Source organism: Ursus arctos, unplaced genomic scaffold (assembly GCF_023065955.2).
Source record: "Ursus arctos isolate Adak ecotype North America unplaced genomic scaffold, UrsArc2.0 scaffold_10, whole genome shotgun sequence".
Taxonomy (NCBI): Eukaryota; Metazoa; Chordata; class Mammalia; order Carnivora; family Ursidae; genus Ursus; species Ursus arctos.
The window spans coordinates 33,141,580-33,285,758 of record NW_026622764.1 but is presented as its reverse complement, the minus strand read 5'-3'; positions in this window follow the sequence as shown (position 1 = coordinate 33,285,758).

The following is a 144,179-nucleotide window of genomic DNA, read 5'->3' as shown; positions in this document are numbered from 1 at the left end:
CGTCTGGCTACCCTGGAGTTGCCGTGCTGGAGAGACCGTGTGCAGAGAACACACAGAACCAGAGAACAAGGCCCATGGAGGGCCAGCTGTTTCAGCGCCCCATCGGAGGGTACCCAGCCCGAGTGCTGGCTGGGTGAGCGAGCCAGTCTTCGGGTGATTCCGTTCATCGCCTTAGAGCCTCCTCTGATACCAAGTCAAGGGGGGCTGTCCCACCCTCACAGAGCCTTACCCCAATTTCAGACCCTTCAACAAACTAACATGTGGTTGGTGTCTGAAGCCACTAAGAATTGGGGTGGTTTGTTAACAGCAATAGGTAACTGGAACGCTGTTGGCGTGTTTGCTCTCAGCAGCCCTCCACTTCCTTCTAATTTGCTCTTTTTAATATGGTTTAAGAAGCAGAGAAACAGACATGTTGAAATTCTGCGTAGAGAAAAAAAAAAGGTAAAAATAAACTAACAATAGACCCAGAATGCTCTGTTTTGAATAAAGAGTGTGACTTTTGTGTTTGAGTTGTTCAGTATTGATTTAGATTTTCTGGAGCACTTTTGTGCTTGGGTGCTAGATTTTAGTTGCTGTTTTTTCCAGAGGCATATGGCTGAGTTCCAGATAATAAGATAGGAATATTTGTATTATGGTCTTTTCCACAAAACACTATTTTTTCAGACTGCGCTTAAGGTAGTTAAGTAAAGAGGGAACCTAATTGTTCATAGCGGTTCTTCTTTTTATGATGTAGAAACAATCTGGGATAGGAATAATTCCTTAAATGCAGAGCCCACGCAGAGCCCCCTTTGATTTTTTGGAGCGAATTCCACAATGAGTTTACAAACCCTGAGAGTACCGAAATGCTTGCTTTTATTCAATTAAGCAGTTTTAAGGACCCAGTTAAAACATGAAAACAGACTAAGAAAAAATAACTTTCCTGTGGGACTCAAGCTCTCCACAGCAGAGTCATTCACTTTTTATGATCGTTATAATTATTAGTAGTGATGGTGATAACAATATATCATTTATATAGCACTTTAGAATTGCACAAAGCTTTCCTACCATCATTTATTAGCTAATCTTCAGAACACTCTTCAGTAATAAGTCACTATCTCTGCCTCCATTTAACAGGTAGGAAATTGAGGCACAGTAGGCTCGAGCCACCTGTTGGAAGTCGGTCAAAACATTAGTTCATGGCCGGAGTTGAATACTCTACTCTCTCCGCGGCACAACTGAGGGCACCATTCTCCCTGACCAGTAGGATCTCATGCAACAACTCTTGCTTATTGCTTCTGACCGTGACTATGAGCCTGATTTTTAAAACAAATTCTCTGATATTTTAGGATGCAATCTTAAGAAGATTTCCCCAAGATAATTGGAAAGCAAAAATAAGTGACCACAAAGTAGTTACATCTCTATCGGTGTAAGTTACACTACTTAATAAGTAAGCCTTTCAAAGTTAATGCCAGAACTCCTTGAAAATAATGGGAGAGTTGAATTATGTACCTGAGACATACCAAGTATAGCCTGGAACGGTGGTGGGATTATCCTCCTTAGTTAATTTTAGGAATGGCTTACCCCTCAATGGTATCTCAGGTACAGCTAAAGAGTATGTAATGTTGAATAATTAAATTCGATTAAATGGGAAATGTCGAAATCAATAGGAAAAGTTACTACAATTTTCAGATCCATAGCAGAGGCAAATTTTAAAATCTCTGTTGTTGGAAACACTGAAGATGCCTAAATTTTACTAACATGGTGCCCTGGCCATCACCGTAATTACTCATTTCCGTAGAGATCATTAAGCACTGTCCTGGGATATATTTCTCTCTAGAGAAGTCTCTACTTCTCCTTTCTTTCTCTCCCCCATGTCTTACTTCTCTACCCAACTAATGTAACACAATCAGTGTCTAGCTAACGTGGATCCCCTAGGTTTTCCCCAGTGCAAACTGACCTTTTGTTCTCAAACAGGCAACGAAATAGAATATCTTAATATGCTCTTGCAAAACTCATTGAAACTTGGTGTTTGTGCTCTTAGCACAAACACGAAAAAGCAAGGACCCATTCTCCTGGCCTCCCCTTAGAAATGCCCATCACCCAGCATCCATTTCATGTCAGGTCCTGCCAATTGTGCCCCGTGGCTGACACGCCAGCCCACACACACACAAGTATGGCACAGTCTCTGGGGAGTCAGGAGACTTCTTTTCTTTCACTGGCTTCCTCATCCCCCAAGCAAGAATTCAAATGTCAATCACTTTAAGTTAGATTTCATGGCGAGCATCATAAAAATGGTAACCAATCCAATTGCAAATCGCTTGATGAATCTTCTTTGAAGAGTTGCCAATAATGCTAATCGTCAAATGGTTGAATCCAGCTTTGTAAAGATGTGTTTGTGAAGAACAGCATTCTCTGTGACTTTGACAAAGGAACTGCTGACTTGCATCACTGTTTGTCTTTTGATGTGAAAGAGCAAATCGATTTATAGAGCTTTCGCTTGCAGATGTAGGATATGATTAGTATGCAGAAAGACCTTTCCACGGTGTCATTTGTTTATTTAGCTGCCTCTGCACTCAGCGCTGATTGTGTCTACCTAATTAATGTATACAAAGCGAAAAGAGATAAAACCAGGGACCCACAATCACAGGGTACTGTACAGCCTTTCATTTCTCACCGTCAGGTCGGGGGACAGTCCGGTGTTACTGGCTGCACACCGACTAAAGTGTGGAGACGTATCAAACAGAACAATAAAAATGCAAGAATTCTTCTCATCAAAGGTCTTCTCAGCTATTTATAAACTCAGAAAGGTACAAATTAACCCGCTTAAATATGACAAGGATGTCCTTTCTTTTCTGTCTTGGTATTTGAATTTTTATTCAAAGCAGTTGTTGAGTCTTTATGAAAAGTACCTGTGATTTCTTCCAGAGGTCAAAGTACTTTGTAAAACATCCTGTGAGACCTGAATCATCCCATTCTTCAAGGCCTCCCTGTTCAGATGCTTGGAAATTTTAGCTGAGAAGGAGTTTAAAGTGAAAAAGCAGAGACGCTAGAGACCTTCATGTCAATAATGAATGATCAATAGAAGCCACGCGCGCGCATTGACATTCAGTCAGCAATTCCCTGTTATTCATGCACATTTCACATTGTGTCTTCAGGCTCTGTGAGAGACACCGGTAGCAAAATGGCAAAGCTGCTAAAATCTTTACACTACCAAATAACGAAATCCAGAGTGACATCTAGTGACATCCTCCATTAGAAGCACTTGCTTTGCTTCTCGTACACCCAGACACGTTATCCCGCACCACCAACTCGTTGCCTTTCCGGAGCAGGGACCAGTGCTTCCGAGCTCATCCCTGACTAAACTCTACAAGAATTTTCTTCAATGCTGGTTGCCTCCCATGTTTGCCTCCGCCTAATACAAACGTCTCTTATTTCCAGCCCCCAAACTCTGAGAACTTCAATCGTTGACTCCAAGTTTAAATGGCCCTTTGAATTTCTCCACAGCTTTCCGTTCCGTGGCGAGCAAGCCTTTCACTACCTCCCGCACGGCTCGGTCTCTGCTTTAGTGGGAACAGCAGGTCAGAATCCCTGCCTTAAATCATGCCAGTGAGCTGCCACAATAGTTCAAACCTCTCCAAGAGCAGAAGCCAAGGGAGCTGTTATCTTATTGCTGAAACCCAGGACACGCTATCCCATCTAAATCACGGGTGTCATGGTCTCATTTGCAATGAAATTTCTTTGATCTTTTTTCCTAGTGGATTGGGGATTTTTTTTTTTTCCGAAAGGGCTTGTTCTGAATAATATGGCCATTTTAGAAACAGAGAAAAGAAATTTTAAATAGAAGAGATTTGAAACTGACATAGTGTTAAAAAGAAATTCGATCAACAGATTTGCTTTTCATGGACTTTAGACATTTTACAATGATACTTTGACCTGGTGTGAACCTCACCTGGAGCATTCACAAAGACACGTTCAGTAAACTTTTCAAGACAACAACTACGTCTTTTTTTTTTCCCCAACTAAGTGTCTTTTAAATAGAACTATTCTCTTTTCCCTAAGCTCCTCCTCACATGCCACATGAAGAGTGAGTCACATGTACAATAAATAAATTCCCAGGTAGGAAGTACAATCATCTGTGGGCAAGAGACATGCTTCCTGCAACAGCCAAAATTAAAAATAGAATGATATAAATCCATCTTGTAATTTCATAACAAAAAAAAGAATTAAGCGATACTCCCCCTTAAATATGGTAAGAATTGATGGATAAAGAAGACTGGTGCTATTAAAAACAAAATTCACCTAGGTCTTCAAGTATGAAATGCACACATTAATTAATAGTGCTCTGCTACATGGTAAGGGCTGAAGGCAAAAGAGGGAATAAACCAAGCAAGTTCCTGGAAATCCTGTCTTTAAGTTACATCTGAAGATACCAATTGCAGCCAGGACCCACACCAAGAAAAGATATATTTCTGATTACTGAGACTTGGTTTATCTTTTCGTGAGCTCTTTGTCTCTGCCTTGAACTTCACAAGATGGTACTTTATTTCAAATCATCCCAATATTTCCATGCAAGTTCGTTTCATTCAATCCCTTCATTTTACAGATGAAGAAATAGAGACCTGAGAATGGAAACACTTTCCCACAGTTTTAGCACATAGAAGATCTGGGTGAGAATTTAGGCTCAAATTGCAATGGATCAATTGCAATTTGCAAATTGATCAGGCTTGCTGTCAAGTTGTCCCCTCTATATCACCTGGCTTCACATTGTCACTCGTCAAGGACAGGCAGAAAGCATAATTACGGTCCGTAATATAATAATAAACAATTTCACAATTTCATTAATCTGTTAATTTTTTGCTTTCTGTGGATTTCTTTGGAATTAATTTACAGGTATAGCATATATTTGAAGGAAATTACAGCTCCTCTAATTTGAGGAAAGGCAGTGTTTTAATTGGGGAAAAAAACTGACAAGAGAGAAAAAGATATTTAGGGATTTTTAAAGATCTCTTTTAATAAATATTTGGGAGGTTCTGAATACCTATTTTTATATGTTTAAAAAAAAAGAGACATTCATTCCATGACCTCTAAAGTCACTCTTAGCTCTAAAAATTTTACTCAAGATATAAACATTTACCTTTTTGTACCTAATCTACCAATTTTGGAACACAATTCTGTCACTGTCCTGTATAGAAGATTGTTTTCTCACATAATTAGACAATAGATGCAAGTTCTATACATTTTTTAACACAGTAGTTCAATTTTCTCCATGGGATTTCTTTAACAGTTAAATTAAAACTACCCACCAATTATTGAAAAGTTTACTATACTTAAAAAATGAGCAGCGGTCCCCTTTTTCCTAAGCATAAATATCAAGAGCATATCTTAGATAGAAAAGATGTTTCTCCTTCATCTCGAATCGTGCCAGTTTATTCCACCCACTTCTTGGCAAAATCACCCACACAGATACTTGTCTAATTTTTAGGCACTTGTTTAATATTTAGGTATCTTATGCCATTCTCATTTTTCAATATCTTTAAAGTAAACTATGGAGTAGTAGTACCACTAAGCTCTCTTCTCATCTTTACACCTCTACAATTTATAAGAGTGTTGGCTCTTGTACATGGCAGGTATTCAATAATGTGTTGTAATGATAAATGCTTGCACGAAAATTGGGGCTAGAAGGAAGCTTGGAGTTTACTAATCCAGCCGCCTCATTTTAAGGCTGTATAGGCACCGAGTCTCACTGATGATATTCAGTGGTTTACCCAATGTTACCTGATCAGTCAAGCAAAGGACCCAGAGGCCTCTGGCTGATAATTCCATATTCTTTCAAATATTCTTTTCTTTTTTCAAAGGTATCTTGGAAGCATTCTTCTAAAGCATTTATTCCGTAGATGGTGTTTGGATACTTTTCTTTACAGTTAGTTCCCATGTGCATCTCACACATCATTGCCCCCAATCGCATGTTCTCCCATTCATAGTCAATAGGCTCATCCATGCTCCTCGATGAAGCTGGGAGCATGGCACATGTGGTAGCTGGATAATGGTCCCAGAAGGTATCCAGACTGTGGTCCTCAGAACCTGTGAATGTTCTTACATGACCAAAGAGACTTTATAGATATAATTCAGTATTTTGAAATGGGGAGATCTTCCTGGATTATTTCGGTGGGCCCTAAATGTAATCACAAGTATCCTTAAAGAATTGAGGTAGGAGATTTGACTACAGAGAAGAAGAAGAAGACAACATAGGTTGGAAGGAAGATGGGACCCTGATGGTTTTGAAGATGGAAGAAGGGGCCAGGATTTTGTTTAAAGATGATATATGAGCAAAGTTAGTTTTCTTTCTAAGGCCTAAATAATGGGGGAAAATGTTTCCCATAAAATAAGTAAATACATGCGTTCTCTGGACAAAATTGTTCCCAAAAAGAAGTGCTGGGAGAAAGAAAGGACTAGGAGAGTATCTGCTTTGTCCAGAGACGGCATGCATGCAAGGAATGCTGTTCTAGAAGCTGGAAAATGCAAGGAGATAGATTCTCCTCGAGCTGCTGGAAGGAGGCTTTGGAAGGTGTGGGCACCTTGATTTTGGCTCGGTGAAACGGATTTTGGACTTCTTAACTCCAGAGCTGTAAAAGAATAAATGTGTGTAGTTTTAAGCCCCTGATGGTAGTAATTCGTTACAGCTGCAATAGGAAACTAATACAGCAGACCTCACGTTGGTCAAGGAGTCAAGAGTCCTGGCTTGGACGTGGCTGAGTCACACCATCTCTCTGCTTATTAATTCTACAAATGTGCCCTGTGGCTGCCAGAAGCACAATGAAATGTCTCAGAATCGCATTTTCATTCAAGCTCAGTGAACCATCTCAATGCGAGACAACACTGCCCTGCAGAACACCCATATAGAGTCTTAGGTACCATTGAAATCACCCTATAGAAACCCTGGTGTAAGATTTTAAAAATGTCCCTCTAGGAAGATAAATTAGAAAAGAAATCGAACCTTCAGAGGAACAGCAAAGTCCATTCCTCCCTGAGACAGCACAGTATTGGAACGGAGTCCAAGCCTAGACTAGTGGAAAGATGACCAGATTTTATCGCCACCTGATGCCTGATGCCACCACTGCCTTTGTGCAGTGCACATGCTGTGCTACCCTCCTCAGTGCCCTGGTCTGAGGAGAGAGAGGGAGCTCAACTCAGCTTCCTGTGGAAAGATGCAACCTCTCTGTCCCAGCCCTTCTCCCATTAGGGACAAATACTCTTGAGAAGAGTTGTTAGCTTCTTGACACCAAATTCCTAAAAGTCTTGAAGGCATAAAGGGTAATATTCATTAGGACGGTGTCAGTTACACGATGTTCCAAAGTCACTTTTATAGATAATTTGTGGTTAAATGTAAACATGCTCTATGTTTTCCAACTTCGCTCTCTTTTGCTCTCGTATTTAAAGACCACAATTACAAAAACTCTAAACCAGCTAATAAGGACCATTTAAACTTTAAAATAAAGGAACATGCATATGTCCGCTAAGCTGAGAAACCCTCTCTTACACTTCTCACTAGTGTAATTAAGTTATTATGCCAGTTAAGTTTCTTTTTTTTCTTTTTTTAAGATTTTATTTATTTATTTATTTGAGAAAGAGTTATTGTTATTTTTATTTGTGAGTGAGAGAGAGAGAGCACAAGAGGGGGGAGGGTCAGAGAAGCAGACTCCCCACTCAGCAGGGAGCCCAATGTGGGGCTCAACCCTGGGAATCTGGGATCATGACCTGAGCCAAAGGCAGATGCTTAATTGACTGAGCCACCCAGGCACTCCTAGGTTTCTTTTTACACCAACTTTCTGACTGCTGTTTTCTTTTCTTAGAGCTTGATAATAAAGTTTTCTAAATTGTGTCCATTATGAAATTAACATTGGCAAGAAATTACTATAGTTATCAAAATACAAACCACTGTATAATCATACACATGGAGCAATTCTTAACTCTTAGTTAACAGTATTGTAAAAACCTGTGGGGGGGATTGTTTCAAAATAACATCTCTTTGTTGTAGAAAATTCAAACCTGTATACAAGCCAAAGAATAAAACTAACATAACCTGTAATGTTACAACCAGAGATCTCCTCTGATAACTATTTTTATAACAACAGCGAATAATAATGAATAACGTAATTTAATAACAACATATAACATAATTACATAATATATACAAAATCTATATTTATGGTTTAGCAAATAGATACAAAGTGACTCTCATGTAATCACTCCGCAGATCAAGAAACCGTATGTGGTTTTCATTCCATGGGCGCCTCTGTGTCTCTGTCATAACCCCTTCCCTCCTCCCCAGAAGTAACCACTATCGAGTGGGGTCACACTTGTACCTGGCTTTCCTTTAGTTTTATCATCCATATATATATGTATCCTTAAGCATTTAGTTTAGTTTTGGCTATTTCTGAGGTATATATATAACTGAAATCACACTGTATGAATTCTTGTGTTCCTTGCTTGTTTTGTTCAATACTAGGTTTGCAAGACTCTTTGATGTTGTCCTGTGTAGCAATAGTTCATGTATTTTCACTGTACTCTGTACCATCCCGTTGTGGAATATAGCACAATTGGTCCCTTCTATCAGTAATAAATGTTGGTGTATATCCTTCCAGTCTTATTTTACAAAAAGAGCATTACCCTATACATACTGTTTGTAACTTGCTATTTTTCAGTTAACATTGTTGTATCATTCCATTTCTTTAAGTATCCTTCTACTCTAATTGTGGATGTCTGCATAGCCCATTTGGTCCACATTTCAAAATTAATCTTTAATTGTCTGTGTAGTTATTTCCAATGTTTTATAATTGTAAGTACGGTTTTAATTGTCATTCTTGTACATACACTGTTGTGTGTATCCCCAGTTACTTTCTTGGGACACTTTTCTTATAATTGGAGTATTTTCCTCAGGACAAATTCCTAGAGTCAAAGGATATAAACATTTTTAAAGATTTTGACTTGTACTGCCACATTTCCACCTAGAAATTTGTATCTCTCTGCTTTCTCAAGAGCAGAATACAAAGTACCTATTTTTCAACATTCTTGGCAGAAATGGATATTATATATTTCTATAAGCTTCATAAATTAATAAAAGAAACTGGCATGTATTATTTGAATTTGCATCCCATTGATTATCAAAAGGTTAAATATTTCCTCAAACTTAAAAGCCATTTGTTACCAAACATTGTCTTTTAATCCATAATGGGTCATCTTTTGGAAGACCACCACTTATACACTAACTAATAAATAACCATTTTTTAAAAGTTGTGTTTTCCAGGGAACATTTATCATTTATATCACTTCAGGCCCTGATGAGCCCTCCTCAAACACTATGGAAAGGCAGCCATTTCTAAAGGAAATGCCTTGGACAATTCTATTGTTGACCGGTAGATTGGGAAGAAAACCTTCCCACGTGATCAGAATGATATCATACTAGTCATCTTCACCATGGCCTTGTCTGAGCAGCCCCTGTGACCTTCATAGTGACAGTAATCCCCTATGACCTGCTTCTTTAGTTTATAGTGAAGTCTAGCTCTCCTATTAAAAAAGAGCAAGCAGCAGTTCCATGCAGCACTCTATTAAATTATACTTTATTTGCAGTTCCGTAAGGTTGAAACAAATTGATGATGGGTTGCACACTTCGATGGTGGTTCCCCAGGACTAACACCTCCTCTATTGTTGACATGTTGAACTATGGGAAACCTGCAAGCCTCATTCCCTAATCTCAACCACATATGTGTTTCAGAGCATCACTCTACTATGGAGTATTACTTCACAGTGATCTGCTTGAGACAATTAGATAAGTTAGGGACAATTGAATGAAATTAATCTCTACTAGATCCATAAATGAAATTGAGGTAAGTGCAGTCGATATCAGAAACAATAGTGTAGTATAAATAATAGACACACAGTTGTTATTTGAAGAAACAGCATAGACCTAAGAATACCCTAGGAAATTTTGAGTAATAGTTCTTCATTACAAAAAAGTTGCTTTCTTATACAAATTTATACGGGATTCTCAGAAGGCTTCTTGGCCATGTTTCTGGAAAAGTCAATTCCTTTGACGGTGTTGACCATATGATCTACAGATGGACTATTCCACTATACATCCCTTTCAATATTACAACCAGTTTGAGACCAACAGGTAATCTCTCCAAGAAAACAATGATTATGTGATGACCACATTCTAAAGGAAAAACATTGTTTCCTTCAGAAAAGATATCACTAATGGTATGTTCACTCATTCTAATATTTTGAATATCATGGAGAAATTATTATTAATTCAGTTTGAGTGACACACTAATATGGTTTCAATTCCTCAGATAATTTATAGGCATTGTCTCCATACCTAATTTAAGAAACAAAATCTCTTGTAGTTACATATCATTTTCACTCAATTTTTGCAGCCTGAAGGAGAAAGTAAGGGGTGTTCTAAAATCAAAATCGATGGAAGAGATGAGAAAATATTTACTAATTCCCAGAGAGTGTCCCTACGGTGGTGGGGGGGGGGGCAGGGGTGCCTACAATTTACCATCCAAAGTCTCATGGAACCAACGTCTAGAATTTTAACATTAGAAATTACTAAGATACATACACCATTTAAAGAGTAGCAAAGTAGCTGGATACTCTCACTTTTATTTCTTCGCACTGCAGTATTCTTTTTTTGAACTTGCCTTGGAAAAGAGTAACATAAAACTGAGATTAAGAAATGTTTGTAAAAATCAGAAATTTGAACCTCTGTGTTATGTGTATTGATTTGTTTTTCTGTTTTAAATGCGCTTCCAGTTTTTATTTCCCATAATTGTTAGAGTTTGTATGCTGGTCCATACTCTCTTCAATTATCCCTATGTTAATGAAACTCCCTGTAAGAGTTTGAATATGATTTAATATCTAAAATATCGCGTGAGACATAAAGTATTCATTGGCGACGTTTTTAAATAAACACCTGTGAATAGAATCATATATAGACTGTGAAAATAAAAGCTGTTCCTAAGGGAAACATCGAAATGAGTTGCTATCATTACTGAGAACTGGATATTAGACAGCAGGAAAAATATTTAATTTTGAAAATAATATCAAAATTAAATTTTAACTGATCAGACAATATGAGGAAAACACTCTACAGAATACATTAACTTTAATAAAAGTTTGGAGAAAAGGATAGTTAAGGAACGCTTGTTAGTATATGATACACTAAGACCTCATCACCTTTTCTGCTCACGGCTCATGCTTCGGGAGCCAAGAAAGACAAGGTGAGAGAAAGTGAGGGGAGAAACGGACGATGTCTTAACTTCGGTGTCTTTTATCCTTCTTCATTGTCCTCTGTTTCCACCTTATCTGTCTCCCTTTTTTTTCATGTACTTTTCAGAAAGGTGACAAGACAGAGCCTCCAGACAGGCCCCAGTAAAATTTAATATGATCCTGAAAAATGGTGAAATTAAAGCAGAACGGCCATGCTCCTTGACTTATGTAAAGTTTATTCAAACCTGTCTTGCTCTCCTTTTGAACCTGATAGTGCATGGATTTCTTAATGATGTGCAAATTAAAAGGACTTTATCAAAGACTCAATAAGTCTGTAGTCAATTCCAAAAAAAAAAAAAAAGGAAAACCTGAAAGAAATCCTATAATAATTTCAGAAGAAATACAATATACTGCATTATATGTATTTCGAACAAATATTCAAACAAACAAAAAAATCCCAGCTGAATAGTTAAAATGATTGCATTTCTTATTGATAATCACCTGGGAGGAATATCGAAATTAGATATTCCCAATTAGTCTCCTCACTGTTTCGACTCCATTTCTTATATTAGTGAATGAAATAAAGATATTTAGTCTCTGTAGAATTAGATACCAAAATAGTAATGTTTTCAGGAACATGCCAGTGGATTCTCTTACTGTGATTCTAGTCTGTCATGTAATTGAATCGAGTTTATTTGAATTATGATATGAAAAGAGTGATTCCGAGTTTCAATAGTACACAGACATGTGAGGGAAGTTGAGAGCACGGGAAAGGAGAATGGATAAGTTGATTTTGGAGACATTCAGGATCATCAGCCATGGAGTTCAGAGTTCACCCAGAAATATCTGCAAGTGAGAATCAAACAAGGGTAGAGTACTCTAGCAGCAGCACCATGAGAGAACTGGCAAAGAGGATATAGGAAAGAACACAAAGAAAGATTGGCCAGATAGTTAAAGACTCTAACAGTGCAGGTGAGGTGGACACGTGTCCCTTTTCTTCATGGTGTTTTGACTGTTAGAATGTGAACCATCTCTTCCTGCTCACTCGTTGGGGAATGTGGGTCCTGGTAGTTGGCCAGGGTCCATTCTCAGTATAAGAGATAGAAGGGCATATTTACTTCCTCTCTCAACCCAGGCACTGGGGCCAAAAATGATGACCTGTGCCGGAGAACCAGAGGTTCCTAATTTAAAGTTTAATCAAAGGAGCGGACACAGTTTAGACTCCTTCACTGGTGGCAGCGGTCCCCTGTGTTTAGCAGTGGGGACAGCAGCACTGTCTAGCCACCCTTTTCCTGAGGCAACATCTGGACTGAGGTCTGAAGTAGCCAGTAGTGCCTAGCATTTTCCAAGACTGTTTCTTGAGGCTTACCACTGACCACTGGACACTAATATCCTTCCAAACTTTTCCTTTTCTGCTGAAGTTTGTAACCCAAAATGCTGACTGGTATAGGCCCCAGGGCAAAACGAAAGCGCAAGGTCTCCTATTAAAAAAAAAAAAATTATTTAAACAGTGAAGCATTAAAACAAACATGAGGTGTTTCTAAATGTGGGGTGCCGTACCGTTGCACAGGTTGCACACCCATGAAGCTGGCCCTGCTGACACGTCACAGAAGGAAAAGCACTCATGGAAAATATGAAGTCAGGAAGAAAATCTCCCGGAGAAAATAAATCCTCAGTGCTTTTAGTTTGCAAGTGATTGGTAGCCAAAGACTGTTCCCGTCAGACTCAAGCTATCAGTGAGAGTTCATTCAAAACTTAATTGACTTGCCAGGCTGCTAGGAAGGTTTGGCAGAATTTGCTGTGTCTTAACAAAATAAAGGTGCTCTTCTGTGTACACATTTCATTTGGAAAGTTCTTGGGTGTGATTTAAGATGGAAACTCTGAGATGGAAAAAATAAAAAGGGAGTCAAGGGTATGTTTAAAGGTCCCACTCTAACCCCAACTATGAAAGAACCACAAGCAGTGGTACCATTTGTCCTGCCGCTGAAAGATGGCCACGCAGGTGTGTGATGGCCACCGAGCTGCTGTTGACACACCATTCATGGGTCCTCTCCAGGGATTCTGAAGCCCTTAGTGGCCACCGCATCCAGCCGGGGCCCAAGCCAGATTCAATGAGCAGTTTTGCTTTTTCAGAGAAAACCATCTGTTTAGATTCCCATCCTAGTAAAACTGCCCAGCTTTGATATGTTCACCCATAAATTTTGTGTCTGAGCTTAGAATTCCATAAGACTTTCTATTTAGTAGAAGGAAAAAATCTCACAAAATGGACAACTAAGGAAGAAAACTCTGGCCACAGTGCCCTCAATCATCTGGTGGCAGCCCACGGGCGGGTTCCCCGGTGGTACCCTCCGACTTGGCGTGTAGCACCCAATGACCCGGCTGTCCTGGGAAAGGGATGGATGTCTAACAACATGCAAATCATCAGGTAGCCCCCATCATACACTGTCGTCAAACAAAAGCCCTCTGTTCAGTCCCCAGGTATTTTTAGACCAGGTCTCTCGAGTTTTATGTTCATGGAGAGGACAGGAAAGGAGCTCTGCAGGGCTCTCAGTGGCATGGCAAAGGCCGTGGCAGGTGGGAACACTCTTGTAGTGACATGAAAAAAATCTTACCACCACATACATCGTCTTTCAACACGGCCACCTGGGCCCAGCAGACACGTCTGAAGAAACAAGCTCTCTTCTGCGATCAGAAACACAAGAAAAAATGACCACTCCTTGGCCCACTGGCAGAGCTCCTGAGACTTTCAGCCCAGAATAGAAAGACTGCATCTGTGCCTACCTGGCCTTTTCCTCCACCTCGTACACCTCCCCGAGTTGATGTTAGTTTATTCAAATTAGTCCATAATTGGAAGCAGCTGCTATTTCATAGATGACTGGAAGTCTTAATATTCTTTGGGAAACATGCAAAATTAACTGAGTTCATATAATCTGATATCCATTTTTTCACATTCATCTTTCTTAAATGGATTTTAGTTACATAACTATCTTTATGAGCACCTACTACGTGTTAGGTCTCACAGGCTCAAATACCAGATCTCTCTTTCTATGTTCATTTCATCCTCCCAACATCCTATGCGGTAAATATGATGACACTCAAAAATGTGGAAATGTGGATGTAGGGAAGGCACGTAACTGATCTAGAGTCACACTGAGGGATGAAGGGGTAGGAGTCAGACTCGGCTCTTAATTGTTGGACAGCTATTTTCTACCACCTGCAACATTTTTGGAGTATCTCTTGTATAAAAAACATTGTGATAGAAGCTATGAAAAAATCAATATAAAAATATATATTCTTGGCCTCAAAGAGCTTTTACTATAGCAAGGAAGAGATAAGAATATAAACACACACATGGTCAACTGATTCTTGACAAAGGTCTAATGCAATTCAATAGAGAAAAGATAGTCTTTCAACAAGGGGTTCCAGAACAATTGGACGTCCACTTGCAAATTAAAAAAAATAATAAACCACGGGGCGCCTGGGTGGCTCAGTCGTTAAGCATCTGCCTTAGGCTCAGGGCGTGATCCCGGCGATCTGGGATCCAGCCCCGCATCGGGCTCCTCTGCTGGAAGCCTGCTTCTTCCTCTCCCACTCCCCCTGCTTGTGTTCCCTCTCTCACTGGCTATCTCTATCTCTGTTAGATAAATAAATAAAACCTTTTAAAAAAATAATAAATAAAAAAATAAATAAAGCTCAACCCGTATTTTGAACTCTATATAAAAATGAATCAAAATGGATCAGAGATCTAAATGTAAAACCCAAAGTATCACATTTCTAGAAGAAAACAGGAAAAAAAATTTTGAAGCTGTGTTAGACGAGGATTCCTTAGATACAACACCAAAAGCCCAATCCATAAAAGAAACAATTGACAAATTGTACTTCCTCTACGTTTAAAATTTCAGCTCCAAAGATACTGTTAAGGAAATGAAAAAATAAGCCACAGATTGGGAGAAACCACTCGCAAACCGTATACGTGACAAAGGACTTGGTTCCCAAATGTATTTATAAGTATATATACTCAGTAGAAGTAAACAACTCAATAAAAATACGGAGGTACAATACTTGATGGACATGTCACAGAAAAGATCTATGGATGTGAAATAAGCATGGGAAAAGATCATTAATCATTACAAAAATTCAAACTAAAGCCATAGTGCTGTATCAATACACACCCTTTAGAATGGTGTCTTCTATGTCAATACTAAATGCTGGAAAACTGTTTGGCACTTTCTTATGAAGCTAAATATCTACTTACCATATGACTCAACAATCCCACTGCTAGGCATTTGCCCGAAAGAAATAAAAACTTGTGTTTACACAAACACCTGTATGTAAATGATTGTAACAGATTTATTCATAATCTCCAGAAACCGCAAGAATGTTAATGCTCACCCACTGGTGAATGGATAAACAAACTTTGGTACACCTATAAAATATAATCCTACTTATCAATAAAATTAACTACATGAATCTCAGAAACATTATACTAAGTAAAAGAAGTTGGAATTTAAAAATCTTGCATACTGCACGATTTCACTTAAGTCCCATTCTAGAAAATGAAAAACTGTGAGGGACAGAAAACAGATGAGTGGTCTCCTGGAGGTGGGTGTGGGGAGAGGTTATTTGCTGTAAAGGGATGTGAGGGAACATTCTGGGGTGATGGAAATATCCTCCATGTCAACATGAGTGTTGACCTCTGTCTGTCAAAATTCATAGGGCCGGATACCAAAAGAGGGTGAATTTTGCTGTATGTTAATTACATTTCAACAAAGCTGACTTTAAATAGTCAGCACGTGTAAAACGGAGGCCCTTCTATTTCGCATTGAACCTTGCTCCTTCCTCATCTCCCCCAAAAGCACCATTCCGATCCCCCAGTCTGCAGTGGGTGCGTCCCTCCATCTCTCCCTCTTAGCACCCGGTCAGCTTCGGCGCCCAGTAAATCCTGCCCCTTTCTCTATTTTGGAAATGTTTTCTTTCCCCTCCTTTCCTTATTGTCACGGCCTTGTTTGTGTTCCCACCACATTTCTAGCCAAGTTCCTATCTCTGCCTCCTGACAGGTTTTCTGTCCCCTACGCCCTGGCCTCAGGGACCTTCATACAATATACTCCTCCTCAGGGATATCCTGTGCTCAAAGTCTTTGAAAATGCAAGCTCCTTCAAACTGCACTGGAGCCCTGTCCCGTGTACCCCCTGCCACTCCTTCATGCATATGTAATACCCCAGCCAGAGGGGGACACGCCTCCCAGTTCCTGAAAGTCCCATTGTTTTTCTCTTCTTCGAATCCTTGTAGATTCTGCTCTTTTGCCTGAAATGTCTTAAAAAATCTTGTCTCTAGTGACACCTACTCATCCTTTGAGACTCTCCTGACTTGTCATTTTTCTCAATGGAAGCTTCTCTCCCACTGCCCTCCTCAGGCTAAGATTGGGGTGTCCCAGCCCCTTGCTCCAAAAGCACAAGCTTGTGTCTTACCCACGGCACTCACCTCCCTGTCCTGAAAAGGCATAGATCTGTCTAGCCCGATAAATTATGTGCCACCTAAATAAAGGGGCCGTGCGTCCTATACTCCTGAAACCTCAGCAACTAGAGGTGTTCGGTAAATACCCTTCAGATGATTGAGCAAATGAACATAGAAATCCAGCCCATACGCAGCATCAGAAAAAAAATTGCTCGAACAATTTGCCCTCCTGACCTACATCCCTTGATATTTTGGCTCTGGGTAGACTACTTTGAGAAAAGATCACCTAATACATGCATCAGCAATGGCACAAACAAATCCCCGGGGCTATAAAAGAGCAAATGTGCTGAGACAGGCATAATATCTAAAGCAGATCAGTTGTGGGAAAAATACAAGAAGGGTTATAAGGTCGCTATCCTATATTTAAAGTCCGCAGTAAAGGTTTTCGTAGGATGCTCGTTTTCATCGTAGATCATTTCTACTTCTAAGGGAGACCAAACGAGTTTCTGAACTCGCTATTTATGGAACCGGTGGAGTCAGGGCGGAGAGATTCCTGCGGCATGCGCTCATGTTTCCTCTGCCCGGAGAGGCACCGGGATTGGCTGCATCTGGCCAGAGAGCGAAGATGACGTTCTGGGGCTGTGCTCGGTGGCTGTATGTTGGCAAAGGGAGCGGAGATGGGGAGTCCTGGGGCCTAGCATGCCATTCCAGACTCTGCACTGACTTCCCCCGCACGGAGTGAGGAGTTAGGGGCCGACGATGACTGTCGTCAATAAAACCAGGGTGTCCTTGTGCACAAGAGCAGGACTACTTCAGTGCCTGGAGGCAACAGTCAGCAGGAAAAGGGGAGAGGAGAGGCTGTTTGCCCCCCCACCCCCCATTTCCCTGCAGACCACAAGGATCAGACAGAAACGATATGCACAAAAATCATTGAACTGAAAGTAGCATAAATATTCCATACTCACCAGTGATCGGTTTTTCATTCTCTCTCTCTCTCTTTTCGGAGGGGAAGGGCAGGATGACTTCGGACATTTTAATGCACAGGAGGGTGGTTTTGCCACACTTTTATTCATCTTACTCATTTTCTTCTCTTATTTCCAGAACTGGGGGGAGTGGCTTCTCTATCTTTTGTGTTGCTATTTCTAATCCATTTTCAGTCACTCTACACACTCTGTTCACTGGAAACGAATTAGAAATTACAAAAACTATAGATTATTCGTTTTCAACCACATCGTTGTTTGCAACAAATTGTTGTGCTGAGCAGCTTGCTGAATTTTAATCCAATTACAGTTTGTCAAGTTGGAGTGTGTGAAATCGCATCACGTAAATGATTTGGGGGGAATTGATTAATGACGGATTACTGGGAGCCACAGAGTGGCCCCCAGCGGAGCCCTGTGGGGCCCAGTGGGTTCATCCGCCAAGCAGCATGAACACAAATGACACTTGCAACCAGGCAGTGACAGGAGCCCCTTCCAGAAAACAAATCAAAGCTAAAGAATGGGGGAGAGCTTGTTCCTGGGTACCGGCAGCAAACCCCCAGGAGAATCCCAAGAATATCTGAGAGAGTCTACATTAAGGAAGACGACTGCCTTGTTTTCCATCCTTCTCACATTAAATGGTGCATATCCTGGCCACGGCAGTTCCGTCCTGTGCAGGGTCTTTTCTCAAAAGCAAGAACAAAGGCTGTTCAAGGTACTAAAATATAAGGGTTTTTCCCCCTTTCTTCTGTAGTCTCTCCATTTGTCATAGTGCTTTTATTTGCTATTTGATGTCATTCTAAGTGAGGAGAAATTAAAATGTTACATTATTAGCATGGACTTTATCATTCTTCCTTACATTGCGCAATGCTGGTATTGAATGCAAATATGAGAATTTATAGCGAAATCTCTAAAATTACACAATCTGTATTGCATATCATATGTTGTATATATTTTGTTCTTACCAGAACATGGGAAAAGCTGTACCAAATTAAGTCAACTGTTTTTATTTTACTCCTTGATAACTGCACATTCTTCTAAGAATCTCTACCTTCAGCTTACTAATGAATAAGAAAGGACTGAAAGGAAAGGAATTATGTGTTGCCCTATTATTATTATGGATTGTCATCGTTTTCATCATACGTGGTTGGTGAATCTAGGGAAGTAATACATGTTAGAAAAAAAGATATGATGCGGTTTCTTAGTTGTTTGCCTCTGTTAGCGTATCACTGCTTGCTTTTTACATCTGAAGCAAGTTCTGTTTTCATAGAGAAAGCATGGCCTCTCAGAGCATCCAGCACTCCCCAGCCTACTCAGTCTCTATGTAAGGATAGACTAAAGATCAAAAGAACATATTAGAGACCCTCCAGAGAAAGAGCCCCAAACTGGAACAACCTGAATGTTTTTCAACAGAAGAGTAGAGAAACTGGCTATTATGCAATGGAATAGTACACAGCAATAAAAAGAAGAAACTATTGTTATGTCATCAATAAGGCTGAATCTCAAAAACGTTATGTTGAGGCAATGAAGCCAGACACAGAAGAGCAAATACTCTATGAATCCATGTTTCTGATGTTCTAGAAGAGGCAGACCTAATTTATGACGATAGATAGCACAATACTGATTCCTCTGGAGGGGCTGAGGGATGTCTTGAAAATGTCCTGAGGAAGCCTTCTGGGGTCCTGGAAAAGTCTAGAGCTTGATCGGGGTGTAGGTTACCTGGGTAAATTCTTTGTCAATACTTGTCCAAAGGTACATTTAGATTCTCTGAATTTCACTCTCTATAAATAATACCTCCATGAAAAGTAAGTTACCTTGTATTTCTCCTCACAAAAAAAAAATGTTTTTTCTTGTACCTCTTATCTTCTAAGCAAATTTTAAGATCGGATTGTCAAATGTTGCAAAGATTATGTTAAGATTACGATTGGAAAAACATTCACTTGGTGCACTTACTTCAGGGAGAGGCATTCTTATTGTAGGAAATCATCTTAGTCGTTATATTCCTTGCCATCAAGATTTTTGTACATTCATTTTATTAAAGTTATCTCTATAGAGAATTTTCACATTATTGTTAGGTTTATTTGCAAGTTATTTACAGGTTGGCTTATTTCATGTGTAAATTCTTTCCTCCCTATTCGATTTTCTCATTATTACTGGAAAATAAAGTCTTAATTATTTTTAAAAATTTGACCACCTTACTTAGTTCTAGTATTAGTTCTAATACATTTTAGTTGATTCCCTGCATTTTCTGAATAGTCAATTTTATACAATTGACTTGAATTAAACAATAACAATTTTTTCTAATATCATATATTGTTCATTAGTATTTCTTTTTTTATTCTATTGTCCTGACTAGAATGACTACAATATTAAATAGGAGTGGTAGAAGATGGCACCGTTGTCTTATTTACAAGTATATTTTTATTATTTCACTATTAAGATATTTGTTCTGCGTGTGTAACAATAAACATATATAAGGTTCAGGAAATATCCTTCTATTTCTAAGACAGTTATTTTGAGGTTTCTTACTGGTTTAATTAATATGGTGATAGCAGGGAAAAACCAACAAATAATCCGATTAAAATGGGCAGTGGACCTGAATAGACATTTTTCTAAATAAGACGTACAGATGGCCATCAGACGCATGAAAAGATGCTCAACATCACTGATCACCAGGAAAATGCAAAATAAAACCACGATGAGATGTCACCTTACACCTGTCAGACAACTAGAATCAAAAAGACAAGAAATAACAGGTGTCGGCAAGGATGTGGAGAAAAAGGAACCCTTGTGCACTGTTGGCGGGAATGCAAATTGGTGCAGCAACTGTGGAAAACAGTATGGAGGTTCCTCAAAGAATTAAGAACGGAACTACTGTATGATCCAGCAGTTCACTTCCGGGTATTTATGCAACAAAAAATGAAAACACTAATTCAAAAAGATACGTGCACCCCTATGTTTATTGCTGCCTTACTTACAATAGCCAAGCTATGGAAGCAATCCAAGTGTCCACTGAGATAGATGAATGGATAAGGAATATGTGGTATACATATACAATGGAATATTACTCAGCTATAAAAATGACTTGGGTCTTTGCATTTGTGACAACATAGATGGACCTAAAGGGTATTACGCTAAGTGAAATAAGTCAGACAGAGAAAGACAAATACCACATGATTTCACTTATATGTGGAACCTAAAAAACAAAACAAACAAACAAGCAAAAACCAGAACCAGACCCATAAATACAGAGAACAGACTGATGGTTGCTAGAGGGGAGGAGAGTGGGGGATGGTACAGCAGAGGGAATGGAGTCAGTGGTATTGGAATAGTGTTGCATGGTGACAGATGGTCGCTACACTTGTGATGAGTATGCAAGTACTCATCAAGTACAGACTTGTCAAATCACTATGTGGTACACCTGAAACCGCCCGAACACTGTGTGTCAAATATACTTCAATTAAAAAAAAATAGGTGACAAATGTTATCAAACTGTCTTGGTAACTGTTGGGATACCTACATTTTTTTCTTCCATACATATTAATAAATATATTAACATTGAAATGTCTTCAAATTGCTAAAGTTATCCTGACTTGTTGGTAATATATGAATCTTCTAACGTGTGGATGGCTTCCATTTGCTAATCTTTCACTTAGGAATTTTCCATGGGTTTGGCAATTTAGATTGCTCTTTGATTTCCCATTTTTTTTTTCTCAAACTATGTCTGGCTTTGATATCAGGGCCATGCATGCCGTCACTTGATTTTGGGAAGCTCCCAATTTTTCTCTATTTCTGAAAGAATTGAAAGATTAGAAGAAGACTTGGCACAACTTGTTTGCAAAATTATCTAGGCATTGTACTTTTGTTAAAAGTTTACCTCTTTTGGAGCTCCTGGGTGGCTCAGTCTGCCTTCTGTTCAGGGCGTGATCCCAGAGTCCTGGGGCGTGATCCCAGAGTCCTCTGCTGGGAGCCTGCTTCTTCCTCTCCCACTCTCCCTGCTTGTGTTCCCTCTCTCGCTGGCTGTCTCTCTCTCTCTCTCTGTCGAACAAATAAATAAAATCTTTAAAAAAAAACCAAAAAAAAGTTATCTCTTTTTTTCAATTCCCCCTTTGATCATTGTCCTATATGGATTTTTGGCTCTTTAATCTACTCATTTCTAGAAAACATTCCATTTCATCTAGATTTTCAAATATACTGAAATATGTATGTATGATTATGTCTTTTTAAATAGTCATTCTTTTTCTTTTTCTTTCTAGAAAATCTTGCCAAACATTAGTCTAATTTATTTGGGTTCTTGCAGAACAACTTTTAAAGTTTTTGTCAAGTCTATGTTTGCTTTCTTATCTCATAAACTTCTGCTTTTACCATATTATGAGTTTCCTTCTACTTTGCTCTATTATTTTTATTTTTCCTTTTTTATTGAACTGAAAGTCTTGGTCATAAATTTACAGTCTTTTTAATCTAGGAAGTGCATTTTAAGATTACAAATTCCCTCTTGAATCCTGCCTTGTCTGCATCCCATGGGTTTTAATAAGGGTCATTCTTTATAATTTATATTTTGATTCCTTCTTGATCTCAAGAATTTTTTAGAAGGTCATCTTAAAGATTTTATTTGATTGGATAGAGGAGTTTTATTACTTTATTATCAATGTAAAGTTTTATTACAATGTAGTCACAGAATGTAAATTTTAAGATTCAGAACTGCAGAATTTATTTAGATTGTCTTTGTGATAGGGACTATGTGGAGAGTTTTTGTGACTGTCCCATCATGTTTGAAAGGATGTATACCACCCACTTTTGAGAAATATATTTCTATGTAAAAACTAAATCATTCAAATTCTTTATATTTTATATGATTCCCTTTTTTTCTTGACCTAGACCCATAAATTAGGAGATGTGTGCTAAAATCTCTCATAATGATTTTGAATTGTGAGTTCCACTTGGGTTTCAAGCAATGTTGACTTTTTATATTTCAAAGTTATGTCATGAGGTTAAAGGTTGCTTGCTATCCTTTAACACATACATTTTATTTCATATATTCTTGGTAGATTTTTAACTCTTTATCATTGCAAAATATGACTTTCATTTGAATTTTTTCTGGTGTTCCATTTTTGTACCTGCTTTCTTCATCTCATATTTGCCTAACACATTTTTCGCAACTGTTTTCAAATATCCTGCATCATTGTATTTTAGAAGTAGCTCATGAAATTATCACATATTTGTATTTATTCTTTTTATTCTACCAAGTTTGATATCCCACGAATTTACTGTTTAACAGCAACAAATTTTATCCTTTCTCATTTGTCATGTTTTTCAGTTTTTTACTTTTATACATATTAAAATTCTTAAAATACAAATTGTACATATTTAAGGTGTATGTGATTACTACAGTCATGCTAATTAACATATCCAACTCCTTCATGTACTTACATTTCTGTGCATGTGTGACTACCTCTGAAATTTACTTTCTTAGCAAATTTCCGGTATTCAGTCCACTATTCTTAATGGTAGTCACCATGCTGTACATTAGCTCTATACTCTCTATACTTACTCATCCTACGTTACTGCATCTTTGTGTCCAGTCACCTTTTTAACAACTTCTGACTCCCTACACTTTATTTTATTCTTTAGAAATTTGTTTCTTTTATCCTATAATTTATCCTATAAATTATCCTATAATTTCTTGGTGGAATGAATTTTCTTTGTTCTTTTTTTTTTTTTTTTAACCATTTTTAGGTTTTGTGGAGAGACAGTTCTCCAGGGATCTCATGCATTTCTATGCATCCTGTGAGCAGGGCCATAACTGCTCTTTGTTTCAAGCTATCTTCTTCAGGACGTTTATAGAGCAAACAGCCTTAGAAGATAGAAGTTGTGTCTCCCTCCAAGGCAGAGAGCAGGACTGATTACCACCTGAGAAGGGAGAAACCATGTGTGTCTCTGGACCAAAGGACAGCAGGCTTACTCTCCAAGGAGAAAAGATTCAGGTTCCCGAAGTTCATGGCTCTTCTTCCGTAATAGGTTTCATTGCATGTGCTTCTGCGATGTGCCACCTGGCCCTCTTCAGGCCGCCCTCTGGGACCTGGAGCGCAGGTAACCGGGTGAATGTTCAGATGTTATTCTACTTGCTGAGAATAATAATGTCCTTTGTCTCTGACAGTGATTTCTGTGTCTTCTCTCAGTACCCATGAAGCTGTGACAGGTGAATTTGTTAGCTTCCAAGTCAGGTACCGTCTCAGACCCTTCACATTTCTTAATAGCTCGTACATACAATTTCTGGTTCTCTATTGCAATGTGTCTCAACATGGAATCTGTAGACCAGGGGAATACTTTTTTCATTAAATGACGACACTTTGAGTGTGGTTTCTTGAGGTGAAATGCCCATTGGCACTAGCCACTCTTGGGCTAGCTTCAGACGGGCAGGGGCTGCTGGCGACAAGAGCAGGTGTGAATTGGAAAGTATGAATTGTCAGGACTAAGAAAGTTCAGGAACTCTAAAAGGGGAGACGGCACTGGGGTGGGCAATTCTACATGAGAAGCTGCAGAAATCATCAGATCAGCAAGGAGCATTGGGACACACTAGAGTCTTGGAGCCCGGACACCTCTGGGTCCCCCTGGCCTCCAAGGTAACCAAGAATCAGGGGGCTCTGGATAAGGACAAAGTCTCAATTCCGATCCTACCATGGGTTCTAATTTTAGATTCAGACGTCATCACTGACTTGGACCTACATGTTGACCAGCTGTAACCCAAGACTCCTTTGTAAGAAGCCCCTGTGGCTTGAGGCCGTGGCCTATGGTTATATTTATAGCCTAATAACTTCAATCTAGTTATTGTAAAAAGAGCAACCAACTCGAGAGGGGCAAAGTGAAAAATGAGGCAGATAGTGACCATGGAACAGAAATAGAAGTGGGTTCTGAGTGAGGGAAAAGGCAAGGCCCTAAATTATCAGTGGAGAGTCAGCCTCACAAATGTCCACATGGCACAAACCAAAGTCCTGAGAGGAAGTTGCCAGGACCAGAAAAATCCCAGATTCACTTCCTCTCCTCTGAGGCAGGTGGCCCCTAGCAGGGCTAGCGGTGGTCCCAATCTTGGGGATCCATAACAGAACTGAAGTATTAAGGGGAGATGCCTGGCACCCAACTCCTGCTGAAGCTGAGGGAAGCGAAGCCAGCGTTGCCTAGAGCTTTTGAAAATTCAGTGACGTCTTCCTGCTATTAAAGCTCTGGCACTGGCCTGACCCCTCTAACATTCAGAGGTTCCAAGTTTCCACCACGATGGGCCCTACCGCTAGAGAACACACGTTCCACCAATTGAGTCTCTCCATCTGGTGCCTTTTCTGTTCCCTGGGCTTATACGAGTACCTGCGTGGGTCCCAGATGGCTCTGCGGGTTTCCACACCTACCCGATCACCAGCAACAAAAATCTGAAGGACAGCAAGGATCCTAGCAGTTGCACAAAGTCTTAGCAATGAAATGGCCCTCTTTCTTTTTTTTTTTTAAGATTTTATTTATTTATTTGACAGAGATAGAGACAGTCAGCGAGAGAGGGAACACAAGCAGAGGGAGTGGGAGAGGAAGAAGCAGGCTCATAGCGGAGGAGCCTGATGTGGGGCTCGATCCCATAACGCCGGGATCACGCCCTGAGCCGAAGGCAGACGCTTAACCGCTGTGCCACCCAGGCGCCCCAAAATGGCCCTCTTTCTAGCAAGAAACCAACCTCTGGAAACCAACGTCTGAAACCCTCCTCACTGCAGTTCCTTTTGGCTCGGAGACATATGAACACATCTGAAACATTTGGCTTTGGAATAGTTGACCTAAACTTGATTCCGGCCACTTTGGGCTAAAGAGTAGGGGTCGGGCAATCCTGTCCAATGGCTGAGAGTGATTGTTGGAAATGGCAGCCGCGAAAGCCAAGGGGTTGACTGGGACGGTACACAAATTGTAATGATCACCTCTTTTTGTCACAATTATAGCTATCACTCTTGGATCCATGGGGCTGGGCCTCCTGCCTCTCTGAGGAAATGATGGACTCTGGACAGGATACATTAACTCCCACAAATTATAAAGTTACCTTTCCTCCAGGATAGTTCCAAAAGAATCCTCTCTCATTTCAGTCTTGCTACAATTAGGATAGAAGCAGAAATGATGAGATGGAGGTCATGGTTGATCCAAATTATTCGGGACCGGGAGAAGGCACCTGCGGTGTGAGGCTTAGGGATGCTGCGGCAGGCTCCCTGCGGTGTTCAGAATGACCAATATTGGCTTTGTGCATCTGTAAAGTATTTTTAAGCTTGTATTTATTTCAGTACATAAAGGAGACATTTATAAAAAGGAGCTTGTAACCATGACCAAAAATGAACTGAAAAAAATTGTGAAGAAATTAATCACGAATCAAAGGTACAAACTTACTCATTTTTTTCTATTCATGTTTAATTGTTTGGGTTTGATTTGCAGGAACATAAGATTGCCTCTGTTTCAAATGGAGTTATTTTCCATATTTTTCTCATTTGATATGATCTTGGGAAAAAACATAGATATCCCCTAAGAGAGACAAACAATTCACGTCATGAAAATGGGCTGCATAAAACTGTAATAAATACATATTCAAGGGCATAAATATGTAGTAACACATTGCAGCTAAAAATCAAATATGTGGTAGGATTTCCCCTCGGGAAAGAAACAGCCTGCATCAAAAGCAATTTACCCTTTCCCTGAAGGCCCCAAATGCCCCACAGTCGCAATTCACACATCCTGCCTTCTGGACCACTTTTGACTTTAAGAATTGGTGATATTTTCATATGTTCTTGTTTTCAAATCAGGGTGTCACTTCCAGGCAGGTAGGGTACGAATCTGTATCTCTTAGAGTAACAACTATCACCTTGCTTTTTCTAAATGCCCAAGACAGTAATTTACATCTTTTTTTTTTCCCCTCAGGATGTACAGAATAGATTTTCATCTCCCACTCCAAATGAAGTTTTATCTTTCTGTCCACAGTGACAATTGGAGGAAAGCTAAGATCGCTTTGCTTTTCACGTTCTCTTCAAACATAAATCTTGTCGATACCTTTTAAATTACAACTCCGGTAACGAAACAAATCTTTGGCCCTAACTCTGTGTTCCAAGCTCCAGTCTTTCCATCAGACGCCAATTTCTGAGAAATTGCAGTTTAGTTGAGGGATGCGTGAAGAGAAGAAGGCTCAGGAAGGGCCAAGACCTTTGTACAAGCAAGGCAGAGAACTTTGATCCCCAGCCCAAGAAGATCTTGCACCTGACTTACGTCCTCTGCTACTTGGGCTTCTGAGCCACTCCCAAACTTCCCAGACTCCACCTGAGATGGTCCATGCCTCCCTTTCCCACCCAGCAGGGAAGTCCAGGTGACTGCCCGGTTCCAGAGCTCTGCCTCCCTGGCTGGGCCACAGGGCAGCTCTGGTGATGGAAAGGGTAGATGATGTTAAACTCTTAACATAGAGCCCCCTAAAGATTAGCTGCCACCATCATCACCACTAGGCTTATTGTTACTGTTGTTATTATTCCATAGACTCTCCAGTTGTTTCTGTGTTTATTTTATTTTTTTAGCTCTTTCTTGTTTCATTCCATTGCATTCTAACCTTAAAAAATAAACCTAATTTTTTTTCTTTTCTTTCAACTTTCTGAGGTGGAGGCGGGGAGGGTGCTTCAGAAAGTTAGCCTAATGTCCTGTTTCATCAGGTCCAACGAAATCACGCCATAATTTCAGTTTCTCAATATCTTATCATTTCACAAGATATCAGCCTTATTTCCTCACTTGGGAAATATCCATCGCTGTGCTCAAATAATGACAGATGGATGGATGTAGCAAACAGCTTTAATTTGATCTTAAATGTTTTCTCAACGAAATGAGGCAGAGAAAAAGTAGTAAAAGTAATCAGTAAGTGGAATAACTGTGCCTGAAATTTTTTCTGTTGCTTAAGTAACAAAGAAATCTAATTCTACCATTTGTTGAGGAGAGAGAGTTGTGGAAGGAATAGTTAACAAGCTGATGGGAGAATGATTTGGAAGCCAGAAGAAAAGTTCACCTCTTAAAAACAGAATGCATCATTTTTTTTACCTGTTTTTAATTTGTAAAGATTTTATTTATTCATTTGAGAGAGACAGAGAGAGAGCAAGCGAGGGGAGGGGTAGGGGGAGAGGGAGAAGCAGGCTCCCCCGCTGATCAGGGAGCTTTGACATGGGGCTACATCCCAGGATTCCTGAGATGATGACCTGAGCCGAAAGCAGACAGTTCACCCACTGAGCCATCCAAGTGTGCTCTATTTTTACCTTGTTGAAAACAAGAATACCTGTGGAATGAACTAAAGTATTGTCTGCTGAGTTTTGATGTTATTTCATTTCATTTTATTCAATAAAAAATCTGGACAGGCATGGTGGCCAGGTACCAGTCTCCTGTGCTGGTTAATTGCGTCGTTTTTAAATCCGGAGAGCTGTAAAATCTACTAGTAATACTACTGCCATCATCATTTATTAGCCGATCTTAGACAAGCTACTTAACTTCTCTGTGCCTCAGTTTCCTCATCTGTAAAATACAAATAATAATAGAATTTATTTTGTAAGGCTGATTTAAGAATAAAATGGAATAATGTGTATGAATTATTGAAAGCCACGTCTATTCCATTATAAGTAATAAGTGCTATCCATTATTATACCAAGATTCTTTGTCAGTTTTAGGAAAATAATTAGATATTTTAGGAGCATGAAATTACTAGTTTTCAAGCTAAAATTTTCTCAAATCTACAAAATATGGAGCCATATAAGCTTAGAACTACCTGAAGCTATTTTAAAAAGAGTCAGCTGTAGAGATTTCACTCAGACATCCTTTGTTTTTGTTTTTGTTTTTGTTTTTTAACTGGAGCACAGGCCTGGTGTTGATTTAGTCATTTCCCCCAGATCTTGGCCCACTAAGACCTTACGAGATCCCTTTTTTACCTCATTTAATTTTTGATTTCTTCCCTGTCTTCTCCATCCTCACTCTCCTTCCTTCCCCGGCTATCCAACACACACAAGCACAGCTGCCTACCTGGCTGAGAGTTTGTAGCCTTGAAAAGCAATATTGAGTTGTTTTATGTATCTATTGGGTTTTTTTCCTTTAAAGATTTTATTTGTTTATTTATTTATTTATTTATTTATTTGAGAGAGAGAGCATGCATGCGAGCTGGGGAGGGGCAGAGGGAGAAGGGATCTCAAGCAGACTCCATGCTGAGCATGGAGCCCTATGCTGGGTTCGAGCTCATAACCCTGAAATCGTGACCTGAGACGAAATCAAGAGTCAGACGCTTAACCAACTGAGCCACCCAGGTGTCCCTATGTATCTATTGTTTTTAATTGACACAAATGATACTATACTATGGATTTTAGTTGTTCATCTATATTTTGCCCAGCACCGTGCTTATAAAATCTACTTATGCCTCTGTGTATACATCGAGCTCATGGTCTCAGACTGCTGCAGACTATTCCATACATCCACAACCTTTTCCACGTTCACTCACCCAGAGAGAGTCCCCTAAGTAGCTTTCAGTGTCCTGCTACTACCACTTCTGCTACAATAAATGTACTTGCTCCTATTCTCCTACGGAGCTATAAATGAGTGTTTTCTGGAAGGTGGAAAGATCATAACTGATTGCACTAAAATGGTTATGTTGCTCTTCAGAATGATTGTACTATTTCCTCACTTCCTCACCAACCTTGGCATTACTCAAGCATTTCTCATTTTTGCCAATCTAAGTGTAAGGAGGTTTTACGTTGTTGTGTTAGCCTACATTCTTCTAACCGCTAGTGAACTTGAGTTTCTGTTTATATATATTTATCTGCCATCTCTGTGAAGTCCTTCTTCATATCTTTCATCCATTTTTTCTATAAGATTCTCTTCCTATTTTTTATGGATTTACAAGCTTTGCTTGTGTATTTGAAATATAACTTAGATGTTACAAATATCTTCTCCAAGTCTGTTATCCATATGGTGACCATATTTGTGCTGTTACTCATTGAGCAGAAGATTTTATTTTTATGTAGCCAAATACTCTATTATTTTCCCTTATGGATGATGCTTTTGAGTTAGTGTTTAAGAAGTCCTCTTCCAAAAGATATATATATTACTAAGACCAATGGCAAAGAGCTTATTGCCTCTGTTTTACTCTAACGGTTTTATGGTTTCAGGTCTTATATTCAAGAATTTAATCCATTTTGAATTTATTTTTGTATATGGTAAGATAGTGGTCCAGTTTCATTCTTTTGCATGTATCTATCCAGTTTTCCCAACACCATGTATTGAAGATACTGTCTTTTCCCCAGTGTGCATTCTTGCCTCCTTTGTCACAGACTGACCATATAAGCATGAGTCTTCTTCTGGGTTCTCTATTCTGTTCTATAGTTCTATGTGTCTATTTTCATGCCACCAATAGTATTTTTTTTCCCATCAATACTATTTGGATTACTATAGCTTTGTAGTGTAGTTTGAAATCAGGGGTCATGATACCTCCAGCTTTGTTTTCTCTCAAGATTACTTTGGCTACTTGAGATCTTTTATGGTTCCATACAAATTTTAAGGTTATTTTGTTGTTGTTGTTCTAGTTCTGTGAAAAATACCATTAGTATTTTGATGGGAAATGCACTGAATACATTGTAGAGTGCTTTGGGTAATATAGGCATGTTAATTGTATTAATTCTTCCAAACCACAAGCGCAGAAAATATTTCCATTTACTTGTGTCATCTTCAATTTCTTCTATCAATGTCTCATAGTTTTCAGATACAGATCTTTCACCTCTTTGGTTAAATTTATCCCTATGTATTTTATTCCTTTTGATGAAGTTGTAAATGAGGTTGTTTTCTTAATTTCTCTTTCTGATATCTAGTTATTAGTGTATAGAAGCACAACCAATTTCTGTCCGTTAATTTTGTATCCTTTTAGACCATTCTCTTCAGGCAAGAGCAACAAAGCTAAAATAAACAAATGGGATTACATTAAGCTAAAAAGCTTTTGCACAGCCAAGGAAACCCACCAATAAAATGAAAGGGCAACCTACTGAATGGGAGAAGATACTTGCAAATCATACATCTGACAAGGGGTTAATACCCAAAATTTGTAAAGAACTTACACAACTTAATATCAAAAAACCCAACAACCCAATTTAAAAAAGGAGCAGAGGACTTGAACAAACATTTTTCCAAAGAAGACATGCAGATGCCCAATAGGCACATGAAAAGATGTTCAACATCACTAACCATCAAGAGACTGCAAATCAAAACCACAATGAGATGTCACCTCACACCTGTCAGGTTGTTTATTATCAAAAAGAAAAGAATAACAAGTGTTGGCAAAGATGTGGACAAAAAAGAACCCTCTGCGCATTTGTTTTGTTTCTTAAATGTCACATATGAGTCCAATCATATGGTATTTGTCTTTCTCTGACTGACTTATTTCACTTAGCATAATACTCTCTAGCTCCATCCATGTCTTTGCAAATGGCAAGATTTCGTTATTTTCTTTCGCTGAGTAATATTCCATTGTGTAGATATACCACTTCTTAATCTATTCGTCAGTCCATGGCCACTTGAGTTGTTTCCATAGTTTGGCTATTATAGATAATGCTGCTGTGACATTGGGGTGCATGTATCCCTTTGAATCAGTATTTTTGTATTCTTTGGGTACATACCTAGTAGTGGAATTGCTGGCTTGTAGGGGACTTCTATTCTTAACTTTTTGAGGAATCTTCATACTGTTTCCACAGTGGCTGCAACAGTTTGCATTCCTACCAACAATGCAGGAGGAATACAAGAGAAAAAAAAGAGAGAGAGAGGCAAACCAAGAAACCGACTCTTAACTATAGAGAACAAACTGATGGTTACCAGAGGGCAAGTGGGTAGGGAATGGGTTAAGTAGGTGACATGGGTTAAGGAGGACACTTGTTGTGATGAGCACTGGGTGTTGTATCACTAAATAGTATACCTGAAATTAATATTACACTGTATGTTAACTAACTGGAATTTAAATAAATTTTTAAAAAGAGAACCCTCATGTAGGGTTGGTGGGAATGTAAATTGGTGCAGTTACTAAGGAAAACAGTATGAAGATTTCTCAAAAAACTAAAAATATAGCTACTGTATAATCCAGGAACTCCATTTCTAGGGATTTATCCAAAGCAAATAAGAACACCAATTCAAAGAGACATATGCATCCCTATGTTCATTGCAGCATTATTTGCAATAGCCAGAATGTGGAAGCAGCCTAAGTGTCTATCGATAGATGAATGCATTAAGAAGATATGGTATGTACATAAATAGAACATTACTCAACCATAAAAATGAATGAGATCTTGCTATTTGCAACGTGGATGGGCCTAGAGCCTATAAAAAATGCCAAGTGAAGTAAGTCCGACAGAGAAAAACAAATACCACATGACTTTACTTATATGTGGAATCTAAAAAACAAGACAAATGAACAAATAAAACCATAACAGAAACAGACTCATAACACGGAAAACGAACTGTTGGTTAGGATATTGGGGAGATGTTTGAAGATGAGCAAAACAGATGAAGGGGATTAAAAGGTACAGACTTTCCGTTATAAAATAAATAAATCATGAGGATGTAATGGACATCATAGGGGATATAGTCAATAAGATTGTAATAACATGGTATGGCAACAGGTGGTAACTAGACTCATTATGGGGACATTTTGTAATGTGTAAAAATATCGAACCACAATGATGCATGCCTGAAACTAATAGGATATCGTGTGTTAATTATACTTAAAAAAAAAAAGTACTCTGCCCACCCCCTGCCAAAGTCACAAAAATATTCTTCTGCGTTTTCTTCCATTAGCTTGTCCAAGATAAACAAAGCTGGACAATAGCTAAAGCAGTAAGAAAAGGTTTTCTTCAATAATACTATTGTAATCGGGAAGAGGGTTCGGCATGACCTGAACTCAACTTTACTGAAACAAAAGGCTGCAGACTTCTTAAAGGCTGGAGTGTGCTAAGGGAGAGGCACTGAAGAATGTGAATACAACCAGGCCATCTGGATTTGTTAATTGGCATTTATCCAGAGGAGAAACAGACTTTTATCTTTTTGACAGGAGGCAGTGGTACAAATTGAAACAAGGTGCCTACGCAAGTGAGGCCCTTACCTTCCCACATTGAATGGGAGACAGCGAGCCAGCGTTATCTCCCTGAATATTTGCATTTTACTGTGATGGCACTCAGGTCCTTAAGGAAACAGTTTGGGGTGGTAGTTTTATATCGCAAAGGGCAAGAAAGAATTTATAATTGTATCTAAAGTGACTGTTCGAAGACAGAATTCAGCAGTTGTATTTACTGGGGTTCTCCAGAGAAACAGAACCAACAGGATCCATATATATATGGAAAGCAGGGGGGAAGGAGAGAGAGTCCTATTATAAGAAATTAGCCCACATGATTATGGAGGTTGAGGAGTTCCAAGATCAGCAGTTGATGAGCTGCAGACCCAGGAAAGACAAAGCATCATTCCAGTTCAAAAGCTGACAGGCTTGAGACCCAAGTAGATCTGATGTTTCAGTCTGAGTCTGAAGGTTAGAACAAAACAATGACCTAGCTCAACCAGTCAGGCAGGAGGAGTTCTCTCTTATTCAAGGGAGGATCAGCCTTTTAGCTGTATTCAGGCCTTCAACTGATTGGATGAGGCCCACCCCCATTCGAGAAAGCAATCTGCTTTATTCAATCTACCGATTCAAGTGTTAATTTCATCCAAAGACACCTTCACAGATACACCCAGAATACTGTTTGACCAAATATCTGTTTGACCCTATGCTCCATTCAATTTGACACATAAAATTAACTGTCATAGGGACCTATTTCCCTATCACCAGGCTTTCACTGGAACAAAGAGTAAATTCTCCTGGCAGTGTTGAACTTTCTCAGGGCAGCATTTTAAGGGGTGGGCGTTAGGGGCTGGGACCATCTTAGGGACACAGCTTGGAGCCATGCTAGAGTTTAGTCACTTCTTAGTGCAGAGGTGTGGATGGAGTCATTATGTTCTGCAGGAGTTCTGCAGATCTCAAGCTTTAGAATTCACCTTTCAGTTTAATCATCCAGAGTGCGTAATATTTGTATATTTTAGAACGTAACGACACAATTATTTTTCTCCATAGAGTAGTACAGTTTCCCAACACCATCTAAAAAATATTTTCCCCCTTTCCCTTCTATTTTGATGCCATCTCCATTATATACTTCTGTTTGTTTCCAAATTCTCTCTTCTGAGCCTTTGATGTGTTTGTTTCTATACCAGCGCCATGCTTTTGTTGTTACTTTGGCTTTTTAATCTAATTCAGTGGCTGTAGGGTAACTATCACTTCTTTGTTCTTTTAAAAAATATATTGAGTTGTTTGTAGACTTTGTTCTTCTATGTGTGGTTTAAAATCTGTGTCAAGAGCCTGGAAAAAAAATTGTGGGTGTTTTTACTAAAATCATATTGAATATGTAGAGTAATTTGGAAAAAATTGGTAACTTTAAAACCTAAATTAATGCCATCAATGAAAATGACATAACCATATTTTTTCAGGTCTTCCTTTGCCTTTTAACACGATTTATAAGTCATCTCCATAGGAGTCTTGTATTCCTAGTTCGGTTCCTAAATACAACATAATTATTGTTTCTCATGTAAAAATATCTTATTTTTATTATTGTTTAGGTAAATGACATTGATATAACAGAAAGTTGAGGGTTTTTAAATTTGTCTTTATCCAGCAATTTTACCGAACTTCTGTATTAACTCAGAATTTGTTCTTCGGTTGTGTTTTATATGGAGATAATCTCATTGTAAATAATGACAGTTTTGTCCCTTCTATTCCAAATCTTATCACTGCCCTCTTTGTCTCCCGTGTCTATTCGGACCAGGATTTTCAGTGGTATGCTGAACGAGAGCAGTGGTTGTAGACATCCTTGTCTTGTTCCCAGCTTTGAGAGCCTGCATCTAAAATGTAACTATTAGGAATGACATTTGATTTAGATTCCTCTTTTTTTTTATAGATTAAAATATAATTGAATTTAATGTTTCATCTTCATCTTGTATTTTTGGTATATACCCATTTGATAATGATGTATTTTTACATAATATTTTCTTTATGATTTCATATCTATATGAATAAGTGAAATGGGCCATAATTTTCTCTCCTTACTGTTTTTATTCTGTTTTGGTATCAAGTTTTTTGTAGCTTCATAAAATAATTAGAATATTATTCCTCCTTTTTTTTCTATTTTCACAAATTTACCTATATAAATAGATGTATTAAGTGTGTTTCACAACTTTGGATAAAAGTTATCAGAAAACCTTAAGAATCTGGAGTTTTGGTGTGTGTTGAAGCATTTTGAAGGTTTGATTACCAATTCAATTTTCTGTTCATCAATATTTTGGCATTTTATATTTTTTTTAAATATATTTCATTCATGTTTTTACATTTAATAGAATATAGTTGTTAATAATCCTCTTGTCCTTATGTTATGACTTCTGTAAATTATGTCTTTTTACTTTATTCTATTTATTTGAACATTCACTTTCTTTTTTTTTCATTTTTCTTTAATTGCCTTCTGAAATATTTCCCATCTTATCAAATTTTTTGAAGAACCAGCTTTGCAATTTGAAAATATTCTCTGCTTGTTCATTTCCTTTTCACTATTTTTTATCCTTCACGTTTCATTCATTTTGAGTCTTAAGGCAAATGCTTGATGCAGTTGTCTTCTGCCTCTTTTGTTTTTTGAATGAATGTATTTAAAGCTATAACTTTCTCTCTTGTTTTTTTTTCCCCCCTAGGTCCCAGAAATGTAATATGTTGCACTTTGGTTGTTATTTAATTCTAAGTATTTTCTGTTTCTTTGGTGAAAACTTCTACAACCCAAAATTATTTAGTAATTGGCTCTTTAAAAACTACTGACTAATGTGGGATTTTAAAAGTTATGTTTTGTTATTAAGTCTTTTTTTTTATCATTTACTCCTTTAACTTACTGGGCGTTTCTTTTTTTCGACAAAGTGTTCTGTTAGGTAGAGCTGCATATATATATAGCCATACACACATAGACACACACATACACACACACACAGAAGGAGGAAGGAAGGGAGAGGGGAGAGAAAGGGACAGAAGGAGAAAGAAGGAGGAGAGGGGCAGGGAAGGAAAGAAAGAGGCAGTCCCCTTTGCTGTTACCACAATTTAGTTAAATAACACCAGTCCCTCAACAACACAGTTCAAATTTCAATTACCATGGCATATTAACTATGAGTAATTGCATAAAGTACAAACTTCACTGCTAGCTTTTCAGTCCATAAATCATGGCATAAATAACAGGCACACAGATCGGTGACCAATCCCATCACTTCTTTCAAAATCTGTCTGTAATTGGTCACTGCGCATCTGTTACTCAGTTTACTCACAGACAGCAAAGTGTGCAGTTTTGTTGTCTTCTTGTCTCCCAGTGATAAACCCAGGCAATAATATACACAAATGGTGATAGTCAAGAGAGGGAATTAGGAAGCAAAGAAAAACGTGCAGTGAAGAAATGAAAAGAGAATGGTAGAAATGAAATTCAAATTGAACATAAAATAAATGGAGTTATAGAAGAAATAGCTGGCCATGGGAATGTTTTCACTGCCACTGCTGGAGAGACTGTAGATAAGAGGCCAGAGAAACTGAATGAAGGCGAACTTACGGGCATGAGAGGGGAAAGGATGATGAAAAGGATGCAGATGTCCCAGAGGAAACGATGCCAGCAAACCTTCACAGTCAAAGAACTCTGAAAGATGATTTCACAACATTGAAAGTGCAAAAGATAAACTGTTGAAAGCTGTTCAAACATAGAAAAGAGTATGACGATTCTCCAAAGCAGAAAAAAGATACTTCCTTCATATCATGTTATGCAATGAGATGAAGGCAAGCATTACTCAAATTACTCTTGATAAGTTTTTTGACAAAGAAAACACTAATTCCCAATTTTCTAATGTTTTAGATTACAGTGTCTTAAGTAAATATTAGCTTTACTATTCTTTTCATTTCCTATGCATTTATAACTGACAGTGACAGAGCTTATGATTTCTTAAGAACAATCCTCAAATGTTACACAATTTTCCCCATTGATTACTAACTGCACTTCACGTGGTTTGCTGTGTGTATGTGTGCGTGTGCATGTATGTACACATAAAATATATGTACTTACATATTCTCTCAACCTACAAATCACATTATTCAAATCTTTGCTATTTTTGTTTGCATGATCTGTCCATTTCTGAGACATATTAAAACTTTGAATTGAAATTTTTATTTTGTCTTTTTTCCCCCCACTCTATCAACTGCATTCTTCATGACGATATTGTTGGTGCATATAGACTGGTGATTGTTTTATATTGCTAATTTATTTTTTTCTTTTTATCAGTATGAATAGACCTGCTTTTTCCCTTTTGCTGCTTTTCTTTTTATAGTCTACTATTTATAATGATAAATTGTTCCTTTATTTATTTCTCTCTTGAATGAAGTATTCTCACCACGGATGCTTTCAATCAGGCCCTTCAATTTATTTAAAGGTTTTTAAATGAATTGCTTAAAGGCATTTAAGTATCTTGAAAATGATAGTTTTGCTAGATATAAATTTTTATAAAATATAAACTTATGAGTTCAGTCATTTTTTGCAGCTGCTTGGAATTATAACCAGCAAGTAGAATGGCTGTTGAGAAGTTTGTTGGAAATTTAATGCCCCTCTTTTTAGTTATTAACTTTTTCAGAAATTTTTAGAATTATCTTTGCTATTCACTTAAATTTCATAACAACTTTTTGTATGTGTCCATCCTACTTAATATGTTATAAGCTCTTTAAATCTGAGGCCTTACTTTTTTCAATTCTAAAAAACTCTATCATTATTGTTTTCTTCCCTTCTGAGGCAGATATTTTAAATACAGGTTTTTACTCTTTGTGTTTCCTCCATATCTCTTATTTTTTGCCTTTATATTTTCCACCGCCTGTCCCTTCCTGGTGTCTTCTTTAAGAATCCTTCCACCTGGGGCGCCTGGGTGGCTCAGTCATTTAGCGTCTGCCTTCGGCTCAGGTCATGATCCCGGGGTCCTGGGATGGAGCCCAGCATTGAGCCCTGCATCGAGCCCCCCATCGAGCCCCACATCGTGCCCCACATCGGGCTCCGTGCTCAGCAGGAAGCCTGCTTTTACCTCTCCCACTCCTCCTGCTTGTGTTCCCTCTCTCACTGTCTCTCTCTGTCAAATAAATAAATAAAATCTAAAAAAAACAAAAAAAGAAAGAAAGAAAAACCCTTCCCCATAATTTTTTAGCTCACCAGTTGGCTCCTCAGTTGTGCCATATGGCTCTTGGGTCTTTCTGTTGATCGTTTATTTCAATTAATATATTTGTAGACCGGTAACTCTTATTGATTTCTCTCTATAGTTGTTCATTCTTTTTTCATATTTCAAATATCTCCCTTTATATTTTTGAGTATTTATTTAAGCTAGTTTTAAATTCTTGTTCTAGGGGCGCCTGGGTGGCGCAGTCGTTAAGCGTCTGCCTTCGGCTCAGGGCGTGATCCCAGAGTTCTGGGATCGAGCCCCATGTCAGGCTCTTCCGCTGGAAGCCTGGTTCTTCCTCTCCCACTCCCCCTGCTTGTGTTCCCTCTCTCGCTGGCTGTCTCTGTCAAATAAAGAAATAAAATCTTTAAAAAAAAAAAATAAATAAATAAATAAATAAATAAATAAATTCTTGTTCTATCTTGTCACTTTAGTCTAATTCAGCTGGGTTGATTATTCCATTTGTTTTCCTTCATCCACAATGCCTGTGATTATCTAATGTCTATATTCCCTGGGTGAGGAGTATAAGGATACCAGCCTTTGAAAGCCTAGGGAAAAGCCTGTACCCTTCTGGGTGAGAGAAAGGGATAGAGTACAACATTTAGACTTCTGTCCCTCACTACCACAGGTGAATCTGACTCTTAGACCTCAGTGAATTTCTCTGTACCTACACTGCTATTTTCTAAGAGTTGCCTTTGTAAATGCAATCTCTCCCCAACAAGCTGGTGTTTGGAGGGCAATGGGGGAAGAGATATTCAGAGTCTGAACTATCCTACTCCTTGTTCAGGCCCAACATCACCAGTGTTCACCACACCACTTCTCACCGGCTCCGGTAGGCTTCTGTTGTTTTTGCACATGACATTAGGGACATGGCACAGGAAGCTCCACCCAGGGCAGTGTGGGGTATCTCCAGCTGATTTCCAAGAATTATCACAATTTTCTGCATGCATCAATAGTATGTAGGAGATAGGCTTTCTTTTTTTTTTTTTAATATCCATAACAAATAAGATAGCCAAGTTTTCTTTCTTTTTTTTTTTTCAGCCTAACTTTAATCTAGTAAGTTCTGAAAATCTTTCTTCAAATGTCAGTATGAAGAGGTGAAGAAGGGGGAGAAGGAGGAGGGAGCAGTTTGCACCAGAATTTGTATTCAGAACAAGTACAGGGTAATTGTAATATAACATGAATACTACGGAAAGGAAAGACAAGTTTCCTTTGACATCTCTGGCTACTCTTCTGCATTTCTGTTTGTTGATTCCTTTTTCTTTTGCCCATTTTCTCTCTTCTTATTCCACATTCTCTTCTAAGATGGATTCACCTATCACTCACTTGTACTTACTTTCTATAATCTTTTGACTTATAAATGTGTTTTTCAGCACAGAGTGGTTATCTAAACTCGAACTCGGGTATATAACTGTCTGCTTAATTAACAGCTTTGCTGAAAGTCTCCACCAGGACCAACTTCTTGGACATGTGACTTGGGCAGTCGCAAGGCCCACATGCTTGGTTGAAGTTTCTGCCGTTCTCAACCTGAAATTTAAACAAGGGTCCCACAGATGATATAGCAGGTCCTGGTCTCAAAGTAATGTTAAATACTACACACACATCAACTTTCTTCCTTAAACTTCTCCTTTCCAGTGTTCCCTGACTCAGTCAAGGGCAGGTTTTCACTCAGCGGACCTTCTCAGAGCCATGACAAATCTTTCTTGACCCGGCCTATTCCTCACACCACAGACCACCAATCTTCAAGGATTCTGAGTCTTAGATCCCAAGGATCTCTAGACATTGAATTCTTTCTTTCTTTCTTTTTTTTTTTAAAGATTTTATTTATTTATTTGACAGAGAGACAGCCAGCGAGAGAGGGAACACAAGCAGGGGGAGTGGGAGAGGAAGAAGCAGGCTCATAGCGGAGGAGCCTGATGTGGGGCTCGATCCCATAACGCCGGGATCACACCCTGAGCTGAAGGCAGATGCTTAACCGCTGTGCCACCCAGGCATCCCATAAATTCTTTCTAATCTGTCCACTACCATCTACATCAAATGGCCATCTTTCCTTGTGTGTGCTACTGCAATGACTCCATCTTCCCACCCATGCTTCCTTGCCCTACTTCTCTCCCATATGCGGGTCCAGTGATTATTGGTCTTCTAGCAACAAGAGGCTTACAATCAATGGAGAATGTGAGGGGAAAAAAAAAAGTAACTGCAAAATAAGGTAGACTGAAATACATGCCAAATCCATGATTCAATCCTATGCTGTAGGACCCAAAAGGAAGACATCTTTCATTGGGAATGTTGGAAGAGAGGGGTCAGGTAAGGGAAGATTTTCGTTTCAACATTATAAGGTTGTAACACATGGATTCTAAAACATATTTTAAAATTCTGATTTAAACATTTTTTTCTCCTCAAAAAAATTCATGTCTAATCCAGATTTCTTATTGATAATTAATTTTGCAAACCTGATACCAGTCGGTAATGTATTTCCTTCTCCCAGTATCTCCCTCTATAATTCATCCTTACATTGTTGCAGAGTTGTTCTTTCTAAAATGTAGACTGTGCCGCTGTCCCGCTGACAGGTCCCCAGTGAGTACATAATCAAGTCCATCCTCTTCGGCGTAGCATGTGTGCTTTCTCACCAGCTGATCTCAGCATCCTTTCTAGCCTCATTCCCAACTCCCTGTCCATCCCTCTGTGCACACTCCCCATCAAACGTATGATCGAAGAATGCCCTCACCATCTTTGTGGGCCCACTCTCCTTGGGCTATTCTCCAGCCTGGAGTGTCCTTCATACCTTTGTCCATCTGGTAAGTACCTATTGTCTTTTAAATTCTTACTCATGCTGTATTTCCTCTGTGCATTTCTCATTGCCATCCCTTAAGCTCTTCAACCCGCCGCCCCAGGAAATAAATCACCATTATTATATACATAGTGCTATTATAGTATTTACTATATTGTCAGTTTCAAGATGCCTATTTTTTTTTTCATTTTAACATCTCTGAAAACAGAACATGTCTTATAATGGCAAAAATATTATTATTTGGCATAAGTTATTTCTTAGTGTCACATAAAATAATGGTGCATCTTACAATGGATGGCGTCTTAGATTAGATGAAATATGGTAGTTCTTTATTATGAATCTCCCTCCCTTTCTAGACTGTGAATGCCTTATGTACTGTAATACTCTAATTCACAGAAGACATAATATATATGTATTCCATAAATAAAAAGTTGCCTAATTAAGTGGGTGGTACATGCACTGAAGCACAGAAGATAGAAAAAATATTAAAAGACAGTATAATTTTGACTGGCAAATTCTGAACAAAGTCTGTGGATTGTACCAATGTCAATTTCCTGGCTATGATATCATACTATAATTATGAAGGCTATTATCATTGGGGAAAATACAATTAAGGGTACATGGGATCCCTCTGTACTATATTTTGCAACTTCTTCTAAGTCCTGAATTATTTATAATCCAAAGCCTGTTGTTAGGAATAAATCCACAGAAATCCATTAAAAAGATTATATGGTTTTGACACCATTGTAGACTGAAATTCAAGTGTCATGTAAGAGCTCAATAACTAGTTGTTACTCTAATTTTACTTATTATTGACTGTCCTTGACCTATCAAACTCATCTCACTCATGTAACTAGCTAATAGAATTTATGAGGTGCCTAGTCAAGGCCTTTTGGTGTTAAGACACATTCCCTATGCTTTAATCCTATGACTGTTGTGAGCCACACACACACAGAAAAGTCCTAATTCACTTTTAATTAAAAAAAAAAAAAAGAAGTGGTCTCAGTAGTCAAGAGGTAGTCTATGTAATGGTTAAAATTCCAAATCTCACTTAGTGTTAAACTCCCCCCACGAACCACCCCACCAGGAGTGCTGCAGCAGACAAAGAGGGCTGTTGACTCCTTTTCTGTTTACTAAGTTTCTACCACATCCTTTGTTCTTCTTTCTCCTCAAGATACTTCTGGATTTTCTAGGTTGGTGGGGGAGGCAGCGCAGGTAATAAGTAGGATCAAAGCCTGCTCGACTGACACCATGGCAAATAGACAATAGATTCTTTTGGAATTGGAGAGTTTTTAGACCTGACACTCTCTGGGCTTTGCAAACCTGACTCACTTCCTCATAGTCACCTTTGTGTGTTCCCCGCGCATGGGAACTTCCTGGTGGCTGTCTTGGAAAAGGGTCATGTCTTCCGCTAAATGCTGAATGCCCTTAGCCCTCGGTACAGCCCGTTTTCTCTCTCTGCTCTTCCACCTTAAGTCGCTAGCACAGACTATGCCTTTGAACCCTCATCAGCACCAGCACCAGACCCAAACATCAGGATCATTATTAAGCTCCCCAAGTACAAAGCCCTGCCTCCCACAAGACTGGGGACAGGGAAGAAGAGGCCGTCCCTTGTTCCATGTTGGGCATAGGAAAAGAGGGAAAAGCCACACTGTTCCAACATTTTCCAAAGCTTCAACACTTTCATATGTTTGAAGTGGCTGTTTGTTGAGCCTTTAAAATCCAGGGTCTACCAGCTCCTTTGCAAGTTCTGCACCATCTCACTTTACCCGTCATCCATGGTATTACGGCCCCAGCCAACATGGAGGCAGAAACGCTTCTGTGTTTACAGCCTCAACTTGTTTAAAAAAAAAAGAGCACAAAGCCATGGATATCAAGGAATCCTATTGTTAATAGCAATGTCTTTTCAAGACAAGTGATTTTTTTTAAATAATCAGGAATTTTAAAAAGATAAAAATCTTTAAGTTTCCAAATCATGTCATGTATTCGTTTAAGATACTTCATCATTTTAACAGGTGTTTAAGAATATCTCTATTTCTGTCAAATGGAACATTAGAAGTGAGAAAATTTCAACTGTAAATTAAATAAAATTACACCAAACAGTATTAAAGAGAAATATATATATGATAACAGAAGTTATTTTTATACTTTAGCTGAAATTCCACTCTAAGAACTTCTGTTGAAGAGACTATTTCTCAACAATGGCACTTCATCAGTATTTTCACATTTGAGATGTAATTACCAAACGTAATTTTAAAACAAGAGAAATGAAATCTATGTACATTTGTGGGTGGGTTTTACATCTAATTCTGCATAGGTAGCAAGGATTGTGTGTGTATGAGTGTGTATGTGTATGTACACATTTAGACATATATATCTATACACACAAATATATACCTAAATATACTATGATCAGACCTTGCTTCTAATGTATATTGAATTTTTAAGATATCTTTCTGAAGTGGCTTTGTGTAATTTTGATGATCTTGTTTAATAAGGTATTTAAAAACAAAACAACAAATCTGAATAAAATATCCACTCTTTAAAGTCTAAGTCAAAGGCTATACACATGGAAGGCTGAAAAATAACCAGCTTTTAAATTCCGTCCTTTCAACAATACAACTGCACTTTCAAATGTGCTTTGTTGTTTTCTTTTAATTCACTAAAATTAATCTTATAGATGTAGATGCCAGATTTGCATTAATTAAAACTCTACTGTAGAAGCCAGGCTTAATTGCAATCAAATTTGCTTAATTATGCATGGCGAGAGATTCCCAAACGAGAAAGGTTTTAGTAAGGATTTTGGTTTTTTGCATTGACAAAATAAATTGAAATTGTCATTTTTTGTGTTTTATGTAACACTTGTAAATAATTTGTGGAGCACCTTAAGTCTTCTATGTAAAGCAATGTTATTGCTTAAGTAATTATAACAATCTGCATTTTTCATTGTTAATTGTGGGTGTCAGACTCATTAATTTTAATTTACAGACTGTAATGAAATTAAGAGAATTTTATGCTGATCTGCTGAAACTTGTCTTACAGGAAGTTGTTTAATACAACTAAAGTTTGAAAAAGTCAAGACTCATTTTTGTAATTTGTATTGCAACCAATACAATCATTCCCCAACAGTTTTTCAGTAAAATCTGGCTTCAGTATAAAAGCAGATCAATTGTATTAACAATTTTGGTTTTTAAAAATCACTTGATATTTCAAGTACAGTAATAATTAAGCTTCTATTTAAATTTAACTTAGAATTACACCTCTGGTTAAAGAAAATCTGCAAACATTATAGTTTCAATTCTATCTCATTTGTTTTCTATGGGGAATTACGTTATGGGGGGAAAGACAGACATAACCAAAATTCGCTTTAATCATTCTTAGATCAATGGATTATCAGTGCACTATTTAACTTACACCTCAATGTGGATCACCCTAATTATTTTATCTCAGATATCTGTCATATATTCATAGCTTCAAAAACTACATCTGTAATCTAACTTGGAATCTAAAACAAAGTAATTCATTTGGAGATTAGTAAGACATACATTTCAAATAAAGAAAGTTAATGACAAGGAAAAATGCTAAATCTTTTTGATTTCATGTTAAGATGTTACATTCTGCTCTTAAAGCCTGTTTAAGTGGTATAATTATTAATATAAAAAATATAATGGAAACAGAAAGTATCTTTCATGCTTATTTAGTAGCAAGTCAACTCTTAGGGAAATTAGCTAAAGAGCCTTCACCTCAATTATTATTCATCCAATTAAAAATTCCAAAACAATTACTATAATTCTGCTTAAAGCCAAGCATGAAAGTTTCATAGTCAAACACACTTAAAATTGTTGAATGTCTCAAGAAGAAAATGACAAAGCAAAGATTATTTCATAATTAAGGCTAACCTTTAATTACAGGTCCTTTTAAATCAAGTTATTCTGAAGGGGTGAAATAAATCATCAAAAGGGTCTTGGCAGTGCATCACTGCATGTAATACTCTACAACAGGCTACTGGGGGTGGGTCAAACTTTTCCCCTTTATTAACTTAATGGGAGACATCCTAGAGATAAGGAATGCCTAGGCAAGATACCAAATACACAAATAGGTACCAAATACTGAAAGGAGTTTTCCCATGACTTATAAACAATGGAAAAATTGTGACATGGTGAGAATTCAGAAGGCACTTTTCTTTATTTTTTTTTTAACTTTTTATGATGTTCAGTTAGCCACTGTATGATAGAGCATTAGTTTTTGATGTAGTGTTCCATGATTCATTAGTTATGTGTAACACCCAGCGCTCATCACAACACGAGGGCACTTTTTCATCCAAGACTTTAGCTTGAGGACACCTTTTGTATTCTGTTTACCCCGATAAAAGCTTCAAAATCTGTTTATTTTCTACTTCTTCACAAGAACAATGGCTCACTTTTCTATTTTTCCATTCTTAATTCCAACCCATTTTCACCAGCCCTTGGGGAACCAAGAAACTCTACTACCCCAAATAAATTTCTCCACGATTTCCTGTACATGTTTTTAGGATATCACAAAGGACTTCTTTATTGAGATTCATTCTCAAAAAAAAAATAAAATAAAATAAAGTAAGTAAGATCTAATATTCTATCACTTTTTTAAAGCACCAGTACAAGTGTATACCAATGTACTAACTGAATTTGTTTTCTGATGCTCCTTATTCTTCAGCATCATTTTTGTCTCCTAATTATGCTTTTGTCTCTATTCATGTTTAAATCTTCATTTTTAATTTGCTCTCTCATTAGGAAGTCATTTCTTTACTCTCTTGTCTCCCCTGTTATTCTCTATTAATTCCCCTGTTAATTCCTACGTACTTTTTCCAGCCATATTGTCACCCTTCTGTCATTCTTTGTTGCCCATATCCTGTATTCCATTCTCTGTCCCATTTCATCCTGTCCTCTCTGCCCCTGGTTTCACCCAGAGATGCTATTATGGTGATTGATTTACACAGTGCAGAACATTCCATAGGTATCATACTGCTATACAACATACACATCCCATACAACAATAAATCTAAAAATAACTAGCAAAAGGAGACGTTTAAGTTGAGAGTTAAAAGTGCTAACAGGGTCAACTGGTACAGTCATTGTGTGGATGGTGGTTTCACTACCTTGGAGACAAATGGGCAAGAGCCAATAGAGCTGGGCACTCATGATGAAATCAGTAATAAATCAGACACAGAGTATAAGCATGAATCAAATTACTATACTCAAATAAGAGCTAGGCACAGACTTGAAAGGAAAATATGTCATTTCCTTCCCTTTCCCACCATCTCACTTCCATCCATCTTTTGTCTCTTTTACCTGATGTCTGTCTTTCTCATTCCCAGCCTTATTTTTAAGTTTCCCTTATTTTATAATTTTTGAAAGCAGCAAAATTCACATCCGAATCCTGAACTGCTTATGCTTCTTATTCAATGTAATTCAGTGTTAAGACCAGATTTCAGTCCTCTAAGGAGTCAGATGTGTAATGATGAATAACATCTGTATATCTTAAGAAGTGAAAGCCCGTTCACAATTCAGAATTGAACAGACGTAACATCCAAAGATAATTTGTAATCTTCATATGGACCCTAATAAGAGCACTCTATCACTCGCAGGGAGATGTCGCTTTTTTGTTCTTTTCTGTTCCTAGACTCGCCTTATTTCAATTGTTCTTTCAATCACTTGGTAACCACCCTCCACTCGGGTGTAGCCACAAGTGCCTCTGTGTTAAACCACTTGTGAGACATATTAAGCACAACCGCAAACAATGCAGTAGAAATATTGATTCGTGGGAAGCAACAGCACCAGACGGAATGAACTAGCTCTTCTCTTCAATGGGCCACTCATTTAAGGCCAAAACGCAGGTTAGTTTCAGAGGAGAAGCAGAAATACAATAAATAGACTTTGTCAACTTCTTAGCTTTTCCTTAAATGCTTCAAGTTCTTTTTTATTATTATGGAAAAATTCAAACATATGAACAAGAGAAGAGTACAATGAATCTGTGTACCCATCACACGAATTTGCTGATTGTTTCCCCCTCCCAATCTCTCCTGCTGCTATATATTGTGTGTGTGTGTGTGTGTATGTGTGTGTGTCACAGACATATTTTATAATCCATAAACCCCAATGCACTTTTAACCAAGTATTACAGTCTCTTTGGTTTAAAAAAGAGCGCTTTATCTTTCAAATATCAGTGAAAACTTATTACAGTGGCTTGTCATTTCAACTGATAAAAAATATTTGTCCGTGTCAAATGTGAACAAAACAAACTGTGAACAAAAAACTAATCTAGCCAGTGGGGATGGGGAGGGTTTAATTGCCCCTTCGAGACTTTCAACCAGCACTCATTTCAGTGCTCCCCACCTTTAGAAGTTCCTGGTGCCTCTCATTTTGAATCCATTCAGCACTCTCGAGTGGAAATTAATTTGCATTTGTTGGCTTCCTCTGGTACAAAAGCACAGTTATTGTTTTTCTAGAACTCTCATCTTCAAAATTTAGTTGGTATCACTTCTACTGTTTTATCATTTATATTTTCTTTGTTCTTATAGAATTACACTTCTTTTATTCCTTTATTTTCATTTTAGTTAATTTCAGGAATAAATAGGTATAAACTAATCCTGAATGCCCCCACATTAATGTGTAAGCCATTTTGACTTGGCCATTGATACTTAAGTTGGTGGTACATTCCATGTGACAATAGTGGGACTCTCACAAAGTCCTCCTTGGCAAAGAAGAGAGGTTAGAAAAATTACATTAGAGAATAGGCAGAAGGAAACATTGCTTATACCTCCTTTTCCTATTCTATATCTGACTTTTTTCTTTATGTTAACAAAGCCCTATTCCCAGAACTCTCTCTATGTTTTGATTAATAATATATTTGCAATTGGGGGAGAGATAGAGCAGACAGGAATTGCAGGTATTACATGTACCCTATGCAGTTTCTTCCTTTTCTGGGAAAATGCCACCTACAAAACATCCTGCCCTTTTACACGATTTATAATGAACATTTTTTTAACAACAACTGTCTATGAACATGTAAAGTAGGAATTGTGTGTGGGTGATATGAAACCGTCAGCTGCTGGGGGACAAAAACATGTTGACAGAGCAAGCTGAGAGTGACCTATGACTACATCCAAAGAAGTTGGGACCACTGAGTGAGCCATAGAAATGATCTCTTCTCATGTTTTGATCTAATTGTGATCTAATTGATTTGTTTACATGCCAGGGAAAACAACCCTGAGGAACCCAAGATTTCTGAAGAGGGGAATCGAAGAATATCGGGTGATTCACAGAATGAGGTGAGGCTGGAGAACAGGGCTTAGAAGCTGGGCAGGAGCAGGGACTCCTCTGGGAGTCTGGATGCGGGACTGCTTATCTCTTCCGGCCAATGTCATGGGAATGATGGAACTCCAACCATGTCTCCTTGCCCGCATCACTCTGTGCAAGTTTCCCAGTCCCTAAAGGTCCTCCTGGCTACCTCTTTGTCAGGGGTCTGCCCTTGCCTGTATCAGCCTGAGGAGGAGAAGTATTTAGCTGAAGAGACTTCCAGGGAGCCCCTCCTCCCAGCCCGCTTGCTTGCCCTGTTGGAGGACACTATACCCTGGTTACGATGCCACCAGACACCACACTAGGCAACGGGGTCTTTGCCAAAAGGAAACCTGAGCACTGTTCATCAGGGAGCGGGGCTAGTGGAAAAGCAAAATAGCAAACGATTACTCTGCTCCACTATCTTTCTACATAAATCTATTAGTAATCATTGCAAGGATGGGACAACAGCAGACTTTTATGAATAAAATAAACAATCAATTGGACTATTATCTCTCTGTTTTCTTTAAGCCTATTCTGCCTTGAATAACGACATTCTTAACATCTTGCTAAATAAAATCTTACCGTCTTGTTCTCCCCAAGAACGAACCCTCCCCTGTGTCGTCTTTCTCCACTCCACCTGATCCTCTTCAGTGCTCCTGGAAGTACTCTGCACCCAAAACAGTTTGCTCATCCTCTTCACTACTGAAAATAGGTGATTGTGAACACGTGATGCCAAGGAAGTAGTATATACCACGTCGTATCACTCTTCACTGTGTTTCTCTTTTTAGCCAAAAGTACAATATTCAAAATTTAAAAGAAAAAAATCCAAGCTGGGAATACATCCCCCAAACAAGGCGTTTCCAAGTGTGAAGAGCGATACCTAATAAGAATACCTCATATTTATAGATAACCCTCTTACTGGTTGTCAGAATGCTGCAGTTATATTCATTCATTCCACCAATACTTACTGAGCCCCTGTTATGTGCCAGATGTCGTCAGCGTCTAACTATGTCCCAAAGGTAGCGCCACAGGATTTGCTGTTAGATCAAAGGTGGGGTGAAAAAAACAAGTCGAGCATGACTTCCGTGAGCAGTAAGTGGAGCCAGTTACAGGGGAAAATCAAGAGTTTAGTCCTGAAAAAGTCAAGTTTGAGAATCTTTTTAGATGTCCAAGGATAGATGTTATAAAGGCAATTGGACTTGAGTGGAGAGATTAGTTTAAAAATATACATATATATGGAAGTTGCCCGCACATCTCTGGTATTTAAAGCTACGTGCTTGAGCGGCATATCAAGGGAAAAGTAGGAAATATGGGGTCCAAAGTTCAACCCCCATGTCATCTCAGAGCTGAGGAACAAGGGCCAGGAAGACAGAGGAAATTGGGAGTATGCAGAGTCCTGGAAAACAAGTGAAGAAAGAACTTCAGCAAAGAGAAGCGGTGGTCTTTGCTAAATGTTGATAGTAGGTCAAGTCAGAGGAGAACTAAAAAATTGACTTGAGATTGCACAGCACTGGTGACAAGAAGGGTGTTTGGGGTAAGGGTGAGGGGCAGAGAGGCTGACTGGGGGAGTCTGAGGGAGAATGAGAACAGAGGAATTGGAGACAGCGAATATAACCACACTTTTAAGGAGTTTGATAATAAAAGGTTTCAGAGACACAGGAAGTATCTTGAAAAGGAAGAACCAAGAGAAGACAACAACCACCAGAAGGCATTTTAATATGGGAGAAATGATAGCACTTTTCTCTGCTGAAGGAAGAGGTCCAGGAGAAAGGCAGAAGCACTTGCTATGGAAAAGAGAGGGAGAATTGTTGCATCACGGTTTTGGATAGTAGATGGTAAACAAGTAACAGGGGGGTGGTGTTTGCAGAGAATGGAGACTCCATCCACAGTGACGGGAAGGTAAGTGGAGCAAATAGACACAGATACGGAGGTGGGTATGGTGGTGGGCTTCAGAGAAGTTCTATTTGGGCTGATTCTGTTAACTCAGTGGAATAGTAAGCAGCAGCAGCAGGGGGAGTATTGGACGGTTTCTCAGAGAGCTCTATGTTTAAATGGAGATTGTAAGTCTGTTATTACTGGAATGACAGAATCTAGGATATTCGGGAAGTGACTAAGGGAGCATGAAGAGGAAGAACAGGAGGAGAGTCAAAGAACGGATAGTGAAGCTTTACCTCCTCCCGCCAACTCTCCTTGGATGTGTCCTCCACCCCCACGCACCCCCCACACTTCTACCTCCAGAATGCTAGAGCACCTCTTCACTCTGCGGGGATCTTAGCAGTTAGCTAATTCAACCATCTACCTTATTAGCGTCCCTTCTCAAGGTGTCTAAACTTGTTTCCTCTGCCTAGAACACCATGCTCCTAGATCTTTGCATGGATCTCTCATCACTCAGATTTCACTTCTAATATCTTTTTCTCAGACATGGCCCCAGACCACTCGCTATAGTCTGAATGTTCCTTGTCCCCTCAAAACTAGAAACTCATCTGATAATATCTCTAGGTCTCAGGGATCTTTTTATATGCAAAATTTGGAGACTGGAGACTTTGATCTAATTCTAAGTAATCTTCATTCCTGCCTTCAAACATTAGGATGATTTATAATTATATGAGTTCAATTTATAAATTATTTCAAGTCTCATACCCGGTGTCTTCCCGGTTGCTCTCCTTTGGACACACCCCTATTGTGACTGAGCACTGTCACCTGGTTCCCTGTCATTTCTTCTTTTTTTTTTTTAAAGATTCTATTTAGTTATTTGAGAGACAGTGAGAGAGTGAGAGAGAGAGAGACTGAGAGGAGGAACAGAGGTAGAAGAAGGCTCCCCGCTGAGCAAGGAGCCCGATGCAGGACTCGATCCCAGGACCCTGGGATCATGACCTGAGCCAAAGGCAGATGCTTAACTGACTGAGCCACCCAGGCACCCTCCCTGTCATTTCTTAATCTTGGTGCTTGTATCCGTTTCCTGTGGCTTCTGTAACAAATTACCACCAGCTTGGCTGCTTAAAACAGTAGAAACTTATTCTCTTAGAGTTGTACAGGCCAAGTCCTAAATCAGTACCACTGAGCGGGAATCAAGGTGTCCACAGGGCTGCGCTGCTTCTAGAAAGGCTCTAGGGGAGAATCTGTCCCTTGCCTCTTCCAGCTTCCAGTGACTGCTGGCAGCCCTTGGCTTGTGGCTGCATATTTCCAATTTCTGCCCCGTCTTCATATCGCTTTCCCCTCTTCTGTTCCAATCTCCCCTTCCTCCTTCCTATAAGGATATGTGATTACCTTTAGGGCCCAGCCTGATAATCCAGGATAATCTCCCCGCCTCAAAGGCCTTCACTCAATCACATCTGCAAAGACCCTGTTGTATTATATATTACAAATTTTTCATTTTTGTATCTGGAATCATTTAAATATTTTAATACTCTGATTCAATGGTGTGCGGAGCTGGCTCATATCAGCCCACAGAGTCGACTGTTAATTTTTCAGGAATTTTGTGAGTGCTTGTCCAACATAGCCACCGTGAAAAAGTAAACTACATACATTCATAATTAGAGAAATTATATTTAAAAGAATGGTAATAAATAACCAAAGCTCATCGGTCCCTAGTAACTGTACTAGATTTTACTATTTCATGTCTCTTGAGGTTGTCCATCACGTCTGAATGATGGAAATAGTATGTCAAGATGCGCTCTGACACATCCCTTTCACACTCTGTACCTGGTCATTTCATGTCAGTAGCTTGAAATTGAGCACGGTAGGCTAGTTACACCACAGAAATCAGCCTCGTTTATAAATCAGGGCTTTTTAAAAAAAACTGTTCCCAACACCTGCCTGTGATTTACTCCTAAAATCACCATAGAGGCTACGTAAACTTTAAGCCTAAAACCAAGCAAGGCTTAAGGGGTTGTTTTCAGAGAAACACATCCTTTTAGGTTTCAGGAGATACTTTCTGTATCTTCAGTAAAGATATTGTGGAATACCCATTTTCTCCTTTAAAAACACATCTGACTTTATGGGACACTCTGGTAGACGTGCTAAGCAACATGAATTAGATATAAGTCTGTTAGAACTAATTCACTGCTCAAGAAAAGTGATCAGCAGAAAATCAAGGGAGATAAAATTTAGCTAATAAGCTAATAAGATGATAGAATTTTCGGACAGGGTTAATTCATTTGTAATAATGAAGAGGATCTGGACCTACTGGAGGAGAAACAAGCTTTTACTATATAGGAAAGTGTTTACATTGCATATATCTATTGCTGGGATTTCAATCTTCCTTTGAAAAAAAAAAAAGCTTTCGTAGGCTAATCGTCTTCCTTATCTCCTTAGTCTGCCTAATTAGTAATTATAAATTGCCTATTTTAAAACAGGATCTAGGACACAATGAGAATTCTTGAAAAGTTAAATCAAGCTGGGCTGAATGCCCAGAAAAATTAAAAATTTAGTTTAACACTCCTGGGATTTCTATGTATGTCCATGTGTCTATGATTGGGTTTATTAGACATAACTAATTGAAAATAAAAGATAAAATACCTGGAAATTAAACCTCAAATAATGTTAGTAAGTGATAAGAAAGCATTTTTTTAATCAGAGTTCAATGGACAGAAAAAAGGTCTATCAACTAACTTAATTCAAGTTTTCCTTGGAAGAAATTTAAGGTGTTCAACTGGCCTGCCAGTTTAAAATTAATGCCTAGAGACAGAAAGCTCACTCCCTAAATCCAGTACTAAGAAACACGCTTATTAATGGAGTCAGGGCTAGAAAAAGTTGTAAGGGAGAGAAAATAGGAGTTAAATCATGAAAGTAAAAAGACAAAGCAAAGCTTCTAGCAAATGGAGCAGAAAGAGAAAAAGAGAGTGGGGAACATACAGGATTTAGAATTTGTTTTGAGGAATATTCTTAGGATGAGCATCACAGCAGGGTGTCTCCCTGTCCTTTGAGCAATTTGACCAGCCACAACCCTCAGCGGTTTCAGTGGGTGAGCTTCTCAAAGACCAGCTTCGCTTTTTTTCAGAGTGCCTAGCAGAGGGCCCTATGGTCAGTGACACCTCATAATTTATCACCTCATTACTTTGTATTTGTTCTGGAAATGTCAGAGGCTCTGCCTTGAGGGGATCAAACCAAAAGGGCCAAACCAGTGAGAATGCATACTCTAGAATTCTCTATGACCACCATAGCATATCCATATTAGACACTTGCCAAGAGAAATTCTACTCAAAAGTGAATCAGCTGGAAGGGTATGCTAGTTGGAATCTAGCTTTGTTTTTGTTTTTAATACTATCTTGACCTAGTTTTGAGGCCCTGGCTGGAGGCGGGTCAGTTTCTCCTCTTGAGGCGCTGATTAAAACCACAGCGCACCCACTCCCAGCATGGGACCCCTACACTCCAGCACCCTAATCACCTAGCCAGGAGTGCTCCAGGCTCTGGAGCCTGTGAGATTATCCCAATTAGCCAATCCACAGGGAATCCCAAAAGTAGATAACTCCACCCCTCTTGCCACACATAAGCTGCCCTTAAAACAGTTGTCACATTTCGATAGAAAAGCATTAAGATAAAGGAAGTAACCTAATCAATGGCAATAACTACATCAGATATATTTTGAATCAATATTTTTGCCGATAAATTTTTATCAATATATGTATCTATCTATATGTAAATAAACTAAGCCTCAACAACAAACGTAATGAAGAAACAGCTCAGCGAGCCACATCCTGGGACACCCCCTCGCAACGCTGTTCTTCCCTCTTAGCCGCCAGTCAGAAGAGAGCAGCCCTGGAAGGAAGAACTGATAAATTGTAAGAGGGACGTGGCCTCTGTAACATTGCCCAGCACTCCTGTGGCTGTGACATCCGCATGCCATCTTTAATCTCCCAAAGCCCATCTTCATCTTCTAAGATTTTGAAGGTCAAAGAAGCATTTTGGTCTATTCTAGGAGCTAGAGGTAGGTAAGTATTAGCAATGGGGAAGTAACCCCCCCATTTTATATATATATACACACACACATATATGTATATATGTATATATATACACACACATATATATGTATATATATACATATATATAATTATATATAATAATTATATATATAAATGCCTTAACTTCCCTGATGCTTACTTCTTCATCTGTAAAACCTGAATAATGGTCTCTAGGTCATTAGATTAATACAGTTGACAATTGTATAGCAGTAAGTCTGGTTCTTGAAACAATAACTTTTAGCCCATGGTAGCTCCATGTCAAAATTAAAATTCTGCTACTAAATGTTACTTAATCCTTCACGTTAGCTTTCATAACCACTTCTTCCATTTTAGGCTCCTAGCTCCTACCCCATCAAATCCTTTTTACCTCATCAAGCAGTACATAATCCACTCCAATGTCCCTTTCCTTCCGATTATTCTGTGTCTCTCTTCCTGGTGTGCTGTAAAGGAAATACTGATTTCCACTGCCTCACGGTCAGACTCCATTTCCTCACTTCCAAGGTTCCAGTCTCCTAGTTTCTTTCACCATCGATTTCCTCAGCTACACACCTAGCCCGCTGATCCCAGTCCCTGAAACATGCTGCTGCCAATGGGAAAAGCCCAACTGCGGCTCTACAGTGCCCTGAACGGCCATTCTTAGTCTCACTCCTAGCCTTTTCCTCTGTAACATCCTCCTGGAAGGTCCTTAACAGAAGAAGTCTTACTCAATTTCCAAGGCCAATTCAATTATATATTTTCTATAAGTTTTCTTCTATCTCTTCAAGATTATCTCCACTTATCTTTACTTACCCCTGCCCTCTTTGCACTTGTGTTATGTTTTGTTGATACCATACGGTCTGGAAATGTATTTTATGCCCCCAAGAAAATTATAAACATTATTAAGCAAAAATTACAGCGTTCATTTCTCTCGGTGGCTTAGCGCTTGGCACTGAAAGTGTTCATTAAAAATCTGATTGCCTGAAAATAACATGCTTAAAATGAAAACTGGCATTTATGGAAGATTTACTTTGTGTCCAGCACATGCCCTTTATATGTAATCATCATTGCCCAAAAGAGCTATTTGGATGGTTATGAATTATTGCCATTTACAGATGACGAATCCATGGCTGTGTGACATGAAGTCACGTGCCCAGGGCTGCAGCATCGCAGAGCCCAGCAAGGTGCCATTTACTTAGAGTCTGCCTTTCTCTCTTGAGTCCTCCTCCAAGTATATGGACCAGACACATTGGTCTTTCTTTTCTCCTTGGATGAGTCCAAGTTCATTCCCATTTCAGAAAGCTTTCACTCTTGGTTCTTTCTTGAAAGGGTCTTCCTCCATATCGTCACATCATTGTCTCATCCTCATGACTGAGTCTTCCATGCAATGTTATCTCTTCAGAATGATATTTCCAGACCACCTGAGCCACAGTGGTCCCCAATTAGTCCCCATCGTATCATACTATGTAATCTTCTTCATAACACTAATGAAGGCCCCAAATTATGTTATTATTTTTTTGAGAGGGAGAGAGAGCACGAGCAGGGGGAGGGAAAGAGAGAAAGGGAGAGACTCTCAAGCAGGCTCCACGCTTAGTGCAGAAGAACCCCATGTTGGCCTCAATCCCAGGACCCTGAGATCAAGATCTGAGCCAAAATCAAGAGTTGGACACTTAACCGACTGAGCCACCGAGGTGACCCTGCTACTATTTATTAGTTATCAACAAAGCAAAATCCCTGTCATTTCAGAATTCTGTATATTTCACTCAGACTACCCAGGCAAAGCTTTGCACTCCGTCTTTAAGATAGGCTTCTTAAAAATACACACGTAGGTCATAAAAATTGTTAATATCACCTATTTTTAACTTTAAAAATCTGTTATAAACTCTTTTTTGTTCTATTTGCCTTTTAATAATATTTTCCTGTTTGCATTCAAAATAACAAAATTCTTTAAATTATAAAAATTATTATGATCTATATGAAAAGCTGTCTTTGCAGCTAGAAAGTGGGATAATGTGATTTCATGCAGTTCAGCCAAACGGACTAGCTTTAGAGACCTGTGATCTCTAGACCCCAGTTACAATTTTCTAGACCCCAGACTGTTGTCCTCTGAGTTATCAGACTTGGGGAAAAAATTACCCTCTATGATAGTTTACTTCTCTGAACAGACTAAAGTTGCTTTCTCCACCGCTCAAAATAAAAACCATGTGCTAAAGAGAATTCTGGTTACCTTTGCTACATCTTTCGCAAGCATATGTTGTGAAATAGTTAAACATTAGCTTGATTGTGTAGATAAAAAAGGGAAAACACTTTGAAATAGGCATGGTTAATGGCTCCTTTTTAAAAGCAAAATCTAACTATAGGCACATACACACTGAGACACAGTGCATCCATCAACCATAGAAAAAGGTTTCTGGTCTGAGTATTGACATGCAAGATAGTGGCAGAGCTCAAGATAATGGAGCAGCTTTATTCCTAGAGTGATGTTTTTAACTGGGACTTCATCGATGTGCGAGGTTTCCTGAGAGAAAATAACAGATCAAAAATGGTTGATTTCTTGGGTTCACAGGAGATTTTTTTTTTCCTTGACAAATTATGTGGAATTTTCCTATAGGTCGCTAGATTTCACTAACTCTATCTTCAGACAACTCTACATTATTTGTGCAGATTACCCCATTTGTGAGTTATCTGTAGCATTCGTTTTAATTTTGACTTGGATACACCTAACAACTGACCCACTTCTGAATCAACCCCTTTTCCTGGGTGTCCAGCAACATGAACTCAGGAAATAGCAGCTTAAGTAAATCCAAATCAAGAAGGCAAATCTTTCTAATTTAAAGGTTGTATATTGTGACTCTGTATGCCTTCACTAGAGTGTGATTTACCACCTTTATTTTGAACATTTTGATTCAAGATGCCAAACGGTTATCACCTTCAGAGGATTACATGTGCAGTTGAGATATACTTAGGAGAAGTATCACAGGGTAAGTTTAATACCGTATGGTTTAGATTATAGCCATGGTTTACCGAGATAGAATGGTAAACTTCTCTACTCATCAATTTTATACAGATCAGAACTAAAGTCCTTAATAGAAGCACCGGAACACGAATGATATTACCAAGAACTACGTTTAAGAAGTAAAACAAGATCCAAAGAAATAAAAAAGAAACGTAATGCCGATTAAAGCATAATGCATTGAAGTTCATTGATTAAACAACAGTTCATAACAAATGAGAAGGATTCTTCTCAATTCATAGAATACGTACTCCTGGAGCTTGTTCTCAATCTAGGTTTTTATGTATTTGATTTTAAAGACCTGGTACTGTCAGGTTTTTCTTGGTCAGCCAGAAGCTTCTATGAATATCTTCCCAAGGAGGATTCTTTACAGGTTGAATGTTTTGAAAGCCCCTTCGGAGACAGGACCTGGTACCTGAGACAGAGAAAATCTGTGGAACTTCTTGCAGGAAACAAGAAGGGAAATGCATTTGTGAATGATCTTGATGTTTCATGGGGGAAGGGTAGTGGCAAAGCTAGAAAGACCTGGAGGAAATAGACAAGCTCCATGGAGCCCTGTGCTATGTTATACATTGTTATGGGCTGAATTAGGCCCCTACCCCTAAATTTATGTTGAACTCCTAAACTCCGGTACATAAGAATGTACTCTTATTTGGAGGTAGGGTCTTTACAGGAAAAATCAAGCTAAAATGAGGTCTTTAGGGTGGGCCCTCATCCTGGCATCTCTTTACAAATGCAAGGGAATCATCCTGGGAATGTAGAGAGCTTCTGAATTCTGCATATTTATGAGTGTGTAATAAAGAAAATACAAATTGACAGCAGACACTTGACGTATTGTTTTCTCTTTACTTCGTACTGTACCATGAAGAGACATGCATGATGGGAAGCAAAATATGTAGCTTCTTCTAACCTCCCTTCCTCTTCTTTCCACACCTTCATTTCCCTTTCTAAGTTTCTCTGCTTCTGTAGCATCACGTAGTAGAATGACTCTGAACCGTAAAATTTGTCAGATGAGTATTTAAATGCCAGTTCTGCCACCTATAAGTTCTTAAATTCTCTGAGCCACAGTTTCATAATGTAAACCAGTATAAAACTTGCTTTAAAAGTCTCCATCATTAGGGGTGACTGGTGGCTCAGGTGGTAGACTGTGCAACTTTTGATCTTGAGGTTGTAGGTTCAAGCCCCACATTGCGGACAGAGATTACTTAAAAATAAAATCTTAAAAAAAAAATGTTTACATATAAAAAAAAGTCTCCATCATTAAATAAAAGGAATAGAAAAACAGACTAAATGACACTACAAAGAAGCAAGCAGCCGAATGTAAATTGTGGGATACTCTACAAGGTAAATGGCCAGGTTTCCTTCACAAAAAAAAAAAAAATGGCATAAAAAAGGACAAAGTGACACTTAAAGATTAAAAAGAGAGACACAGACATATCAACCAGATGCTGTGTGTGCAACTGGTTTGGATCTTGATTTAAACACACCAACAGGGGCGCCTGGGTGGCACAGCGGTTGGGCGTCTGCCTACGGCTCAGGGCGTGATCCCGGCGTTATGGGATCGAGCCCCACATCAGGCTCCTCCACTATGAGCCTGCTTCTTCCTCTCCCACTCCCCCTGCTGTGTTCCCTCTCTCGCTGGCTGTCTCTATCTCTGTTAAATAAATAAATAAAATCTTAAAACACACCAACAATAAAAAGTTGTGGGGTTTTTGTTGTTGTTGTTAACTGGGGAAATTTGAATACAAATGGGTATTAGGTAATGTTAACAACTTATTATTTGGGGCTTTGGGCATGTAATTGCTATGGTCTGAATGTGTCTTCCCCAAATTCATATATTGAAATCCTAATGCCCAAAGTAATGATATTGAAAGATAGAGCCTTTGGGAGGTGACTAGGTCATAAGGATGGAGCCCCCATGAATGGGATTAGTGTCTTTATAAAAGAGGCTGAAGAGAGACCACTCACTCTCCTTCTATCATGTGAGGACACAAGAAGTTCATGAAAATAAGAAACAGTCTTCTAAAGAATTCTCAGAGAAAAAAAATTAAAATAATTGGACATTAATTCCAGTGGTAATAGTGCCTATAAAAACATGGATGTGGTTAACAAAGTACTCACCAGAGGAAAATCCAAAATCTTAAGTATTTCTATTATTAAATTAAAAAGAATGGAAATAAATGAACTCTGCAATAAAATCAGGAAACTAGGGAACAAAAACAAAAGAAGCAAAAGAAAAGACATGTGACTTCATAAGAATAAAAAGCACGGAATGAACTAATTGGAACATAGAAAAATAACAATTTTTTTAAATTTTTAAAAAGATTTAATTTATTTATTTGACATAGAGAGAGACAGCGAGAGAGAGAACACAAGCAGGGGGGGTGGGAGAGGGAGAAACAGGCTTCACGCTGAGCAGGGAGCCCAATGCAGGGCTCAATCCCAGGACCCTGGGATCATGACCTGAGCCGAAGGCAGGTGCTTAATGACTGAGCCACCCAGGCGCCCCAATAATAATGTTTTAAAGAAAACCAAGATTTGGTTCTTTGAAAATATGAATAATTAGACAAATCTCTGGTAAGACTAAAAAAATAACGTGTATAAAACATTAAGCACAACATTGGAGTTATTATCATTTATACAAATATTCTAAAGATTATAAGCAAAAACTTTAGACAATTTTTTGCCAAGTTATGAAAATTTGTGAAAATAGTTGACCAAAACTGGCTCAAAATGCTATCGGATCCATGGAATGTGAGAAATTAGAATAGTTATCAAAGAACCACTCTTCAAAATGGCATTAGGCTCTTGTTTTTTTTTTAAAGATAAGTTCTGCTGATTGCCATTCAAGGGAGAAATCACTCTTACCTATGTTTAGAAAGATACTTTAAAAACATATGAAAGCAAAGAAAATATCACAATCCATTTTTCAACGAATTACCCAATGAAAAAAATATCAGGGAAATAAAACAATAGAATTAACTCATTTAGGAATACAACTATAAAATGCCCTTTAAAAATTAACAAATAGAATCCAGCAATATTTTAAAAGTTTAGCATCCTGTGACCAAGTAAGGATTATTTCTAGAATGCAAACAAGGTTTGATCTTAGGAAGTCTAGCAATAGAATTCATCAAATTAATATGCCCATGGATAAAAATGATATGATCATCTCAATAGATGCACACAACTCTACAAAACTTAATAAATTCAATAAAATTCTACAAAAATTCAGAATAAAAAGTCCTAGTAAAATAAGAATATGACAACAGTTTCTTACCATAATGGAACTGAATAATCGATGAATTATTAAATGTAAAAATCTATCACAAACCAAAATCCAGGACCCTGGTGAATGGTAGTCAGTAGTCATTCCTATTAGAACCAGAGTAATACAAGGATGCTTGCTAACATCCTTGTGGAAGTACCAGTAGTGAATCATTAAGGGGGGGGAGGGGGATTATGAATATTAGAGATGAGGTGGCAAAGCTATCATTACGATTGTCTACCTGGACAACACAAAAGGAAACATGAAATTTGACTGCAGCTCTTAGGGAAGTTCACAAATATGACTAGTTACAAAATTAACACACACAACTCAGTTCCTTTCCCAGATAATAACCTTTGAGAATCTGGAAATGGAAAATGCTTCTATTCACCATAAACCCAAAATATAAAATGGCTAGGGGACAATATTTAAGATACATGGTATTTTTACGAAAAAAAAAAGCTACAAAATTCACTAAGGAACATAAGAGAAGATGTGAATACATTGAGACACCATGCATCTGACATAAAGCCTCAATACTAGAGAGATGACAGGTTGCTCAAAATTAATGTATAAATGTAACCGAATCACGTGTGATAACATGATAGTTAAATGCACAGACTTTGGAGACAGCTGGGTGAGAATCCCAAATCCACCTCTTACTGTGAGACACTGGGCAAGTTACTTAACCTCCCTGAGCTTGTTTATTCAGCTTTAGAATAGTCATAAAGGAATATCTATCTTGAAGGATTGCTGTGGAGATTAAATAAAACAGTACATGTAATATCTTGAGCACAAGTCTCTACTCTAGAGATTAATAATGGTGGTATTGTAATTATTATTACTTCACTCTGGCCAAGGGGTCTTACACAGTTTTTGTAAAGGGTATAGGTGATAAATATTTCAGTCTCTCGGGCTACTTACTTATGTTATTCTTTGTTGTTTATTTGTTTACAACCCTTTAAAAATGTAAAAAATAATTCTTAACAAAAGTCTACTTAAAAAACAGGCCACGGGGGGCACCGGGGGGCTCAGTCAGTTGAGTGTCCACCTCTTGCTTTCAGCTCAGGTCCTGGTCTCAGGGAGGTGACATCCGGCTCCGTGCTGGGCTCCACATTCACAGGGGAGTCTGCCTGAGAGTCTCTCTCCCTCTCCCTCTGCCCTTCCCCCTGCCGTGCTCTCTCTCTCTCTCTCCCTCTCTCTCTCTCTCTCAAATAAATACATAAGTAAAATCTTTTTTAAAATATTCGCTTAAAAAAATAAAGGACCACGGACAGGTTTGGCTGTGGGCTATTGTTTGCAGAGCCATGTTCTAAGCAAGTCAAACCAATTTGATCTCACCGATAGAGACATAACTGCATTTAGGAAACCTCACCCTGGGATGACTCTGGGTCTCTCTATAAAAGGCGGGGCATCACCCTCAGTGGCTACCACAGAAGAAAAACAAACTTCTTAAACCAACCAAACAAAACCAACCACAAAGCAGAAGAGTGGCCGTCTACCAGGACCAAATTCCTTCAGGATTTTAGGCACGTGCTTCTTAAAACTCTTTTGTAAATGTGGAGATCCCATGTAATTGTTTTTTTTTTTTTTTTTTTTTTTTTTTTTTTTTTTTTTTTTTTTTCTTTTTAGATTTTATTAAGGACTTAATATTCTATTTAAGGCCAGTGAAAAACACAAGGACTTCATGGCATAGCGTTATCCTTTTCTGGGAGGCTCCTTCAGCTGTCCCATATCTTTACACACAACGTATGCCCAGAGCTTTGGGTTCGGGTGAGATTGCCCCAAGCCTGGATAAACAGTGAAGGAAGCACAATGGATCACCACCTAGAAGAGTCACGTCCCCCATCTCGCCATGACTTCTGCAGACTACATCCATTTCCCAACCCCGGTTTCCAGAGCCCTGCTCTCTCCGAACCGGCCATGTATTTTATTGTCTAGTGAATTCAGGCCAGTGCAGCCAAGGAGCGTGGGACTTTTCCAATAAGATTGTAAACTTGGCTTCCAGCGACGAAGGACGGACTTGAAGCAACGCCTCTGGTTAGTAGCTGGATTTGAGGCCCCTTGGCAAGCTGTTCGGGTAGGTTAACAAAGCCGTCTTTACTGTGGGATGCCTGCGCGGAAGCCTCCATTGTAGAGAAATCTACATTCAGGTATAATAGGTGAAGTTAATAGCATTAAAAGATCTTATAAAAATTTAAATCTTAATAGGCCCCTCTGCAACCTGTACCTTGCCCTGAGTAAGGAGATAAAACCGCGGCTGAAATCTCCCATCTAGATTGCCTGTGAAAATTTACAGCTGCTTCGCCGTGTCTTCTTTTTTTAGGGTCCTAGCATTTGCCGATTTTGTTTTTAGTTTTCTTTTCTGAGAGTTCCCTACATCCTTCCCTTTTTCTGCCTTCTCATCCCCCAACTCCCACTCCACCCAGTTCCTCCTCAACCAAGGAAAAACAGAGACACCCAGGCCCCCACGGAGTTTTTTTTAATTCATATATCTAACCTAGTGAATGCACTAGAGGTTAATTAGATGAGCCCATTTTATGATTCAAAAGAATCAGAATTTCAGAGTCGTGCAAGGACGAAGGCGGTGGAGAAAACCAGGCAGGATGATGGTAAGGAAAAAGGAAAGGAAAAAAAAAATGCAAAATGAGCAAACAGAAGTGGTAAAGCTACAAGACCTTTGGTATGATTCTTTGATGAGCAATTGTATGCATGACCTTCAGAGGAAACTTACCTATTTCACGATTTGTTGACAGGCTGGTGTGTGACATTTTGACTAAAGGACCTAGTTACATTGTGAAGAGAGGAAAGTACCCTTTAGGTAAGGAATATAAACAGATGTCTTCAACTCAGACATTTTTGAAAGAGCTCAAGAGACTGCTGCTAAAGTGCACACGGATGACATCCTGTAGCTGCTTTCAAAAAGCAAGATATTTTAGAACCTATGAGCTCGCTGCTAAATCATTTTCTGAGATTGAAGTAGAAAGATAGAGTGGATATAATTTGATCATTTAATACAAGAATTAGAAAAATGCAGCTACTCTAAAGGAAGAGGATTTGGGTCACAAAAAAAAGCAAGAGGAGTATGAATGGAATTTGTAAATTTCAACCTGGTTTTTAAATATGCAGAAATACCCTTAAAATTTCTAACTCTGAATAGAGATAACAAAGGGAGGTTGATATTTCTACTCATTGCTACCATGAAGGACATTGGGAATGTTCCTGCTTCAAAGGTACTGTTTAAGAAAAATTAGAATATTTGACAGAGATTGAAATCTCCAAGGAGAAAGTTATGAAACATCTTGAGAAAATTCAGGCTCACTAGAACAGCAGGAGTGGATGACATTTAGCAATTAACTCCAAGGAAATAAAGAAATGCACAATAGCAAAAATGCTGATAGGTTTTGCATAAAACAAAGTAATCTATTTTGGCCTTGAACAGCTGTTAAAAGTTCCTTCAAAGTCACTAACTAGCAATCAGCCAAAAATTCCTTTCTATCATCTATATGCTTCCTATGGGGAAAAAAAAAGAGAGAGAGAGACAGAGAGAAAGAAAAGGATAAGCTTCACACTTTACAGAGATTTGTAGAGGGGAAAAGAAGAGATATCTTTCTTAGTCAAATTTTAATAAATGGTCCTAGAGAAGGCTTTGTAGGCCTGGCTTTCGGCTTCATCTCCAAAGGGAATGCACTTGCTGCATAATTCTATCCAGCACGTAAACCTTCCCTTGAATCATCAGGTCCTGCTAGATGAACATCCTGGACATTTATGAATGAGATACTCTAATGGGCATCTCAAATTCTCTTGCTAAATATTTTATCTTATATAAAAGGAAATTCATTAAAAGTATGTTAGGCATTCTTTTATTAGAATAATGTTGGATAGTTGATATCAAAGAAGAGCTATACTTTAAATGATTTAAATTCTTCATTGCTCTTTACAAGCCAAAAGTCATTATCAACTAGCTCAGGGTTCCATTTCATCACAAGTAAATATAGTAAGGCGATCACAAGCATCAAAGAAAAAGCAAGCTTCAAACAGAAGCCCACAAAAAGTTTCTGATTGTGAAAAGTGAATATACTCCAAAGAAGCTTTTTAACTTATCCTGAAAAAAACCATTCCATTGCTGGGGTTAAAAAGATTTCCACATGTGTCTTTGTGAATATGGCTGACAGGGTTAATTATGGATCTTAATATCAATAGTATAGTTGTTTTCTATATATGAATAAAAGTACATATTTACATTTATAATCAATGTAAGTTAACTATTATTTTCGTCTATGGTAGACTACCAAATGTATGGAGTTGTACCAACATTGAATTAAGAAGAGTAAATCATGAGCTTTTATAAGATGTGAATAAAACTAAAAAGATCATGATCATTTTCATAAAGCATCTGTATCAGAACATTCCCTTCTATGCTGAACCCACTGGCGCAAAATGTCAATTCTCTACTCTCCACCTAGCTACCCTTCAAAACGATCTCAAGTTCACCCTCCAATTCACAGTGATCTCTCCTTTCTCTGAAGCCAGGGCACTTAAAATTTATAGCACTCATTTGGTAATTAATCATGTAATGACTTGTGATATTTCTTTAATTGATATTATTTAATCTCTCTCTCTCTCTCTTCTCCCCCTTCTTCTACCCCCTGTGCCTTTTTTTTTCTTTCTCTCACTCACTCTCTGTCTCTCTTTCTCATCTTTTAAACTATGTTTCCAGCTTTTATGGGAGCAAGTATGCAGTAAACTGTCACGTTATGACATATTAATTCACGACATACAATACCGTGTCTTACATTCTGTAAGTGCTCAATAAAAGTTTGTTGACTTAAAAAGTGAGTCTGAAAACTTAACCTTGAACTGGAGGCCTAGCAGGTATCTGCAAAGACTTGATTAAATTGATGAGCTACGATTTGAAGGATGAGACGTGATGGGTAGCTAGACAGTAGGATGTCTCGAAGCTTAGCGATCTTTCAGAGATGCTATGCCAAACCTGCGTTCACCGACTCCTTCCCAAGGTCAGATGCATGTCGATGCCTTTGGGAGAAGGAAGCATGGCAGATTCTCACAGATCATATACCCACCTGCCCCAACAGAGACCACTGTAGTATGAAACAGCTTTGAGTCTCTTAACAGAGGAATGCCAAGACCAAAAAACAAAAGTTTCACAGGACTTAGACACCTAGAGTCATCATGGAGGGAGAAGAGAGAATATTAAGAGGTTTCTTTCTCTATCTCCATGTTCCTTTCAACATCTGAGCACTCTAAAAGCCTGAGTCTTAATTATCAGCCCAAAAATCACAGCGTTTTCATTTACAAACAAGGAAGAGGAAAATGAGATATGGGGGAATGAAGAGAAATTTGGTATCCAACAGACTGCTTTCTTACATTTTACTTGTGACATCAAAACCATCGCAATACCATCTCAGACATCAAAAGCAAAAGGCGTTAAGAGTTTGCACCAAAAAATATCAGATTGAACGAAGAGAAACAGGACTGACTGGCAGTGAAAGCTAAAACCTTCCCTCAAATCTTCAGCTCAAGTAGATTCAGCAAAACTCTAAAAATGGAAAACCTCACTTAAAGATTTACTGGCTATTTAGGGGCATCTGGGTGACTCAGTGGGTTAAGTGTCTGCCTTTGGCTCAGGTCATGATCTTGGGGTCCTGGGATGGAGCCCCGTGTCCTGCTGTCTGCTCAGCAGGGAGTCTGCTTCTTCCTCTGCCCCTCCCCACCCCACCCCCCTACGCTGTGCACTCTCTCTCACTCTCTCTCAAATAAATAAATAAAATCTTAAAAAAAAAAAAAAAAGACTTACTGGCTATTTAATCACCAATGATACCTCATCGAATCTAAGAACACACTAAGATATCAGATTCTCCGTGTTCACCTACCAGAACGCAAAGTAGATTCTGATAGTCTTGAATCAAATGTTTGTTAAGTTTTAATATAAGTTTAAAACCATTGGAAACCACTCTAGTTTTCTGAGCAGTAAAGAATCAAAACCATAATTTTGTAACAATAATAATTGAATATAGGGATATATAAAATTATATATAATCGTATAACTTTTTTCATGACTTCTCTGAAAACAAAAAAATGCACTTACCAAAATATTTAACATACAATTTCAAGGCATTCAAAGATGACAAGTACGAAACCCATGGAAGCCGATAAACTTCAGATTAAAAATTCTTTTTGCAGTTGGAAACGCCAACTACATGGAGGCTAGTGAGAAAGCCGTGGGAGTTCTCTGACTTGTGGTATCTTTCCCACAGCAAAGTTTGGCTGTGCTAGGACAGTTATTAGAAATGCTATAGATGCAGTAAGTCTACTTTGACTGAATATAGGTATGGTAGGCAGAATAACGCCTCCCACCCCAAATCCCTGGAACCTGTGCGTATGTTATCTTACCTGGCAATGGAGAATTAGGATCGTAGGTGGAAATGAGGTTGCTAACCAGATGACCTCGAGATGGGGAGATTACTTTAGATTGTCCAGGTGTTTCCCCATGTAATCGCGAGGGTCTTTATAAGCAAAAGAGGGATGGGGCGTCTAGGTGGCTCAGTCAGTTAAGCGTCTGACTCTTGATTTCAGCTCAGGTCATGATCTCATGGTTGTGGGATCAAGCCCCACATGGGGCTTCTTGCTTGGCGTGGAGTCTGCTTCAGATTCTCTCTCCCTCTCCCTCTCTCTCTGCCTCTCCCCCAACCCCTCTGCTCACATGTGCACTCTCTTACTCTCTCAAATAAGTTATTAAATCTTTAAAGAAAAAAAAAGACGTAAGTGGAAGAGGGAGACAGGAGAGTCCATGTCAGGGTGATATAGTGTGAGAAAGACTCCAACCGGCCGTTGCTGGCTTTGAACATGGAAAGAGGACACAAGCTGAGGAACGCAGGTGACGCTGGAGGAGGTAAGGAAGCAGATTCTCCAGTGGAGCCTCTGGAAGGAACACAGTGCTGCCAACGTCTTCATTTTCGCCCTGTGAAGACCCATTTCAGACTTCTGCCCTCTAGGACTGTAAGTTAAATCATTTGTATTGTCTAAAGCCAGTATGTTTGTGGAAAACTGTTACAGCACCCATAGGAAACTAACACAACAGGCAAGAAGAAGAGGAGAAATTCTCCTTTGGCTGTCAGCCTGGGAAGCCAGAGAGATTGGCCTTGGAGTCTTTTCTAGGGAGGGTTCAAAGCAAGCAGAGCAGATCAACATTCCAGAACTCTAAGAGGATTTGATCTGAAACCTGCTCATTAGAAAGGGAAAGTTAAATATAAGTAAGTAAATAAATAAATAAATAAATCCAAGATAAATCGATAGCACACTTCAATAAGCACTTATTAAACACCCGCGGCCTGTGATTCAAGGTAAAGTGCACAAGATCAATGTAGGTGGGAAAGTCCCTCCCTGAGTGCCAGGGAGGGGGCCTGGCCGGAAAGCTGCTTTTTGATGGCAGAACAGAAAAGGCAAAGATAAAAATCAAGATGACGATTCCCCCTTTGAGCTACTAGCTTCCACAAGTCCATCCAACTGCTGATTTCTCACCAGAAGTAAGATGCTTGACTACAGGTATGGCTGTAATGAGAATCAGAGCACCTTCCCTGACAAAAGAATGTATTTCCCATAAACTAGATAGAAATCCTAGAAGTGGTTTCTCTGCATTACTCAGTTTGTTTTCCTCACACACTAGTCTCCTCTGTATCTCTCCTTTATCTTTGCGAAACTCAGTTTGACATTGGTACCTATATTGGTAGGTTCTAATAAGCAAGCAAAAACATAATTCTTTCCCAAAAATCCATAGACAAACATTAAGTGTCAAGGACAGATTTTTTTCCCCTATAAGTTTTGAGGACCACCTACAACAGCCATGACAGCTGCGCTAATCGAAAAAGCAAACGAGGCCACAAAGGACTGTTCTTTGACCATGTAATCAATTTTCCACTCAATGCATTGTTCATTCTTGGAGACTTTAATGCCAGAATTGATTTTAACAGCCATTATAGAAATACTTAAGTCAAAGGGCTTGCAACCTTTTTTAGCATGACCAATGGAATTTTTTAAATAGATATGTGAATAAATCATTGAGTATGATTCATATGCTTTTTTAAAAAGGTTCTTTGAGTCACTGTCCAGACACATTCTTTACAAGTAGTCAAGTGGACTAAAATCCCATACTGAGAAATAGTGCATTAGCTCAGTTTATGCTTATAAAATTTTGTTTGAAACATTTGTATACCATTTTCAGCAGCTCCCAGAAAATCCAATAGGTAATCAGTTAGCATATAATGGACGATCACTCTTCAACATGAAATCTGAGGAAGAAGTTGTGTAAGCAGTCTGGGTGACAAAATGTGACCTTATTTGTGTGCAAGGCAGACAAACGTCAGGAATGAGGAGACATAATAAGGAAATACGTAATCGCTGCGCAAGGTGACCAAGCTAGGAGCTCCTCTATATGAAAGAAAATGTTGAAAGAATTAACTAAATGACTTTCTGTATTTTTCAAACATTCAAAGAGCAAGATAAACTAAAATCTCTTGCTTATTCACATCTCTTCTGATAAGAGTTACTTAAGGCATTCCATGGCTGGAAATGGAAATGTACATAAAATGAAATCTGCACCATAATTAATGTAAAGAGCAAACGATCTATTGGAAAGGGGTGCAGATTTCCACATTGTACCTGTGGAAGCTTTTTATAACTGATAGTAGAGGTTTTCATTTGTACTCTCACAGTAGACACATTTCTGATAAACTAGTGGGCATTTAAATCATCTGAAAACAAGATTACCCAATAACAGATTGTTTTGTCTAGAATTTTACAAGTATGTTGAGTTTATATTTGGCTGAAACGGCATAGAATTTAAATCACATTATTGGAATATTGATAACTAAATCTCATGATTAGGACCCATCCATCTTACTGTCTTATAGACACGCACAAGCTTCCAAAAGATCTTTGAGCCTCCACTGTGCGGTATATCAGGGTTCAAACATTGTCATCAAAGGGTGCGTGCTCGGAGTCGGTTTAGCACGCAGTTACTGTTCATGGAGTGAACAGGGTGGTTATAGCACAAGCAGGCATTCATCAGAGTTCTCGGCACCACACCCGTTCTTAAGGAGATGTCCTTATGTGCGATCGGGTGCCCGAGTGACACAGGCATGACATCCATGTTAGCAATCAGCATTTATCTGGAGTTCTGCATGCACCATAAAGCAGAGCTTTAATTCCATTTTTGGTTTCAACTAGGAACAAAGAAGGTGGACAAAGGATGATGTCTTTTCTCATCTTTGTTCAATGTCAATGTTGAGCACCACTCATTTATCTTTCAGCTGAATGTGCCTTCTTTCTAGATTTCGTATTCAATAAAAACAAGAACAAAAAAGATACCCCGTGTAAAATAATTTCCGTTTCATTCCAACAAAATTTAGAGCTAAGCTCCCTAAAAATGTTCATTCTTAACATGTGCATAATCCCATGAGAGGGGAAACAGTATATTTATTGATTTAATGGTCAATAAAAACTCACAAGTTGAATGCACTATGAACTTGCATCTGATATTGTGAAAGTTACTGATATTAAAAGTGCATTAAAAGTCATTTATAGAAGATATTGAATGAAAATTTCAGGGAAGGAGAGAGTTTGAATTATTTTCTCTTTGAAGATCAAGAGAATAAGTCAGCCTGACTGATAATATTAGATGATTTAGAGTCATGAGAAAGATCTATCAGAGCATGCATTAAAAATGGCATCACACCCCCCACAGGGCCCTGACTGACACAGGAAGCAATCTCAAACCGAACACTTTCCATACTCTTCAGGGAGTTTTTTTAGTCATTTGTAGTCTTATCCCTGATTGTATAAACGAAACACATTTAGAAGCTGCCGGTCTACATTTGGGACAAAGCGTGTTTTTCTCATACAATATTCCCTTGGTACACTGATTGTCATGTCACCCTTAAGGGCAAAGCGTACTTTTGACTTAATCTATAGAATACTAAATATAGGTTCAGCCATGTAACTTAAAACATTTCTAAACTTTTTAGTAGTTCAATCAAGTATGGAAATGGCGAGAATGCGCATTTCTGCATTGGGTGGTCATATTTTGGATGGAATTGATTATGGGCTCTTCTTCTCCTATCACCTTACAGATGATTTGTGTACACTGACCTATATTTTATGAGCTTCAATAAATACTAGAAATTTTAAGGTTACCGATGTAGGGAATATTCAGGACAGTTATCAACAGGGTTCTCAAAAAATCTTTGTCAGCCAGATGGTGAGCAACTGAATGCCTTGTTTCTTAATGAGAAAATACAAACATCAATGATGTATAAGCTTCATCTTTTGTATAAGCAGGTCATTGGCCAACTTCTGTCTGACAAAGCTTGCCTGTGTTAGTGTTCCATGCGTGCATAAGGACAAATAATAGTATGATACTTGAGCTACTATTAGGAAATGGAGCACAATTAAAGATACAAAGGCAATACCCTTAATTTAGACCTCAAGTAGGCCCTGTACTTCTTACCGTTTAGTAAACAAATTCTTACAGATAAGATTACTCCACTGACGCCCCTAACCTGCATTGGTTAATACAACTTCAAATTCAATAATAATTGCCCTGGGATGCTTTCTACGTTATAAGCACTTTCCATATACCATGTTCTAATCCTCAGAACTCTTTGAGAAATGCACCTATTATCGTCATCATTCCCACTGTGCAAATGAAGAAACTTGCCCACAAAGAGGTTCAGTAACTTGCCCACAATCTCACGGCCAGTTAAGTAGTAAATCTGCAATTCCAATCCTGCAGCTGAGCACCTGAGACCTTGCTCTTACCCACAGTGCTTTGCTGTCTCTGACCTTTATTTTACTGGCCAGTCTTTCTTCCACTTTTGCTTCCAGGGTTGTATAAAGCCATTTAAATACCGGTTAACTTCCAAGGAGATCACATTAATAAGTACCTAGTTCACACTCCTTTCCTTGATCTCAAAGTGCTCTCTACCACCATGAACAGATTTACTTTATTCTCTCATTTCTTGCTCAATCAAGCATATCTCTCACTCAAGTACATCTTATGTTTGCCCTGTATGAGTTTGACTTTAAAAAGAATAACATCTGCTGGCATTTAATCCAAGAAATATGAATACTGACAATAATATGTGGTTTCCCATCCTTGCAATTAGTTTAGTTTGAGTCTAAAAAAAATACAAGAGATTTGTGTCATGAAACCACGTTAAGGAAACCTCAATCAAAATTGGCTTCGGGAAGCCGTGAAGGGAGGCATCTCAAGAGCCCCCCTGGTACCACTCATTGCAGCTGGCGTTATCCAGCAAGAAAAAGGAAGATTTTCTCTCTGCCCAGCAGCAGCAAGCTGCCCTGGCCTGCAGCCAATGAGAAGCCACCACCACTTCCAATTCCCATTTTCCTCCAAGAACACTTGTTGAAAACAATCCCTCCCAACTTCCCCCTTTCCTCTATAAAAGGAGCTCTCCTCCTTTGTTCTCCAAACTCGCTTATGGTCCTCCCCAGTTGCAATTCCTCTGCTATTCCTGAATAAACTTGACCTTGCTGGCTGAAATCACTTACCTTTTTCTTGTTAAACGTTAAAAGTTCCTTTTGCTTTCCTATGACTCTCATTTTGAAATGATCTTTTTTTGTTTTAAATTGTTATCTGGACTTGAGGATTACCATCCTCCAACTTGGAGTAAGCAGAGCAGGGCAAAAAAGGGAGGTATTTCCAAAGGCTGCCCAACAGCTCTATTACACCACAGTCAAAAAGGATCTCTTTACTTTTCTCCTTTATGACTAGGCGTCCTCATTCGGATGTCAGGAAGGAAGAAAATGGTGAACAGTCTTAACTTCTGGCACACACCCAGGCAGAAAGCCTAAAGGTTCTCATCTTTAAACGGTGCCCTATGGGGCAAGCAGCATTAGTAATGCAAAAGCTTTACTTAAGAAAACTGTTTAGGAAAATGAATGTTGCACCTCAAGAGTGGGAACAAGTGTGGGAGACGTGACTCCTCCTACCTGGGCCAGCCACGCCCACTTGCCTCCATTCCCTCCTTCACACAGTGAATACTTCCCTTCTTCACCCCCAACCAAACTTTTCCCCTTTCGTTCTCAGGCCTTTTCCGTCGTGAGACGGAATGAGATGCCATATCTCATCCCATGAGATACAGAGGGCGCATAAAATAACGTAAATCACTATAGCAGAAAATCAAGATATATTTTGTCCATAGAAGTTAATCCTAGTTAATATATTGTTGAAAATGTTATTATAAAGGGGAACGCAGCCAGGTGGGGCTTCATGCCCCAGGAGAGGGGAAGCAAAGGCTGTGGGTAGCCTTACCTGCTGGACCTGAGTCTAGCCAGGTTAGAAGAGTACTTTCTGCAGAGCAGAGATGACAGACTGATGGCCAAGCAATGGAGTCTGCTGTCCAGGCATGTAAATGGCACCCTGCACAATGGCGCTGGGCAGCCCAGCCAGAACATCAGAACAGGCACAGGATTGACTTGAGGAATACCACCCATCACCAGACAGGCCCTCAGCGATCTCTCTGGAGAGTGACTTCCTGCAGTGGTCAGCGTCCATTCCTCATTTGTTCAAACCAGCAAAATTTGAGCCACGCTGATGGATTATTTGTCCCTTACGAAAATAATTGACTGTAGTTCCTTAAATTTTTCCAAGATGTAAATTAAGAAGGAGTCCAAATTGATGTCACCTACAAAGTAGAAATTTCTGTAAGAAATACATAAACAGGATCATATTTTTAAAACCCAATGCCTCTTGAGTTTCAACTTTGCTGCCTTAGTCTTTCAATGTAAAATATTTTCTCATGAATATATGAACCCTTTGATATGAATGTGCTTGGCACACTGGAGAAAAGAAAGGACAGTCCTATTAAAGGACCACAAGCGCAGGAGGCGTTTTATATTAAAACTTAGGATCTTTACGTAAAGTCTTGTTACAGGAGGAAGTAAATATCTTTAATTTTTTACTGTTCTCTAAAGGTAGCAAGTGATTTTGGTTGTGAGATATCCTCTCTAAAATACCCATAATATTTTTTACTAGCATTGCTTGCTTTTTGCTTCAGCATATCTATTTCCTCGTACATTAAATTATTAATATTAAATTGTGAAACAAATTTTATATGAATTTTTTCAACTTACATCTTAAATATTTGGGCAAAATCATATAACATCTTCCCCAACTATTCTATACAATAGAAATTATATGAAAAGCACTAAGAGTTGAAATAGAGGCAGTGTAAGCTTGAATTATAATCACAATATGAATTGTGATTAATTCCATTTGGAATATAATGTGATAGGTGTGAAAACAATGAAGTATAAAATCCTTCATCTGAAAACATTCTCTTGAATTTATAAAAGAGTCAAATTAAGAATTCATCTAATTGTATATATCTTTTTTAATTATGCTTTTCTAAATTGTCCAACCTTTATAAAGCATAAATGCTTAACTTCTTAATTTTTAAAAAATTAACGTTATTAAAAAAATCAAACAAAAAAATACTTTGCCATATCCCTCTGCCTTTGAAATCTTCAGCAAAGAAAACCCAAATTCACATTTAAAGAGACCACCAGACTTCCATTTTTGACAGTACAGTAGACTAGGATATATTTATCTATTATATTTATATATATCTTATATATATATATATTAATAATAGAATATATATTATTAATAGAATAATAGAATACTATATATATAGTAATCATAGAAACATATCTCTCACCTTCAGCATCTTAATAAACTTGGTAGTAAACTTTAAGCCACATCTTTTGATCTTTAATTGCACAAGGTTGCACAATTTGCTTTGCTTTGGTTTCATATTTTTTTTAATTTTTATTTTTGTATTGTTACTATAATTTTTTATTAAATTCAATTAGCCAACATATAGTACATCATTAGTTTCTGATGTAGCGTTCAGTGATTCATCACTTGCGTATAACAACCAGTGCTCATTACATGACGTGGCCTCCTTAATAATAGGCTCTCTTGAAACTTCTCTGATCCTATTGTGTGAACAGTTGTCTTGATCACTATTACTGCCACATAATAGAATCCACATAAAACCTGAATTGACTAGTGGCTTCCCTCAGTTTCATGTATATTTACATTTATTCCTCATGAGATTTCCAAAGAAAATAAAATTAGAACTCACCCAAAACTTGAAATTGCCTTTCCACTTCCTATTATTTAAATAACTCGAAAAGCAATACTCAGTAAGGAATGTTGCTTACAACAAAATGGCAGAAGACACAAATAAACAGCTAGCTATTTTTTTCAGTCTTCAGTTTGCTTTCTGGTTTAACTCTTCCACAGGGACCCCTTTCCATCTCTTACTCTAAAAAGTGAGCAGCAAAATATAGACATCTCATCTCTGTTTAAAATGAACAAATAAATAGCTTTGCTTCCTTTCTTATAGACAATGATTTCTTTAAGTTCATCAACGGATTCTGACTTTCGTACTTTGTACACTTATCAAAATCGCAAAGGGACTGTCTTCTGATGCAGACTGCCGTCACTTGTCACTGTCATTGCTACAAGAGCCTATACAAGTAGTTGGAATCCAGAACAGCTTTCCATATCTTTCCACTTCATCGAATCTCCATCATTTTCTAATCACACATGAGAGCATCTTTTTTCCATCTCAGCTATTAAATTTTCTTTTCTTCCGTTCATATTTAATTCCAATATTATTTTAACTCGGAAATGTTGGCAGTTGTAGCATGCATATAAAAAGCTATGTAAATGAAGCCTTATCGTGTAGATAATACATGTGAATGACCGTGCAGCAGCTATGCAGCCCAACCAGACATGTGTGTAAGGGCACGCCATCCAAAAAAAGCTGGGAGTGTCCATTCTGCTTAACTTCTGATTGACATCTCCACTCTGCCAGTTGCCTTTACCTGAGTAAATGAACATTGTTAAGTGACAAAAAGGAAGTTATTTTGATGAGACACACAAATACTCAAAAAGGAAGTGCTTGTAATACCCTGTTGCCCGTACCCACCAGAGAACGCCCCTCTGTGAATAAAAGTACTTAGCAACCCTATCAGCTGCTTCGTTGCTATGCTAAATCATTTCTGCTACTTGCTAATGGGTCAGTTGAAATTACTTTCATTTTTACCTAGCCAGCAAATTCTAGTTCCTCTCTGCAAATGAGACACCGGCTACTTGACCTTAGAAAAGGAGTATCATGAGTTTGGGGACTGATGGTTTTCTAATGTTAATGATAGGAGCCCTAAATTTCTGACTCATCTCCAGCTTTATTTAGTGAAAATACATATTTGTATAGGAAAATGAGGGCTTATCAAATGCTGAATCAAGCATTTAAACATCAATCTGCTATCTCAAAGTGTTAGAAATTCTTATCCCTTTACTTACATGGGTGCCATAAATTTTATTTTGAAATGTACAGGTACTCTCTTTTTCCTACAAATGAGGTCATTATTGATTGGCTTAGGAAATGGACTCCAGAATGTTCATTTAAACTCCATTCCCTTAGGAAATTAACATTTTCATAACAACAATAAAAATAAAAATATCTTAAATACTGAGTTGTATGTTTCTTCTCCCCTGTTCTTTTCTGAAATCTCTTAGGCATAGCCTAGCTTTAAAAAAAAAAAAAACAACTAAGAAGTCTTTGGTCAAAATAATCAATTTGGGGAGTAGTAATATCAATTTCCTTGGCAGAGTTGCGAATAGAGTGTTTATTGACTGTGAATGGAAGTTACTAAGAAAAATTAGTGATATTAGCAAATGTTGTACTATGCAAATCCCTGTGATAGGACAATGGCTCATCGTTCACAGCATAGACGTGAAAAACATTTTTGAAAAGTCTGAAATGATGTGCATTGTTCCTGACCTCAAGATTTTGACTTTGGGGGTGCCAGGGTGGCTCAGTTGTTAAGCGTCTGCTTTGGGATTCTGGGATTGAGCCCCCTCTACCCCCTCCCTGTCAGGTCGCTCAGGCTTCCTGCTCAGCTGGGAGTCTGCTTCTCTCTCTCCCTTTGCCCTTCCCTCTGCTTATGAGCTCTCTCTCTCTCTCAAATAAATAGGTAAAACCTTTAAAAAAAAAATTTCAACTTTGAAAAACCTCAAATGACTTTAAAATGTATTCAGTGTCCTTCCTACTAGCCTGAATTTAAATTATATTTTTCCATTTCTTAAAAAAAAAAAAAAAGGAAAGGAAAGAAAAGAAAAAAAAGACCTAAGACTACTACATTAGGAACTGTAATAAGATTTTCTTCCTTTTCTCTTCCCATTTTGCCAACTGTGTGTTGATGGTGACCCAGCAAACTTCCTCTGAGGCCCTTACACTTGGGTCCTTCATGTGTGAGAACTTAGTAAACTTCGGTTTAATGGCAATCATTTGGCTTACTTATATCCTACAATAATTTACCTGGCCCCATCAGTGTGGCTGCTGATGGCAAGTCTCCTCTTTGTGCTAAGTTACCAGTCTCTACAAGATGGACAGTTTTTATTATTCTTTATCCCTTCTCATTAACCCCTCTTCCAAAATTGCTTTCATCCACTCTTGGAATTTCCAAAGTTTGTTGTAAAAATCCTCCCTGAAAGCATTCCTTTGGCAATGTAAACATTATCTGGAGAACATTTAAGGATATTCTCTTTAAATCACTTCTAAAATGCCTGCCATGCCATGATGGGTCCCAGTCAAACTGTTCCCTGCACTATTGTCAGAGCTTGGGGTCTGAACAAGATGGATCATTTCTCAGACTAGGCTTGTTCAATGACCCCACCCCCCCATTACACTTAGGGTAGAGCAGCGAGCTCATGACTATGAAATGTAAGGCTGTTCAAAACATGGCCTTCTATTACTTCTGATTTACACTGTATAATAATTTCTGTTCCCATCTTAATTTCCATAACTTTCTGTTTGTAGCCACTTCAGATTACGGCACTCCTGGCCGTATTCCCATATGCTGTTTCCTCCATGTGGAATGCCTTCCCCGAACTCCATCCTTACCATCATACCACGATGTTGTAGTTAATTTACATGGATTAGCCTACAGAATCTACTCAAAGGACACTAGCCATCGGCAATGTTAACTGATGCTTCTCCACAAGGTGCAGGAACTCTTTTCACCCTTTGTAGCCCCTCGGCAACATTTACATACTTCTGTTGCGCTACTCGTAATTTTGATTGCAATTATCCCACATGTTGTTCTCTCCTATGTCATCAATATCTTTGGTATGTTGTTCACTTATATTGCTTCAGCAGCTAAAACAGTGTGTGGCACATAACAGCTCTCCGCTCCTGGTGGAGGGTAGGAATCTGGGGTGCCAATGTCGTTTGTAGACCACAAATTCTGCTGCCAAGTCATCGTTCTTTGTTCCTTTCTTCCTTCAGTCAGCAAACACGTATTGAATGAAAACTTATGAAGAATATTTATTTCTTATATAATTGATTGGTATGTAAACCCTTTGTACCATTTCTACATTCTTTCCCCCACAGCACTCATTTTTAGTCTTTTTATTGGTTACTTTTATAACGTTAAATAATATGTAAATGGCCTTATTTCTTGAGTCATCAGTAGGCCAATTTCCTGACTCCCTGCAGTGAAAAATAAGGATACCAGACCTCCTTTCTTCACCTGTAACTTTCCTTTCCTCCTTTCAACTTCCAAATTCAGCCATAGGGGCTTTCCCTTTAATAAGAGTAATGGCATTTATGCTCTGTACTGTAAAGCATAATTACGTCCTTCAGCATAATTTTTGTATATACAAAAATCAATGGCTCTATTGTTATGACTATATAAATCTTAGGCACTGCATAACCAATACTGCACTATAATTGCATTTCCTTTTGTACACAGATGTATTGTTTTGCTTTGTTTTGCTGGGTTTTATTTTGTTTCTGGAGTTTCTACATGAGATTTTTTTCTTGTATTGACTGTCCTTATTGCTTCCTCAAATTGTTCCATCTTTTCAAGGATAACATTACATCTCTGGGAGTCTCCTTCCCCCCCCCCCCCCCCAAGAAACCTCCCTTCCAGTCCTGTTCTCATCTGAACTCATTGCTCTCCAGTACTACCACACCACTAAATCTTGAGTCAACCCTTCAACATGCTCCTAGATTCTATGTCTTCCATGTTCCTTGTTTAAATGTCTGGAATCTATCCTCCAGTAGCTTCTAAAGAAAGGGAAATAAATCTGTGTGCCTCTCAGACATGAAAATATGTCTCTTCCAGCTTCAGGTTTGATTGAGAGATTAGCTGGGTATGTAATTCTAGATTGAAACATTATTTCTCAAACTTTGAAATGCATTGCTGTATTAATTTCTAGCATCTAATTATACAGATGTACAGGTGATGCTAATCTGTTATTTGTTGTTTTATAAATGAACTGTTTCCTTCAGGAAGGTTTTAAGTTGTTACATTATCCTTGGTGTTGTGAAAACTTCACAATTACAGGTCTAGTTTTTTTACACCCCCACACACGTTATGTTGAGCATTGACGCTTCTGTGTAAGGAAACTGTCTCTTATTATATCTTTGGTGGTGCTATTAGTTAGATGTTGGCCCACCTGCATGGATTTGGTAGAGATTTTATCTCTCATCTAGTATCTTTCTTCTCTTTGCCATTTTAATCTACTTCTTACGTGATTTCCTTGCCTTTTTGACTTTGTCAAAGTGTGTGTTAAAATTCCAGTAAATGCAATAATGTTGCATTTCCAAGATCTCTTCATTTAGAGCCAGCAGTTGACTAAATAATAAATAATAAAAAAAATGAATCTAGATAGTGTTAGCACTGGAGTGTAACAAACATTAAAAAATATTTTATATAGCAGAAGACAAAAGTATAAGTAGAATGGTCATCAACCGTACTGATTACTTTTTAATTTGCTCTTACTACACAGCAATGGGCTGATGAAATAAAAATAAAGTCATAAGAGTTTATCATTATAATCCAAACTTTAATGTAGAAAATACATTGGGAATATGTTTCTACTCTTGGATTTATTGTCTTCATCTAAAAAATGATAATTTAATATTGCATAGCCCATAACTTATGGAAAAATCAAATTACTTATGAGGAATTAAAGATAAAAAAATTTTGTCTTCATCTTTATTTCACTTGAACTACATCATCATAGAATTATCAAGCTTATAAAACTTTACAGATCTCATATTCACTAAACCAATGACACTGTTTGGATATTGAATTAGTATTAAGTTTAAAAAGGCTTTAAAATTCTAGTGACTTTGGAGCCAAAATTTCCATGGCGTTTCATTATGTAGTTACATGTATCCAATTTATACCCTACAATAAAAAATCCATTGAAGTCTACCTTTATCTCATTGTGTATTTTGCACCTGTTTACAAACTTGTACTTTTTAAAGATTTTAAGAATGCAAAAATCAGAGAAACAAAAGGGCATTGATTAGATTATGATTCAAGCCAGGTGTCCAAAAGGAGACACTGATTTTTTTTTTAATTATATTCAGTGCAAAAATAGATAATGTGATCCCTATTTACAGTAGTTCATCTTGGCCTTTAATCATTTGTTTATCCACGAGACTATTGATTGCTTCTACAGCAAAGAGAACCGCGGTGACACAGGGGTAAGAAGAGAAGCAGTGTAATTCTGTGCTCTTGGCTGTTCCACGCGATGAAACTATAATTCACAAAGTGATAGATAACAGAAGGTAATTTTATGGTTACTAAGAATGAGTTTGCATTTGTTTGTGTAGTTACTATATAAATTTATAGATGCATTTTGTTTGTATCGCATTTTAAATTTTAGTGGCTGAGCAGGAAGAGGATTGAAGCAGTACAAGGAGTATGTTCATGAACTCCTTTAGCAGCCTCTTTTAAAGGTGGACTGTAATTCAACATGAAATAGGTTCAGAATGTTCCCACAAACTCATTATAAATCAAGCTGCTTCGAAGGTATGGTGTTATTAAGTTTGTTTTTTGATTTTCTCTTGCCCTTCCTCCATCATCTTATCTAGAAAAAGAGTTTAAAGGCAGGAAAAGTAATTCAGCAAGGACCTACTTTTAGTGGCTGAAATAAAAAGAGTCTTGCTGGATACATTTCACTAAACTATAAATGCAGTTCCGAGAGTCAGGGATTTTTTTTTTTCCATATCATTGACTGACTTTGTCATCTGCTCTCCAGCCAAAGTTTAATAATGAAGCAGTTAATTGATGCATGCAGAATTAGACGTGTATTTTGGAAGCTGTAGATTATTGTCACAGGGGTCCAATGATAATGACGAACCTCAGCTGATTCCAATAATGCTGCTGCTAGTTGCCTCTTGTGCATTAAGTCCAGCTAAAATATGTTAGCAGTTAGAAAGGTTTACTTTTTTGTCCTTGTATAGATGCTAGAAAATCATTTAATATAGGCCATTATGGTTTTCATGTTGTGGGAAGCTTCAGGTCTTCTAACAAGAAGCAGAATTGAACCTGGAAGAGCAATCTCAAATCTACATTGAGAGAATTATACTGACATTACACTGCTAGGTCCTTTCAAGACTGTGAATTGCTTGAGGACAAGGAATTATGTCTCATGCATTATAATGCTGGCGCCTAGATGATTTTTAATGCATGTATATTGAACAGGACTGGACTAAATTTTGGAAAACCTGTTTTATGTAATGGATGGTCTTCTCCAGTACTTCTTAAATTCTCAGTGCACATTCTTATCTAGTGAACGAACTCTTTTCTCAACCTGAGTTGTCCTTCACGTTAGTCTTCACGGAAATCAGTTCCCCCAAGAGATTTTCCAATCCCTATGCTAGAACTTGGCATTAAATAGGCATTACATAATTATTCACTAAACAAAGAAGAACAAATGTGAAACATTTAGCAGCCATCAAGTATCAAAAGTCAAAAAAGTTAGAGCATTGGAGAATTACACAATGTAAAAGCTGTCTTCATTTGAAGCATGAGATCCTAATTATTGCTCCTTCAGCTAATTACTTAAACATTCTTTAAAAGTAGATTAATAAGATTCCCAACTTCAGCAATCTCTATGCAGGACCAAATGGGCAAGTGACTTTACATAAAGATTCAAAGAATAAAAGTGTTACATAAATGTTAAATATTATTAGGAATAGCTTTTGTGCTTAATAAAATCAAACAAATCAAACATGCATTTATTGAGTGAATATTGTAGCTTTGGCCTGTGCTATATTCTTTAGGACATTTTTAAAAGGTGATGTGGCATTCCGTGTCTCTGGAGGCTTTTAACATAGCTGTAAGCAAACAATCCAGTGACAGATTAAACCATGATATACCAAATGGGACTAATCATTCTTCTCTAAATACAGTCAACATTTTCCTGCCTCCCTATACTTGCACGCAATACTCCCTTGCACCCATTTCTGCACATTCTAAAGTCTACTCTTCCTCCTATGCCAGTTCATGTCCCCTTGTTCTGAGCCATTCTTCAGTCACACCACTAAAAATCGCTGTGTCCTTTCTCCATAATATCACTACTCTTTGACCTATAATCTACCCTTAGCATAGTCTCTTTTACATAACGAATTTTTACATTGACTTTTCATATCTGACTGAAATCTCCTTAAGGATTGGAGCTTAGGTATGTGAAAATGCTGACCAGTGTTCAACACCTAAAAAATACTCGATGATAATTTTTTGTCCTTCTCCTTTTCTTATTTCTTTTCTTTGCTCCCAACTGTGCTTTAAACTTAGTAGGTATTGAGTGACATAATCAGTCATCCTTATACAGGGTATGATAGAAGCTTGAAAATTAATATGGAGGAGAAAGATATGAGTCGTAGTGATCAAAGATCATTTCATAGAGAAAATTCAACTTCAGCTGGAATTTAAGGAAGAGGAGAGGCTGTAATCAAGTGACTTGAGGAGTAACGAACAAGATTTGCAAAAGTATGAAGCAAGGGGTTATTTGTGCAGGGACCTGCCAGGCCAGCATCCTTGAATGTTGGATTGGGGAAAGTAGCTGGAAATATGATTGGGAGATGGGGTGAGGCGGATGTCAGAGGAGTCTGACAGTTGAGCATAGAGTTTTGAACAGGGAGCTAATAGAAAAATACTGTAATCTCATGATCAGAGGAGAGAAAGAAAGAAGTTAGGATACTCAGGAAGCTTAATCTAGCAGCAGAGCATGGCACAGAATTAAAAAGAGAGAGAGAGAGAGAGAGAAGAAGAAATTGGTTAAGACCAGCTAAAAAGTTGCCATAGTAATTAAAAATGAAATAGTGAGTTTCTAAATGAGGGCTACAGCCATATAAATGGAAACTTTAGAGATGAGTCTGAAACTTATGAGATAAATGGAATATGAGATAAGCATATCAGATAAGGACTTGGTAATTCTTTGTATATAGAGCAGTGATTTCCTTTCTTTCACATTTATTATCACATAAAAATTTTTACAGCACTGACCCAGCTTTGTGAAATCTTATTTTGCCAAGTAACAACATTAAAATAATAAAACAACGCCTACCCTTGCCAGGTTTTCATGAAAGAGAAGATATGTGAACACGACAAGGTAGCGAGGATTTTTCTGCACTCTCTGCTACAGGTGTTTATTCATGATTTTGGTTGCCCTGAAATGACCCATGTACACTTTGAAACTCCACTCAACCTTCAGGACCACCTCCGGAACCACTTCTCCATGAAGTTTTTCAAGATGAGTGTGTAGAAACAGTGGAATGTGCTTACTTGCCCTATTGTGTATATCACATTCTTTCTCATATAAAATTTATTTACTTGCATGATTGGTTCTTTTATTACAATGAAGGTTCTTTAAGAACATCGCCTTAGATGATTCCTCATTGAGTAGCTGGCACAAAATAGATGCTCAGCGGTTGAAAAAAGACAAAAAGGGTAAACAGTGATGGAAGGGCTTCTAATTTCAGAGCAGGAAGCAGGTAGCAGCACCGAGAGAAATGGAGAGAGGAGCTGGTTTGGAGAGGAGGTGACAGCAGTCCGTTTTTGATATGTTGGATTTCAAGATATGGAATAATAACTGGAATAACTGGGATAATAACAGGAAATATTAATAATTTGAACTATGAGTGAAATTCTACAAACTGAAATACATTTGGTTGTTATCTACATAGAGGGAATCATTGAAATAAATACTATCTTGCTGGAGTAGGACTAAACAGAGAAGAACATCAAATACGGGAGCTTTTGAGGACTACCTGTAGCCAGGGGAGAGAAAGATGAAGAGAAACTGATGGAAGATAAGGAAAAAAAAAGGGGAGGGGGAGGCCAGCAAAGGACATTGTCGTAGAAGCCATTGAAGGACTGGCTTCAAAGGCTGGAGGTCAGTACTCAACTACTGAAGAGAGTCGCCCTTCATGATTTCTACATGCGACCCTGATAAACAAAATAAGCAGTACTAAAATTGACTGCAAAGTCTGACGTACGGCCACCATTAAGTTATGGCCCTGAGAAAAAATCAAGGAAGAATACATTACTTGTTGGGATGTTAAAAAAAAAAGAAACAGCTACACAACAGCTACAAATGATAGAGTGGATGCTTCACAACACTGTGTCAATGAAAATAGTTCATCAAGAAAGGTTATATATAATTCTGGTTCAATGTACACTAATTTATTTTTCATTCCATTTTTAATGAATTCACATTAGAGAGGTTCTTTTGAAGTCATAATGTGTTATTTTTAATAATTTATTTCTGAACTTTAAAAATTAATAATATTTGCACAGGGCCATTTTATAATCACAATATGGTACTTCAAGGTGTGAATTATGATATAATAACTCATAACTTGTGCATTTAAACAAGCACTCATCCTATGGCCTCATTCTTAGCAAAGCAAAAGGTATGAATTATTATGCAATAACTCATGCTTTGTCATATATTATTACTTAATTATGGAGGAAGAAGAGAATTTCAACTAATTTCAGTCTTGAAAAATCTAACATTTTATCCTTAAAAAAAAATCTCAGATGCTTATTTGACACAATTGAATCATTTAAGTCTTTTTCCATTCAGACCACTCTAGATTAACTTTTTATAGCACCCTTGTCCTACTTCTTGCAAATCTCAGGAAATCTCCAATAGAGAAATTGAAAATCCCAACATAGTTCTTTAGCCTATATTTTATGGAATCATTCATTTAGATCCAAAAAAGAAACTATATTACTTCAATAATTTTTCAATGCATTACAAAGAAAATGAGCAAGAAATAAGGAAGGAAGGAAGGAAGGAAGGAAGGAAGGAAGGAAGGAAGGAAGGAAAGAAGGAAGGAAGGAAAGAAGGAAGGTCAGAAAAAATATGAATTTCTATTAACTATGATGATTTTTTTTTTAAGATTTTATTTATTTATTTGAGAGATAGAGACAGCCAGTGAGAGAGGGAACACAAGCAGGGGGAGTGGGAGAGGAAGAAGCAGGCTCCCAGCGGAGCAGGGAGCCTGATGCAGGGCTCGATCCCATCACGACCCTGAGCCGAAGGCAGACACTTAAGGACTGAGCCACCCAGGTACCCCAACTACGATGATTTTCTGATAGAATTTTTAAACAATAGAAAAATACCTTCAAGATAGTACAAAATAGACTTGTCTATAATCATTAGAAAAGTGTATATATATTTTTCAGAAAAGGATATAAATATTCTTTCAGGGCTATATCTCAAATGGTCATCATTAAATGATGGTGAGAGTTTACCTTGAAATCCGAAGCAATGAAATCATTTATTCAATGCTTTCTCTGGTGTTAGAAGATTTTTTTTTCTGCCCTTAAGAAGCTTACAGTAGAGAAAGGAGAAATGAAAACAGAAGAGTAGATAAACAAGAGACGAATAGCAGTCAATAAATTAGCTTACATACCAAACAAATACTGTAAAGTAGAAGGGCTCTAATCTCCAGATACATCATTAAAGAATGGTGTATTAAAAACTTGTGCAGTTTGTGTATTAGAAAAATGAATAAAAACTCAGAGAGAAAAGGATCATGTCCCCGCAGAGAAAACTACCGTGCTGACCAGCTAATGCTGACTGATTGATTGGTCTCTACTGCCACAAATCAAATCAGTCAATGAATTAATGCTTGAACTTTTGTTACATAAACTTTTTCAGAGGCTATTCTGTTCTCCTACTATATCTACGGTCTCCCTCTAATTTGCTGGTTTTTTGGTATTTTTGAGCCTTAAAGTTAGAAGTGTGAATATCAGTGACCTAAGGCTGGAGATCTCATACATTCAAACTTTATGGAACCTTCTCAATCAATATAAAGAATTTTGGTGACACCACTAAGAAAACAGCAGGATAACACAGGGAGCAAAGCCATGCTTCAGAGCTACTGACTTGCTTGACTTACCTTGAGGTTTTATGCTAAACCATTAACACCTTCTAACAAATCTTTCTCTCCTAAGGGATACATTGGCCTCTCATACTTCAGTTTAATGTTCCAGTGATGGCTACATAATCTGCCAGTATACCTCCAAAGTAGCAAAACAAGGTGAGTGTTTTCAATTACTTTTTAAGATCTCTGATGATATAGCAGCACGGTCTGGTATCAGCCCTTGGTCTTTTTCAAGCTGGTTTAAACTCAGTTCATCCTGTTGTCCTGATTTTTGTATGTATATAACGGCATATCCATATGGTTGTGAATTACCAGGACACAGAAAGCACCAGGGTGCATGTTTTTATATCATTTGTTACACAGGCAGTGATTATATCAATTGACTCAATAGGGTTAATTTATAATGTGATTCTTACTAAAACAGGACTTTGATATTAACTACTCAGTTAATGCTTTATGTAGGTTTTGTTTTAGTTAGGTTATATAACACAAAACAAATTCTGTGTTTTTTGGTAATACACATATCCAAGATGAAGCAGTATATGCCCGTAGTCTCAGATCTCTTCCTTACATGATAGAGTTATTTTATCTAGAATATTCATAAATCATGTTTGGATTATCATTTAGACAGAAATTTGAGAAACTTAAGATTATCAAGGTGATCATTACTTTGCTTAAGGTCCCACTCTTTCTGTGATTCTGAATGCCTTAAAATAAAAGCTTTTTTAAAGAATAAATTATTCATTTAATGAGAACAATAAAACTAAGATGTGTTTCTTCATAGAATGAGATAAATTCCTAATTAGTTTTCTGATTTGCTGAGGTCTGGATCTCATTTAATATTTCCTGGTTCTGCATGCAATATAGTTTTATATACTCTAGTTAAAGAGCTATGACAAGGGGCTAAATACCACAGCAATAAGCAATTAAGAAAATTAATCTTTTTAAAGGAAAATAAGGGCAGAGCAGTGAGAGTTCACCTCAGAATGGCAAACATTGGATAAGGAAAGCAGATTACTAAAATTATATTAAAGTATGATCATACAGAGTATAACAATATTTATTACCACCATATGTTTCTACCCTGTTCCTGTAGCAAGATACATCACAGATGTCCCTGCTAAACCCTCTTCAATCCACATACAAGAGGGAATTCATAACTGGACCCACACTCCCTGGGAGAACTTTCCCTCTCATATATGGCAGAGAGAAGAACCTCTTTTCAAGGCACAACAAAGTTACTTCTCTGCAGGCCTGGGGCAGACCGGTGACACAGAGCCCAAAGCTGCTTCATCTCAATGTCTCCCGTTCCCATCTGAGACAAATCCTTGTCTCCAAACTCCGTGAAACCGAACTGGGTGAACACTCTGAATGGTACGTTTTCTCTGAGGAATAAGTTAGCGAGCTGATCTGCAATGCGGAAAGAAAGCTGGAAAAGTGGGAAGTGTTTGGTGACTCTCTAGGTACTTCTGGAACATGTAAAGAAAACAACCAAAATAAACAAACAAAAATACAGCTTGTGTTCTTTTCTCCAAGTTTGTCCAGTTTCTTGTGTTGTATTACTTAAGTCTTTGCGGTTATTTTTCTGTCTTGTGTTTATCACCTAACAGTTACAACCTCGTATTTAATGCCCCTCAGAGAAGGCAAAAATAATTCTTGCCAGGAGTCCATCTTCTGTGCCTCAAAAACTAAGACTTGTTAAAAAGTAAAATCCTAAATATGACTCAATTAGCAATCGCCAACACTTTTTGAAAATTTCTCCATAAAATGGGTTACTTCATAAGTGCACATGCCATTTATTTTTTGAAAAGAGCTATGAAGTCCATTATTTTGTAGTACAGTAGACTGTATTCCTATAATCTAGCTAAAACTTAGCAAGGTGGTTTGTTATATCCTTATAAATGTCTGCCCTTTTAACATGCTGTAAATGTATTCTAAAATTTGTGCTAGGTTCTGGGTGTTATGGGGAAGAGTTAATGCATTCTATTAAATTTAACTTTTGCTGAAACACTCTTACATCAGCTAAAGCTTAGAGCTGTAACTGGAGACTAGCTTCCACAGCAATTAAGGAATAAAATAGCTGGCTTTTATAATCCATCTTTTATTCTGGGAAATGCCCATACTTAAATCAGTATGGCGTTAGACAAGGACTTGGACCACTGGATATTTAATTTCATCAAAATCCATCCGTATTTAGTGCTCTGACAAGCTCGTTACTAGGTAGGTATTATTTATTTTTTTTAATTTTTTTTATTATATTATGTTAGTCACCATACAGTACATCCCTGGTTTCTGATGTAAAGCTCGATGATTCATTAGTTGCGTGTAACACCCAGTGCACCATGCAATACGTGTCCTCCTTACCACCCATCACCAGCCTATCCCATTCCCCCACCCCCCTCCCCTCTGAAGCCCTCAGTTTGTTTCTCAGAGTCCATAGTCTCTCATGCTTCATTCCCCCTTCTGATTACCCCCCCTTTCTTTATCCCTTTCTTCCCCCACCGATCTTCCTAGTTCTTATGTTCCATAGATGAGAGAAACCATATGATAATTGTCTTTCTCTGCTTGACTTATTTCACTAGGTAGGTATTATTTAAATAAGCAGGACCCTTTCAATTAAGTGTACACTTGAATTGGTCAAGTGATTACACGGAATCTCTGCTCAGAAATCTACTGTTCTCCTCACCACATAGAGGATAAAACACAAATTCTTCAGCCCAACACGCTGGTCTGGTCCACCATCCCAAACCCATACCCTGTATTTAGCCACCTTCATCCCTTTTCGGAAGCAACTGTCTCTTTCTAAAATGCCCTCTTCTCCTTATTTATTTCAATCCTACCAGTTCTATCAAGTCTATTTTAAATGTGATTTAGGGGCGCCTGGGTGGCACAGTCGTTAAGCGTCTGCCTTCGGCTCAGGGCGTGATCCCAACGTTCTGGGATCGAGCCCCACATCAGGCTCCTCCGGTGGGAGCCTGCTTCTTCCTCTCCCACTCCCCCTGCTTGTGTTCCCTCTCTCGCTGGCTGTCTCTCTCTCTGTTGAATAAATAAATAAAATCTTTAAAAAAATAAAAAATAAAAAAAATAAATGCGGTTTAATCCAGGATACCCCCAGCTAGGGTGACCTTTGGATCTTCCATGTAGCTCCTTTTCCAGTCCTCCTGTTTCTGGTGCAATGTATACGAGGGCTTACTTCTCCACTCACACCATATCTAAGATACTAAAAATCTGTTCAATGGGAACATAATTTGAAATATGTTCTCAGGTTTTCTCTATAGCTCAGTGCCTTGGACGTAGCAGGTGCTTGATAAATATTTACAGATTTGAGATATACTATAGTTTGTACCTCCACTAGACCCGGGTAGGAGGGACTGATCCCCTGGGTAGATCTCGTGCTTTAGGGGTTCCCGTATATCACAAACACACATGCAAAATTAAATGTATTAAAAGAAAAAAACACTCAGGTACTTTTATCATTAGGATCCATCACTTAGGGTTGGCACAGCACAACTCCTAGTGTTAAACATCTGCTCTGTAACTAATACCGCTCAGGCCCCACAGAAATGCTTCTCTGTGTCTCTCTGCCCAGTGTCCTTAAAACAAGACAAGTGTGTTACAAATCCTAAGCTTTGTAGGTTGCTCCGTAACCTGCAGCAGAAGCACCTAGATTTACAGAGAAGACATATTAATTAAATTAAATTCTTCCTCTCAAAGAACATGATACAATAGATACTTACATGGGAAGTATTGCTTCCCAGTACTGCCCATCAGCCTTTCTCTTGTTGTTGTTGTTTTGTGGGGGTTTTTTTACACTAAAGTTAATGAATTTGATGAATTAGCATAATGTTTGCAATAGTCGTCACTTGAAAAATATTTTGCCATATTAAAAAACTCGTATTACACTTACTACCCTAGAGGACACAGTAAACGTAATACTAATTATTTACATTAGCTATAAAATGATCATTGAACACTAGAATTAGAATTTATTTTATTTGAACAAAAACAGTAGGATTTAAATCAATACTGTAAAACATTAAATTGAAATTTTCAGCCTTGTTTTAATACTTTTATTGATATTCATGAATAATTTGTATTCTTAGTTTCAATTTCTTTTTTAAGATGTATTTATTTAAGAGAGAGAAAGAATGAGTGAGCAGGGAGAGGGGCAAAGGGAGAGGAAGACAGAGAATCCCAAGGCAGGGCTTGATCCCAGGACCCTGAGATCATGACCTGAGCCAAAATCAAGAGTCAGATACTTAACTGACTGAGCCACCCAGGTCCCCTTCCAACTTTAATCAATAATTTTAAATTGCTCGAAAGTTAAGTGTTTATAAATACAGTAAATACTTTCGATTTTTTTCATTTTTAACTTATTTGTAAGTATATTTTTATAAAAATTAAAATAAAATAAAAATTCAGATTTTTTAATAATATTTAGTGCTGATTGCAGTGGCAAAATTCAGAAGAATTTTTTGGATGAACTTTTTCACTTTTTTATTTTACAATAGAATATGCATTTTAAATATAAGATATATAATATTCATTATAAAATATTCGAAGACATTCAAATATTCATCATTTGAAAACATGTATAAAAACACAGATGCATAAAAATTATCCATAACTTAATCACTTACATTATTTAAAATTAAAATGAAAACTGGCCAGTGTCTACTACTATTAGGATTTTGGTACATAGCCTTCCGATTTTTCCAGTGTGTTTTCCTGAACTTATACAAACATTTATTCATACCAGCACACATACATATTTGAAAAAAAATTTTTGACTTTTGAAATTTACTGAGTATTTTTTTTAAATATACACTCATCTGCCAACAGAATACCTCCAAGTTTCCAAAAGCAAAATTTAAAGGGAGATTATGAAAGGCAAAAAAGAGCTTTATCTAATTCTTCTAACCTTCTGCAACAGCATCAGAACATAGTCCTTTGATGCTAAATACATGGGGTTTCTTTTCTTGCCTTCTGAAATTTACCGGAGTCTGGTTTTCTTTCTGGAATTGAACTCCCTTACTGATACACTTCCGTATTAGCACCTGTCCTAGGTTATTCACATTGTTTTTTGGAAAGCAACTGACATATAGAAATTAACCCCTATTTGGGGGGCACCATAAATAGAAACGCTAAAATCATCTAAGGAATAAAAAAACAATTTCCCGGTGGCCGCTGACAATGCCATGTAAAGCCAGTGGCTCCCATCAGAGAATCAGTAGACTTTTTAAAGAGAAATAGGAGGATGGAATCTCAGTTTTGGATGAAAAGGAAGGGTCGTTTTCTAGTCTAAAACTCTGTCTTAAGTTTAGACAATGGTCAGACACCGCCACATAGCACTGCAGAGGGAAAACGCGGGAAAAAGCAAATGACTAAGGTTCTCCTCCTGCAGCCACTCCCTTGCACCCCTAGAAGAGAGACTGGGGAGGATGTGCGGACCGCTATTTCCAAACGGAGGGTTTCACCCTGAACTCCCTCCCGCGTTTGATCAACTGCGTATGTTGTTTATTGTTCTAGCGCCGAGAACATTATCGCTTAATTAAATTGTTTCACTCTTTGACTATCATAAATGCCACTTCTCTTTAAAGCCTTGTTTTATTTAGTTAAAGTTTGTTTTATCATCCGCAAAAAGGATTATTAAATTGAATGGGTGACTATTTCAGCGCAAGTTAAAATCAATAATATTTAGCTGGGCCTTAGGTGCTAAACTCTGAAACGCCGTGTTTTTCACTTTGCGGCAGCCCGGTATCTAAACATCACTGACGGTTCGCTCTCCTGTGTTCATCTGTGATTTATGGCTGTTCTAGTAGGTGGGACGAGGCTTCAAGGCCTCTTGGAGTGTTTAAGCTTCTAATAATCAGAGGAGTTTTCCTTTCCTACTCTTTTTTGAACGGAGACTGCCATTCTCAATTTCAGAAACTCATAAAAAATAGAATTTTAAGAAGTTCAGGGTGTAATCTGTTTTCTGAAATATTTAATATCTGACTTTTAGGGGGGAAATGGACTTCTAGAAAATATGCCCTCACATTTCATGTAAACCGTAATCAACTGAGGTCCTTGAATGAAGATTCTTAGCTCTTCCTTATGTCTTCATTATTCCAAGATAATCTGATGAGAGATGAAGTCCCCGAATGCCTTTAAGTGGTTTCAAACATTAAAATTTTTCTAGCAGCAAACTTCTCATTCATGAAACTATAACTCACTCTTTAAGGAATGGTGTTTCTATTTTCCTATTTAATTTACATAATGAAAATAGTTATAAATAACATTATCAGAGTACTTAATATCAAAGCCTAAATGATTATTAATTGCTTAAACACAGAGAAAGTTTGTCATTCACTCACTATAAAAATTATTTTTCATTATGGTGGGCATGTTGGAAACTAATTAAATAGGCAAAATTTTACCAAAAGACATCCCCCCAAAGGAGACCTATATTTTTAAAGAAAATAAATTTGAAATCTGAATTACTGCTAACTTGACAACAACAACAAAACATCACCCAATGACTAATTTGAAATAGTAAGGCATATTTTGCCAGAAATCTTCTTTAAGAAGTTAGGCACAAAAATTCAGTTTCTGTAGCTATATGTTACAATGTCAGGATCTCTTTTTGTTGTCTAATATCAACATATCTCAATAAAAAGTAAGTTAATTGCTTTTTAACTGTATTAGGATTTGTTTATTTACTGAAAACGCTGATATGAATGAAATCTGAAAAATCCTTACAGTGATTCCTCTTTGAAGCTTTCTATTTTGAAGTCACTCTGTCCGTTCAAGTTCAATGTGAAAAGAAGTAAATGAAAACACTAAAAACATAATACTTTAATACTGAGAAAAAATAGACTGAAGTGTGTATTTTAAACCTACACTTTTAACCTATTTTGAAATTTTAAAAATTAGAAAACAAAGCATTTACTTTTAACAAATCTGTAGGTCGTGTAACGATTTTATATGCTTTGAATCTTTCATTCTTTTAACCAACCAATTTAACATCCAAAAGAATAACTTACCTAATTATTTTCATTTACCTAAATGCTACTTGGCCATGCAAGCTATGTGGGAAACTCCTAAAAATAATTCAAGCAGATATTCCAACTTGCCATAAAATTAAAGTCTCGTATGAAAAATCTGAGAAGGTATATTGAGAATTTGTCCTCCCCACAACACACTCCTGAAAGGATAGAGACCAAATTCTCAAAATATTGAACTCAATACTGAAACAATTGACTACAGCATTATAATTGTCATTAGTAAGGATTTACATCTAAAAAAATCAGAAACACTTTAAGGTTATTGACTTACACCAAGGGATGTTCAAAAATCTCCCTTGCCTTTATTCTCAAACTTCTATTTGTAGGGAAAGGAAATAACCTTTACTGTATAGTAGGTATAAAAGGAACCAGATGATTCATCTCTGTGAATCTGCTTGTTGAATTTGATGGATCATTCTTAAAAGCGACGTTGCTAATCTTCAGGTTTTCTTTTTTAGGTTATTCACAGATCAGTAGGTTTTCCAGCTAATACAGGTCTGATGCTCTTCTGTCTTCACACATGGTATTCATCATATCTTGACAAGAAAAGACCTTCAGTCTACAAATAACCTTCACTGAAGTAAGACATGTAAGTGGGTTTCTTTATGAAAGATAGATTTTACGGCCGAATAAAAAACAACTGTAGTTAAAAAGTGTCATTGCATGGCCTTATTTGAAGATTTTTCCTTCAAGGAACTTTAATGTTTGTTATTGAAACTACTAATAGGACCCCCCCCAAAAAAAAAGAAAGAAAGAAAGTATTAAATTACTTTATCATTAACCGCAAACGCAACAGGAAGGGTTGATCAGCTCTGTATTTTATCATTCTGAAGCGTTCAGCCTTTAAAATATTTAAGCATCCACATTAGTTCTTGTCAAACTAGCACAAAGCAGTGCATAATATGACCCACATGTACGAGCAGAACAAGATAAGAGGTTACAGTCAGGGTGAAATTTCCACAATGGGATCGCCCTGTACTATAGATCATGGTTTGGCTTCCTGTTTCCAGACAATTACTAAATGAGGTTGAATGTTTTCTTTATGTTTTCACTTGGTCATGCTAAGGGGGAGAATCCAGTTTAGTTGATATTGAACTACCAGGGATGAAACAATAAATTTGAGGCATCCTACATGCCCTGTATTATTTCATATGGCCAATTAGAAAAACCAAGTTGATCAAATTTCATGGTGTCAGAGAGCGTGGTAATCTGGCTTCTCATGGTATAAATGACAGCTTTAAAGGAAGTATTAAGAACTATTAAGCCGGGCAAGGACCAAAATGATTTCTCACTGAAATTCAAGTGTCTAAGAATCCCTTTGCATGGATCCTACTGTGTACCAATTGAAGGACTATCTAAGAGACAATTTCCTTAAATTCTGTTATTTACCTTAACTATATTAACAAAACCCTATCTAAACCAAAATCTAGCAAAGTATGATTATCGGTGAAATTAGTATAGGACATTTAAAAGCACCAAATTTTGACGCTACTCTATGGGATGAGGGATGGTTAAGGAAGAAGGTGGTTGCCAGGAAGGGGTGAGACAGTACTAAAAAAAAAATCCTACCGAATCTTAAACCTCTCTCTCCCACAGATATTTATTGCCCAAATATCCTGTCCTTGTCTAGCTTGTAATACAAATAATGGTCCTGGAAAAAAAAAAAAGTACTATTAATGATATATAAGGAGATTTCATGGCAATAGTTGTATATTTAGTAAATCTACCCCAACTTTTAATCCAGCATTCATTCATTCATTCACCAAACACTGAACTCCTTATATATATGAGTTGTTGGAGAAACACTGGTCAACAAGACAGACAAGGCCCTACCTTCAAGGAGCTTATATTATGATAGGAGAGAAAAATAATGAACAAAAATTAAATGTGAAACAATGACAGGCCATAATATGCAATGCATAAAATAAACCGGATGTCCTAATGAAACAAACAAACTAGTTACGGCAGGTTTCTCTGAGGAGATGATATTTAAGCTGATACACAGAAGAAGAAGGGGTTGACTGATTATCTGAAAGCCAGGAGAAAGGTGTTTCTTGCTGAGGAAGCAGCAAGCACTTGGAGAATTCTAGAAACTTAGAAATTTTGAAAAAGCCAGTGCAACTGAACGCTTAATGACAAAAACAGGATGCGCAACATGAAATGGGAGAATCAACCCAAACGCATAGGCCGTATAGACCTGGAAAGAGTCTGGATTTTATTCTAAATTCATTAAGAATTGTCAGCAGTATTTGATGGCATGTGATAAGAGTAAGTCAAATTGCAAAACACTAAAATAAGAAATTGATTAAGAGGCAAAACAATTCAAAGTAAAAAAAGATTAATATATATATGTATGTATATATATATGTCTACATATATATATACATACATTGTGATCTAAAAAAAGTGAAAACCAGACCCATATCTTGGAAACTTTGTAAATTATCCCTGTGGCAAGTATTACTAACTTGTCACAGAAAACACCACCAGTAACAACAACAATAATAATAATAGCAAACACTGGGCACATAACACGAATACACAAAACTGCAGTTTCAATCATGTTCATATGTACTGTAAGATAAAAATGTGCCATCCTAAGCATTCCAAGATAGAGTTTTATAATAATCACAGCTTTAATAAAACAACTGAAATTCCACCTTCAAGGGAATGAAACTGGATGCTAACACAACATATTGTATAGTCTCTTTATTTGTTTTGAACTATTAAATGATTTTTTAAAATCACTGCTTTCAGAAATCATTACTTACTGTTAATATTTTATTCACACTGTAATGTCAGAATAAAATGGTGTTTATTTTCCACACTGCTTAATAAATATTTGGGTGTCTATATCTGTATTCAACATCTAAAGGGAATAATTTAATATAATAACATCTTTCAGGTGTAGCTTAGCCTGCAATGGAATTATTACAAATTTATAGAAATTCGTACAGAAATATCACAGTAGTATGTTTTTACTTATGCAGGAGGATCTGAGAAAATAACCAGCATTCAGAAAAGTGTGTGAAATAATAGATATTTAAACACTTGAACGTAAAACAATATTACAGGTATGATATTGATATTCTAAAGTATTTTGTGACAAGCAAATATTAAGGGCATAATGATTTGGACCTCTTTCTAGAATAACCTTACCTGTCCCAACCTTCTGACTCTGCTTGCCAGAGGTCTTTTTTTTTTCTTTTGTTATGTTATGTTATGTTATGTTATGTTATGTTATGTTATGTTTTATGTTATGTCAGAGCTCTTTCTGTTTTGAAGTAAGTAGCTAGAATCATACTCACCTTTCGCCTTACATTGTTTAAGACAAGCCTCTGCAGGGAAAAGGTCTGAAGGTCTGCCCCGGTTCTACTTTGAAGTCCTAGAGACTGCCCAAAGCTCTGGGACATTTCACTGCTAGTTTCATTGTTTATATGTTCGTCCATTCAAAAGCTCCTCACTATGCACTTACTAGGTACGCAGCCCTGGCCTAGACACTTGATATTTATCAGTCAACAAAACAATAAAATGTAGCTGCTTTCAGAGAGTTTCCTGAGACAAAAGTTAAATGTTAGTCGAAATAAATAACTAAGTTACATAGTAGTTTGGAAATGATAAATGCCCTGGAAGAAAGACAAAGCAGAGCAAGATGAAGGAGATCCAGGATGGAGGCATGCAGTTGTTACGATTTTGAGTAGAATGGCCAGCATGAGCCTCCTTGGAAGGGTGACTTCTAAGCAAAGACTTGACCGGAAATAGGTGAGAGTTTTGCCAAGCATCTGAGGGGAGAGCACTGCAGGCCAGGCCCCAGGAAAGAAGGCCTGGTGCTTTGGAAGAACAGCCAGGGGCTTGAGTGGCTGGCAGCATGAGTGAGGCGGTGGGGGGAGTCATTTCTTAGCCTCTGGTGCCCATGAAGTGCAAGCCCCAGGATTTTAATAAAGGAAAAGCTTCAAGCAGCCCCATGGAAGGAAGGAATGGCGGCTGGGAGCCTAATTTTGAATTTGCGTGTTGATGGCAAGTGTGGCGTTTTACTTAGAATCCTTGTCAAAAATCAATAAAAATATAAAAATATTCTAAAGATTATTGAATTCAAAATTTGTATTTATTATTATTATTATCATTCTTTGGGGGTGGTTGCGTCCCCACCTCCCCGACGACCCGGAAGAGCTCAGGCTTGAGCTCGGGGTCTTTCCAAGGACCATGGCTGTCTCTGACAAGCAAACCCTGGTCAGGAGACAATGACAAACATTCTCTCCTTGACCAACCTCTACCCGGCTCCTGGAAGCGTGTTTTCAACCTCGCCCTCAACTTTTGGCTTTCCTCTTTCACCTCTGCCTTGCCCAGGTTTAGCAAGAGTCCTGGGAAGACGGCTAAGCCAGAATCCCTCATCCTCCAGATCGGATCACTCATGACACCAAATCAGGCTCTTCATTGTCCGCCATCCCCGCGTGATGTCTGATCACCCTGACCTGCCTTCAGCAAGTATCCTGTCAGTTACCCAGAATCCCGCCTTCCCCGGATCCTTCCTCCGAGTCACTTTCCATCCACGGGCCTCCTCCTTGCTCCTTGGCTGTCGGTTCCCACTTCTCCTTGTTGTGGTCATGGTTGAGTCCAATCTCTCTCCCCTGCCGCAAGACCCCACTGCAGGGATGGGGATCCTCCTACCCTGATGACCCTCCCGCGGATAAAATCTGCCTTGCCATTCTCTAACGAGTGTCTTGAATAATTGTTTCTTTACCATGAGCCAGAATGGTAGGGAAGCGCAAGAAGCTGACCAAATGCTAGAACAAAAAGATACATAGGCATCACTAGAAAACAAGCGTGGTAAATCCGCGAGAAAACACACAGCTGTTAAAAAATCGTGCATTCAGGAGCATCGACTATCAAAATGGCACAAAAAACCAAAGAGAAACCATGAAAATAAAATCCTACCTGTAAAACAATCTGTCTCGTCTATCAATGGGCAACACTCTATTTTGGTTTTCTTAATTAAATTTATCCATTACAGCCAACTTTGGGAGGAAAAAGCGTTGCTGGGTTTCAATATTTTTAAACAAAGAGGAAGTTTTTTCGTAAACTGTCGACTTGAAATATTCCAAAAGGAAGTAGATCGTTCCATGAAGCAAAGTGCTTTTCTCAACAAACCAACAATACGTGTTTATTGCGTTGGAGCCCAGGACCACCACACACGATTACAGTAAAAGCTCTGCATTATTTCCATCTGGCAATGAGAACACAAGATGTTGTATAAACTACCAGAAGAGCTCTATTTCATTGTAATTAAAATTTAGTGTTACACTTAAGCAATAAGGCAACTCCAGGAGATGTGATTATCATGAGATAATGACCTTGGGGTGTTGCAAGGCATACAAGGAACCAAATGCCTCTGATCCTCTAGGGGGCAAGATTATTTCTACATAACAATCTCCACCTCCTCCCACTTACCCTCCCCTGCCCCTGAAGCTGTATGATCGGTGAAAGAGGAAAGCTAGGGATTAAGAGCACCAATATGATTTCTGCAAGAAGAGGGCATTGGGGGACTGGTATATGACAAAGTTGGCATTGTAGAATGCTGAAGCAGCAGTTTCAAATGAGTTGTGTTGTTTGTACAATAATTATGCAATGGCTTTAGAATTCTCTGGACACAGATAGAACTGTCAGTGATGTCATAGGCATATAAGTAATCCCCAGCAAGGGCACAGATCTAACCTTTTCCCCCTGTTTTGGTTTTGTGATTTCCATTTCATAACAGCAATAAGATATGACAGGTGGTGCAGTTCTTGGGGGTTTATTATACTTCTTGGGTGGTTGAAGCCACTCAGCCTTTGGCCCAAACCTCTCAAGACATCTGAGATGTATAATAATCCCCCCCCCAAATGCAGTGCCTGTCATGTCATATTGCTTAATTGCTTTGTACTTACCAAGTAATTCTTTTTAAAGTGAATGCAGATAACAGCACTTCCTTTATAGTTTATCCTACTGGAAACCACTTCTACAATGGGGTGATATGAAATAATTTCTACCCTGCTGGATGAAGAACTATCTCATTATGTTACTGTTATAAACCTTAAACTGAAAGGTCACTTAAAATTATAGAAAATGTTTGTATTTTATAACAGTTTGTTCGTGGAGAAAATGATAAACTAAAATTCAAGAAGCTAATATAAAATAAGACTATCCTCAATGACAGCTCATATGTTGAGGCATCAGGTACCTCAATTATTCAAGAATATCTCAAACTCTTCTACGTCAAAGAAGCAAAAGTGAGAGCTTAATTTGTAAATAACATTTTTAATAAGAGAACTGGGGGAATCAAGAAAAAGTATAAAAGGGAAGCACTGGAACACCAAGAACAGTCTTTTTAAGTAGTAATATAGAAAGAATTCGTATATGTAAATATATACATGTACCTGTAAATTACCATGATGCATGGACAAACTGAAATGATAAAGAGTAAAGACCTAAAGTATTGGGTATTTTTTTCTGGGCAAGGGAGAAGCTACCAAGTAGGAATGAAATTTAGAGTTTCTTTCCCCTCCATGTCATTTTACCTGTGTGTTGGCATGTCCCGGTAAACACCCTAAACTCTCCACTTAAGACAGAATAATTTTCATTTCTGTTGAGGCTGGATCAAAGATCACACTAGCAAATGAATCTAGAATACTTTGGGGTGAGTCTATGCAGTCTTGAAATTCAGAACATACTATGAAAAGATTGATTCACAGGACAAAAAATGTATGTCAATAAACATGATATATTTATACAGATCAATGAATACAACTCTCCATGGCAAAACTCTCCAAATTAATGCCTATAACTAGTCTAGGTGATGGAGGTACATGACAAAATAATAAATTACATTACAGGGTCTTAGTCCCACTGAATTCTCTCAACGCCACGCCCTCCAGCCCCCCAGTCATTTCAGTCAAGGGAGAGCATGTGCACAGCTCCAAGAATGGTAACAGGAGAGGGCTCACAGCTGGCTCAGAGTCCAGCCCACTCCACACTGTCTCCCGTTCACCCTTCCTCTGGAGAACGAATTCGGAACTTCAGCTCCCATCCCTTAATTGACTAATCCTATAACCCTGGCCAAGGTCATTTAATTTTTCTCAATCTAAATTCCATATGTTAGAAAAGAGATGGCAACATCAGCCCTATCACAGAATGTGAGGGAAGACAAGTGAAATAGGATAGGAAGAAATGATTTAGAATTCAACCCTGGTCAAAGCTGTGTCAGACGTGGTGGTGGCTGCTTTTGCCATTATCACTTTTGCACTTGATTGAGCATGGAAAACGGGTGATAATGTGGGGAGAACACCAAACTAAGGGGGTAAGGGGGAGGGTTAAAATGGGAGTCACATTCTTTTATCTAAAAGTGTCGGGTAGAGGAATGGAAAAGAACAATTTTTAAGTCATTATACTGAGACTAATCTCCAAAAAGATAAACATAAGAAAAATCTGGTTGCTAAATTTCACCTTTGTTGGAGGGCATTTGTTAATTCTTAATTCGGGCCTCTTCCATGAAGCCCACCTTAATTGAAAAGGAGGTAACAAATCTCTCCTGTATTTTTACCCTGTATCAGTCACTCGCTATCCTGCTGTTCTTTACCTATCCACATTTGATATTTTCATTATTTGTTATTATATTGGCCTAGCTTGTACACGATGTTGTACGTTCAGATCAATTATTAACTACAAAGGGGGGGGGAAGCCTGACATAGATCATTATACCAAGAAGTCTTAGTGTTTTTGATGGTAAGGAAAAAACATTTCACTTAAAAATTCATTTGTAAATACTCTTATTTAGGAAACCTACCTATACTGCACCACAATGCAAACGCAGGTTTGTTTCTGTTCCTATGTATGCAAGGAAGTCTTTCTTGGTTTATATTACAACTGTATTCTTGTATTGAGCATAATTACTTGTACTTTCTGTTGTGTACGATTTTCACCTACCACTAGAACTCTTTTAAAAGGAACATAAATTATAAGTGGTAATTTGACTTCAGATTTCTTGTTTAAGAAGCATTCTGACCAGGAAGTACAAGAACACAGAGGAAGTTCTCCACTTTCTCTGACATGGACAGATTAGCTAATCATAATTTGGGAACAGATTTTGGTGAAGGTGAACTCTTTCTTCCATTCCCTCTCTCTCTCTTTTTAAAGATTTTATTTATTTATTTATTTATTTGTTTGTTTGTTTATTTATTTGAGAGAGAGTGAGTAGGGGGAGGAGCAGAGGGAAAGGGAGGGGAAAGGATCTGAAATATATTCCAACTTTCTCCAATCTTTTCTTGTCAATGGTATTTGTACCTATGGAGATAAGAGGCACAGAGATGGAGGTTTTCCTTGGCAGGAACTATTTATTCAAACACAGACTTTTCTGATATTCACCCAAGAAAATAAGCAGCATGATTTTTCTACTGATGAAATTTCTATTGCACAAAGAAGCCAGGCCAACCTGATCTAGACAATTAATAGCCTGCACGGTCTGCTGTCTATCTATCTATCTATCTATCTATCTATCTATCTATCTATCTATCATCTATCTATCTATCTATCTTTTTCAATGCCATCTGGACAGAACACTGTTTAGAATGTGAACATTCATTCAGTCAGGAAAGCCACAACCCAAGCTCCTTCTGCCCACGCTGTCAACAACCTGACACACATATCCAACCCCTCCTCATGTCCCCCGGTGGTTATGACTTCTTGGGGATGACAGGGTGGTCGTGTTGCTGAGCGGTTGCATTACTGATGTCATTGTTTGGTGGTTAATCATGACTCAATAATTCCTGAATTACCGTGCTTTCTAGAATGCTCAGTTCTTCCCTGTGCTTTCCACACAGTTTCATACACACATTCTGGCCTTTTCATTCAATTTTTCATACCACTGGTTCCCATTTTCTATCCTACATCTAACATGGTGACAGGTAATAATTATACATTTGTCGTGGAAAAAGAAGTTCTTCAAAGATTTCCCAAGAATCCTCATACTAGCTGCTTGAACCTTTGTTATATTCTCTGGCACCAAACGGGGTTAGTATGAGACTTCTTTCCTTAAGAGTCTGTCTGCACTGTGACACCTTAAAGATCAAAGATCATTCAGATAGACTTCTTTTATTTTCTAGAATTAAAATTATGAAATGTGAGGGCTTAAACTTTAGAAATATCTTTATACCTTGAGGTCTTGTCATTGTTATGCACTCTGCTTCGTGGTCAATCTTATGGCTGCTATGAATTCCAACAGTGTACAAGTTTTAGGCAGGGACATTTAGGACATTTAGGAGATCTTCATAGGATTGCTGATATGAGGACAGGTGCTATTGCATATTTACCTTCCCATTGGAATGGCATCTGGCATTTTAAGAATCAAAGTATTTGTGACCACGTTCACTATTTATGATGAAAACAGGTGGATTTAAGCCTCATTTCCCCTGGGTGACTGTAGTTCATCTTGTCATCCAGAATTAGACAGAAATCTTTCTAGGCTCTGAGTGTGAGAAGGGCTCCCAATAAAAAAAAAAAAAAATCTCAGTTTCATAGCACCAATGTTTTTCCTCCACTCTAAAGATATTTTCTATGGAAAACAATAGAGTAAGTCTGTTATGAAAGGACCCCATTAGTTATTACACTAGTACCTGTCATTCTCATGCTCTATGGTTGGCACGTGTTGATTTTCATATGTATGCATTAACAACTACAGACTGAGAACTTAGAGATGCTTTGGGGATATAACGAGCAGAAGATTCCATCCGAGCTCTATAGAAGTATATTTTCTTTCTGCATGATTTCTTTTATGTCACGAAGTGGTTAACTTTTTATAGAGAGCCTCATTATGTAATGTAAAATATAAATAAATAATACAAGTCTAGAAAAAGAAATGGCAGAAATAAACAAATACTCTAAAAAAATTCCAGCAGATGAAAATGACACAGATCACAAAACATTTTAACTGAATTAAAGTAATAGAGTACCACAAACAAAATATCTTCTCTGTTATCCCAGGCATTGACAGAGCAGAGACTGCAAAAATCAATGCACCTATAAACCCAAGACATTTTTTAAACAACTGTTTAAAACTCAAGTCTCACTGAGTCATGAATTCAGGTTGTTGGCAAAAAAAACATTGGCAGGCTGGGACGACATCTCCTTTGACCTCTCTTCAACTTTACAAACTGAAAACATAACGTAGATAAGCAGTCAGAGAGACAATTAATATCTTCCCAAGTTCACAGGTTTTGTTCTTAGCATCTAAAAAAATTGGGAACAGATCTAAAGGTGATTCAATAGCAGAAGATAATTTCGATAACGCTGACTTGAGCTCCTACTATGGGCCAGTCACCGTTTCACTAGCATCTGATTCAGCAAGTCGAGTCCAGGGGGAATGGCATCTTCGAAGTCCTCACCTTCAGCTCAGAGAACTGGGTCAGTCCAAAGTGAAGTTCAACTTATATAAATGACTTCCTCGTTTGCCTTGCTGAAGGAAATGAGCTTATCAGAATCAGCCTAGTGACAAATCCCCAAGTTTCTTGATGAGATCAGATCACATAGTTCCAGTAAATTAGCACACAGCAGATGCAGTATCTGCTGAATCTTCAGTATTCAGACTCTTGTCCATTGTCAGCAGGAGAAAATGACCTTCCAGAAGGCTGCTTAAACTGAGGCTCCTGGACTTTAATTGAGGCTGTGACTAGACCCAAAGGTCTTGAATCTCTGGTCCACTGCTTCACACCAAGGCTCCGTGTCTTCTCTGACTTCAAGAACTCATTTATTTTAACACACCAAAAAAAGTCCAAAAAGACTTCCTCATGCTGCATTCTAACATTCTCACGGTTCCCTTTGCTGCAGCCTCTAATTTAGAGCCACAAGTTGGCAGAGGCTGAATCACAACATTCTTCAATGGCTCCACTGCCCTACCTGAGCCGTGGGCTCCTGCCGACATCTTAAAGTTGCTTTCTCAGCTCAAAGAACTTCACGAAAGAAGGGGAAGAATATTGAAAATCACATGTAGCATAGATTCTAATAAGGTGAATTCATGCAGAGATTATGATGTGCTTCTTCTTTTTCTTTATATATTTTTTCATCTTCTTAAATTCCAGTATAATTAACATACAGTGTTATATTAATTTCAGGTGTACTATATAGTGATTCAACGATTCTACACATTAGTGCTCATCACGGTAAGTGTACTCTGATTTTTGCCTCATGTAGTTCTAGCTCATTTCATCTGCCCTAGTTATCCAGCAAAAGCCTGTTCATTTGTATATATGCATTATTTATATTATATTATATTATATTATATTATATTATATTATATTATATCATTTAAACAATATATTTATTATATATAATATACATATAAAACAATTGGTGAATCTAGGTAAAGGATATATAGAAGTTCTTTACATTTTTGTGTTTTTCTGTACGTTTCAAATTATGCCAAAATTAAAAGTTAGCAAAACTCAATGCAATGCATGATCCTGAATTGGATGCTAGACCAGAGGAAAAAATTTGCCCTGAAGGATGGCAATTGATGAAATTGGAATAAAGTCTGTATATTAGAAAACAGTACTGTATCAACCTTAATTTCTTGATCTCAATAATTATGCTGTGCTTATGTTCTTCTTCTTAAGAAATACTTAGAGTTAAAACTGCGTTATGTCTCCAAGTCATTCTCAAATAATTTAGAAATGCACACACACACACACACACAGAATGATAAAACAGATATAACAAAATGTTAAAAATTGGTGATTCTGGGTGAAAGGAATACAGAAGTCTTTTTGCGATTTGTACAACTTTTCTGTAAGTTAGAAATTATTTCAAAATAAAATCTAAATATATAAATGTATATAAATTTAAGTCAGTCTCTTTCTTAAAATCAGTCTGAAAATACAACATACTCATGTCTCATACAAGTTTCATGTGATGCCAGTTGACTATTCTGAAAGATTTTGAAATCCCTCTTCCCATTTCACAAAATGAAAATGTTTGCCATTGTGATTTCCTATCTGCCATAGAGTAGTAACGTTTGTATAAAAGGCAAAAATATTAAATTTCCGTATTTGGCAGATAGATTTCCGAACCATATAACGTTTGTTGTGGCATCATATCTTAAGAGGGCAGCTTGAAATTACCCCTCTCAAAATCCTAAGTTCTTTCTGTGTTCTTTTCCTCGTGAAGAAAGAGGGAAAGCATGGCAACGCTGTGTACTGTTGTGTAAGAGTCTATTGTATGTCCCAACGTACGTGTCAGGAAATTTCCCTGAATTTGAGAAAATTCTTCTGAAGTCCAAGTATCTCAGTCATAATCTGAATAAGTAGCTTTTCAATGCCATACGATTTAAACTGTGGAAGTACACTAGAAACAGACAATGGATGTCTTTGGAGAATATGAGACCTAAGTCACATGGCAGCATTCCAGTGTTTCATACCCTGAGGCTCCACACATTTAATTTCTCTGATAGTTTTCTCTTACCTTATTCTTAGCCTACAAGGACGCTGATGGAGTAAGGATGGAATCAGCCAGAATAATTTTCTCCAATGAAGGCAAATAAATCAATGAGAGAGAAAACAGTATGCATGTCAACAGCTGAGATTATTTATCCACAACAGCCCTACCAGGAGTAAGCGCATGACTACAGCCTTTACTCTAAACCTTGGGTCATCGAAGAGTTTTAAATAATGTTTCTGGGGAAGCTGAAAAGTTAATGTCAGCCATTTCACTTCTGGGGATTCAAATGCTGATATCCCTTGAAACCTTCTGCTCACAAACAAGACTAAAGGTTCAGAATAGCATCCAGTTGCATCCCTGAAGCACTGTGAAGTCCAAACAAACTAGTAAAAAGTTGTCTCAGTGAACCTTAATCCTAGAGACCACTGAAAAGTCCTGGTTTGCAGACCAAAGATCTTGGCTGGATACTTGGCATCTGCAAAAAGTTGAGCTCTATAAACTATGACTAATGACTTTTGAACTTGGTACCAGAAGATGCCAGAAGGACCTTTCCATCCAAAAAGATGCTATCCGATTAGTTGTAGTAAGGGAAAGACAAGGAAGCATGAAATGGTCTACAAAGTTCCTAGGTCTTGTTTTCTGTCTGGATATATAATGCATGCTTAGACATTAATATACAAATACTATTTCTATCAAAAGATGAGGATATCCCCCTCTTTGTTGTAATTGGATGTTGTTGCTGGCCTCCCGGCAGGTTGCACATGATTCCTCCTTCAGAAGCTGCCATGGGGTCATGACCATTGAATGCCCTAGAACAGAGAGAAGGGCGGGTGAAGACTTCACCAAAAAGAAAAAGACCCCAGCGACACAGAGCTGAGGAAACTAGTCTTACTCTATCACTAGTCTGCATCACTTAGAACAGCAAACAAAAGGGATAGTTTTGAAAACCCCTTTGGCTAATTTCTGCCTCCTATAATTATGACCATTTTGTCTCACTGCCTTGGGAAAGAATCAAGTAATTGGATAAAAAAAAGGATTCTCCCGTGATCTTTTCAAGACTCCTTGAAAGGCATATTTCTCACCAAGGATCCCGAGACCGTATTTCTAGCCGATTTCTAGTCATTGCTCGGAGATTTACATTTCACAAATGGAATCAACAGCCCTAAGGAGGATGTGAGGGTTTGCACTGCAGAGCACGCCGCCTGCTGCGTCGCTGGCCTCCTAGAAGATGCAGTAGAAATGCACGCAGGTAGACTTTCCGTGGAGCGCGCCAATGGCACTTTCCGACAGACGCAAAAGTGGACATGCGCAATAGAGCAAGAAAACCCCTCCAGCCCTGAGATGGTATTCCCCTTGTGCCTTAAATGAAAGTAGTGGTCTCAAATAAAATATATGACCATAACATAGATGTCGTAGATCTTCAGAGACAACTCCCATGAGCGCCTACCAGAAACAAAACCATGACCTGTTTCTTTTCCGTCCTGCCACTTACCATTCCCTAGAATTACATCAGGTGTTTGTTACCTCGTGTACTGCCTCCCTGCTCCCCTAGATACAAGTCCCATGACGACAGGGGCTTGTCTTGTTGGCTGTAGCAGCCACAGCATGAGAACATGCCAGGCCGGCAACAGATGCTCAGAAAGTATCTTTGGAACAAATGAATGATGGGACACCCTCAGCCATATGACAGTTAAGCCCAGAACCTGAGGGCACCGGAAGATGGGTAAGTTCAGACATTCCCATATCCGTCTTGTGTGTGAAGTTTACACCTGTGCTCGGCTCGTGCATCCAGGACGCGGATCAGAGAAGCTGTGACAGAAAAGCCCGTCTTAAAGTGAATCTCGGGACCCCAAGAGGAGGCTCCACAGGGCTACTGCATTTACAACAGGGCTCATCCAAATCGTAGGCTACTGGTGAAGACGGTTAAAGTGATACTAGTCAATAAATCAATGAAGATGATTTCCAAAACACTGTTTTACAGAGCCCTGCACTGGAGTGTTGAAATCACTGTGAGCTCTTCCATATTATGGTGGAAACCTTCCTAGAAGTTGCATTGAGCACGTGCAGGCTAGTTTTACATGGGACTGGAGAAAAAAAAAAAAAATACAACCACACACTTTAAAAGCTTCTCTTCTACGAGGAAGTGGGGTGGAGGAATGCCTCTTGGAAAAGAATATTCTTCAATCTTTATTCAAGTGTAACCTTTATGAAAACAGATATAGACCCTCAGGGAACTTTGTATCTATCAGACTCAATGTTTATAGAAAAATTCTAAAACAGCATTCAAACCTGAGTAGCTCACCCCTATAAAACCACAGAGAGTCTGATAAAGCCTAAAAAACAAACAACTAGAAAAAGGTTTCTGATCCATGGTACGTTTTAGAGTATTCTGAACAGTAATGTTCTACTCTAAGGGTATGATTTATAGTCCTCCCTAAATCTGGTCTCCAGAGCTGACTTAGGCTAATTTCTAGATCCTACTGCATCTACTTAGATCTTATTCCTCATATATTTTGAATGCTAAATGCAAAACATGTACACTATTGGTGGCTATATTTTAGGTGGGGAATGCAATTCTTCCCCATAGTGGCAATACAGCATCCTCTCCGTTATAAATATCTTCACTTCAATGAGAAAAGATGATGAAATTCTTTTTGAAGACTCTCAAAGGGCTTGCAGATTTTTAAAAATATTACCACCACTTTGTTTGGAAGAAATACAGTTTGGTCGTAAAACCATCATTTATGATTGGATTTATGAACATGACACGCATTTGCATGCTGTGCGTGAAAACCCTGCGCCAAAGAGTGGTTTCAAACAAGGATACTGTTGCTAGTCAGAATTCTCCATCTGTGTTATTATCAGCAAATTTCAAGTTCCCCCACCTGTTGAAAATAAATGTGATACAAAGACTCTCCCCTTGCATAGACGTAGTCTGTCAACTTCAAATTCCTCTTACCATCATTGAAATTCTTCCAATTGGAAGGGGAGTTTCCTTTTTATTTTCACCCGAAAGCTTTCTCTTTTAATGCTAGATCAAGAGAAAAGCATCTTTCTTTTTTCAGTGGTTCTGTTTGTGCCATGCTAAGCTCTTACGTTCTAGCCGTACCTTGTGTAAAACCTTTTATCATCAGGCATAGACCTTCGGAATGCATTAATAAAAAAATCATTGCCCTACCAAATCTAATTCATTTATGAACAATCCTGATGAAGGACAAGAAACTGTACAAGTACCAGATTTCTTTTTAAAGAAAGAAGCTGCCTTAAAACAGCCTACGTTTCACGTTCCTGTACCATAAAGTAGAAGGGAATAAGGGTTAAGTCAAGGTACACATGCTATTTTATGCTAAAAACGTATCAAGGGGCAATTAATTAGGACTCGGGGGACCTGGTAAAGCTTCCTGAGAAGGTGTCATCTTTGTTTGGTTTGAATTATTGGTTGAATTTTGATCGGTGGAAAATCAGGAGGAAGTGGAAGGCTCTGACTCCCTGACTCAAATTCGGGGGTGAGCTCAGACCAAAATTCCATAAAAGTACATGCTTCGGACTGAGATTGGAGATGGGAAAGGAAGCCCAAGGCTTAATGTACACTTCTCCATAACCACAGTAAGGCGGCTGTTAGTAATTTGGGGATCGACTACATCTCTTGTAGTGAAAGTGTCTCCGTAGAGGCGATCCCTATTTTAAGTATGGAGCGTTTACACGCAGCGAAAGTATAAATTAAGGTTCCGTATTTTGAACCTTTTTACTGTCCTCCTTCAGAGAAATAGGAACTCCTGTCTGAAATACAATGCAAATGAGACTACATGTGGCAGGCTCACTCCAACACGCGCAAGGAAAGCAGCATTACCGCGCGAGCAGCTGCTCCAGCCCAGTGTTGGAGCCTGTCGATCGGAAAATCCTTGATGTGCTACTGAATACACAGTTATCTTGACAGCCATCTTCATGCAATATTCAAGATAGCTTTTACAAAGTCTCAGTTATAATATCGGCTTGAGATCTAATGCTTACTCTTTATTTAAGGGATGATTAACTTGATTTGATGCTTTCTCTGCTGTGAGCCAATTCAGACTCAGAATTCTCCTGGGCAGATTTCACTATCTTTAACTGACCGTAAACGTAAGATGGTCCTAGCCAAAACCCTATTCTTGTCAATTACTGTTCTACACCACCAGTTTTACCCCGATTTAACTCAAGAGCTGTTTTCATCAGCTTTCCACCATGTATGGGGCCTGACCTCTGAAATATTGTAGCCACTGAATTCCTATCATCCAGGATAAGAAAGAACTGTCTCCAAAGCTCTATGTTGGTTCAAATGAAACAAAACAAAACAAAGCGAAACTATTCTGAGACATTAATAGTCTCAAAACCCTTTTACTACTGACAATCTGCAAGATTGTTGAGGTGGAGTTTGCCTGATTGAAACTTATATTTGAGAGAGAAGGAAAGAGGTAAAAGGGAAGGGAGGGAGGGAGGGAGGGAGGGAGGGAGGGAGGGAGGGAGATAAGGAGTGAGGGAGGAAAGAAACTGAGCACTTACAAGCTCCCAGAAATAGGATCCAAAAGGATTCCCCCTTCTCTGGTTTTAAGAAGTAGGATATCCAAGTTCTAGACTTAGGAATCAAGCAGTACACTTCTAGATCATTTCATATTCTGGCTTCTAGATGCAACATTTATAAATAAGATAAGAGGGGCTTTTGTTACTACTAAGAAATCTGGGTTGGATGAACTGAGGACCCCACATATATGAGTCATGGTCCTGGTAGGAACAGATGGCTCACCAGGCACTGAGAAGAAAGTTCAATAGACTATTTACAAAGCTGTGGGCAGAATGCAGGGAAGGCCAGGGAGAATGCAGTACCCAGGATTGGTAGGAGTGGCTGGCCGTTATCATGCCAGGTCTAGGAACAAGGAAACAAAAGAGGCTGTGAGGAGAGGGCCACCTGACAGAGGTGTGACCTTAGATTAAGGTAGGCAGCCAGCCCCAGGCAACTCGACAGGAAGGGAAACAGAGCAATAAACACGTGACCCCCTTTCACCCTCCCTCTGTGCACTCCCCTAAGTGAGACGGGTAGAAGGTCTAAAGGAGCTAACAGCAAAAACCCAGAACATCACATTAGCCATGCAGATCGAGCACGTAATTGCAAACAGAAAATTTGTGAAGAAAGAACAACAGCAGGGGAAAAAAACTCAAACTCCTGACTTCATTGATACAAATACCTTGGTGCTAGAGTCTTACAACACTGACAATTCAAGGACTGAATAGAATATACTCTTAAGGTTATACCTGCACATAGAGACATAGCAAAGTATTCTAGTTATTACAGACTCAACAAGTTTGATTGGGAATTGACAGATCAGTAACCTGAGTAGTGTCTACTTGGAAAAGGTGATATGCATGAGTATCTTGTCTGGAGCTAAAAGGAGGTGAGAAGTTTTGGACATGGAGACACAGGGAGGGGTGAGGGTAACAGAGAAAAACTGCAATGTCTTTCCTCTCTCTTTTGAGCTGTGGCGGGTTTACTAATTTAAGCACACCTCACTCAAATCTGCAAAGAAATATAGTGTCTTTATATTTTCTATGCCTATCTGAGCTCACTTACAAGGTCCCAATGAATTAGGTAGATGGGGAAGAAAAACCAAGTACACTGAGTTGTATAATAATATTACATTAATTTCTGTCAAACTGTTGATTTTGTCTTAAAAAAAAAAGGAAATTTAGCCTTTTTTTTTTTTTAAAGATTTTATTTATTCAACAGAGATAGAGACAGTCAGCGAGAGAGGGAACACAAGCAGGGGGAGTGGGAGAGGAAGAAGCAGGCTCATAGCAGAGGAACCTGAAGTGGGGCTTGATCCCATAACGCCGGGATCACGCCCTGAGCCGAAGGCAGACGCTTAAACGCTGTGCCACCCAGGCGCCCCCAAGGAAATTTAGCCTTTTTTTACATAATATCAACTTGTCTGGTCTTTTCCCCCACTGTCTGCTTCTTTCCAAGATGGCAACAGGCATGCGGAGAAGTAGAGTCTGAGGAGCTTGTGACAGAGAGGTGGGGGGAATCACACACAGGCCTTTTCACTGTCCTCCAGCAGCAAATACGGCCGCCTGGTAGCCACTACCTCCCACCTCCGCCTTAGTATCTGTGGTCAATTCTCTTGTCATTTGGTCCTGGTCTGCAGTTGTCCCTGCCAATCAGGCCCCTGCTTGTTTCCTACAGACGCTGAGTAGCCCTGAGAGGTGGCTGTGACTTCCTCTTGGTCCTGGTCCGGGGAGGTCTACCCACAGCCCTTAGCAACAGGGCCGCTTCATCCCACTATCATGATTTCCCCTGGGAGCTTCCCACTCATCCACACCCCTTCATCATCCAGTCTGGTCCACCTGGGTACAAGGTACAACTTGAGAAAGCTACACTCACACTGCTTTCACCAAAGCATGCCTGCCCTCTTGTGACGTACTTCCCAGGGACAGCTCTGGGTAGAGACAGCTCCCAAAGCCACAAAGGCAGGACTTGGCCCCAGCGAGAGGAGATCAGATATATCCCTGCCCTACCTCTCCTAACTTGCTGCTCACCTCATTCTTCCCACAATCCCCAAGGTTGGCAAAGGCCGCTCTTGTCTACATTTTATTTTGGGATAGCACCATAAAGCCAAATCCCTAAGCTGTGGCTGAGGCCTTCTCCCAGTGGGATCCAGAGAGCCCCTCCCTCTAAGAGGCCAGATCAAAACCATTCCCTAAACACTAGCATATTATTTGCCGTTTTCATTCTCATTCTTTAATGAGAATACACTGTGGTTTTGCAGAAGCTATGTGGTGTGTGATTCCATTAAAGACTGAACACAGAAGCAGATATGGGGCTCCAGCTGTCTTCTATTACACCAGACGTTTGCAAAAATGTTAAACACTACCACCTTCTCACTATTTTTTTCTCGTTTGGGATAATACCATTTTTTAAATGAAGATACGTTATTTATGTTAACATGTAAGGGGGTTGTTATGGACATGTGAAAACGAATTTTTAAATAAATACCTTTAAAATTTCTCAGTTTTAAGCTCTGTTAAGTCAATATCAATGAGTCACATAATCAAAAGTTCTTGGACAGCCTCAATTATTCTTTGAGAGTGAGAGTATCTCAAGAGCAAAAGTTTGAGTCCTGCTTCTCTAGTCTCCTCAAAGCTATAGCCTCAATAAGAGCTCAAACACAAATCAACGTTAACATGAATGTTCCTGTTCCAGGCCACATCAAGGTTCTCGCTCCCATAAGCCTGTGGTTCACACTTGAAAGTGAAATGTTGAAATGTTGTAGATAACGTGGTTCAAAGGGTGGGGGGGGGGGACCTACACAAGTGCCAGATGGACATGTGCAAGGTGTTACATGCAATCATCTTCTTTGAGAGGATAAGAGAGACAATAACCAAGATTCTGGGCTCAGGTAGTGTCCCAGGAGTGGCCCCAGTGACAAAGGGAGGCTGAGAGCTGGGGAGCAGACATTCTTGCTCTAGGCGTGTTCCCAGTGGGACAGCTGGAGACAGCTCCCTGGGGCTCCCAGACTGGGGCTTCGGTGGGGAGTAGAACAAGAACAAAACTCTCTCCGACCCTTAGGGCCCCCAGAAGAAAATCAAAAGGGTGGGAGCTGACAACCTGGGTCAAATATGTGCAATCCAGACACTCATAAGTCAACTATTAATCTAGATAAAATGTCACTTCTTCCTGTGGGCTGATGAAGCCTGGGACATACCAAGATTACATACCTATGATCAAGTACTGTGCACCAGAAGTTGTGATAGAAATACAATACAAACTATATATTGTAGTTTCTGAGCAAGCCACAAATTTTGAAATTATTTATGAACACAGAATGAACACTTATTTCAAATGCGTTAAAGTTGAAATTATAATAATATTTTTTGAGTGCTGCGCATTGTTTGAAATGCTACCAGAGTGAATCTTCATCCAATTGTCTGAAATACAAATCTTACCATTATTATATATAGATATTATTATTATTATTATTATTATTATTATTATTTCCATCTTAGAGTTGAGGAAACTAAGAGCTTTGTCCAAGGCCACATTGCTAGGCAGGGTTAATAAAATATGCTTTTAAATTTTTTGTCTCCTCAAATCTACTTTAACAGGAAAACTCAGGCACCCTGTAATGATACGCATTGACATAATGCTTCAGTGTATGTTTATATATAAAAGATCCACCCTTCGACTCTCCACCACACCACCCCCCTTGTCGTAGATACCCATCTGAAATGGTCCTGAGAAAAGCAATCTTGTTCAATTTGCTAAGGGGACAAAAATTCCTCGTAAGGTTTAGTGACTGCTACAATTGGAATTTTCTGAAACCAGGACCATGTTCCTGTCATGGCGAATTAGGTCATCATGGCGAGACATGGAATCATGGGATGACGGAATGTAAGACTACATTATTAACTGATGTCCTCTCCATTTTATTTTTCCCCGGTGACATTTAACAAATTGAATATAAATGTTCAGAAACACAAAATGCTCTGTTGGGTGGTTAAAAGAGGTGGGGTGGAAGGGGAAGGAGCACATAAACCAGCAGGCAAAATGATAATAGGACATTGACTATCATAAAAATTTCCGGAAATGTTATTCTTCTATGAAGGTCTTTTGGAAGTTATCCCTTAAGTAGTCCAGTACTTTTTTGTGCAAGTTACTGTTTTTTCTTAAGTATGTCAGAACTGATTTTGTTAACCACTAGTTAGTAAAAACAGGAAGTTTTTAATATACAAACTTCTAACTATAAATAATGATACCATACAAGAATTAGTAAAAATGTGGAACTATTTAACCTATATAAACCATAATGAACATCTCAAAATGGGGAATTTCTTATCTTAAATTTTATATTTTTCAGATGATAAGTAAGACAGAAAGAGGCTACAACAAGGGGAAGCAAGTAAGAGACTGCTGTAATTGTCCAAGGAAAAGATGAAGCTGAAATGGACTTAAGTCGTAGAAGCAGAGATGGGGAAAAGCAGAATTTCTTTACGAAATAATCAGTGTAATCTGGGGCTGCTCCCTCACAGATACAAACAATATAAATACAAAAAATAGCAAGTGTTGGCTAGGATACGGGGAATTTCGAAAACTCCTACATTGCTGATGGGATTATAAAATGGTACAGCCACTTTGGAAAACAGTTTGGCAGTTCCTCAAATTATTAAACATAGAGTTACCATATGACCAAGAGATTCTACTGTTAGGTATTTAACCAAAAGCATTGAAAACATATGTCTACAAACCTTGTACACAAATGTCCATAGCAACATTATTTACACTAACCAAAAAAGTGGAAACAACCCAAGTGTCCATCAAATGACGAATGGGTAAACAAAATGTGCTATATCCATTCCATGGAATATTAGTCATTAGAAAAAGGAATAAAATATTGATAAATGCTACAACATGGATGAACCTGGAAACATTAGGCTAAGTGAAAGAAACCAGTCAGATGCAAAAGTTCACGTAGTCTATGATTCTATTTATGGAAAATATCCAGAGTGGGTAAGTCCCTAGAGACAGAGAATGGATTAGTGGTTGTCAGCACCTGGGGAGGGAAGACTTGGGAATAAGTACTTATGTGGGTGGGGTTCTTCTTGGGGTGATGCAATGTTCTGGAATCAGATGAGGGTAGTGGTTGCCCAACTTGATGAATACATGGAAAAAACCCAGAATTGTACACTTTAAAAGGGTAAGTTAAATGGCATTTAATTTATATCTCATCAAAGCTATTACCAAAAATTATAGGAAAAGGAATTTAAATAAAAATGTAGCTGAGGATCTTCTTCTTTACCTCTTAAATTCAGAAAAGTGGTTGGTTCTTAAAGATGTACTCTAAGGTTCCCATGGGAAATGTTGTTCGGGGATAAGGAACTGAAGCTTCTGGAAACATAGATTAGTGATGTTGGTTATCTTCTGGCATATGCACTCTATAGACAACAGATATTATTTAGTGGTGCTTTATGTGAAAGCAATAGTTCTCAGATCAACCATCAGAAGGGAGAGTAAAAGGTTAACCACATCACCAAATTTAAGTAAGTTTTTTCATAGTGCTCAAAACGGGAAGGGGCTAATTAGGTCTGAAAATAAAATATATTCTTACACCATCAGAACGATCACTCAAGAAACTATTGGCACAAAGTCTGCTGCAATAAAAGAGGATGATGACGTTCTAAGCTTTCTAAGTCATCTTTTTAAAAAAATCAATTGGATAAGTTAACTAATTTACTTCTTAAAAAAAAAAAAAAACTAATTTACTCTTAACACCCTGCAAGTCGTTTCTTTTATGGTCCCTGAAGCTTGTATGCCCTTGAGATTTTTACAAGAGGAAAATGCACCCAAATACTCAGAAGTTGAAGAATAAGAAGAAAAGATTTTTAGCTTTACAAATCACAGCATTATACAGTATGTCTCTTGGGAATCTAAAAGGAGCTATAGGTATTTCACTAGATACTTCATTAAACCCATTTACCTTAGATAACTAACTTTGGATATACTGCTATAGAAGGAGACTGGAATATTCTTGCCTTTTTTATTAGGATAAAGTCCATAAACACCAACAAATGTACCAAAACTCTTGATTATCTCTGCCTGGATGGGTAGATGGAGAGCCGTGTAGTAACCATATAGGAGTCAAAGAACTAGAGCTTTCATTTTTATGCTTGCTTCTCACTTTTAGTCTTTTTTTATTCAGTTGTGGACCAAAAAACTCTCTACATGGTTCTGAATCTGACCAATATGGTCTTTCCTTTCCAAATTGTGGAGAAGATAGGCAAAGAAAAAAGGAAAAAAAAAATACATTTTGCTACAGGGGTCACATCTGTTTGAGGAATATAAAGATGCTTTAGTTAAATGTACCAGGTTATCAAGGTGGTAATTTCAAACTTGTTCTGAAATACTGAAAATATTGAAAAATTCAAAATGTAGGTGTTTGGCTGAAAAAAAAATGAGCTGGAATCAGTCCTAAATACTTTTTGGCAGAAAGAGTAAGAACTTGCTTCTTCAAATCTTGAAATGATGCCAAATGTTCTCTCCTCCATTGACTTTTCATTTAAAATGTTCACCTTCCAAGTGCAAAATACATATATATTTAATTAATTAAATGCAGTGCAGCAAATGCTGTATATTTTTTCTGAAATTTTAGCAACAATCATCTCCATGCCAAGTTGTCTAAGCCTTCTTTGCACTGTGAAAACAGAACTGTATTTTCTATAATCAGTTAAATGAATATAAGCAAAGCTGATCAATCCCCTTAAGACCTAAATAAATTTTGAGGGATTTCCTTTTTTTAAGTGAAGGATGTTCTCCTTTTATTTTATTTTTTCTTTCTTAGATACAACTATCACATTTTTACCACCACTTATCAGGCCCGATGTCCACACAATTTTCTTCTAAGTATTTTGAACATGTGTAATCACATTTGGTCCACCTATAAAAGAATTCTAGGGGACACAGGGGCCTGAAGATCACAAGTTTGTAACTCCCAAAACAGGAAATAGCACACAGGTGATTTGATAGGTAAATTCTCCAAATGCAGCTCCCCGGGAGGTGCGGTGTCCAGGAGAAAAGGCATGGCTCTTTGAATTTAGGATAACCTGAGGTCACATCCTAATACGCACACACACACACACACACACACACACACACACACACACACACACACATTGCCATCTTACCAGTTTTGTGATCGTATTTCATATTTTAATTTGTCAGAAGTTACTTTTCTTGGTCAATAAAATAGGGCAACATTTCTATCAAAAACTGTTAGCTCCTATTCCTTCTTTTTGAGGAGGTAGGAAGTTCAACACAATGGGCAGAACACAAGAACCTGTCCAGCTTGTCTTCCCTAATGCCTCACCTGGGGCTCTTCACCTTGTTTATGCTGTTGTCGGCCATGTTTCAGCCTCTCAAGCCTGGTTCTGTGTCTTCACAATCTTCTTCTGAGGCATTTGGGATATTTGCTATTATATTTGATGCTTCATCTTTAAAAAGTGACTCCTTGAATATTTATATAGTTTTCTTTTTACAGTATTGTTTCTTTATTTATAGAAATAATGGCATTATTTTTTCCCAAGTGCAAAAACATGTAGACCCTACATATGTTGGGTTTGGTTGGTTGGTATCTGTTAGCTTTACTTCCTTTCTATATGATGGCACCTTTCATTTCGTATGGCATTTTATATATGTGCATTTTCCATTATAATTTAAACTTTGGTGACAACTGTACTAATTTTCTATAAGAATTAAAAAGGGCAGTTATGTAAAGACATCTATATGAAAGAAGAGGCAGCTTTCTGATTAGCTCTAATTTTATTTTAATTTTTTTTAAAGATTGTATTTATTTATTTGAGACAGAGAGAGAGAGAGCACAAGCAGCGGGGAGGGTCACAGGAAGAGGGAGAAGCAGACTCCCTGCTGAGCAGGGAACCAGGACCTGAGCCAAAGGCAGACTCTTAAACAACTGAGCCACCCAGGCGCCCCTAGCTCTAATTGTAGAGAGATATATTCAACAGGAAAGGTAAAGCCCAAAGAGACGGTTGGCAAAAGCTGGCAAAAGCTAGCAAAAGGACTTTTAAAGCCTTCATTGTCTCAAGAAGTTCAAGGAAGAAAAAGTCAACTTTTAAGACCATTGGTAACAAAGTCTTCAATTTTGCATATGCCATTATTGTGAAGAGAGGAATCTTGACACTGAAAATAATCCCTCCTGATGCTAAAGTTCTGTGAATCTGTGATTTATGTCCTATCCTCAGAACGGACACAGTAGGTGCCACACAGCAGACACTCAGTAGAATACAGAATGAATGAATCATGACCAGGATTAATATTTTCAGATCTACATGCCTTTAAAAAGGTACAAATTTAAAGAAATGTTAAATCTGTTACATTAAGATCTCAAATACAATTAAAGTTTAGAAAACCAAAGAGCCCTTAGAACAAGACTCTTAAAGGAATGACACATTCAATGAGGAAAAGAAGAACTTCAATTGATAAGACAAACATGATTTTAACACCAGAAGACTCTTTCAAAGAAATACTATATCCACACGTACCATTTGAAGCAAGGTAGGCAGAGATATATTCAAAATAACCCCACCTTGACAAAAGAGTCCAGAATATACAAAAGGAAAAGACAGTCTCTTCAGTAAATGGTGCTGGGAAAACTGGACAACTACATGCAAAAGAATGAAACTGGACCACTTTCTCACACCGTACACAAAAATAAACTCCAAATTGAGTAAAGACCTAAATATGAGTCCTGAACCCATAAAACTCTTTTAAAAAAACAAAAAAACAGGCAGTAATCTCTTGAATGTTATCCATAGCAATATATTTATGTATCTGTCTCCTCAGGCAATGGAAACAAAAGCAAAAATAAACTATTGGTACACATCAAAATAAAAAGCTTTCACACGGCAAAGGAAACCACCAACAAAACAAAAAGGCAACCTACTAGAATAGGAGAATATATTTGCAAATGATGTATTTGATAAAGGGTTAATATCCAAAATATATAAAGAACTCATACAAGCCACGTCAAAAAAACAAAAAACCAAAAAACCCAAACAACCCAATTTAAAAATGAGCAGAAAACCAGAATAAACATTTTTCTAAAGAAAACTACGGATGGCCAGCAAACACATGAAAAGACGCTCAGTATCACTAATCATCAGTAAAATGCAAATCAATTCCCAAGTGCGATATCACCTCACACTAGTCAGAAGAGCCATTATCAGAGAGACAAGAAATAACCAGTATTGGTGAGGATGTGGAAAAAAGGGAACCCTCATGCATGTTGGTGGGAATGTAAATCGGTCCAATTGTCATGAAAAACAGTATAGAAGCTCTTCAAAAAATTAAAAATAGAAATACCATATGATCCAGTAATTCCACTACTGGGTATTTACTCGAAGAAAACAAAAACACTAATTAGTCGAGATATGTGCACTCCTATGTTTATTGTAGCATTATTCACAATAGCCAAGATAAGGTAGCAACCTAAGTGTCATGGATTGATGAACGAATAAAGATGTGATATATATATTTCGTGTGCGTGTGAATACATATGTATATATACACACATACATATATGTATTTGGTATATATGGTGTATATACATATATGTATTTAGTACATATATATTTGATATATATACTATGTATATATATATGGTATATAAATAGTATGTATATATGTATAATATGTATATACATAGTATATCTTAAAGGGTGTATATGTATTTTATATATGGTGTGTATATATACATATATACGAACACTGGAATGTTACTCAACCAAAAAAAGGAATGAGGTCTTGCCATTTACAACAACATGGATGGACCTAGAGGATATTATACAAGTAAAATAAGTTAGGCAGAGAAAGACAAATACTATAAGATTTTACTTAATTGCAGAACCTAAAAAAAAAAAAAACGAACAAGCAAACAAAAAACAGAAACATTCATAAATGCAGAAAACAAACTGGTGGGAAGGAGGTGGGAGGATGGGAAAAATAGGTGAAGGGGATTAAAAGGTACAAATCTCCAGCAAAAAAAAAAAAAAAATTTAAATTTAAAAATTAAAATAACCCCGCCTACCTCCAACTGCACCAGAAATATCTCAGTTCCCATATCTGATTTCTATGGCCTTATGTTTGTAATTATTTTGGTTTATACTCTTCTCCCTATGAGAGATAAGAAACTGTATCTATAATTGCTTTGTATCATTGGTATTTAGCCCACCAAGTCTTCAATTTACTGAATAAACAAGCAAATTGACTGCTAAGCTTTTTTCTAAATAAATCTTATTTTTCCATTTACTCCAAATATATTATCAAAGATCTATTCCCACAGGAAAAAGTTCCCAGGGAACGTGGGAATTTCTGATGAGAGAAGGAAAAAGGATAGCCTCTCCCTTTGACAAAAACCCTGTCCCAAGCCAGTAGGAACTTATAGAAGAAGCAGGTCACTCTTCAGGTCAACCAGCACTTCCTTCATAATGTTTTGCATTTCTTTTGGAAACAGGCAATTTCGGCTCAACATTGAACATAGTCCTTCCCTTTCGCCTAGCCCCGTAAGTCACAGGACGTTCTCCTGTGCCTGGAAATCAACTCTGTTCACCTCCTTTTCCATCACGTGGATAATAAGATTACTCGACAATCTCATACTCCCACTTTCCACACTGCCACCTACTATATTGCCCTGAAACCTGAAAATTCTAAAACTTCGATGTTAATAAAAAACAAAACAGTTCCTATTTTACAAGTTGATAAGTTAACATGTTCACCAATTTGGCTTATTCGTAACGAGAAGAATTAATTAAAACAGAACATCAACAATGCTTTCCTTAGCAGGTTGATTTGCATCCCGAATTGTAGCAAAGTGTCCTCAGACATTGGTGTCCTAACAGTATTGCAGGAGCTCTTACTATGTGTAAGGCATGATAATTGGTGTTGTAAGGAGGAATAGGAAGATAGTAAAAACGTCTCCTCTGCCCCATGAAATAGAAAATCTAATTGAAGAAACAAAACCATTGAAAAGTTTTTAAAATGAGATTAAAAAAACCAAACTATATTTTTTGGAAGTAGAGGACTAATTAAATGAATGAGGCAGGAAAGAAAAACTGTAGTGAATCAGAGAAATAAAAAATTAGTTGGGCTGGCCTGAATTTGGAAGACTTCACAAAGAAGAGGGGGCTTGCGTTATGACTTGAATGATGGATGGGATTGAGAGAGGCAGAGAGAAAAGAGTGCATTCCAGGCCAGCAGGATCGGTTTCAGCAAAAGCATAAAATCAGAAAGTTCAAGGCAGCTTAGGGCATAGTTTAGCTGGAGTATAGTACCAATGAAGTGGATAGTTAGAGCTGTCGACAAAGGTTGCAGCTCAATGGTCAAGGTCTTACATGGTCAGAATAAGCCATTTGGACTTCATCTGGTAGGCTATGGGGAGTCACTGAAGTCTTTGAGTTAGGGAATGATAAGATTGAAAGAGTGTTTTATGACCAATTTGTCAGCAATATGAATGATGGATTGCCAAGAAGAGAGACTGGAAGCAGGGTGAATAATTCAATTAAAAAGCTTCTAAAATAGGAGAAATAGGGAAAGATTATAAAGCTCCGAAAGAATGGTGGTTCCTATAGGGGGAGTATTGGGGTAAAAAGTGGAATAAGGGACATTAGAAGAAAGAGCTGGCGAAAGTTGGTGACTGGTAAGCTTTGGGAGACAAAGGGCATCTGTGACGTCAGATTTAAAACCTGGATGACTAAGACGGTACTACCTTACATTTGTGCCATATACTACAATTAATTTCCAGAACATGTTCATATTGGAAATAAAGAAATGGAAACTCTTGTAGTAAATTTTCTCCCTTTGGAGTATGATACAAAATTTTCCTCTCAACTTCATAGTAGATACTTGAAGGGTGCTCCTCGTCTCATGTTCCCCTGCTCAAAATGGCTCTTCGTAGCTACGGAGCATAGCTCTTTATAAGTCATCATACTTATATCACAACATCCATCCCTCTTTTTTTTTTTTAAGATTTTATTTATTTATGTGACAGAGAGACAATGAGAGAGGGAACACAGCAGGCGAGTGAGAGAGGAAGCAGGCTCCCAGCGGAGGAGCCAGATGTGGGACTCGATCCCGAAACTCCGGGATCACGCCCTGAGCCGAACGCAGACGCTTTAACGACTGCGCTACCCAGGCGCCCCAGACATCCATCCCTCTTTTGACCAAGCTTGCATTGAACTGGGCTAAGCCCTAGAAACCACATGGAGCTATTCTGGGCCATCCAAGCCCAGAAACTTGGATATGAAATCTGGAAAGACTGACGACTGCAGGCACTGGAATGTTGAGTGTTTAAATTCAGGAATGAGAGAGTCATTTTGAAGAATCTACGACATAAACATAAAAAAGGAAAGCAAGCACAAGTCACGTTAAAACTAGAGGGGAGGGGCGCCTGGGTGGCTCAGTCAGTTAAGCAACAGACTTGCCTTCGACTGGGGTCATGACCTTGGTCGATGGAGCCCCACATCAGGCTCCTTGCTCATCAAGGAATCTGCTTGAGATTCTCTCTCTCCTTCTCTCTCTGCCCCTCCCCCGCCCCATGCGTACACTTTCTCTCCCTCTCCCTATCTCTCAAACAAACAAATAAATCTTAAAAAAAAAAAAAAAAGAAGAAGAAGAAAGAAAGAAAGAAAAGACAAAAAGAAAAAACTAGAAAGGAATAAGAAAGGATCTGCCTTGGTTGGGCTTCCTGACTGGTTCCTGACTCCCTAGTGAGACCCCGCAGCCCCTGCTGCCTACGGGTCAATTAGGCGCTGTGTATCCTTCCTCCAGGGTCTCCTTTTGCGTAAGCTAGTTTGAAAGGCTGTCTGTCCCTCACAACAAGATTATCCTGGCAAAGAAAATTTCGCTCTACCACCTCAGGGTATCATAAACTGAAATGGAACAGCCAAGAGAAAAAGCTGATTTTAGGAGTAGACAGCAGGGAGATGGGGAGTAGAGGTTTAAGCACGTTTATGCATTGAACGCAGTGCTGGAATAACAGGAGTAAGGCTAGGGCAGGGGTTGGAAATGTTGATTTAGTCAGTTAAATAAAGATAATGGCTGAAATTCTCTCTCCAGTGAACACGTGTGACAGAAGACAGACACCCTTGCCAGGAAGAAGAAAACCTGGTAGAAGAGGTCCGAGAGATTGCCAGATTTCCAGGGAAGGCTCTTTTTAAAAAATGAGCTGAACTGGGAGGGGAGAAGGGTCAGGCTTATCCTCAGATCTTTCTTTTACCCTTTGTTAAAGACGCAAGGCACGTTTACTTTGAAATCGAAGAGACTTACAAGACAAATTTTGTTAAAGTAAATACTATTTTTAATGAGGACAGAAAAAGTAAACTCGGGTTAAATTTCAGCTTCTTAAAGTTAAAGCTTAAACTCCTATTTTGAATCTAATCGTTTTGTTTCTGTAAACATCTTCAAACCTAAAATGGACAAATCTCTTTTCTCATTTAAGCCGAAATCCCTCCTTCTCCATGAAATCTTCCCAGGGAGAAGAGTCAAGTCGTGAAGTCTACAGTCCTAAACATGAAACAATTTTCAAGACTACCCCAAGTAGGCATATTTTGATGTTGAAATACTAATGTCTTAATTGTGCTTTTTTCTGCAATATTTTGAAGCGTCACCATTTGACAGTTAGGAACAGGTTTGACATGTCAGTCGACAGGAATGTTCCTCCATCAACCCTATTCATTGTGCCTGTTGTATGGAGTGGGGCAAAGAAAAAAAATGAACCATTCCAAGTACTGAGAAGCAGGACTGCTTGACTCGCAGTGTTCAGAACCTAGCACAGAGCTGAGAGCGTGTTTGTACTTTTTGATCCTGAAAAAACACATGCACGAAACTCTCTAAAACTATTAGTACCCTTGACCTGAAACCCTGGATCTAGCTTTAAAAAAATAGTTTGCTTTCAGCAAGTCCCCAAGAGCTAAATGGAGCTCGACTAAATCAGATGCAATTCTGCTCTTACATGCATTTTGGTGGAAATGTTTACTCTCTAAATAGAAATATATTGAACTTCAGCTCAGAGACAGAGTCGAAATTTTGTAAGTAGTATCAATGAAGTTCCCTTATTACAGAGGTAAAGGGAGCTGTTTACACCATAAAATAATCAAAGAGTTAATCTTGTTTCATTCTTACAGGAGTAAAACCCACTGGCAAGCTTTAACTATGTTAATTTTCAAACTTTCAAGTCTGTACTCAAACCACAAAGCCAGCAAACGAAAGGTAACCAAAGGAGCTGTTTGGTAAAGACAGAAATGAACTATGCCTTTTGAAGTGTTTCCAGGGAAATGTGTTTGGAATATTTAAGTCCCAAGTGAGTTACAAAGGTTATTCATTCACAAGTGAGATAAATTCATAGCTGTCAAATTGTCTGGATTCTCTGTGTGATCACCAGGGCTTCAAATCATTTATTTTTTCTTTCTTGCAAAAGTTCAATATTTTCACAGCTTCAAATTTGATCGTACTTTATAATTTGGAAATAAAGAATTGCTTCTCTTCCTTACCTACTCACTGAAGCAATAAAAGTCTATGAGTATATTAAAGCAGTTTTTGTCTTCCCTTGTAGTTGTATTTTGTTTCTTTTAATAAAGCCAAATGTTTCTAAATTGGATGTTTCTCCCAGTAAACTAACTGGATATAATTAACAAAGTGTCCGGTTTCACCAAACAGATGGGGGAAGGGGGATGGATTATTGCAAATATAAATTTTACTGTGTTTTATATTCAGCAACATTTTCTTGAATGATTGTGAATGAAATTGTTCAAAAGTACCTCCAAATACGTTTGACCTTTTTTCTTTTTTTTGCTCTTTTAATTGCTAATGTGGTTCAGAAAGAAAGAAAGGAAGAACTTTATTTTAATTGCTTAGTAAGACCTAAATTAGGAGTTAAGAGAAGAGTAAGAATCCTTAACAAAGACAACAAAGGTAAGGGCGAGGCCGGTCTTGACAGTACTTCACAGGAGACAGAAAGAAGCCGTAGCCACTGACCCGGTTAACCTTACATCCATTTCAGGTCACAAAGTAAAAAGATGGCTCCAGGGAGCAGCGCCCAAGCCTGATCTAAGCCGCTCTGAGAGGGACACAGGGACTTCGGGGGCTTTGTGTATCCCAGTGTGATAAAGCCAGGGTGTTCAATTAGTCATCGGCTTGGGAAAGCCAGTCACCCCCAAAAGCTGGTAATAACTGCTCTGTAAGTCCCAATATCTCTGACTCCAGTGAGAGGGCAACATCATTGTTACTCACAGCTTATCGATGACCTGATAAGTAAAGGCAAAGTTAGAGGTGATCCCTGCCCGCCCGAGACACATCATCTCTTTGGAGAGTAGGGCATGTATGTAAAAGGCTCAGATAAAATGTAAAAGTAGGTGAATACTTACTAGAGTACCAATAATTGCTGAAGGAATTAGAAATGGGGGTGAAAGGAAAGAGAGCACTGAGGGACACAGAGAAACGGGGAGAGAATTACAAAGGGGCAGATGCCATGAGGCCAGGCCAGTTGGTTCGGGACACTATGAATAGAGCCTTCATGTTTCAGCGGACGATCCATGTAGGGGCATGGAAAAAGGTGGGGAAGTAGGTAAGTGCTAAGTTAAAAAGAGAAGTGAAAGAGTTTGGAGGGCTACCCAGAGCCCCCAAAAGCCCTTTGTGGAGGGATGTTGCATGTAAAGTTGTATTTTGACCCTGTTATTCTGGTATATGTCTATAGGATGAGAGGGAAGGGATCCGTAGCAAGGGACATGCATGAGAAAGTTATAGTAGACAGAAAACGATAACGGTGTAGATATGAGGTGTGCAGCGAGAAGGAGGAGGAGATGAACAGCTGGTTTATCAAGTATTTACTAAGAGCCAGGCACACAGCTAAGCGCTGTAAAATGTATGAGTGTGAAACAAAGGACCTCAGACTGACAAAAACCTTAACAGGTCAAGCTAAGTCTAAGATCATGTTATGAACAATGAGGTATTCCGCATACAAGAGGGATATCTTTGAAGAATGATGGAACATCTATGCAGATATATCCACATTCAGTTAGAGATTTTCCATTTTCTATCAGTGATACATACACACACACATACACGCATACATACATGTGCATATATGTATATCATATTATCTATGAAAGATATGTGCATATCTTGTATATATTATATATAGCTTATATTTACGTGTGTGTGTGTATATATATATATATATATATATATATATATATATATATATATAAAATTTTGTCCCCCCCAAAAAACAATTTACATAAGTTTTTAAAAAGATCAAACTTCTTTTGACATATTTCCTAACACTGGCCAACATTAAGTCACGTTTCTCACACTTCACAATATGCATGTTTTTGGCTGTTTATAAATCAGATGATATCTTGACGATCCAAGGAAGATGTTTTTTTAAGAAATCCTGTTGTGAATCTATAAATTATAACAACCCATTAAACTGAAAGAACTTTTCATGATGTGATTTTACTCATTTTCAGAAATCGAAGTTTTTATAATAAGGAAATATCTTCATTCAAGAAACTGAATGAATTTGAGTCTAAAGAGAAAAGATAAAAGGAAACATTTTAATTTTGTTTATTATTATTCAGTCTGATTGATTTAACAGTGCAGGGTAACTTGAAATAAAATCTTTGCGTAAAGGTAAGATCACATCTAAAGGGCTGCTTTCAATTTGTAGTTCAAGAATATCGCAAGATATTAAAAATTCAATTAACAAAAAATGTAAGGAAATGGAATGATAATCACTAGAACCAAAGAAAAATAATACAATTATGCCTATAGGACTAAGAAATACTCAAACTGGACCTACTATCAGAAGCAACAGACTTGAAGAGTAAAAATTGACGGTAATTGACTCTCTAGGAAAAATGTAAGAGTAATGAGATACACATAGAATAGATCATTTCAGAGAGAATATCAAGGAAAAAAGAAAATTCTGGAAAAGAAATGATCATTGCAATAAAAAATTTCAAAATAATCATTTGTCTCTAGTCTTTCTGAATATCTCGTGATTCTAATGTATTAAATGTCTGATATGTGTCTGAATATTTTGTAGCATAGGAGACAAGTTAAGTAAATACACGGGCTTAGCAGTTAGGCTTGTTGGGTTAGAATCTCAGCTCAGCACTGACTAGCATGTGAGTTCTTTAACCTCTCTCTACCCCAGTTCCCTCTCCTAACAAAATGCAGATAATGAGTATCTATCTCATAGGTTTGTTGTAGGGATTTAGAGAGATCACGCATTTAAGCACTTAACAGAGAGTTGGGCCCACAATAAGAATTCAATACATATGTTATTAATATTGTTCACAGAAAAAGTTAATAAATCTCTCTAGTGTCCTATGAAATTACCTTTTAGTAGCAGATTCACTCCTTCTTATTGAAGTTCTACTCGATTTCACATACCTCATCTACTTCCGTAAGAGGATTGGAGGTCACTTACAATTAAAGATACGTGTTCCGTACTGTTGTAAAAATATGAATGGGAAAATTTAACCTACAGTGTAGGAAATGGAGGTGAATACAGTTACTCTAGTTGAATCCTCTCTGTGTTTCCTAGCTGCAGAAGGAACTGAAAAGTTTAAATTCTGAAAGTTATCTTTTAAAGCTATCTGTTCTCTAAGAAGAACAATAACAGTGATAACATATTTGGGTAAGATTTTCTAAAATATTTCTCCCTACAAAGTTTCATTGGATTCTCACAAAAATGTTGTGAGTCCAGCTATGATAACCCAATTTTATGTATGAGGAAATTAAGGCCCAGAGATGTCACACTGCTAAGAAGGAACATAGCTAAGATTTGAAGTCAAGTATGGTGAAAAGCACACACACACACACACACACACACACACACACACACACACAGAGACACACAAATTAAGTTAGCTCTGAGCTCCCTACAAGTAGAGGCAAAAATGGAAGGGCAGGGGTAGAAGGGGACCCACCTCCTGTTATCTGATAAAATATCTAATAAAAGGAAGCATGCCCTGGGCCAGTAGATACAAGCTTTTACCTTCCATTAAAACTAAGAGAAATTAGTGATATGGATATTTATACAAGGGGCTTTAAACCACAAAGTGAACTCTGATTTTAGTAGAAGTCTTAAACAAAATGCAGACGTGTTCTTTTTATGTGTCTTTATTATATAGCCTGCGGGAGTAATTTTAGATTGGTTTCATGAAGGAATTATCTTTAAACAACAGATGGCTGGGGTAATATTTTCTAGGTAAAGGGTATTCTTGAAGAAAGATTTATTGAGAGCCTACTGTGTGTCAATATCTGTGTTAGGTCATGAATATCAGAGATGAATGTTATGATTCCTGCCCTCAAAGGTCTAACAGTCCAGTGGAGAAATTCATTCATCAAGGAACACCCTCCCGATGATAAAGGTTTGTGTAAATACAGCAACAGGGATGGCTGACGCCTCACTGAAAGATGCAAGGCAGCCTGGGGGTGTCATAGACCTGAAACTTGCAAAGACATCTGCCAAAGGCTTAAGAGCAGAGCGAGTGTTGCAAACAGAAGAAAAGGCATGTGAAAGGGCTCCATCCAGGGCAGCAAGGTGTTCACAGAAATCAATCAGTTCCATGTTCCTGGGGCTTCCATAAGATACAAGGGGGTGAGGTTGAGAAAGTTGCCGAAGCAGAACAGGGCGGTGGGATGGGGCTATTTATGCTCTGCAAGGAGTATAGCGTTTGCCCTTTGAGTAAAAGGGTTATCGACTGAGCAAGACACTGACAGGGTCTGACAAGGACAGGAATGAGGACCCCAAGTGTTATGTTAATTTGCTGAGGAACCAGTTTGCCAAATGACCAATTTGTTAAATTCTTGATTCTACCAATTTGCCAAAATTGTTTTTCTTATAAAGTTTATAGGTTTGTGAATTGCTAATTGACTTGTTTTCATTTTGACTTTATAGTAGCATTCTAAAGAATGTGCAATTTGCATCTGGTGCTGGGAGACAAACAAATCAGGAGGCAGGATTGAGACAATAGGCCTCTGCCAGGAAAAGAGAGAAGGAAAGGAGGCACAGGGCACACGGCAGAGCCCCGACTGCCGCCCCAGGACAGAGTTTTCCTGAAGAGTGGGAGTTGGGGAGAGTGGGCTTGAGAGGACCACGGGCAGAGACTAAGGGGCAGAGAGAAGAGATTGTGGAATGGACAGACGAAATTAGGAAGAAGAAGTTGGAAAAACGGAAGCTCAGAGAGCAAGTCTGGAATCAGCAAAGAATGAAGAAGAGGGTGTCAGGGCCTGGGAAAAATCTGAGCACCAAGACACCCCTGGCCTCCTGGGACGTGCAGTCTACACTAGACAACTGATGTGGCAAATGGGATATTTGGCAAATCAGACATTCATGATTTTGTTTCCAGCAAATTGACTTTTGGCTAATTGATTTTTTTTTCCCCAAATACTATCATACTCAAGGAGAGGAGCTATTGAGGGCTATAGCTGGAAGGGGATGTAGAGTAAAGGCAAGATTGTTTGTTTTTTTTTTTTTTAATGAGGCACTTGAGTAAATTCAAAGGTGATGACAAGGGTCACTAATTAAACATACCAAAAGAGAAGAGACGTTTTTGTAGCGAAGTGTTGCGGTTATGATTGATGTGTGGCAAACTTGCCCAAAACCTGGTGGCTTACTCAGTGATCATATTTATTTTGTTGACAGATCTGCAATTTGTCCAAGGGTTGGCAGTGTCAGCTCATCCCTGCTCCACCTGGGGTCAGCTGGAACGGCTCAAAGGCTAGGGACCAAAGTCAACCAAAATCTCACATGTCTGACAGTTGATGCTGGCTTTTGTCTGGGGTGGGGGTGTCTGCTCCCCACACAGCACTCTCCATGTGGCCTCTCTGAACAGGTTTGAGTCGAAAGGTAAACATCTCAAGAGAAAGAACCAGGCAAAAAGTATCTTGCATTTCCTAACGTAGGCTCAGAATTCACACAATGTCACTTCTACTGTATTCATAGGACCACCCAGATTCAAGAAGAGGGAATGTAGATCCCATCTTTTAATGAAAGACCACAGTGGCATATTGTGATATCGTATCATATCACAGTGATTCAGGGCACATACGTATGGCCACCTTTGGAAATAAAATCCGCCACCCAAGCTCACTTGAAGTGGCAGGAAGAAATTATTTCCAGAGCCCGGCAAGGAGAGAGCCTTGAACTAGGCAAGAAGGTAAGCTTTCCTGTTACTGGGGAGGGCCAGTCCAGGAATTCAGCTGATTATGAGTTGATATAAGAAGAACAAGGAGAATGAAGAAAGCTAAGAAGACAGGTTTGGGCTTTTTTTTCCCCCCATGCAAGTTTCAGATGGTATCTTGGTCCTGCAATTTGCTCCTTTACCTTAACGCCAAGTGGGGAGTTACAATTTGTTGCATTTTGATTAAAGCCTTAATCACACTTAAAAATACTTGACCCTGAATTTCTCCTTTTTTTTTTTTTATGCCACAGTTATTAGCAGACATTAAAGAAGACCTAGCATAGGTATTTCAGAGATCTAATTTTCACCATATACAGATTTGCCTCGGGAAAGAAGCAAGACAAAGAAAGAGGCGGAGTAGAGGACAGCAGGTAATACAGCAAAGTATCATGTCCATTCCAGTCTGCCCCAGTCTTTCTTCGGGGTCAGTTGTCACAATCTGCTGGCTTCTGTGACGTGTGAGAGCTGCCACATCGTTCCAATGATTAAGAAACACCGTCCTTTAAAAAATCGTATATTTACTAATACCCAAGGCTTACTACATAAGCATTGTCAGAATTTACAAACTGTTCACAAGTTTGTAACACAGATCAATTTTTTTCCCTTTAATATCTATTGTTTTTACCTTAGAAATTATAAGGAATGTTTTCTAGGCTATATGATTTCTGGAACATCTCAGCTACTGCACATATTAGTTATTGTGTATTTATTTCTTTCCCCTGGGGTCAAGAAAAGAAATGAAATGTTGGAAGAAAATGTAGACAGAATAAGGAGAAATGTTATTTTCCATATCCAATAAGCTTCAAGAGAAGTAAAAGCAACCTTCTCTTAACCTGTTGTGGAAGGTCAAGGCAAGTCGCTGTGTTAATGGGCCAATCGTTGAACTTTTAGGAAAGGTTTAAAAGTGCAGAGGTTGAGAGGGTTGAACTTCCGGAGGCCATATAGATCTGCTGGCAGAATTTCTGAGGAGAATGTGAGTGTTAAAAGGGGAATTATGAATGATGACAAGCCGAGCACTTAGAGGGAGCTTTGAGGTTTGATGCAATATTTGGCTACGAGAACACCTAGGAAAATTCAGGGCATGATTCTTTTCCATCTTAAGAGGAAAGTTACTGTACATCAAAGAGATTAGCAAAATCTTTAGATAGTCCACAAATCTTCCACAGGTCTGTCAACTCTTCTTTTCCTCCTGTTGCATCAGAGAAAATGCCTCTCCACTATCAAAGATCAATCCCTCCACGTAAGCCCCAGACCCCTTCCCTTCTCATCTGAACAGAAGTTATTCTTCAAGCATCCTCCCTTTCCTGTAACTTCAACTTCTCCATCTAGAACAAGTCACTCTTTTTTTTAAATTTCATTTATTCATTTATTTAATTCCAGTATAGTTAATACACAGTGCTATATTTGTTTCAGGTGTATAATCTAGTGATTCGACAATTCTATGCATTACTCAGTGCTTATCTCAAAAAGTGTCCTCTTAATCCCCTACCCATCCTCCCACCCACCTCCCCCTCTGGCAACCACCAGTTTGCTCTTATGTTTAAGAGTCTGATGTTTGGTTGATGTCTTTTTTCTTTATTCATTTGTTTCTTAAATTCCACATATGAGTGAAATCATATGGTATTCGTCTTTCTCGATCTGACTTATTTCACTTAACATTATACTCTCTAGATCCATCCGTGTTGTTGCAAATGGCAAGATCTCACTCTTTTCTATGGCTGAGTAGGACTCTCTTGTATATGTGTAGCCCCTCTTCTCTAGCACACCCAAGCATTCTAGCATTCTAACATATTTAAAAACAGCATTCACCCCTTTCCAATTGTGACTCCTTTGCTCTGCTCCCTATCACACTCAAATGTCTTTAAAAACTTGACTCCAAACGCCACATCAAAATCCTCACCTATTCATTCTCCAACCCAGTGATCACACTGCAGTTAACTTTGTCAAGGGAAGCAACACCTTCCGTGCTGCAGATCGAAGCGGCTCTCTTGCGGCCTCATCTGTCTTGAATTCTCACCAGCAGTCAGTATAGTTGGTACTTGATCCTCTTGGAAATATGGCCACAAGTTCTTCTTGGTGTCTTGGGGCAGCTTCTGCTCTCCTGACCTCCAAACATTGAAATTCTGGTAGGCACTGGGTGAGGCATCTTTCCTTCTCTACCCCCCTTACGGGATTAAGACTCCCAGCACCATCTTTATGTAAACAGCTTCTAAAACTTTCATTTCTAATTGAGACCATTCTGCTGAGCCCAAAACTCCTTTAGCCCCTGGCCTATATGACAGTGCCACTTCTCCACTTGGATTTCTCGGAGCATCTGAACTTAATGTGCCCCAGATTAAAATTCTACACATTGTCCTGCCTCCAAATGTTTCACTCTTAGCGTTTGCCATCAGGAAATGGTACTACGAACCATCCAGCTTCTGTAAACAAATGTTTGACACTTCTCTATCTTTCATACTCACAACCAAGTCCTGTCCATTCTATCTGAAAAACATATCTGGAATCATTCCTCTTCTCTAGATCCTCTTCTTTAATAAAAAAAAAAAAAAAATCACAGAAAACATTGTGGAACACAATCACAGTATACATTTTATTCTCTTCTATTTCCTGTGTACTTTGAATTCTTGAGAAGTCAAGACTATTTTAAATAATGACTTAAATAAATGAATTTGGGGGCACCTGGGTGGCTCAGTCGGTTATGTGTCTGACTCTTGATTTCGGCTTAGGTCATGATCTCAGGGTTATGAGATCAAGCCCCACATTAGGCTCCAGGCTGGGTATGGAACCTGCTTAAGAATCTCTCTCTCTCTCCCTAATCCTTCTCTACATGCATACATACATACATACATACATATTGTCCTTGAAGTATTGGTTATTAGTACTTTCTATCTGGGGAACTAGTTAGTTTGGCTTTTCAAACTTCAAAGCTAATTTTTAAAGGAAGATATAATTTTTTCATAGAATTCCAGGAAATTTGTCCTGGAAGTGAAGGAATGATTAAAGTTTTTAAAAGTTCTTTGCATGATATGTCCAAAGAATAAATTTCATTCTAGGTTCACTGTTTCTTCATTCTGTATAGCATGAAGGTTATATATTACTCTTCACCTCCCAGAACTTTCTGTTGGATAAAACTAAAGGTCATTCACTGGGCCCAAAGTAAAAGTGAGCCCTGGAGGTCAAATTCAGCCACCCTTCCCCGCTCACCCAGTGGCCAGGAGACTTTAGATCAAAGATCTTAATATGGAAAGGAGAGACATAGGGAGCGAGGGAGGGAGGGGGAGAGGCAGAGAGGAGGAAATGAGAGAAAGGGAAGAGAGGGAGGAAGAAAGGTTACAAAGAAAAGAAAAGGGATAAAAAAGAGAAGAAAGGAGAACAAAGAAAGGTGTTATCTAATTAGCTAGCACTCAAAAACTAGTAAGATCTAAGAGCTTCCCGTCTAAGGAATTTGAGAAACAGAACTTAAACAGGAAATGTTAAGTTCAGGCAGCACCATTAGGCACTTGAAGTGAAAAGGAAAAGAAAGGTTTCAGCAATGTATTCAAGTCAAACAATAAGGATGGCATGTTCTGCTTCCAAAGCGCTGTTGTGCTATGAACTGTGCAATTCAAGTTCATTGCATGATGTGGAAATGATCAAAACTGAATTTTCCTCATCGTATGCCCTAAATCATCAAGAGTTACATACTTTTTAAAGATAAAGAATTTGGACTTCTTTTACGGTAGTGTGTTCGGATGACTGAGTCATAGAAACTTGAAGATATTTATTGAGCTGCTACCTCAGATGAAGGACTTTTTGGAATTAATGGGCTCTGAGAGACCCAACTTGTCAGCCCCCCAGTGGCTCAGAAAGCTGTACATCCTTATGAATATGACAAGACGTCTAAACACCCTGAACCCGAGACTGCAGGGGAACAAAAGAGCATTGCTGATTTGCTCAAAGCACGAGTAAGCAGATTCCATGTGGACATGTGGACGGAGCAGATGGCAACTGGGGATGGTACTCGCTTCCCATGCCCGAACATTCGGAGCTCAAAATAGTCAAAGATTTTGAAGAATTGCAGAATTAATTAATCCTGCAATGGATGAAAATAACATCATAATTTCCGAAGAAATTCATAGAGTTTACTGAATACAAATCATGCTAATGTCTGTGCTGTCTTTAGCGGTACTATCCAGATGTGTCTACACTAGCAAATTCTACACTCTCAGCATTGTTCAATTTCATGAGAAAGGTTGTATGGATTGTGCCCACCCAGGAAATAAAGTATCCCTGAAAATTTCACTGACCCGATAGTTTTCAATCCATTCGGTTAAATTCTCTATCTCGCTCCGAAAGTATATTTCTTGCTGTACTGAACGCGGGTGGTGTCCTGGCCAGATCTCTCTGACTAGGACTGGGGTGCCTATCCCCTCGGTGGTGTTGGTGTTGGTTACCAATGGCATGAACTAAAACCTTTTCCAGGTAATTGACCTCAACCAAACAAGAGTTGCCTGATCTGGAAGATGATGTCACATCTCCACTCCAGGGAACAGATGATAGCCAGTGACGCCCTGGGGACAGGGATGGGTTCCCTTCAAGAATAAGTTGTTGTAGTTCATACCCTAGAGCTCCCCAGGGATAGGCCAAAGCCGGTCTCCATCGGGACCTGCATCCTCTCATAAGTGCCTTCCACTGCCTATCCTGTTTTTCTCCTTTTCTCTTGAGAAAATAAATAGTATCCATTTGAATCCTGTCTCAGATCCTGTTTCTAGGAAACATGACCCAAAACCGTTGCTACTGGGAGTGCACCTACGAAGCAGTCTAATGTTAAGATCTTAAAGTTGAGTCACTTGCCAGCCAGCTGGCTGAGGAATCCATTCTTGGTGGCAGGTGAAATACAGAGAGTCCTTACCAGAGTGTAACAAAATTACACTTGTGATTACTGGGACAGGATGTGGGCAGAAGGAGAAACACTGGCTCATGCAACATGACTGGTTTGAGAGAAACAAGGGAACTAAAGATTATAAAAGTTGTAGAATTAGGGGGCTGTTGCCATAGATGCTTTGTAGAAAGAAAAGATCAGGATCGGGTCAATCAATCACCAATTCAAAGTAAAATGTGAAGGCCAGAGTTCCTCCTTAGCAACTTTTAAAGAAATTCTCATCTCCTGCAGAGAGATGCCTTCTAAATCCACTCCCCATTAAAATATTGGCTGCGGTTTCTGGACCACCTGAATGGTCCACAGAACATCCCACTTGTCCACTATATTGAGGACATTCTGTTATATATACCTATGAGCAAGAAGTGACAGTTACTCTGGATATCTTAGTAAAACACACTCCAGACAGGGGGACATAAACACTACAAGATTCAGAAGCCTGACTCATTGGTAAAGTCTTTGGGGGTTCAGTGATCTAGGGTATGCCAGGACATTTCCTCCCTAGAATAAAGGGCAAAGTTATTGCACCTCGCACCTCATACCTTAAAAGAGGTACACAACACTTCGTAGGCTTCATTAGATTTCGGAGGGGTACTTGAGATTAATGTTCTGACCCAATTACGGGGTGAGAGGGAAGGCTGCTGCTTTTTGAGTGAAGCCCAAATTGAGAGAAGAGTTCTAAAGCAGATCCGGTGAGCTGCAAGCAGTCTTAGCACTGGGGCCTCGTGACCCAGCAGACCGCCTTGTGCCAGAGGACTCTGTACTAGGAAAAGCTTCCATGCGGTACCTCCAGCCAACAGAATGCCCACGCGAAGGGTCCTAGAGTTCTAAAGTAAGACAATGGCATCGGCAGCAGGGAACTATGCCCCATTCATAGTGCTCTTGCCACACTACCGGGTCTTGGTAAAGAAGGCATCTGACCTTGGGACATCAAACAGCCATATTATAGCAATAACTACCCAAAATAAGCTGGCTATGCCAAGCACACAAAGTCACCAGGTTGGGTGGGCAGGGAAGCACCAGGATCGGGCTCCAGCGTGTTCAGAAGACATCACTAAGCTGCACAGAGAGACATGCAGACACTCATGCCGCCCACCACTCTTGCAGGGATACCACTTGCTCAGGTCACAACTGTGCTCGCACAGGGACTTCCCTGTGACCGCCAACAGAGGAGGAAACAACCTGAGCTTGGCTCACGGATGAGACAGCTCAGGATATGGGTGCAAGCCCCCAAATGATGGCTGTTGCAACTACAAAGGGGTTTTGAAAGACGGTGTAGGAAAATCCTCCCAGTGGATAGAACTTCAAATGCATACTCAACCTTCCACATTGTGTGTGCAGAAAGGGAACCCAAGATAAGGAATGTCTCAACTTATGGGCAGTGTCAGATGGCTGGCTTGGTTGAGGAGGGACCTGGAAGGAGCAAGGTGAAATGCTGGAGACAAAAGATCTGGGAAAGAAACATGTGGGTGAACTTATAGGAATAGGTGTAAAATGGAAAGAATTCTGTATCAGTCAATACGTGATTGCACACCTGAGAGCAACCACTACAGAGCAGATTCCAAATAACCAAGTGGGAAGGTTATGGCTCAGCCAGTTGTTATCAGCCAAAGTCTGTCTGTCGCCAGCCTACTCTGCTCGTGGAAGAGTCGTCAAGGTGACAGAGATGGAGGAATGCAGAGATTCCCTTTCATCAAGGCTGATCCAGCTTCTGCGATTGCTGACTGTCTGATCTGCCCAGCAGCCAAAGGGAAGTTTCTAGTATGGCCCCATTCCTTGAGGACACTTCCTTGTGTTCACTCTTACTTCAAGCTAAATGTCCTCATGGTACAGATGCTGGTTGTTTCCCAACATGCCTACAAGCTCTAACATAAGCTACCTAATATTTTAATAGTAACTCTTTTCTCCCAGCCTTTTTGCTATAAGCTGGAAGAGAAACACAAAAATCTATGTAACAAATATGTGGGCCCTTTAAATCCATTTTTTTAAGCTTGCCTTAACCCCGTTTCATTCTACTTCTCACTCCTAGATATTTTCGAAGTTAAAAATATAAACTCATTTTTCTGTTGGTCTAAATAAAAGGAACTCATTTACTTCTTCATTTAGTTAACAGATATTTATTGAATGCCTATTAAATGCCAGGAACTGTTCTAGGACCAGGGAGATAGAAGTGAGCAGAATCAAGAGTGATCCTGCTTTGTGACCATATTTTAGCACGGGTTTCTCTGTAAGCAGAGCTTAAAACAAAGGTTTGCATGCATGTTATTGGTTTAGAAAATTATCCCAGGAAGTAGAAGTAAGTAAGGGGAAGGCAAAGGGAAGGAGATAAAATCAGTGTAAGGATGCATTATCAGGTTGGCCACCTAAAAGAGCCACTGGTGCTTAAGACTTCAGGGCCATCTGAGGAGACTCGTGAAATGTTTCTCAAAAACTGTCTGCCTAAAGGCTGAAAAGGGAAGGCATCATCTTTTGGCCAAAGACATTACCTTTTGGTCAGAAGCGGCCACAGGACATTCACTTGCCTGCAAGTCCCGTCTGAGCACGCACGTGTGCTGACTGAGTTCACACTGAAGTGAGAGGCACACACACGAGCCCAAGATGAAGTGCTTCCAGATTATACCTGCACAAAGCTGCTCCAGGCACAAGGCTGGTCAGCGTGTTCACAGCGTTGATCACCCCAGAAGTGGCTGAGGTAAAATGTCGGGACGAGAGGATCTCTTTACGCATGCCGCTAAATCCAATTTGGGGGCACCTGGGTGGCTTAGTCGGTTAAGCGTCTGCCTTTGGCTCCGGTCATGAACCCACGGTCCTGAGATGGAGCCCCGCATTGGGCTCCCCGCTCAGTGGGGAACCTGCTTCTCCCTCTCCCTCTGCCTGCTGCTCCCTCTGCTTGTGCTCTCTCTCTCCCAGTCAAATGAATAAATCAAATTTTTAAAAATAAATAAATCAATCCAATTTTGGCACAGAGTCTCTCTTATGGTGGTGGCCTGTGATATTTTAGGTAAGGATTTAATGCAAGAAGCTCTGTAGAACAATCTATAGTCCCCATTGTGACCACTGGTCCTGATTCTGTCATTCTTCTTTCACCACCCACTCTACATTTTTCTCACTCTTGAGCAGTGTTTTGGTGTTGGAGATTGCGTGCCTTGGGGAGACCCCGAAATGACAATCAACCATTTCTCCAAGAAGCTCTGGCTTATTTTAGTAGGAAATGCTATGGAGACACCAAAATCTAAGTGATTGAGATAATCTATGTTATTTAGTTCATGCGGTTTCTAGGCATTTCTAGTGTATACACCTAGAAGGAAGTATTGTTTGACAACGACATGAAGATAAAACTATTTGCTTGATTCAAGCAAAGTGTCATGCTGGACAGGATACTACCAAGCCACATCTGGAATATGTGGCTGTGGTTAAAAGAAAAGAAGTCATCAAAAGCCAATGAAGTCATGTTTAAAGGAACAAAAGCCAACTTGAAGGTGCTCCCACTAGCCAAAGATGGAACGATTTGAGCATCAAACAAAATAACAATAACTACAGGTAATTAAAAAGTTAAAATGAATCAAAACATTTGAAATCCATGAGTTCACAACAATTTTTTTAAAATCTCATTGGTCAATATTGCAGTTTGATAGGGCGCCATTTTGGTATTCTAAGACTTGGTAAATAAAAGGAAAGAATCAAGCATTCATCTGCTTTTCTTGATTATATTTTAGGGAGGCAAATAGTTAACAAAGTTATATTGGGGGGACTTGGGAGGATATAAAATTTCTATTTTACACGTGGAATGTAAAATCTTCACTTTACAGATGAAGACCTAAGGTACAGTGAGGTTAAGCAACTTCACCAACGTCCCTGGCTAGTAAGATCTCAAATACGCATTTAGGATCATCCATATAGTTATATATAGTTACCTGTAGTTACGAGGTTTGTGGCTTGCTTTTTGTTGGTTTGCTTAATATATCATGAGTATTTTATGTCATGAAATTTGCTTTGATAACATAGTTTCTAGAAGTAATATAGTATTTTATTCATTGGATATATTTTAACTCAATATTATTGGCTAAATAGTATTAGTTTTCTATTGCTGTGTAACAAATTGCCACAAATTTAGCAGTTTCAAACAATATCCATTAATTAGTTTACCGTCTATGGGTTAGAAATCTGGCATGGCTTGGGTGGGTATCTCAAGGTTGGAATCAAGATGTTGCCTAGACTGAGCTACCATCTGGAAGGTCTGGGGGGAAATCTGCTTCCAACCTTATTTGCATTGTCAGAATTCAGTTCCTTACGACTTTAGGATTGAGGTAGTCAGTTCCCTGCTTGCTCTCAGCCAGGGGTCTATCTCCGCTCCGAAGGACCACCTGCATCCCTTGCCACAGGATGCCTTCCATCGTAACACAAGCAGAAAGGATTGAATGGTTCTCTGCTTTGAATCTCTGACTTCCTACTCTGTGACCAGCTGGAAAAAAACTCTACTTTAAAAGGGCTCTTGGGATTAGCTCAGAACCACCTAGATAATCTATTTTAAGGTTAACTGTGCCATAAAACATCATCTATTCATGGGAGTTAGATTCATTATATCCACTGTCCCAAAACTATGCAGAATGCATGCATGGGGTGGCCTGGGTTTGGGGTAGGGTGGGGGGAGGGGGGAGTGAATATAGTTAATATGGGAAATGTTTTCCTCTCTGTCCTTTTGCTCCTCTCCTGAATGTAGTTGTGTGAGACTGTGATTCTTTTTTTTTTTTTTAAGATTGTATTTACTTATTTATTTGAGGCATAGAGAGAAAGAGAGAGAGCGTGAGCACACACCAGTCGGGGCAGGGGGCAAAGGCAGAGGGAGAAGCAGGCTCTCCTCTGAACAGGGAGCCCAATGCGGGGCTCGATCATGACATGAGCCAAAGGCAGACGCTTAACCTACTGAGCCACCCAGGCGCCCCGAGACTGTGATTCTTGGCTGCAGTCATCTTGCTACCCTGAGGTAACAAGCCTAAGGAAGAAATGCAACTTTCTGAGCAAGGCAGAGCAGAAGGATATAAACAGCACCAGCCTTGGAGGATATCACCGAACAGCAATGCCTGACCTGGAATCTGCCATCTCCAGAATGCTTGATCTGTAAGATAATTACCTGTTCTTAATGCTCTTAATGCTGAGGTCATGTGGCTTAAGTTTGATACTTGTGTGTTCTCTAATTTACTCCCGAATAAAAGCTTCAAGCTCCTGAGTGCAGTGGATCCTTCATTTAAAATTGAAAAATACTCAGAAATGTTATATTTACTTCAGGAAACATACATACGTAGTAAAAGTATAAGAACACACACAAGAGTGATACACGCCTACGTCAACCTGGTGGCTCTGGTAGGTTGAGGAAATTAGATCAGAGACTTGTGCAAAAAGGAGCTTCATCTCTACCTGCAATGGACTGTTTACTTTGCTTTTTTAAATCCTGAAGTAAATATATCAAATGTTAAAATGTGTTACAGTTCATAATAGGTGGGGGCACTTACATTCTTTCCCTTTCCTTTTCTCTGTGTTTCAAATATTGCAAAATAATAAAATAGAAAACAGGAAAGAAAACAACAAAACTGAGGCATGACATGACAAAATATTTTGCCAGAGTCAGGAGTTTTCTATACTTTCCTGGAGGAAAGGTGTTTACCCACCCAGGCTCCAGGCCTTCTCCATCCCTACTTCTTCCTCTGTGCCCCAGTTTGGGGGGAAGGACAAGGGTAACCATAGGGTCACATGATGATCCGAGCTGACAGCCACCCTCCTAAGGACCACGCAAAGGAGGGAATTTTGGAGCCAGCAGCAATCTTCCCTTTAGCAGAAGAAGTGCTAAGAGCCACAAATTCTCCTTCTCCCTGGACCACCATTTGCCTAACAGGCCTGTAAATGCTTGATTTAACTATGCAAAAACACTTCTAATTATATTCATTTATGTGACTGACTTACCATTTGAATCTAATTGCCATGCAGCAAAATAACTGTTAAAGCATATCATTAAACAACTTGAATAATTAGAGAGAGATTTGCTTGTTCTCCCGATTCAATACTAAACTTTAGGGCAGGGACTTCACCCCTCTACCTTTTCTATCTTAAATTAGCTGGGGAGGAAGGCTGTGGAAACACTGCCTGATCAGCCATCTTGGAATATGGGTCTGCTGAACAGCCTGGGTGGGACTTCTAGCAACAGCTCCGCAGCCCTGCTTGGGTATACTCATCACAGTGGGCATTTTCCCTCTACTTCATGTCACCTTTTTCCTCAGGGACTTTCTCATTTTACACTATCCACTCCTGCCACTCTAGACTTGGTTTCTCACTCATCCACCCTCCCCCACACCCAACTCTCCCCCAGCTCCTACCTCTTGTCCTTTAAGATCACAACTCGACTGTGGGTTCATTGTCTTTTATCTGACCTCACTTCTCACATTTCGTCCCTTCAAGAACTTGACTCCTTGAAATCACGATGTCTTCCAATGGCTACTGTCATGAACACCATCTTATCTCAATATCTGCCAGCTTAAAGAGTAGGGCCATGGGAGGAGAGGGAGTAGCTTTCTCATTTGCTAAGGACACTTCCACAACTATATCTGGAGTTTCCTCTTTTCATAGTTCTAATGATTTAAAGTCAATTTGTCTCTTCCAAATTCTTCAAAGCACACTTGTTATTGGTTGCCTCTTCGCCCATAGCTCATATCACCAGATTTATTTCTTCCGTCCTCCTTGGCCTCTGACTCACATTCTTCCTCTCCACTGTACCATCCAGTTTTATACTTAACAAATCACCATTCTAACTGATTACCCTTCAAACTCCTTGACATTATTCAGTCTATTCTCTTAAACATTTTGAAACTCCTGAACGCCAGATGCTGTGTCAAACACTGGAGATATAGTAATGAGCAAGAAAAACATGGCCCCTGTCCTTATGGAGCTCCACAGTCTAGTGGAGATGACAGAAATTTAAACACACTGTCACGCCCACAATTTTCCTATGTGTTGTTAAGAAATATCACAGTGTACTACAAAAGCGTGTAAGAGAGCAAGCTAACACTGACTCTGCGAGGACAACGTCTCTGAGATATGACCTGAGATGAGTAGAGGTGAGCCAGATGGAAAGGTGGTAGAAGAGCATTCTGAGGAGAGACTAACACTCGATCCATCCCAATTGTCCTAATATCTCAACATTCTCTTATGGCTACTCTGGACTTTTCCAATCCTGGATCCATGGTTAGGTATTTTAATGTGGCTTCTTGAGAAGCCTAGATCCCCTTACCTTTTCTTTTCCAAACCCACCCAGCCATTCTCAGTCATATACTCTAGCTCACCTCCACAATTCACTCTGTTTCCTCTTGCTCTTTGAAAGGCTGAGTGATATGAAATCACCATCTTTGTAGATCATGGGCTGGCAAATATCAGAAATTTCATGTGGCTCAAACAAATACATTACTGAATAAACCTACCTGGTAATTGGTCCTCATTATAACCACTTCTAGCTAGTATATCTGCCTTTAAATGTTTATTGAAACCGTGCACTGAATGTACCCTTTTTGGTCATTAAGATTTCCAGGGAAAAAGCTTTTGTAATCAAAATAGTCACCCAACCCCCTACTTCATGATGAGTAAATTCTTTTTTTATATGTAACCTATTCCTCTCTATTTCTCCTCAAAAAACAATATAACAAGAAGGTGTTTCCATCTCTTCTTAGAATAGCCCTACAGATAATGATGAACTATTATTTAGTTATTTTTCTCTGCCATTCTCCTTGAAACAGCTACTCTGAAGGATTCCAATAGCGCCATATCGCTGGCTTCTGCACAAAATGAGCACAGAAGTATATAAGGTGGGCCAACTCAGTGGTTCAGTCAATTGAGTGCCCAGCGCGTGATTTTGGCTCAGGTCATATCTCATGGGTGGTGAGATGGATCCCGCATTGGGCTCCGTGCTCAGCGAGGAGTCTGCTTGAGATTGTCTCCTCTCCTTCTCCCTCGCCCTCTGCCTCTCCCCCTGCTCATGCACACGCACTCTCTCTCAAATAAATAAATAAATCTTGTTTTAAAAGGTGTATAAGGTAATAAAATTTACATAAGGTTTTCACATACTTTATCATACTTGAAGCACAGTTTCGTACATTACGTAAAGCAGATTGCCCCCATTTTATAGTTGAAAAAACTGAGTTTCAGGGATTAGGTGACTATAACACAGACAATTGGGAAGTGGTGCAGTCTTATTAATGCTCACTTCTGATTTTAATTTTGTGATCTTCCCATGCTAGCTCATCTTCTTTTGGTCTATGTCTTTCAGGAGGGATGGGAGGGACAATTGAAAAGAGTCAGAACACTTTATGAAAGCAAATTCTTTGGATTTCTTGGGAAGGATAGGACCTGGGAAACTAGGACTTCTCAGAGCCGATAGGCACTTACACCTGTTCTCTATTACCAGCCTTTCTAACATCATTGCCCTTGCCCTGGCTCCCTACTCCACTTGTCAGCCTCTTACTACTCTCCATACTCCTTAATGACTTAACTCTTGAGGGACTGAGTGGAAGGGAGGAATTTGGAAATAATGCTGAGTCAAAGCTTCCCCCCAAATGGTGAGCAAAATAACTGCGGGAAGAACAAGATAAAGGGAAAGTGAAGAGCACAGTATATTAACCAGGAACCCTAAACAGTACTTGTTCTCTGTTGTGAGTTTACACACATTTATCTCACTCTGTTCCTCCAGAGTCTCAGAGATTAAAAAAGCTCTTGCACACAACTCTCATTAAAAATTTTCAGAGCCTTCTTAAACAAACAGCTCTACAACCCAATAAGTTTAGTCCCACGTAAAAAGAAAGAACGGCGGTCCTTTCAGAAATTAGAAATTGGGGACCCTTATTATATATCCTGTAGTTGTGATATGTGTTCTGCATTTTCAGAGACCTGGAACATGCTGTATGCTTGAGAAAAGGAAAGAAGTGAATACTTAATTAAATCACTATTATGGGCCAGGCACTGTGCTAGGAATTTTACATAGAGATAAACTCTCTGGAAAGTCAAAGTAAGGAAGTGGAGGAGGAAGAGGACGAAGAGAGGGAGGAAGAGAAGGAGGAGGAAAAGGTGGAGCTGGTGGTGGTGGTATTTGTTCCATTAGGGAAAGAGGAAGGGAAAAGGTCACTCTGATTTTTCATTTTCCCAAATACTGTGTAGGGATGTGTTTTTCTGAAGACCAGTATAGTGACCAGGTGGAATATGGGACAAATTCGGACAGCTCTCTGAGCTGGAGAAATACCTGTAATTCGCCACCTCCCTTCACCCTCTCATTCCACCCATCCTCCC